The sequence below is a fragment of the Pongo pygmaeus genome, chromosome 10 (genome assembly GCF_028885625.2).
Source record: "Pongo pygmaeus isolate AG05252 chromosome 10, NHGRI_mPonPyg2-v2.0_pri, whole genome shotgun sequence".
Taxonomy (NCBI): Eukaryota; Metazoa; Chordata; class Mammalia; order Primates; family Hominidae; genus Pongo; species Pongo pygmaeus.
In genome coordinates this window covers 21,305,689-21,416,048 of record NC_072383.2, presented here as the reverse complement: position 1 = coordinate 21,416,048, position 110,360 = coordinate 21,305,689, and the positions used below count along the sequence as shown (strand labels likewise).

At 35.2% G+C, this 110,360-nt stretch overlaps 1 protein-coding gene across 2 annotated transcripts; it reads right to left on the bottom strand.

Annotated features, from left to right (window-relative positions):
- Positions 1–6,468: 6,468 nt before the first annotated feature.
- Positions 6,469–109,692, bottom strand: LOC129010613 (solute carrier organic anion transporter family member 1B3). 2 transcript variants are annotated; one of them, XM_054445101.2, is made up of 16 exons: positions 109,552–109,692; positions 106,690–106,803; positions 104,515–104,663; positions 67,285–67,426; positions 63,910–64,042; positions 61,343–61,464; positions 59,922–60,068; positions 59,626–59,724; positions 48,001–48,243; positions 45,542–45,706; positions 43,859–44,054; positions 42,506–42,671; positions 39,910–40,094; positions 24,990–25,054; positions 22,050–22,167; positions 6,469–7,567 (listed from the first exon to the last, which is right to left on the bottom strand). In XM_054445101.2, exons 3-16 carry the CDS (start codon positions 104,596–104,598, stop codon positions 7,324–7,326), a joined length of 2,109 nt encoding a protein of 702 aa, XP_054301076.1. In that variant the 5' UTR covers positions 104,599–104,663; positions 106,690–106,803; positions 109,552–109,692; the 3' UTR covers positions 6,469–7,323. The 2 variants fall into 2 exon arrangements, with proteins under 2 accessions (XP_054301076.1, XP_054301077.1); XM_054445102.2 differs by lacking the exons at positions 106,690–106,803; positions 109,552–109,692 and adding an exon at positions 92,975–93,038 and having other exon boundaries at positions 104,515–104,568.
- Between the last annotated feature and the right edge of the window lie 668 nt (positions 109,693–110,360).

Here is a 110,360-nt window from a genome sequence, read left to right as displayed (position 1 = left end):
ACCAAAAACTCTCACTGGGGCAAGGACAGCCTGTTCAATAATTGTGCTGAAAAAACTGAATATACACATGCAGAATAATGAAAAATAGCTCCCACCTCTTATGCTATTAAAAAAAACTCAAAATGGATCAAAGACCTAAATGTTATACCAGAAACAATAAAACTACTCTAAGAAATTATAGGGAAAATATTACAGGACATTAGTCTGCAAAAAGATTTTATGAGTAAGACCTTAAAAATACAGGCAACAAAAGCAAAAATGAATAAATGAGATAATAACCAACTAAAATGCTCTGTACAGCAATAGAAATAATCGACAGGGTGAAGAGCCAGTCTACAGAATGTGAGAAAATATTTCCAAGCTACTCATTCAACAGAAGATTAATATTCAGAGTATACAGGGAACTCAAACAGTTCAACAGCAAAAAGATCAGCAATTTAATTTTTAAAAGAATGGGCAAATAGTCTGAACAGACATTGCTCAAAAGAAGACATACAATTGGCTAACAAATATATGAAAAAATTGTCAACATCACTAATTAAAAGAGATATGCAAATAAAAACCACAATGAGGTATCCTCTCACCCCAGTTAGAATGGCTATCATAAAAAAGACAAACTATAAATGCTTGCAAGGATGCAGACTACAGAGAATTCTTATAGACAGTTGGTGGTAATGTAAACCAGTATGGCCACAAAGGGAAGAGTAAAGAGGTTCCTCAATAAACTACAATGGAAATACCTTACAATCTAGCAATCACACTATTGAGAATTTATCCAAAGGAAATAAAATCACTAAATAAAAATATGTCTGTACCTGGATGTTTATCACATCCCTGTTCACAGGAGCCAAAATATAGCATTAATCTCAGTGTCCAACAACAAATAAATGGATAAAGAAAACATGAGATAGATGGATGATAGACATATATCTGTATGTTTAGAGAGATACATAGAATACTAATCAGCTATAAAAAAGAATTAAATCTTGTCATTTGCAGCAACATGAATAGAATTCAACAACATTATGATAAATGAAATAAGCCAGGAGCAGAATATTTTGCACTATGTGTTTTCACTCATATGTGGAAGCTTAAAAGAGTTGATCTCATAGAAGTAAAAAGTCAAACAGAGGATACTAGACAAGGAAGGATAAGGAGAAGAGGAGGATAGGAAGATTTTTTTTTTAAAGATACAAAATCACAGCTCAAAAAAGAGCAGCAAAAAGGCAGAGGTAAGTTCTTACTTTCAAGAATCACACTGAATGTATACAGACTCAATTCTACAGTTAAAAGATATAAAGTTGAATGAATGGATAAAATAACAAGACTCAACTATACGTTGCCAACAGAAGACTTACTTCACCTATACAGACATGCATAGACTGAGAGTGAATGAGTGGAAAAAGATACTCCATACAAATAAAAACCAAAACAAAACAAGAGTAGCTATACTCTCTCAGATAAACATAAATTTCAAGTTAAAACATAAAGAGACAAGGCCATTATATAATGATAAAACGGTCAATACAACAAGAGCATATAGCAATCATGAATACCTATGCACCCAACATCAAAGCATCTAAATACATAAAGGAAACATTAATAGATTTACAGGGAGAGATACATAGTAATACAATAATAGTAGGAGATTTCAACACCCTGCAATGGACAGATTATTTACAGAAAACCAAGAAAAAAAATCAGATTTAAACTGCACTCTAGACCAAATGGACCTAACAGACATTTACAGAACATTCTATCCAACAGCTGCAGAATGCACATTCTTCTATACTGCACATCCTTCTATACTGTACATGGTATGTTCTCCAGGATAGACTATATGTTAGTTTACCAAAAAAGTCTTTAAAAATTCAAAAAAGCTAAAATCATGTCAAGTATCATTTTTCACCATAATGAAATAAAACTAGAATTCAACAAAAGGAGTTCTGAAATGCTGCAAGTACATGGAAATTAAACAGCATGTTTCTAAACAACCTGTAAGCCAATGAAGAAATTAAAAGAGAAATTTTAAAACTTTCTAAAGACAAATGAAGATGAAAACACAATATACTAAAACTTATGGAATATAGCAAAAGTGGTCCTTAGAAGGACATTTATAGCAATAGATGTCTACATCAAAAAAAGCTCTCAAATGAACCACCAAATGATGGATCTCAAGGATAGAAAAGCAAGAATAAAATAAACTCACATTAGAAGGAAAATAATAAAATCAGAGTACAGTAGAGACCTAAAAACAACACAAAAGATAAATGAAATGCGGAGCTAATTTTATAAAAACATAAACAAAATTGGCAAACCTTTAGCAAGACTAACCAAGAAAAAAAAGAGAGAAGAGTCAAATAAATAAAATCAGATTAAAAAGGAGGCATTACAACTGATGCAACCAAAATACAAAAGTTCATAAGAAACTACTATGCACAATTAATGATATGCCAACAATATGAAAAATCTAGAAGAAATGGATCAGTTCCATGGGTGAAGGTTGGGAGGGTGGTGAAGGATATAATGGATATAATACTACATATTGCATACAGTGTACACTTCTTAGGTGACAGGTACACAAAAATCTCAGACATCAGCAAAGAACTTATCCATGTAACCAAAAGCTGCCTGTACTCCAAAATCTATTGAAAAAATAATAATTTTAAAAATCAGCCAAGACTGAATTAAGAAGAAATAGAAAATGTGAATCAACAAATAATGAGTAATGAGATCTTGAGCAGTAATAAAAGGTCTTTCATTAAAGGAAAGTCCAAGACATGATGACTTCATGGCTAAATTCTACAAAATATCTTTAAAAGAATGAATACAATTCTTTACAAACTATTTTAATAAATTGAAAAGGAGGGAACTCTTTCAAATTTATTATGTGAAGCCATCAACACACTGATTCTAAAACCAGAGAAAGACATAACAGCAACAAAAATATTCAGGCCAATACCCTTGATGAACTTAGATGAAAAAATGTCAACAAAATACCAGCAAACCAAATTTAACAACAAATTTTAAAAATCAAGTGGGATTCATCCCAGGGACGCAAGCGTATTTCAACATATGTAAATCAATAAACATGATACATTACATCAATAGAGTCAGACAAAAATTATATGATCATTTTAATAGATGCAGATCCATTTGACAAAATTCAACACCTCTACATAATAAAAGCTCTCAACAATTAGGTATAGAAGGAACATACTTCAACATAACAAAGGCCATATATGACAGATCCATAGGCAGTGTAATGCTGAATGAGGAATAGTTGAAAGCTTTTCCTCTAGGATATGGAACAAGATAAAATTTCCCACATTTACCAGTCCTATTCAACACATTACTGGAAGTCCACTACAGACTGAATAACTAAAGCAATTCTGAGCAAACGGACAAAACTAGAGACATCACACAAATTGGCTTAAAAATATGCTACAAAGCTATAGCAACCAAAACTGCATTGTATTCGCTAAAAATACAGAAAAGACAAAAAGACAAATGGAACAAAACAGAAATGCCAGAAATAAATTCATGCATTTACAACCAACTGATTTGAAAAAGATGCCAAGAACACAAATCAAGGAAAGGTCACTCTTTTCAATAAATGATGATGAAAAAACTGAATATCTGTATACAATAGAATAAAACTAGACCTCTATTTCTCACCATATACAAAATTCAATTCAAAATAGATTAAATATGTAAATGTAAAACCCAAAACTATGAAACTATTAGAATAATACAAGGAGAAATGCTACATAACTTCAGTCTGGGCAAGGATTTATTAGACAAGATCTCAATGACTCAGGCAACAATAGCAAAAATACAGTAATTACATCAAATTAAACATCTACTGTATAGAAAAGGAAACAATCAACAGACTAAGGAGAATACCTACAGAATGAGAGAAAATATTTACAAATTGTACATCTGACAAGAGGTTATTATCTAGAATTTATAAGGAATTCAAACAATTCAATTGAAAAATAATGTAATTTAAAAATGGACAAAATACCTGAATAGATATTTCTCCAAGAAAGATAGAGAAATGGACAACAGTTATATGAAAAAAATGCTCAATATCACTAACAATCAGGGAAATGCAAATAAAAAGCAGAATGAGATATCACCTCACCCCAGTGAGAAACGCTGTCATAAAAGACCAAAAACAAAACAAAAAAAAGAAAAGAAAAAATGCTGGCAATACTGTGGAAAAAAGGAAAGTCTTATACACTGTTGGGAATGGAAATTACTACAGCCATTATGAAAAACAGCACGGAAATTCCTCAAAAAATTAAAAATATATATATTATATAATCCAGCAATCCCACTACTGGGTATATAGTCACAGAAAATGAAATGAGTATGCTGAAGAGTCATTTTGCACTCCCATGTTAATTACAGAACTGTTGATTTTAGCCAAAACATGGAATCAACCTAAATGCCATCAACAGAGAAATGGATAAAGAAAATGTGGCATATATACAAAATTGACTACCATTCTGCCACTAAAAAAGGATGAAATCCTGTCATTTACAAAAAAATAGTTGAGCCTGGAGAACATTATGTTAAGGGAAATAAGTCAGGTACAGAAAGAAAAATACTGCATGATGTCATTCATGTGAAGAATCTAAACAAATAGATCTCGTAGACATTAAGAGTAAAATTGTGGTTACCAAAGACAGGAAAAACAGGGGAAGGGGAAGATGGGGAGGAGTTGGTCAATGAGTACAATGCTCCAGTTAGATAGGAGGAATAAGTTGCTGGTACTTACCGCATAGTAGGGTGACTATAGCTAACAATAATGCATTATATATTTCAAAAAGCTAGAAGAGAGGACTTTCAATGTACTCACAATTAAGAAATTATAAATGTATAAGGTGATGGATATGCTAATAACCATGATTTGATTATTACACAATGTATACATGTATTGAAATATCACATTGTATTCAATATGTATATGTGTGTGTGTATATGTGTGTGTGTGTGTGTGCGTGTGATCACATTAGATTTGTTATATGATACCTACAAACCTAGCATGTATGTGGGTTTCCTCAAATTTCTGTTTGTGTGATTAATTTTTTTTTCCTCAGGATTACAGTCTGAGAACAGGTATAAAGATATATATATATATATATACACACACACATACACACATGTATATATCTTCCAGGCCAGTTCCCATATTCTAGTAATAATTTTTTGTGACTTTGCTACACTCAGGTATACCTTCTCCTATACCATAGTGGTCTATCAAGGAATCCTAGCATCATGTGGAATGTTTTAAAGATATCCAGGCTATATCACACATGTTTGAATTTGGAATCTCTAAAGTAGGTATATAGTTATATTTCTTTTAAAATATATTTTTACAGTTGATTCTGATACAAAACATCTTTTAACCAATTGAGAATTATAAACTACAACCTCTAGCATTCACTAAGTAGAGATGTTGCTCCTGATAGTGACAGGAGACAGCCAAATGCCTAGGCAGATAGGGGCAGGTTCCCGGTGAAACCCCACTTCCAAGCTGAAGACAATTTAAAGTCCAAAAGCCAGGCTACAAGTTAAAGTCTTAGACCAGATTGAGAAGTTGTCTTCTTATTTGGCAGGCTTTCCTCTGACTGGTCCCACCCTCCACCTATTTTAGATATAACTACTCTTTCTTAATTGGTTTTCTATACTGTCATGCCCACCTTTGAGTGGTGCCTTCACTTTAACCTTTTTTGCATACTCAGAAACCAATCAGGACACACTCCCCATCCTGTGCCTATAAAGACTCCAGACTCAGCTGGTAGACTCGGGGAGACAGCCTGAATTTGAGGAAGAGACAGCAGGACTTCGGGGAAGACAACCGGCCCTTCCCATCCCCTCTCCAGCTCCCCTCTCCACTGAGAGTCGTTTTCATTACTCATTAAAATTCTCCACCTTCACCACCCTTCAACTGTCAATGTGACCTCATTCTTCTTGGACACCAGACAAGGGCCTGGAACCCACCAAATGCAGGTACCCAGAGAAGTCTGTCACACTGGCCTTTGCCCTCACTGGCAGAGGGTAGCCACCCAAGGTAAAGAGACAAGGGGCCAACTGAGCTGCTAACATGCTGCCATCTGTCAGACTGTAGACGGTGGAACTAAAGGAGCACCATAACAACCCCTCTGGGGCTTCAGGATCATGAGCACCCTTGCACCTTGTCTGGCTGCCAGCCCTACATGTAACTCACTCCTGTTTCGGTGCCTGGAGTGGTTGCCCAGGTCCAGCATTCACTCACTCGCACCTGGTCTGGCCATGGGAAACTCACAGAGGTTGTTTCTGTGTCGATGACCGGAATGGCCCACATGGTCCTACACTTGGTCACTCACACTCTCCCTCCCACAAGGGGTTGAGCATGGCAGACCAAATAAACAGGGCACCTCTATTGTGAGTCCGGTGAAGAGGCCAAGAAATATCCTGCATCACTACCAGAAAATGCAATATTTAAATATTTGATCTCATTTTCTCTATTTCTTATCCAGCTTGTGGAGATGTGGAAGATATCTTCTTGTGCACAATGAATAAACAAACAAGTGTGCAAGAAAGTAACAGATTTTGCTTCTCCCAGAGAAAACAGACAGATGCAATGAAGACACATCTTATCAATGGGTTTTGCTTTCTCAAGCTAAAGTCAGTTTGTCTTAATCCACTTCCATTGGTCCAGTAGAAACTTTACACGTATTATAATACGTTGTCTCACAATTACACCTCTCAATATTTGAATATTTCTATTTCTTCTGCAGGATCTTAATGGGAGGTTGGAAGAAGATCCATCGAGGTTGTTAGTCAAACACAAATTCAAATTTTAAATTAATAATATTTATAATTTCTGAAAAATATACAACTTAACATGAAAAATATATATTATAGCATAAATCTAGTCTAGATTTTGGCCTAAGTAATACATCCAAAGTGTTTCATTTTTTTAAAGGCATCAGGCTTTTCTCTTTATTTAGGCTATTAATCTATCTTCTCCCTTTTACCTCCCTTATAGTCTAGTCACTGGTTTTATTAGCAATTACAACTACCAAACAATTACTTTTTATTGTATTACATACTAACCATGCCTCTCACTTTAAATTTTTATGGATCATATATTCCAATCTCAACCATAAAGGCATAGCCATATCCTAACCATGAGTACTTCCATTTTTTATAGTTTATTATAGATGCATAGGCTTATCCATTGGTCCACTGTAAGTAAAGAATGTTGGAATTGTCAGTGAAAAGACCAGGAACACCTCAAAAATAACATCTTAATGAATCAATACAATGTTAGTTGGCAGCAGCATTGTCTTGCATGTCCAAATTACATGTTTTACTATCTGTTGCAGCAGAAGGTACAAAATGTTCACCATTATCTAAGAATTCTAAGTTTGCTTCATCCATTACTTTTCTTTCATTGTCTGATGCCTTGGTATCTTTTCCTTGAAATTTTTTCTTCATAGCAAAAATGAATACAATATATAAAACAAGTGCTGGGAATCTTAAAGCTATAGACAAGCCCAAGTAGACCCTTCTGTGAAAAGAGAAAAAAGAGAGTAGATTATTATTTTAAATGTGTAGAGTATCTTACATTTTTTTCTCCCCAGTATGCATACCTTAAAAGAAAGAAAAACAAGTTACACATACAAATATTAAGAGAACAATTCTATTTATTACTTTCATTGGGGGCATAAGATATTTTTCTATTATTAAAAAAAATATATGAAGCTACAGAAACTAAACCCCAGCTGTCTCCAGCCTTCCTTTGGGAGGGAGGAAAATATATAACACTAGCTCCCTCAAGCCATCTCATTCTACCTAAGGGGTGGGAGACAGAAACTGAGAAGCAAGTTTGAAGTTCACAGTCCAGAGGTACAGGCTCACTAAAAGATTGAGGCCTTATCATAGAACTACAGGATGCTACTTTGTCTTCATCGCCTTATACCACATTAATAAACGTTTATATACGGCAATTCCTTTTACCCAATACATTTTGTCTGGCTGTCAAGAAAAATTTGCAAGTCACATACTAAAAGACAATAAACATAGTCTGAAAAGAATAAGACTTAAAACTAGACCCAGATATGTCAGGGAATATCAGGGATGGAAATTTAAAACAACTATTATTAATTTGTTAAGCAGTCTAATGGATAATGTAGACAGCATGTAAGAAAGGTTAGCCATGTAAGTAAAAAGATAAAAATTCTAAGAACCAAAATGAAAGAATACAGATAAGAAAACTGTAACAGAAATGATAAATGCCTTGATGGATTTATTATTAGATAGAGCACTGCTGAGGAAACAATCTCTAAGTTTATCTCAATAAAAAAAAGCAAAAAAAAAAAAAATAAGACAAAAGAAAGAAAAAACAGAATAACCAAGAACATTGGAAGGACTACATAAGTGTTTATAATGGAAATACTTGAAGGGGAAAATGAAAGGAGCAAAATAAATATTTCAAATAATAAGTACAGAGAATTTTTATTGAATTAATGTCAGACACCAAACCACAGATCCAGGAAGCTCAGAAAACACCAAGAAGGATAAAGGCCAGAAAAACTATGCATAGGTTTGTTATTTTCAGGCTATAGAAAATCAAAGATGAAGAAAACATCCTGAAAGAAACCAAAAGGAAAAGCAACCCTCATTTATAAAGTAGAAAAGATTACATCAGACTTCTCTTCAGAAACCAAGCAAGCAAGAAGAGAGCAAAGTGAAATATTTAACTGTTAAAAAAATAAAACACCAACTTAAAAATTCTGTGCCATATGAAATTATCTTTCAAAAGTTAAGTCGAAATAAAGACACTGTCATACAAACAAAAATTGAGGGACTGTTTTGCCAGTAGATTCTCCTTGCAAGAAATGTTAAAAGAAGTTTGTTAGAGAGAAGGAAAATGATACAGGTCACAAACTTGGATATACATAAAGAAGGAAGAACATCAGAGAAGAAATCAGTTACGGTTAAATAAAAAAAGTATTCTAAATTGATTTAATAGAAATCAGTTTGTTCAAAATAATAGAAACAATGTGTTTAATTATATATAATATACATGCTTATTCATATGTGTTTGTATGCTTTTGATAAGTGGAGTAAATGACAGCAATGATACAATGGGCAGGAAAGAAGAATTAGGGTTATTTTGGTATTATAAGGGTACTCATAATCTGTGAATTAATAAAGTGTTACTAAAATATAAACTTGGATTAGCTCTAAATGTGTATTGCAAATTCTAGGAAAATTACTGAAATTTTTGTTTAAAAAGTACAACTAATAAACTAACAAATGAGAGAAAATGAAATTATATAAAATGCTTAATTAAAACAAAATGGGAAGACAAAGAGTGGAATACAAAAATAGGATCAAAGAACAAGGAGAGCAAATAGAAAACAGTAACAAATATTGTCAGTATTCTTTCAATTATATCAGGAATCACTTTGAATGTCAATGATATAAATATGCCAATTAAAAGACCAAAATAAGCCAGGCATGGTGGCTCATGCCTGTCATCCCAGCACTCTGGGGGGCCAAGATGGGAGAATCAAGTGAGTCCAGGAGTTTGAGACCAGACTGGGCAACAGAGTTGCCCATCTCTAAAAAAAAAAAAAAATCAAAAAATTAGCTAGGCATGTTAGTTCATGCCTGTGTTCCAAGCTACATGGGAGGCTGAGGCAGAAGGATCTCTTGAGCCCAGGAGGTTGAGGCTGCAGTGAGCCATGTTCAAGTCACTGCTCTACAGCCTGGGTAGCAGAGTGAGACCCTATCTCAAAAGATAATAATAAGATTGTTAGAGGATTAAAACCAAGAACCAAACTATATGTAGTCTACAAGAAACTCACTTTAAATATGAAGACATACAGATTAAAAGTAATTAGACTGAGGAAGATATACACTGATGACATTAATCAAAAGAAAATGGGAGTACCTATTTTAATTTCAAACAGAGCAGACTTCAAAGTAAGGAAATTTATGAAGGATAAAAAAGTCTTTACATAATAACAAAGAAATCAGTTATCCTATTATCCTTTTACAAAACAGAACAATACTTAACATGTAAGCATGTAAAAATGGAGTGTCTAAATATGTGAGGAGAAAATGATAGAGCTGCAAAGAGAAATGCAGTAAGTCTTCACTTTGTCTACAGGTTCTGGAAATTATAATTTTAAAAGTGAAATTATGTACTGTATAATGAAACCAATTTCACCATAGTTAATTGGTATAAAAAATAGTTACTATGGTACATAGTATATTGTTTTGCTTAAAATCAGTTTCTAAGAACCTATGGACAATGTTAAGTGGATACTTAATGTAAATGAACCCACAATTATGTTGGAGACTTCAATATGCCTCTATCAGAAATGTACCGATTCACCAGGCAAAATTCGATCAGACATAGTTGAACTCAACAACACTATCAACCAACAGTATAACAGATGTAACCTACTACATGAAACAGCAACAGACTACAAAGTCTTCCCAAGCTCATATAGAATATTCACCAAGATAGACCACATTCTGGTCTATAAAAGATATCTTAAGAAATTTAAGGCCAGGCGTGGTGGCTCAGGCCTGTAATCTCAGCACTTTGGGAGGCCAAGGCAGACAGATCACTTGAGGTCAAGAATTTGACACAAGACTGATCAACATGGTGAAGAACATGGTGAAACCCCGTCTCTACAAAAACACACACACAAAAAAAGGCTGGGCACAGTGGCTCACGCCCGTAATCCCAGCACTTTGGGAGGCCGAAATGGGTGGATCATGAGGTCAAGGGATTGAGACCATCCTGGCCAACATGGTGAAACCCCATCTCTACTAAAAATACAAAAATTAGCTGGGTGTGGGGGTGCGTGCCTGTAAACCCAGCTATTCAGGAGGCTGAGGTAGGAGAATCACTTGAACCTAGGAGTGGAGGTTGCAGTGAACTGAGATTGCACCACTGCACTCCAGCCTGGGTGACAGCAGTGAAACTCCATCTAAAAAAAAAAGAAAAGAAAAGAAAAAATACAAAAAAAAGAAAAAATTAGCCAGGCGTGAAAGCACACACCTGTAATCCCCACTACTCAGAAGACCAAGATACGAGAATTGTTTGAACCCAGGAAGCAGAGGTTGCAGTGAGTGAGATTGTACTGCTGCACTCCAGCCTTGGTAACAGAGCAAGACTGTCTCAAAATAAATAAATAAATAAATAGATAAATAAATAAGTAAATAAATAAAAAATAGAAGAAATTTGAAAGAATGAAAATCATGCAATATCTGTCCTTAAACCACAATGGAATTAAACTAGAAGTCAATAACAGAAAGCTCATTGGACAGTCTCAAAATCTGTGAAGATTAAGCAATACACTTCTAAGAAACATATGGGTCAAAATGAAATCTCATGAGAAATTTAAAAATATTTTGAAATAAGTGAAAATAAAATTATAACATCAAATGTTATAGATGCAGCAAAAGCAGGATTAGAGAGAAGTGAAGAATATCTTAAATCAATCATTTAATCTTTTACCTTAGCAAACTAGAAAAAGAGCAAATTAAATCCAAAGTAATCCAAAGATAATAAATAGTAAAAGTAGGGCACAATGAAATTTAAAACGGGACATGAAGAGAGAAAATCAACAAAAACAAAAGCTGTTTCTCAAAAAAATTAGTAAAATTGATGAGTCCCTTGCCAGGCTAATTTAGATAAAAAGGAGGACATGATTTACTAATATCAGAAATCAAAGATGGAACATCACTGTAGACCCCATTGACCTTAAAAGGATCAAAAGGGAATACTGTAAACAACACCATGCCCCCAATTTTAATAACCTGAAAGAAATGGACCAATTCCTTGAAAGATACAATCTACCTAAATTCACACAAAAAGAAACAGATCATCTGAATAGGTCTATATCTGTTAAAGAAATGAATTGATAATAACCTTCTAAAGCAGAAAACACCAAACCAAGATGGGTTCATGGGTGAATTCTATAAAACACTTAAGTAAGAATTTATACCAATTCATTGCAATTTCCTACAGAGGAATAGAAGCAGCAGGAATACTTCCTCTCTCCTATGAGGTCAGCATCATCCTAATACCCAAAGCAGACAAACATTACAAGAAAAGAAAACTACAGAGCAATACATCTCACAAATATAGGTGCAGATGTTCTCAAAAATAGCTAACTGAATTTGACATTGCATTAACAATTTAGGCACCACAGCCAAGTGGAATGTATTTCAGGTTTACAAGACTGGTTCAACATTCAAAAATCAATTATATAATTTATTATATTAACAGGCTAAAGAAGAAAGAAAATCACATGATCACATCGATAGATGCAGAAAATGTATTTGACAAAATCAAACATCCATTTGTGAACAAAAACTTTCATTAAACTAGGAATAGAGGAGAATTTTATCAACCTGATTAAAAACATATACACCAAAAATTCTACACATTTTTTACTTGATGATGAAGAACTCAGAGCTTTCCTGATAAGGTCGGAACAAGCCAAGAATGTCCCTTTTCGCCATTAATTTTCAACATGGTACACGGAAAGTCCATGTGATTAAAAAAAAAGTGAAAAGGGAATGGTATGTATACAGATTGAAAGGAAGGAATAAAACTACCTTTGTTTGCATATATATATGTAGAAAACCTCAAATAATAGACAAAAACACTATGGGAACTAATAAGCAATTATAACAACGTTGTAGGATATAAGATTAATATGCCAAAGTGAAAAGTTTTCCTATAAATCAGCAATGAACAAGTAGAATTTGAAATTAAAAACACATTACTATTTACGTTAGCACCCCCAAAAATGAAACATTGGGTATAAATTTGGTAAAATATATACAAAAGGTATAGGCAGAAAACTATAAAACTCTGACGAAAGAAATCAAAGAAGCACTAAAAAATGAAGAGATATTCCATGTCCATGTACGGTATCAGAAGACTCAATATTGTCAAGATGTCAGTTTGTCCCAACTTGATACACAGATTCAATGCAACCCCAATCAAAATCTCTGTAAGTTATTTTGTGGATACTGACAAACTAATTCTAAAGTTTATGTGAAGAGGCAAAAGATGCTAAATAGCCACGACAATACTTAAGTATAAGAACCCAATAATAGGGCTGATACTACCGGACCTCAAGACGTAATGTGAAGCTACAGCAACCAAGACAGTGTGACTTTGGTAAAATAATATACAAATAGGTAAGTGGAAAGAATACATAGCTCAGAAATAGACCCACTTAAATATAGTAAATGGATCTTTAGAAAAAAATAAAGGCACTACAATGGAGAAATTATAGTATTTTCAACAAATAGTGCTGGAACAACTAGATATCAACATGCAAAATAATGAATTTAGGCTTCGCAAAAATTAACTCAAAATGAATCACAAACCAAAATGTAAAATGCAAAACTAAACTCCTAGGAGGTAACACAGGAGAAAGCAACCTAGGAGTTGGTTATGACTTTTCAGATGCAACATCAAAAGCACAATCCATGAAAGAACTTATTGATAAAGAGGACTTCATTACAATTTAAAACTTCTGAATAGAACAGTTATCCAGGCATATATCCCAGGTTTGCAAGACTGGTTCAACATTCACAAATCATTTATATAATTCATCATATTAATGGACTAACTAAGAAAAATAATCACATGATCACATCAATAGGAGGCTAAGATGAGAGGATTGCCTGAGCCCAGGAGTGCAAGGCTACAGTGAGCTAAGAAGGTGCCACTGCACTCCTGTTTGGGCAACAGAGCGAGATCCATTTCCAAAACAAAACAAAAATTCTACTCCGAGAAAGTAAGAGACACTGTCAAAAGGATAAGATGAGAGTCAGAGGCCACAGACTGAGAGAAAATATTTTCAAAAGGCATATTCAATAACTTTTCAAAAATACTAGGAACTCTCAAAATTCAACAATAAAAAAAAAACAGTTAAAAAGTAGGCCAAAGACTTTAACATACACCTCCCCACAAAAAATACAGAGGTGGCAAATAAGCATATAAGAAGATGCTTCACGACCGGGCGCGGTGGCTCACACCTGTAATCCCAGCTCTTTGGGAGGCTGAGGCAGGCAGATCACGAGGTCAGGAGATCGAGACCATCCTGGCTAACATGGTGAAACCCCGTCTCTACTAAAAATACAAAACAAACAAACAAAAAAACCCCCACAAAATTAGCCAGGCGTGGTAGCGGGCGCCTGTAGTCCCAGCTACTCGGGAGGCTGAGGTGGGAGAATGGCGTGAACCCGGGAGGCGTAGCTTGCAGTGAGCCAAGATCACGCCACTGTACTCCAGCCTGGGCGACAGAGTGAGACTCCGTCTCAAAAAAAAAAAAAAAAAAAAGAAAGAAAGATGCTTCACATCTTATGTCATCAAGGAAATGCAAATTTAAGCAACAATGAGACACCACTACGTAGCTATTAGAATGGCCAAAATCCAGAACACTAGACATTAGATGTGGATAAGGAAGTGGAGAAACAGAAATTCTCATTCATTGTTGGTCAAAATGCAAAATGATACGGCCACTTTTGAAGCCAGTCTGACGATTTCTTATAAAACTATACATATTTTTACCATATGATCAAGTAATTGCACTTTGGTGTTGACACAAAGAAGTTGAAACCTGTATCTATACAAAAATTGGCACACGGATATCTTTTATTATTAACTTTTATTTATAATTGCCAAAACCTGGAAGCTATCAAGATGTCCTTCAGTAGGCAAATGTATAAACTGTGGTGTATTGAGACAATCAATTATTGTTCAGTGCTAAAAAGAAATAACCCATCAAGCAATACAAACAACTAGAGGAAACTTAAGTGCATATTACTGAGTTAAAGAAGCTACTCTGAAAAGGCTACAAAATGTGTAATTCCAACTATATGATCTGAAACAGACAAAATTGTGGAAGTAGTAAAAAGACTATTGGTTTCTAGGGATCCAGGGATTACTGGGAAAGGAGGGATGAACAGGCAGAGCACAGAGGATTTTTAGGGCAGCAAGACTACTTTTTATGATAGTGGAGTGGTGGATATGTATCATTTTACATTCATCCAAACCCTAGTTTGGATGAATTAGTTCAACACGAAATGCGAAACCTGATGTAAACTGTGGATCCTGAGTGATAAAGATGTGTCAATCTGGTTTGTCAATTGTAACAAATGTACCATCCTGATGGGAGATCTTGATAATGGCTATGCATGTATGCGGGAGCAGGCAAGATATGGGAAATCTCTGCTTTCTCCTCAATTTTACTGTGATTCCGAAACTATTCTAAAAAATAAAATCTATTAAAAATCATAAGATAATCATTTAACTTTCAGTGTATTAACTGGCAAATGAACTTCCCCTTTTTTTTTTATTAATTATACTTTAAAATTCCACTTTTCATTTCCTTTACCTAAACTTTCACTGAAGGAAAAAGAACTAGTACAGTTTTTAAAACAATGTTTTAGTGGTCTTTTCATACTGAAACTAACGTAACTAAAGTATCACCATTTCAAAATGTTATGTTAATGCTTGGACTTGGTGATTATTGCTTTGGGGAGATTCTGGGAAGCATCTTGCCAGTTGTCATTAAAATGAATTATGATTTCAATTAAAATAAATATTTTCTTAAAATAAATTTATTGTTTTGCTTTGTTATTTTTTTCCATACTTTTATAAATAGAAATAAAATCTCCCAGCCGGGAGCGGTGGCTCACACCTGTAATCCCGGCACATTGGGAGGCTGAGGTGGGCGGATCACCTGAGGTCAGGAGTTTGAGACTAGCCTGGCCAACATGGCGAAACCCTATCTAGTAGAGATACAAAAAAATTAGCCTTTTGTAATGGCGGGCGCCTGTAATCCCAGCTGCTCAGGAGGCTGAGGCAAGAGAATTGCTTGAACCCAAGAGTCGGAGGTTGCAGTGAGCTGAGATTTCGCTACTGCACTCCAGCCTGGATGACAGAGTGGGGCTCCATCTCAAAAAAAAGAAAAAGGGAAGGGAAGGGAACGGAGGGGAAGGGGAAGGGAGAGGAAGGGAGGGGAAGGGAAGGGGGGAGGGAGGAAGGAAGGGAAGGAAGGAAAGGAGGAAGGGGAGGGAGGGAGGAAAGAGATCTTCCATTTAGGGAAAGATTTTCTATAATTACTTTAAATTTAAGAGAATGTCTGTGGGCTGGTGAATGCTGCTTTACTATAATTCCAGAAAAAGCTGGATCATTACATGTTGGGGATGTTAGGCAGTGAATTTACACATTAACTAGAAAAAAGTTCTTTTAGTAAATTTGATCCAGGGAGTTTTCACCAGAGATCTAACCTGAACTAAGAAATATTCCCCACCTTACATAAATAATAGCATATTCCACACACATTTTTCATGTAATGCTTCCTTTTTTCACATTATTTGTGATTATACCAATATATTGCGAATAGGCTTCCATATTAGTAAGTAAAAAGATTTTTCCTTTTTTTAAGAACTCAGAATATTCATTTGCCTGCATGCACATTATTAATTTAATTGATATCTTCTTGATTGGTTCTTACTTTGTTTTCAGTATTTTGGGAGTATAGATATCTTTAGGATAAATTCCTAGAAGTATTGCTGCTGGCTTAAAGTTATATACTTTGCCAACACAGTCTTCAAGCAACATTTTTGATTGTTGACAATCTGGGTGATTTTTAATTATAATTATTTTATTATCAAGATGATGTTCATGTTCTTATTCATTGATAATAACAGAACTGCAATTATAACAATTGATAATAACAGACTGCAATCTTTTTATATGTTTCATAACCATTAATGACTTCTTCTTTGAAAAATGTTTCATGATTTTTTTGTCTTTATATTTTATAGCAATTTTAGTTTTACCAGAAAACTTTATGGAGATCTCCCTGCCCAACAGGTACACAGATTCTCCTATCATTAATATCTTGTATTAGTATAGCACATTTGTTAAAATTGATGAAGAAATATTGATACATTATTAAATGCATATTTTACATTAGAGTTCACATTTTATGTTGTAAATAAAGTTCTATAGGTTTGGCAAATGCATAATGTCATGATCCAATATTACAATATCATATAGAATAGTTTCACTGCCCTAAAAATCCCTTGTGCTAGGCCTACTCATCCCAGCCTTCTCCACACTGAGCCCCAAGAAACTACTGATTTTGTTGCCCATTGTTTTGCCTTTTCTACAAGATCACGCAGTTAAAATCATACAATCTGAAGCTTTTTTGGACTGCCTTCTTCTATTTAGCTATATGAGTTTAAGCTTCATTTTTTTCTTTTTGTAGGCTGATAGCTCATTTCTTTTTATTGATTGATGTAGTTTGGATTTGTGTCCCTGCCCAAATCCCATGTTATATTGGAGAAGGGGCCTGATGGGAAGTGATTGGATCATGAGGGTGGATTTCCCACTTGCTTTTCTCATGATAGTGAGTTCTCACCAGATCTGATGGTTTAGAAGTGTGTAGCCCTTTTTACACTTTCTCTCTCCTGTTGTAATGAGAAGACATGACTTGCTTCCCCCTTCCACCATGACTGTAAGTTTTCTGAGGCAGACTAATAGAGAATATTGGTATTGGGAGTGGGGCACTGCTATAAGGATATGTGAAATATGAAAGCGACTTTGGAACTGAGTAACGAGCAGAGGTTGAAACAGTTAGGAGTGCTCAGAAGGAGACAGAAGATGTGGGAAAGATTGGAACTTCCTAGAGACTGTTGAATGGTTTTGACCAAAATGCTGCTAGTGATATGGACAATGAAGTTCAGGATTGTCTCAGATGGAGATGAGGAACTTATGGGGAACTGGAGTAAAGGTCACTCTTGCCATGCTTTAGCTAAGAATGCTGGTGGCATTTTGTCCCTGCTCGAGAGATCTGTGGAACTTTCAACTTGAGAGAGATGATTTAGGGTATCTAGTGGAAGAAACTTCTAAGCAGCAAAGCATTCAAGATGTGACCTGGCTGTTTCTAAAATTGTTTATTCATATGCGTGAACAAAGAGGTTATCTGAAAATGGAACTTACATTTAAAAGAGAAGGAGCGCATAAAAGTTTGGAAAATATGCAACCCAGCCATGTGGTAGAAAAGAAAAACTCATTTTCTGAGGATAAAATCAAGCCTGCTGTAGAAATTTGCATAAGAGGATCCAAATGTTCATAGCCAAGACAGTGGGGAAAATATCTCCAGGACATTTTAGAGACCTTCATGGAGTCCCCTCCCATCACCAGCCTGGAGGCCTAGGAGGGTTAAATGGTTTTGTGGGTCAGGCCCAGGGCCCTGCTGCCCTGTGCAACCTTGGGAGATGGCACCTTATTTCCCACTGACTCCAGCTCCAGCCATGGCTAAGAGGAGTCAAGGTACAGTTTGGGCCACGACTTCAGAGGGTGCAAGCCCCAAGCTTTGGTGCCTTTCACATGGTGTTGGGCTTATGACTGTGCAGAAAGCAAGAGTTGAGGTTTGGGAACCTATTCCTAGTATGTATCAAAATGCCTGGATGACCAGCCTGGCCAACATGGCGAGACCCCATCCCTACTAAAGACATGAAAATTAGTCAGGTGTGGTGGTGCATGCCTGTGGTCCCACCTACTCAGGAGGCTGAGGCACAAGAATTGATTGAACCCAGGAAGCGGTGGTTGTGGGAAGCTGAGATCATGCCACTGCACTCCAGCCTGGGCATCAGAGCAAGACACTGTCTCAAAAAAAAAAAAAAAAAAAATGCCTGGATGTCCAGGCAGAAGTCTGCTGCAGGGGTGGAGCACTCATGAAGAACCTATACTAGGGCAGTACAGAGAGAAAATGTGGGGTTGGACCTCCCACACAGAGTTCCCACTGAGGCACTACCTAGTGGAGCTATGACAAGAGGGCCACTGTCCTCCAGACTGCAGATTGGTAGATCCACCAACAGCTTGCACTGTGTGCCTGGAAAAGCTGCAGGCACTCAGCACCAGCCCATGAAAGCAGCCATGGGGACTGTACCTGCAGAGCCACAGGAGTAGAGCTGCCCAAAGCCTTGGGCACAAATCTCTTGCATCAGTGTGCCCTAGATGTGTGACATGGAGTCAAAGGAGATCATTTTGGAGCTTTAAGATTTAATGACTGCCCTGTTGGGTTTTGAACTTACATGGGGCTTGTAATCCCTTTGTTTTGGCCAATTTCTCCCATTTGGAATAAGAGTATTTACCAAATGCCTGTACCCCCATTGTATCTTGGAAGTAACTAATTGTTTTTTTTTTTAGACAGAGTATCGCTCTGTCGCCCAGGCTGGAGTGCAGTGGTGTGATCTCGGCTCACTGCAAGCTCCACCTCCTGGGTTCATGCCATTCTCCTGCCTCAGCCTCCCGAGTAGCTGGGACTACAGGCGCCCACTACCACGCACGGCTAATTTTTTGGTATTTTTAGTAGAGATGGGGTTTCACCATGTTAACCAGGATGGTCTCAATCTCCTGACCTCGTGATCCACCCGCCTTGGCCTCCCAAAGTGCTGGGATTACAGTCATGAACCACCGCGCCTGGCCGGAAGTAACTAACTTTTTAAAATTTAATAGGCTCATAGGTGGAAGGGACTTACCTTGTCTCAGAAGAGACTTTGGACTGTGGGCTTTTGAGTTAATGCTGAAATCAGTTAAGACACAGGGACTGTTGAAAAGGGTATCTGTATTTTGCAATGTGAGAAGAACATGAGATTTGAGAATGACCAGGGGTTGAATGATATGGTTTGGGTTTGTGTCTCTGCCCAAATTTCATGTTGAATTGGAGAAGGAACCTGGTGGGAGGTGACTGGATCTTGGGGGTGGATTTCTCCCTTTCTGTTCTCAAGATAGTGAGTGAGTTCTCATGAGGTCTGATGGTTTAGAAGTGTGTGGGACTTCCCCCTTTGCTCTCTCTCTCTCTCTCTCTCCTGTCACTAGGAGAAGACATGCCTCCTTCCTTTTTGGTTTCTGCCATAATTGTGAGTTTTCTGAGGCCTCCCAGTCATGCTTCTTGTTAATCCTGTGGAACTGGGAGTTAATTAAAACTCTTTTCTTCATGAATTACCCAGTCTCAGGTAGCTCTTCATAGCAGTGTGAGAATAGACTAATACATTGATTACTAATATTCCACTATATGAATGTAACATAGTTTACTTATCCATTTACCTACTGAAGGACATCTTCAATGCTTCCACTTTTTTATATTCAACTACAGGTATTTTTGTGGACATGTCTCCAACTAATTTATGTAAATACTTGGGAGCATGATTGCTTAATCATACAATAACTCTATTTGCTTTGTAAGAAAATTTCACTCTGTCTTCCAACACTCCAGTACCGTTTTACATCACCTCCAGCAATGACAGGAAATTTCTGTTGTTTCCCATTCTTGCTAACGTTTAATGTGTGCACTGATTTTTTTTTTTTTTTTTTTTCCGAGATGGAGTCCTGCTCTGTCGCCCAGGCTGGAGTGTGCAGTTGGTGATCTCAGCTCACTGCCAACTCCACCTCCCAGGTTCAAGCAATTGTCCCACCTCAGCCTCTGAAGTAACTAAGATTACAGGCATGTACCACAATGCCTGACTAATTTTTTTTTGTATTTTTACTAGAGATAAGGTTTCACCATGATTGTCAGGCTGGTCTCAAACTCTTGGTCTCAAGTGATCTCCCTGCCTCAGCCTCCCAAAGTGCTAGGATCACAGTTGTGAGCCACTGCACCCGGCCTGTTTTTGTAGATTTTTAAGAGATCCTTATATACATAGGACATTTGGCTGTGTCTATGTCTGAATTATAAATTCTTCTAATTTACCCCTTGCTGTTGAACTTTGCTTAAAATACGTTGTGTGATGCAGTTTTTGAAATATTTTATTATCTGTTCTTGTTCTCTTTCTTCTTTTTTAAATAAGCATAGTCACTTACAGGTAGTTTTGTTTCTTCACCCTCCTCTCACTCTCCACCCACAAGTAGGCTCCAGTGTCCATTGTTCCCTTCTTTGTGTCCATAAGTACTTAATGTTTAGCTTCCACTTACAAGGGAGAACACATGATATTTGGTTTTCTGTTCATGCATTAGTTCACTTAGGATTCAACATCACTAATTATTAGAGAATTACAAACCAAAACTACAATCAGATACCATCCCACACCAGTCAGAATGGCTATTTTTAATGGGTCAAAAAATAAGATACTGAAGACGTAGTAAGGAAAAGGGAACGCTTATACACTACTACTGGGAATGTAAATTAGTTCTGTCATTGTAGAAAGCAGTCTGATGATTTCTCAAAGAACATAAAACAGAATTACCATTCAACCCACCAGTCCTATTATTGGGTATATACACAAAGCAATATAAATCCTTTCACCATTATTTTTCTATTATACTTTGAGGCATTTGGGTCATACTTACAAACACATTTATTCTTCCTAGATAATTAGAAGAAATTCTACTATGAGTAGTTCTAATACTTATAGTTTCAGAAATCAAATTTATATATTTGGTCAATATATAAATTACAAATTAATGCTTCTGTAAGAGGTAAGGTACAATTGCAGCAGCTTTTTTTTTTTCTTCCAGATAATCTAGTTGTTTTAATGTCACTTGCAGGATACGTCTGCCTATGAATAGAAGAGTAATGAAACTTTTTCCATTTTTTTCCTCAATTACCATATAACCAGAGCTGCAGCTGGTCATTCTGTGTCTTCCTGGAGAAGCCAGTGGGAGAGAGCTTTGTAATCAAAAGAGATTCAAGTACAAATCCTAGCTGTATTTCTTTTAGTTGTGCAATTTTGGACAAGTTACTCATTATTCTTCAATCTTGTTTTCTTCATATTTAAGGAAAAAGGAGGAATATATACATTTCCTACAGTTTCTATGAGTATGAAAATGAGATATCAGAATGCTTGATACAACAGTGAATACAAAGTAATTGTTCACTAAATGGTAGCTATCATTAATATTATGATCACACTAAAAATGCTATATCTTAGACATTAACATAGACAAAGAAAAAATCTATTAATGAAATGTGTTTATGACAACTTACCCAAAAAATACGGAATTATATATCCTACAAGCCCCTTGTGCTCCACAGCTGTTGGTGGACCACTTCATACATGTTTTATCAATCAGAGCCCCAAAATATATTGGAGCTAGAATTCCTCCTGCAACATGAGATAAAAAGATATCAATGCAAGTGAAATGCTTCAAATGTAACTGAGTGATAGTCTATATTGATACATTTTGGATTAATACAAGTTTAAAGTTTTGGAAAATTATTCCATTGGTTTGGCCTACATCCACCCAGGAATCAAAATTATTAGAAATCGCAAAGGCTTAAATCATATGGTAATGTCACAGATGTATTTGATCTACTCTTCTCTCCCTATATACAGAGGGAAGAAAGAGTATTATATGCCTATATACGCTGTTCTTCCTACAATACCTATTAACTTCAGCCTGATTGGTAAAAAGGGGAATGTTGTTAGTAAAACATGAAAGTTATGTTGGTTCATATGTAATTTTTCTTAAGCAAGAATGGCTGGATTACTGACAGTTAAATTATAACTTTATGAGGAAAGGAAAAGCTCTCATCTAAACTGCTGTAAAGGCAGGAGATTTTAATACTATTTTGAGATAATTAAAAAGTAAATGCTTACACCAGGATTCCCTCCCCAGAGAAGTTCAGGCCCAGCTTCAAGGAGTGCTCAGCTATTGGCCAGTTTTACTTCCTTCTAGGCTCAGAGCCCAATTCTCTCTTTCTTAGTGCCATTAGAGCCCACAATCCAGCATTTTCTCTCCATTGATTTCATGCACTTTTTAATACCTCCTAAAGCAGCCTGGGCTGCAGGTTAGGGTCTCTGTTGCTAAATTTTATTTCTGTTAGTGGTCTGTTAGTGCACAATGGTGCATATATTTTCAGTGGTCTGTCAATTTTTATTTGTAGTGCCTGATTTCGATGAATGTGCGGCATTCCAGGGATACATATGTTGTTTATAGGAGAAGTATAAATTCTGAGATTAACTCCTAGTTTTAAGAACAGGTAATTTGTTCAAAATTTTGAGGGACATCATAGTAGAGAGCTATCATTCAGATGGTAGAACTGAAGCATACAAGATTTTACTTTGTTCTTGTTCTGTTTTGTGATTCATACTTTCCAGATTTTATTTTGTCACAAAAAATGACAGTGATTTATACATGAATGTTTTACCGATTCTTTTTAGTTTTAATCATTCTCAATTTTCTGAGACTGAGAAATAGTAGAATCACAAGGGAATGTTGTCTCAGGCCAATGCATCTGAAGCAAACTGGTACTGAGATAATGGGTGAGAAATTTGCAGATTTCAAAAAATCACAGCGACCCTTTGAAAAATAAAAAAAAAAATAGATGCCAACAACTTATTTTCTTCACGGTATGCCACTGGTTTAAACAAACTTTGTAGAGTAAATGCTTTAAGTAACAAACTTTTTCTTATTAGAATTGTAAATCTTCTGATAACCTATTTTCTAAATATCTCTTTTAGTTTAATACACTATATAGGTATTCTACCATTTACACATATATCATATTTAAGACAATTGTTCATGAATTGGAAGTTTGCTACCAAGTGTGGATGTTTCCCACAGAAGCATTTAGGGTCCATTGTGCCATTGGATGTTCACAATTAGAATGGCAAAATTCAATTTTTTTCTATTTTATGTTGCTGAAATAATGTCTTCTATTGTCATAGTCTCATTTCAACATATCAGAAGGAGTCCTAACTACCCAGATGCTATTTTCAGCCTCTGTGGCCCAGGTTCTAGGAGTGAGGTATCTTCTCTGAATCTGGAGGTAGAGAACTGCCAAGATTACAGAGGCTGGAAGATTAGGGACACAGAAAGGGACGGCTAGGATGGAGGCAATGGAACCCTGCAGCATCTTCATCTTCTCTCTCCTATTCCTTTTATATTTCCTTTTACCTTTCAGGATCTGTGACCTTCTCACCAAATACACTTCATGTACAACTTCTTCACGGTAATTTGGCCATAGAGTTATACTTTTTCCTTTGCTTGCAAGGGTCCCAGAAACTGACCCCTCCCACTTCCTTTTCCTTCTGCCATCAGTGGTTACCTATGGACCATAATCAGTCCTCAGAACCAATCCCTAGGTGAATGATGCCCTTTTCCTACTTCCCAGGAATAAGCACATAATGTTTACAATTCTTACAAAGGACCACTCACAGAGGTTAGACTAGACATTATTTAACAACAAGTATCTGTGCAGTAAAAAAGGCAAATGGCAATAAGGGACAAAGGTTCATTTTCTAAATCTTTTCTCATCACTTTTGAATATTTAGAAATAGGCCTTTAGCCTCTGGAGTCTACAATCCTACCCTTGCCACCATAAACCACAATTTTCTGAGCTTTCTTTTATTCAGGACATCCTCATAATCCAACAAGCCTAGTTCTAGAGTATGAATTTTCATTCCCTTTTGCATTAACTCCTGCTAATGGTTAGCTGCCCAGCCATACAGGACCAGGCAGTGGGAAATGGCACAGTGAATGTCAGCTTCTGTTGTTCTAGACAACCTCAGCCTGACCAGATTCCCAGGGTTCCCAAGCTACTTTAGGGCTGTCCTAAGTAATGTCTCCATTTGGAAGGAAGGTCCTCCACTCTGCCTATACCTGAGAGAAATATTCTTATTTTCCTGAAAGAAGGAAAACCTCAGAGACCACCTATCTTTCTGTTTCTGTTAGAAAGAGTATAATATAAATATGATGACTCCTTGCTCTTAACAGATTGACTCTAACTAGAATTAACATCAAATTATCTTTTAGGCCACTCCATTTTCCTGATCCTTTTTATTTTCATTTATCACAAAATAGAAATGATTCTTACTTATTCCTTTTTATACAGTCTTACAGTTGAAAATTAATTGCATTCAGTCTTTAAGACTTACCATTAATATTTATATGTTAAAATGTGTGATCTATATATTTGTCATACCTAGTGTTCTTATAACCATTGAATGGAAACCCATTGCAAGTGCTTTCAATTCAGGTTGAACAATCCTGAAATATGATAAAGGCAAAGAAATAATACATGTCATTAAAAAATCAAACTGAGTTAATATCAAAACATTTATCAGTATCATTCCTCTCCCTGGTAGAATGAATACTCTTAAGTGAATTTCCCACATTATATAAAGTTACACTTTCAACTGTTTTAAAAGGTAAACACCTGAGTGATAATAATAATAATTTTTTATTTATTAAATGCTTTATGATTTCAAGACAGTTTAACAAATATGTTCACATTTGATCCTTATGAAAATCCTATAAGAAAGTGGTTGGAATAGACTTTATTATGCTTATGAAGAAAATGATTTTGTGTGGACTATTTATTCAAGGTACCTCATATTAAAAGATTATATACTTTTATCCAGGAGTAATTCTTTGGAGACCTCCTTTTACCACCTTGTTTCTGTCATCAATGTTAACAGAATAGCTTACTAATATGATTTGTAAATTATATTATACAACCAGAAGGGTCAAAAAACTTTTCTCTATTCTAGTGTCTAATGTATTTAACTGTCATATTAAAGATACAGAGCATATTTGTATCCTCACTTGGAAATTCACTCACTCTTACATTTCTACAGTTCCATTTTTCTGTGTTCAATAAACTGATGACACTACCATCCCTGTGATAACTTAGTACATACCAAGAGAAATGAAATCATCTTTCATTAGTAAAGGAGGAGAGTTGGGATGAGGTGGATGACTGTGGCTCAAATAACCCACTTTTACTGAAATGTTGAATTAACTGATAAAAGGGTTTTTTCTCCTCGAAGTGTTCGATGGTTTTTTTCAGAGAGCTAAGTAACCACCATCAATCAAGAAACATTCACTAAGCACCTACTAAGAGACACCATGCTAGTTAATATTCTTGAAAGTAAATAGACAAATTATGATTTCTCTCATCCAAGTGACTTGTAGAAGTATATCACTTAATCTCTCTTAGCCTCAGTTTCCTTGTTTGCTAAGTGGGCATGATAATGCTTCTCTCATATGTTGTAAGAATCCAATACAATGAGCTAGCACTCTAAACCTCAGTTTCATGTACACATATTTGCCTCTATACCTTGCCAGAGAGCTGCCATTTATTGAGATTCTGAAAAGAATTCAATAGCGCTTATAAAATTTTAAAAGACAAAAACTAAATTAAACATACTACATTGAAAGTTAAACATAAAATAGTTATATATTAGGAGAGACAATAAACAGAAAGTGTGTTTTGGCCCTGCTTTGATAAAGGACAGCAGCACTTTGTTAGCACAGCTGAGGGCACAAAACTACACTGAGGACAATGAATCTGATATGATTTGGCTCTGTGTCCCCACTCAAATCTCATCTCGAATTTTACTCACATAATACCCACATGTGGTGGGAGGGATCTGGTGGGAGATAATTGAATCACAGGGACAGGTCTTTTCTGTGCTGTTCTCATGATAATAAGTCTCACAAGATCTGATGGCTTTGTAAGTCAGGGTTTTCCTCCACAAACTCTTTGCCTGCCTCATCCACGTATGATGTGACTTGAGCCTCCTTGCCTTCCACCATGATTGTGAGGTTTCCCCAGCCACATGGAACTATAAGTCAGATTAAACCTTTTTCTTTTGTAAATTGCCCAGTCTCAGGTATGTCTTTATCAGCAGTGTAAAAACAAATATGGTAAATTGGTACCGGTAGAGTGGGATGTTGCTAAAAAGATACCTGAAAATGTGGAAGTGACCTTGGAACTGGGTAGCAGGCAGAGGTTGGAAGAGTTTGGAGGGCTCAGAAGAAGACAAGAAAATGTGGGAAAGTTTGGAACTTCCTAGAGACTTGTTGAATGGCTTTGGCTAAAAGCCTGATAGTGATATGGACAATAAGGTCCAGGTGAGGTGGTCTCAGACGGAGATAAGGAACTTGTTGGGAACTGGAGCAAAGATGACTCTTGTCATATTTTAGTGAAGAGACTGGCAGTATCTTGCCCCTGCCCTAGAGATTTATGGAACTTTGAACTTGAGGGAGATGATTTAGGGTATCTGTCAGAAAAAATTTCTAAGCAGCAAAGCATTCAAGAGGTGACTTGGGTGCTGTTAAAGGCATTCCGTTTTATAAGGGAAGCAGAGCACAAAAGTTTGGAAAATTTGCAGTCTGACAATGTGATAAGAAAGAAAACCCCATTTTCTGAGGAGAAATTCAAGCTGGCTGCAGAAATTTGTATACCTAAGGAAGAGCTGAATGTTAATTCCTAAGACAATGGGGAAAATGTCTTTAGGACATGTGAGAAGTCTTCACGGTAGCCCCTCCCGTCAAAGGCCTGGAAGCCTAGGAGAAATGGTTTCCTAAGCCAGGCCCAGGGTCCCTGTGCTATGTGCAGCCTAGGGACTAGGTGCCCGGCATCCCAGCTGCTCCAGCTGTGACTGAAAGGGACCAATGTAGAACTTGGGCTGTGCCTTCACAGGGTGCAAGCCCCAAGCCTTGGCAGCTTCCATGTGGTGCTGAGCCTGTGGGTGCACAAAAGTCAATAATTGAGGTTTGGGAACCTCTGCCTAGATTTCAGAGGATGTATGGAAATGCCTGGATACCCAGGAAGAAGTTTGCTGCAGGGACAAGGTGCTCATAGAGAACCTTTGCTAGGGCAGTGTGGAAGGAAAATGTCGGGTCAAAGCCGCCACACAGAGTCTCTACTGGGGCACTGCCTAGAGGGGCTGTGAGAAGAAGGTCACCATCCTCCAGACCCCAGAAGCTGTCAGTAGATCCACTGACAGCTTGCACCGTTCACCTGGAAAAGCTGCAGACTCTCAATGCCAACCCGAGAAGGAAGCCAGGAGAGAGGCTATACCCTGCAAAGCCACAGGGATGGAGCTGCCCAAGACTACAGGAACCTACCTCTTGCATCAGCGTGACCCGGATGTGAGACATGGAGTCAAAGGAGATCACTTTGGAGCTTTAAGTTTTGACTGCTCTGCTGGATTTCAAACTTGCATAAGGCCTGTAGCCCCCTTGTTTTGGCCAATTTCTCCCATTTGGAAAGGCTGTATTTACCCGATGCCTGTACCCCCACTGTATCTAGGAAGTAACTAGCTTGCTTTTGTTTTTACAAGTGCATAGGTGGAAGGGACTTGCCTTGTCTCAGATGAGACTTTGGACTGTGGACTTTTGGGTTAATGCTGAAATGAGTCAAGACTCTGGGGGACTGTTGGGAAAGAATGATTGGTATTGAAATGTGAGGACATGAGATTTGGAGGGGACAGAGGTGGAATGAAATGGTTTGGCGCTGTGTCCCCATGTAAATCTCATCTTGAATTTTACTCACATAATTCCCACATGTTGTTGGAGGGACCCAGTGGGAGATAATTGAATCATGGGGGGCAGGTCTTTCTCATGCTGTTCTCATGATAGTGAATAAGTCTCATGAGGTTTGATTGCTTTATAACCTGTACTTTTCCTGCACAAGCTCCCTGCTGCCACCCATGTAAGATGTGACTTGCTCCTCCTTGCCTTCCACCATGATTGTGAGGCTTGCCCAGCCACGTGGAACTGTAAGTCCAACTAAATCCTCCCTCTTTTGTAAATTGCTCAGTCTTGGGTATGTCTTTATCAGCAGCATAAAAACAAATGAATACAGAATCCATGCCTGCTATTTAGGAGGAAGTTTATTTCATAAAGAGATGGTCAAGAAGAAATCAGTAGAAAGGGGAGTTTAACTTATCTATTTAGTTATTACTCTCAAATATCAGATTTCTCAAAGGAGATTTTGGGAAGGGAGAGATTGCACTTCAAGCCTGGTTGAGTTTTTTGACAATAGCCTGACATGTATTTTTCACTGTACTTGATTTTCAGAAGTTACACTTTGTCTGTATACTACACACACAAGGTAAACTGAAATTTGTTATTGAGCTGTGTTTTCACCCAGGGGAAGGGGTAGCATGCAGGAGACTTGGGGGGACTTGCAGATAGGGAGGATATTTTCCTAAGAGCTGGCCGGAAATCTTCAACTATTCAGTGGAGATGATGAATGTGTGTGATATGGTAATATTCATATACAATAACAATCACACACACCCCTACATCCACATGCATGCACACTCACACTACTTCTCGCCTGCTCATACTCACATCCTCACTGATATGCACACGCTCGCGCACAGTTATCATGTAAGTTATTTACTACTGTAGTGTGACTCCTGCTTTACATATGATATTGAGCAGTTGGCACCTCTCTCAGGACGAATTCATCACAAAAAGCACCCTAAGAAGTTAAATGTGCTATTTCATTTAATTATTTAAGAGATTTCATTTACATTGATCCTCTGTTGTTCTTTCTAATGACAATCAACCATTATGACCTGCTGTTTCTTGAGGTAATTTCCAGTTAGACCTAATAAACCCTAACAATAGATAGCACAGGTAGGGAATGCTTGTTTTCCTGTTTGCAAAAGACTGAAGAAAAGCTCTAATTTATTGTGTATATGAGCCAAATCTTTTCTAGCTAAGCCACTAAAATGCAGTTTTTTTAAAAAGTTCTAAAACATTACCCTCCTTTGGGCCTTTTCAATTGATGTTTTGTTTGTCATAAACTTACATCATGCCTCACATCCTGTCACCAGCAGAATGTCAAGATTTTGAGATCCTGTCTGGGTACCAAGGCTCTCATTCCACATGGTTTACTACATCCCTTAATCCCACTCACTCTCTTACTCTTTTTCCATTACTCAAACCCTTTCATTTTGCCCAGGGAAACTCATATTTGTCACCAGCAAAATATTTAGTTCCTACATTCTTTGTAGCCCTTTCACTTTCTTGTTCTAAACAAAGCCTGGCTTACTCCCAATGACACTCCATGTAACTCTCTCCTATAGGCTTTTTCCTTCCACAACCTCCATATCAATGGGCCTGAAATGTAGAAGTTCTCATTGATCTTTCATTTTTATCACTTCCAGATCTGAGTCTTTCCTCTGACAGACCTCTAGGTCCCAGGAAGAAGTGCACCACCCTATCATAGTATTCTCTAACCTCCTTGTTGAAGTTAGCTATAGACTGGCACATCACAACTCTCATCATTTCTTGACAATTTTCATTCTAGACTCCCTGTCATTTTTGTGAAAATTATTTCTGCCCTTTTTCCTAGTTATTTTAGGAAATATAAGATCATATAGATTATGCTCCCAATGTTCTCTGGCCTTTCAGTTTCTTGGCCTCTTTTCTGGAAAGTCTTATTTCTTCCACCCACAGTCAGTTCATCAGTACCCACTTCTAAAATTCTCCATTTTGGCCATCCCAGTCCTCATAACTACCTCCTAAGTTTTAAATTTACTCCCTTTAATATATCTGTTACAAGAAGCTCCAGCCCTAGCTCTTTAAGGCTATGATTCCCCTAACCTCTTCACAGGTCATATCTAGTTTTACCTCTTCACTTCCTTTCTCATCATGATCTCTTGTTATAATTGCTCGTCTGCATATATTCTGTACATTTTTGTCCATCTCATCCTTTACTGTACCAGACAAGCAAAAATGCTTTCATGTAATCCTCTGCCTTCTCTGAACCTATATACAAAGAGCTGCATCCCTGCAGGAAATAATTCAAATATCTCACTGTGCTCACTTTAAATTCATAAGCACAAACATTCAGGGGGCCTCCAGGGCAATTGTCCAATATTCTACTAGTCCATTTTCCCAGTCAGTATGTTTCTTTGATCTTCAGGATTACTAGTTCACATTTTCTGATCTAAAGACTCTTTCTTTTCTTCCTCCGCTTTCTCACCTGATTACATTCCTTTTTTATAACAAAGAAAGTAGAAGCAGCAGAAAAACGTTAAATATTCTTCATCACTACAGGTACACATTTACCTGCCTTTTACCCACATAGAAAATTTCCCTTCTTGTACAGAGAAAAACTCTGTGTCCTGGTTAATCTCTTTTCATCTTCCTCTGTAATTGTTTTCCCTCTTTTCTGCATTGTCAGTTTCCTTCATCTTTACTGATGATTCTCATCAGTATGCAAGTATGCTATTATGTCTAGCATTGAACATAAACAGAAGTTTTATTCCACAACTTTGCTATCAACCACAACTTTTGTCTGTTTCTTTTATAGCACTACTCCTGAAAATAACTTGCTGTGCTGACTGTTGCACTTCCCTTTCTAGCATTTTCTCTCAATCCTCTTCAGTATAGCCTGTTAGATCCTACATAACACACATTATAGCCACAATTTCAAATGGAAAAAACCTAATTCAAACAAAATAAATTCAAAATAAGGAGAGATAGCCTATCTAAGTTAGAAAGAACCAGAGAAAGAATTCTGGAAGTATAAAGAAGATAGACTGTTAAAGGTCCAAAGGACCACAAGGACTCTTGAGCAATGAATCCAAACCAAAATAAAATCTTTGATATGCTGATAAAGAATCCAAAATATTGATTCTAAAGAAGTCTTCAAGAAATAAGACCTTCAAGTAATATGGGATTATGTAAAGCTTGAGATCCAAAAGAAAGTTAAAAATTATCAAAAATAAACGACAAAAATAACGTTAGGGAATAAGAGAAGAGAGAGATTTTATTAAGAGAAGCAGACTCAACTTCTAAAAATTAAAAATGTATTGAAGGGACTGCAAAATACTTCTGAAAGCTTTAACAATAAGCCAGACCAAGCAGAATAAACAATTTCAGGGTCTGCAAACTACTTCTGAAAGCTTTAACAATAAGCCAGACCAAGCCGAATAAACAATTTCAGAGCTAGAAGACAGGTCTTTCAAATAAACCTGGTAGGAAAAATATATAGAAAAGTGAATTGAAAAACCTAACAGAGCCTTCAGGACATATAGGATTATGGAATGCATCCAAACTTATGAATAATTGGTATTCCAGAGGGAGAAGAAGAAAAACTTAAAAGTGTGAGAAACTTGTTTGAACGAATAACTCCCAAAAACTTCCCTGACTTACTACAGATCCAGATATCCAAATATAAAAAACTCAGGTGATTCCTGGGAGATGCATTGCAAGAATAACCAGCACAAGACATATAGTCATCAGACTACTCAAAGTCAACATAAATTTAAAAATCTTAAACGTGGCAAGAGAGAAGTATCTAATTACCTGTAAAAAGAATCCTATCAGACTAACAACAGACTTCTCAGCAGGAATCTTACAAGCCAAAAGAAATTAGGGTCTTATTATCAGTCTCTTAAAGAAAAAAAAAATGCCAGCCAAGAATTTTGTATCCTGCTCAACTAAGACTTATAATTCAAGAAGAAAAACAGTACTTCCCAAATAAGCAAACACTAAGGGAATTTGTCACAAACAGACTGACTCTACAAGAAAGGCTTGAAGGAGTTCTAACATATAGAAATGAAAGAGCAATACTTATCATTATGGAAACACACAAAGTATAAAACTTACAGATCTTATTTTAAAATTACCTAATTGAGACTGCAAAGCAATTAAGAAATAATTAACAATATTATAGAAACAACCCCTCAAAAATCAGTACTGACCTTATATATAAATAGACTAAACACTCTTTTTAAAAAATAATAGTCTGGCAGAATGAATTTTTAAAAATCCAACTATATGCTGCATACAAGAAACCCACCTAACTCAAGTTAACTGGTAAAGACCTTTTCAGACTCAAACCAAAGGGGTGCAAAAAGACATTCTATGAAAATACAAACCAAATCTGCACAGAAGTAGTTATACTTGCATTAGATAAAACAAATTTCAAATCAAAAACCATAAATAATGACAAAGAAAGTTATTATATAAAGGATCAATTAAACAAGAAGATATAACAATTCCAAACATATGCACCCAACACTGGAGCACCCCAATTCATAAAACAAACACTACTGGGCCTAAGGAAAACAAAATAGATAGCAATATAATAGTAGTGGGGTCTTTCAATAATCCACTGACAGCACTAGGCAGATCATGGCAGCCAAAAATCGACAAAGAAAAACTTTTACAATGGACATTAGACCCAATGGATCTGACAAACATTTTACAGAACATTTTACCCTACAACCTCAGAATACACATTCTTCTCATGCACACATGCAACATTTTCAAAAACTGACCACATGCTATGCCAAAAGGCAATACTCAATGATTTTTTTTAAAAATCAAAATAATATCAAGTACCTTTTCAGAATACAGTGGAATAAAAATAGAAATTAGTACCTAGAAGAATTCCCAACACTACACAAATATATGAAAATTAAATAGCCTGTTCCCGAACAATTATTTGGTCAATGATGAAATCAAAGCAGATTTTTTTTTTTAATTGAAATGAGGCTGGGTGTGGTGGCTCACACCTGTAATCCTAGCACTTTGGGAGGCTGAGGTGGGTGGATCACTTGAGATCAGGAGTTTGAGACCAGCCTGGCCAACATGGTGAAACTCCGTCTCTACTACAAATAAAAAAAATTAGCTGGGTATGGTGGCACGTCTTTAATCCCAGCTACTAGGGAGGCTGAGGCAGGAGAACTGCTTGAACCCAAGAGGTAGAGGTTGCAGTGAGCCCAGATTACACCATTTCACTCCAGGCTGGGTGACAGAGTGAGATTCTGTCCGCAAAAACAAAAAAAAAATTAAGAAATTGAAATGAATGAAAATAAAGACACAACATACCAAAACCTCTGAGATACAACAAATCAGTGCCAAGAGGGAAGTTTGTAGCATTAAATGCACACAACCAAAAGACAGAAAGATATAAAATTAACAATCTAATGTCACGTCTCACAGAACTAGTAAAACAAGAAAGCTGCACCCAAAGCTAGCAGAATATAGTAAATATCAAAGAACAAATCTAAATGAAATTTGGACAAAAAAATTACAAAGGATCAGTGAAATAAAAAGTTGTAATTTGAAAATATAAGTAAGATAGCTTACTAGTAGCTTAACCAAAAAGAAAGAAGATTCAAATAAGGACAATCAGAAATATTAATGGTGTCATTAAAACTATTACCACAGAAATATAAAAGATCATCAGAGACTACTATGACCATCTCTACATACACAAACTAGAAAACCTAGAGGAAATGGATAAATTCCTGGAAACATACAACCTCACACGTTTGAACCAGGAAGAAATAGAAATACTTAACAGACCAATAATGAGTAATTAAATTGAATTAGTAATAATAATAAAAAAATCTCCCGATGACAACAACAAAAAGATGAACTTACTGCCAGATTCTACCAAACCAAAAAGGAAGAAATGATACCAATTCTACTAAAACTATTCCAAAAAATCAAGGGGGAAGGAATCCTCTTCAACTAATTCTATGAAGTCAGCATCACGCTGATACCAAAGCCAGGCAAGTACATAACAAATAAAAGAGAAAACTACACATCAATATCCCTGATGAACATAGATCCAAATATCCTCAAAAAAACAAACTCTAGAAAATAAAATTCAGCAGCACATCAAAAGGTTCATCACAATGCAAAGTGGACTTTTTCCTGAAATGCAAGGATGGTTCAACATATGAGAATCAAAAATTTGATTCACAAAATTAACAGAAATTTCTTTTTCAAAAAGCATATGACAAAATAAATTGATGCAGAAAAAACATTTGGTAAAATCCAGCATCCCTTTATGATAAAAACACTTACCAAACTAGGCATAGAAGAAACATACTTTAAAATAATAAAAACCATGTATATGACAAACCACAGTCAATAACATACTGAATGGGGGAAAATTGTAAGCATTACTTCTAAGAATGGACCCAAGATGACGATGCCCACTTTCACTACTCCTATTCAACATAGTATTGGAAGTCCTATCAGGAACAATCAGGTAAGATAAAGGAAAAAAAGGTCTCCAAATGGGAAAAGAAGAATTTGAATTATTCCTCTTCACTTATGATATAATCTTACACTTAGAAAACCCTAAAAACTCCTCTGAAAGCCTCTTAGACTTGATAAACTACTTCAGTAAAGTTTCAGGATACAAAACCGATGTACAAAAATCAGTACCATTTCCACACAACAATAATGATCAAGCTCAAAACCAAATCAACAACTTAATCCCATTTACAATAGATATAAAAAAATAGTAATACATTTAAACTAAGGTAAAAAAGTCTCTATGAGGAGAACTACAAAACACTGATGAAAAAAGTCATATATGTCACACACAAAAATAGAAAAACATCCTACGCTCATGAATTGGAATAATGAATATTGTGTAAAATGACCATCCTGCCCAAAACTATCTACAGATTCAACACAATTTTTATGAAATTACCAATGTAAATCCTAAAATTCATACGGAACCAAAAAAGTCTGACTAGCAAATCCATCCTAAGTAAAAAAATAAAGCTGAAGGTATCACATTAGCTGACTTCAAATTATACTACATGGCTATAAGCCAAAATAAAAGGGTACTAGTATAAAAATAGACACATAGATCAATGGAACAGAATGGAGAAGCCAGAAATAAAGCCACATACCTACAACATACTGATTTTTGACAAAGTAACAAATATATATATATACAGTGAGGAAAGGACATCCTATTCAATAAATCATGCTGGGAAAATTGGAGAGCCATATACACAGACATAAAATTGAACCCGTATCTCTCACCATACATAAAAATTAACTGAAAAAGGATGAAAGACTTAATTGTAAGGCCTGAAACTATAAAAATCCTAGGGGAAAACCTAGGAAAAACTTTTCTGGACAATGGTCTAGGCAAAGAAATTATGACTACACCCTCAAAAGGAAATGCAACAAAATAATACACCAATGGAACTTAATTAAACTACAAAACTTTTGTTCAGTAAAAAAAAAATAATAATAATCAACATATACAGACAAACCACAGAATGGGAGAAAATATTTGCAAACAATGCATCTGACAAAGGGCTAATATCCAGAATCTACAAGAACTCAAACAACTCAATGAAAAAAAAGAAAAAAAACCTCATTAAAAAGTGGGTAAAGGACATGAACAGACATTTTTCAAAAGAAGACATATAAATGGCCAATAAATATATAAAAATGCCCAACATCACTAATCATCAGAGAAATGAAAATTAAAACCATAATGAGATATCATCTTTTACTCATCAAGATAGCTATTATTATAAAGTCAAAAATCAAGAGATGTTGGTGAAGATGAAAAGAAAAATGAATGCTTATAACTGTCGGTGGGAATGTAAATTAGTAAAACCTCTATGGAAAACAGTATAGAGATTTCAAGATGACCTAAAAATTGAACTACCATTTAATCCAGCAATCCCACCACGGGGTGTCTACCTAAAGAAAAAGAAATCATTTTATTAAAAAGACAACCGACTTGTATGCTTATCACAGCACTAGTGACAAAAGTGAAGTCATGGAATCACTCTAAATTTCCATTAATTGATAATTAGATTAAAATTTTGTATATATGTATACACTATGGAATATTAGTGAGCAATAAAAAAATGAAATCATGTCTTTTTATAGCAATGTGGATAGAAATGGAGGCCACTATCCTGAGTGAAATGAATCAGAAACAGAAAGTAAAAAATGCATGTACTTACTTTGATGTGGGAGCTAAACAATAGGCACACAAGGACATACAGAGTGGAATAATCGACATTGGAGACCCTAAAGTGTGGGAGGGTGGAAGGGAGTGGGAGGGAAGAAATACTACCTAATGAATATAAAGTACACTATTCAGGTGATGGGAACATTAAATTCCACACTTTACCACTGCACAATATAATCCATGTTTCACAACTACACTTGTATCTCTAAATCCATAAAAATGAAAAAATTTAAAACAACCAAAACAGCCTTTTTTTCACCTCCCATCTTCATGCACTAGTTTTGTTTAGGTTAATAGTGATGAGCATATAATGAAATGCAATGGTCACTTTCTAGTCCATAACTCCTATGAACTCTCAGCAGGCCTTGACACAGTTTCTTTATTCACTACTGCTTCATATATTCTTCACTGTGCTTCAAGGACATGATCCTTTCCCAGTTTTCCTCATAACTCATGGGACCTCCTCAGTTTCCTTTAGTGTCTTCTCCTTCTATTATTAATCTCTAAAGTTAGAGTGCCTGTTGTTCCTAGGATGTAGTTTTTATCTGTACCCAGTCCCTAGAAAATCTCAATGTGGCACTGGATTTAAATAGCATCTGTATATTGCTAACTCTAAGATTTGTGTCTATGGCTTTAATGATTTTCCTGAATGGTGGATTCTACATATGGCATTGTTGGTAGATACCTAACAGGCAGCTCAGTTTTACAGGGATATAAGAAATTTTGCTTTTCCACTTCCTCCAAACTACCCTTCCTTAGTATTTCCCTTTTTGTTCAATAGTATCACCATCTTTCCAGAGCTCAGGCCAGAACCTTGGGATCATCCTTAAATTATCTTTCTCACATGCCACATTCAATCAACCAGCAAATCATATTGGCTTTGCCTTAGAAAACAAAACAAAACAAAGAATGAAGCACAAATATCTTCCCACTTCCTTTATCATAACCATGCTCAATAATACCTCATTGTGAAGAACGATCATAGCCTTTTGTTTTCCCTGATTTCATTCTTGTCTTCCAAAAACACAAGTCATGCACAGAGTGATCTCATTAGGTAAGCCTTAAGCATTAGGTAATACTAACGCTTAAACCCTCTGGGGCTTCTGAACACACTTAGAATAAGCTCCAAAGCCTTTCCTGTGAACAATATAATCTGGATCACGCTAGCTCTGTCATTGTACTCCTTACCTCTCTCTCCCTCACACACTTTTTTCTAACCTTGTATGTATCAAGTATGCTCCACACAAGGGCCTTTGTCTTTGCTCTACCTTGCCTAGTTTGTTCCTTTCCTGTCCTCATTTAGCATGGCTTGTAGCTTCTCTCTTCATCTCTTCATTTAGGCCTCTTGTCATATAACTTTCACAATATCTGAACTAGTGTCTCTTACCTATCCCCACTTTTTCTATTTTCTGACTCTGATTTATTTTTCTTTCTAGTGCTTCACATTTACCCTGTTTTACATATTTACTTGCTTATTTGTTTATTAGTTCTTCTGTATACATTCACTCCCCGTTCCCTATCCCCACTGGATGCTAACGAAGTTTTATCATTTTCGTTCACATTTGCATCCTCGGTGCATGGATTTGTGGCTGACACACATAATGAATATGTATTGTATGAGTAAATGTCTACACTCCTGCTGAGTCTAGTTTTAGCAATAGCCTTATGATGTAAGCATTAGAAAATCATTAATAAAATGAAGTTTATATTTTTATTCTCCAGTCAGCTTCAGAAAACTTTTCTTCAAAGGAAATCAAAGTCAGGTGAGAAATTAATAAATGCTTTGATAAGTGGTAATGTTGATTTAATCACTTTTTATTCAGATAAAATGTAACTATCATCAAGGATGGAACAATGTTTTTAAAACTCTCCTTTTCTCATGAAAAGGTTTCACTTAAGAAGCTAAAACATGTTGAGATGTAAACTAGTATGAAATTCTGAAGTGAATTTTTATAAGTTAATGAATCTGTAATTTGGAAATATAGAAGGCTTCTTCTGAATTGACATTTTATATTAAGATGAAGCTATACTAGTGGAATATTTACAGTATGAAATTTAATAAAATTTGCAGGCAGGGTGAAAATTTAACAACTGTAAACTGACTTAGTTTACAGGTTTATATTCATGTTAACAAAAGTTAAAACACATTGCTGGTTGCTTTTTTTTTTTTCTATCATGTCATGCTGTTGGCTGGCCATGAACTTACAATCAACTAGTAGGTTTTAGAAGTACAATTAGGTGTTACCCCAGGTCACTCTACTTATCATGTATATTTTTAAGATCTACATGCATGTCTTTACATGTTTCCCGTTTTAGGTGATTGAGTGCTTATTTTGGCCAGTAGGGCACACATTCTGCTTCCCCGCTAACTCTCCAAACATCATCTGCCATACCCCTCTCACTCAGTGTGTTCCAATAAACTGGCTTCTTTTCATTCCTCAAAAATTCTAGCTCTTTCCTGTCTTAAGGAAACAGCACCTAGACCCTCTCCCTGAAAGCCCTTCATTTGGCTTTTTCTTTACATCCTTAGATATAATGTCACTTCTTTTGAGATGTACTCTGGGAGTCTTTCCCCTCACATCCCCTTACTTTAATCCTAAATTTAGTTTCTCTTTTTATTCCTTTAATTGGCAGTCTTTTTCCTTATTAAGACAAACAGCAATTTGTAATTATGTGTTTATTTTTATATTTATTTGTCTCACATCAGTCTTGTCATTTTCTAAGCTGTCAGATAACAAGTACCTTATTGGTTTTACGTACCAGGAAATATTCTTCATCAAACATCATATGCTGTCTAAATAACTGTCTAATAAGTGAAAAAAGGAATGAATTATTTATACATATTTTTCTTATGCCCTACAAGGGTATCATGAGATACCAGGTCAAAAGCCATGCTGTGGGTGAATTGAAAGCATTAGAATTTCATTACAAATTGAAGTTTATATTTATACCTGGTTGCTAAATGTTTTCTTTCAATGAAATCAACAGACGATTTACGCTAACTGGCTCATTAGGATGCAATGCAACTCAAAATTAAAAGTTCTTTTACAGTCACACAAAGATTCTTCTACAATCAAGGCAATTGTCAATCAGTGTGTGCCTTAAGATTTTTATTAAGAGAAGAAAGTACAGAGCCTAGATTTGACAATGGAAGTATTAGAAACAAAAATTATTAAAGATGGCATTGAAAGATCAAAATAATTTTAAGAAAATGCATTCTCAAAGAATTAAAAATTGATAAAATATGAATTTGAGCTCAAAATACAGAAAAATATGCCTATCATTAGGTGTGTTTTAGTCTAATATACATGACAATGTTTAACAGCATCACACTTACTTCACAGTCAACAAGATAAATGCGGTACCTCCTGTTGCAGAGAACAAAGAGTTTATGACTTGAATTGCAACATAGATGAAAAATTTCCTTGTACAAGCATTATCTCTTGGGCATTCACCCAAGTGCGCTGAGTAATTTCTCTTCTGGAGACCAGTTACTTCCACACAACTACAGTTATAAAACACCTAAAAATAGTTTTTGAAATATTAACAAATACATTTGCCAAATACAACAGGGCTATGAATACATTCCATTATATTTAAAGAAGTCTCAAACTATTTACAGTTTAAAAAATGTTATAAAAATATAGTTGCTTAATAGTGAAAGGCAAAATAGCTCCCTGAATTTAGGAATTTAAGAAATTAGTGTATGAAATTCTGTATATAATCTTTTCGTTAATATACATTATTTAAAATATTTCTCTTCCACCCACATTTTCTTTCTAAAATACACATTGTTACTCTCTTTGTCAGGTTCTAAGTATTAGGGACTTACTCTGGGAAAGAACTACCAAAAGAATCCAGAAAATGTAGCAGTCTGAAAAGGGACAAAATCTAGCCACTCATGAAAATGGGACAGAGTGCAGGGGAAATAGAGCCAGGCAGGGGTGCCAGAATTCTATTTAAGCAGGCAAAAGCAACATTCAAGATCATAATGGCAGGTGATAAGATATAGTATATTATTACCAGAAAGGTTTAACATAAAAGAATGTGCTGGCTAATGGTTAGAATACAGAAGAGGAATATTAGGAACAAGTGATTTTAGAGATTTCATCAGGCAGGCAGTGTATGTGGTTAGGTGGCTTTAATAAATTCTGCTCTGATTCTAGGCTAAAGATTTAAGTTCATCTTGAACCTACTACTGCTAAAGACTATTTACTGAAAGAGAACTTGTAGAAGAATTGGCCAGGCATGGTCACTCACACCTGTAATCCCAGCACTTTGGGAGGCTGAGGCAGGCGGATCATGAGGTCAGGAGTTTGAGACCAGCCTGGTCAACATGGTGAAACCCCATCTCTACTAAAGATAAAAAAAAGTTAGCCGGGTTTGGTGGTGTGCACCTGTAATCCCAGCTACTTGAGAGGCTGAGGCAGGAGAATTGCTTGAACCCAGGAGGTGAAGGTTGTAGTGAGCCGAGAACATGCCATTGCACTCCAGCCTGGGTGACAGGGCGAGACTCCAACTCAAAAAAAAAAAAAAAAAAAAAGAATTTAAATCCATACTTATATGGTTCAAGAAAGATTCCTTTTTTCCTTTTATTTTTTTCAATAGGAATAATATGGAGGAATCTTTTATGGAGCAAGCACATTGGCCAATGAAACCCAATTTTGATACAGACAACATTATTTTAACAATTTTACTGAGGATTTAGTAAAGGAACTTTGCAGTAGCCCCCACATGGTATAGCCATTGCCAATATTAAGATGATGTCTCCATGCAGACAGAGCTCTCTTTAGGATACTAATATCGTGTCTCTTTCAGGTCTTCACTACTGGACAACACAAGACCAGGGATTAAATGGGGTACCCTTACTGAGAGATACTATAGCCGATGAATATGAGATTGTGGGCTTTTAAGTATAGTCTTCGGGCCACAAATGTGCAAGTTTATTAAAGTTGTAGCCTATCTTCAAGGAAACTAGGATGCTTTATTCTTCAAATTTCTCCATGCCGTTTAATAATACATTGGTAGGATATTGGGCAAGGGAAAGATAGAAAATGTTTAGAATTGAAGCGTGGAAGACTGTGGTAGAGAGTCATAATCGCAGCTGACTATATTGCTAATGTTGGTAATAGGGAAAGGGCCTGAAAAATAGTTATGCAACTTGTGAGATGTTGAATTGATTGTAGGTATGGGGAACAGCATACCTAATTTCCAATCATTGGGAGTTACCCAGGATATTGGGAAAAACAGGATATGTGTCACATGGAAAAAAAAAAAAGCCTTTGAGTTAAGAAAGAAATGGAATTTCCAATGGATATGTTGGCAATCAGCGAGTAGGATACTAAATTATACTGAGTAAAAGAAGTGCCAGCTTTGGGAACGTCAAAATAGGAAATCAAGAATAGGGAATTCAAGTGAACATGAAGACTTGACTCATTTCTTGGAAAGTCCAAGGCCACAGTGAGTCCCTAGCTAAACTTATCAGGATGTATATATTAAAATGCAAATAGATTGTTGTTCTCGTAAAGCAGGTTGTGCTGACATCAGGCTAACTCTGAACTTTCCCCTGACTTCCGAAGGGTAAAGTAATTACAAATAATAAAAATCATGTGCTTTAGTCAAATTAGATGCTTCTTAGAGACCCTAAATGCATTCAAATTCTAACAGGTCATATTCTTAAAATCTCAAGAAAAAAAGTGGGTAATCTCTAGTTAGAATTCAAGTAACAGAGAAGTCTGATTGTGTCCTAAGCAGAGTTTTATATGAAGCTTTGTTTATACTTCACAGCTATCACGAGGACAGATAATACTGGAATCTTTTTGTTTTATCTTTTTATTGGAGACCTTAGTTATAGGAAGATTTGATAAGTAATTATTAAATCAAATCTGTGATTTTGATTAAGGAGAGGAGAAAAAGCAAAAACTAATACTCACTGTATGCTTTTTAATACCACTTGAGGATTTGCATCCTGCTAGACAAGGTGACAGGTAAGTTATTCCATTGTTCCCACAGACTGGTTCCCACTGACTTTCATCACAATTGCACTCTGAGTTGCAATACGAAAGTGGTACATCTACATGAGATGCCACTGAATTATTTCTGAAAATATATGATAGAAATATATCAAAAAAAGAGAAAGAGGAAGTAGAGAAGGAGCAGAAGAGGGAGACAAGGGGATAAGGAGAGGGGAAATAGAGGAGGAGGAAGAGAAGAGGAAAAGAGAAGAGAAATAAGAGAAAGGGTTTTCCTTTAATTAGATAGAGAAATTTAATTTGCTGATGTCAAAATGGCAATTTTTGCAATGCTTATTGACTTTTAACTCTCCTTCTTTACCAAGACATGACTTATGACCTAGAAAAAGTAAAACTTTAAAAAGAAATAAAAGAGGTTATATAAGACTTAGACAAGAGGTCTTCATCATTCTATCAATGAAACTTTACATTATATAAGTAACTTCATTTTTCTGAGATTCAGTTTCTCTTCAGGGAGGTAATGGCATTAAATTGAGGTTTCTCTAAGCTCACTTTAAAATCCTCTGAATCTATGCATGTTAGTTAACGTTGTTGAATTTTACAATCTATATTTTAACTACATAAAAAAAGATTTCAATGTAGTTAAAACCGAACCTGAGGAATAAAAAATCAAGAATAATAGAATTAGTTGAAAAAGGATAAAAAATCTCTGCATATTTTCTGAATAAAACTATAATATTGTTTATACTGATTTACTTTATAATGTAGTTATGAATTATAAGATATAGTTTTATGACTAAAATTATAAAATATGTTATTTGCATAATGTTTAAGCTTAAAGATTTTAAGTTATTTGTTTCGCAAAGATATGATAATTATTAAGGATTTATAAAATATTTTCAAATGAGTATAGAATTTAAGAAAAATAAGTAGATTGATAATTTAGAAAATACATTATGAATAATTTTATTTAATGACATCTGATACCTCTAATACCTCAAATTTGTGTCTGTGTGTTTCTCTAAATCTCACTTTCCCATCTATAAAATTGGGGTAAAAGTGTCTACTACTCATTTTAATTACCCAGAAATTATAGGTTTTATTATTTCAACCTATGTTGCTTTTCCTTAAGGAAGGAATAAAACAAATTTTTATTGTCTTAGGAAATGGACATTTTAAGAATTTGAAAATTGAAATTTCTCTCAATTAAAATAAAGTTTAATTACAATTGTTTTCTACCTTATTTTACTTGCACATAATCTTTTAATTCGATGGTTAACATATTACACAATTTATATAGCAATATATACAAACCCATCATAGGTCAAGGTTAGGCCGGCAACTGATTTGCTTTCACAGATTAGAGGGAAATACAGAAGTTGAAACAAGAAGGATATCATCGAAGTAAGAAATGAAAATTTGGCAATTCCAACTAAAGACAATTTGAATTTTTTAATGATAAATCCTCCTAAAAACATTCCAGTTGCAACTGTAGGAATGGTTATGATTCCTAGAAATAAAAGAAGAGAAAAAAGCTATAATTATACAAATATGGTTTTTCTGATGTCTTTATATATAAAACACAGTGTATATCAACCAAATTCACCCATTCTTATTTCTTTAAGAGAAGGGTGGTGAACCTGGGAGGTGGAGCTTGCAGTGAGCCGAGATCGCACCACGGCACTCCAGCCTGGGCAACAGAGCAAGACACCATCTCAAAAAAAAAAGAGAAGGGTGGCACACTAGGGTGGAGGTAAGGGACAAGTATACCCACATGAGAGACAAAAATAATTTATTTTGGCCAATTATGAGGGCTTGGCTTCCTCACAAGCAAAAGGCAGTGGCTAAGAATATTTATGTGTCTAAAAAGGTTATTTCTATGAGGAGCTTTCTTTTTTTCTGGCAATCAACAACAACAAACAAAATCTTTCTTCTTCTGAGATTTCTATCCTACCATCTAAAAAATCCTTTACATCTCTCAAAACAGAGTTTCAATCCTCAGTTACTCACTCCAATTTTGCCCACGGCTTTAGAATTAAATTCTTGAATTAATATCTCTTTATTATTCATAAAAGACATATATACCGTGATATGATAAAAATGTCTACATACAGGATTAAAAATGACTGATCCCTGTTACATTTTTTCCATTTCACAGTCCTGTAAGTGGTATTAAAGGTGAAGATTCCTCTAACAAAAAATTCAAGCCAGGTTATTGGGAGTCAAAACTGAATCTTTTAAGTTTAAATCTGTCAGTTCAACAGGGAGACCATCCAGAAGCCTGTTCCAATGCTTCAGCACATTCATTTTCTAATTATTACTTTCCTATGTACATATGACCTAGATACATACCATCTGATACATTGTTTAACTCATCAAATACTTATCAAATTTCTAAAAGGTTTCTACAATACTGGAGTTGTGGGAAAAGGGATATAAGATAACCTTTCCTTAATGAGAAGGTCTCAATATGACTTTGAAAATAGGTATTGTAGCAAAATAAATCTCTCTAAAACATGCTATTTGTTTTGAATCATGCATATTTTGTAATGTATTTAAATTGATTCTCCTTCTGAAAACATTAATATTATGTCTTTTGTAAGTAGCCGAGGCCTTATTTCAGTCCATGAATTATAGGATTATAATGGTTATATTATAAAAGGGTTTGTCTCAGGATCTCAGTACTATATTATAAGATCCAATTATGCAGATACCACGTCTAAATGTTTTATTCACAAGCAATTTTTTTTCTTTAGAATTTCACCTATAGAATTAGGTGAATTTCACCTATAGAATTAAATTCACCTAACGTGAGATGCAACTTCAAATGCGGAACAACAATGATATCACAAGATGGAGAAATCTTGTAAAGTTTGAGACATAATAAGATTACATTTAGTAAAATATAAAATCACCTTCATAATAAAATGTGACTTGGAACACAAGTACTCAGCAGTGTTTCATTTATCAAGCAAACAGGTAAAAAATATGTCTTACCCAACAAAAAGTTAGCCTGAGATGCAGACTGACCATACTGTTGCTCCATATATTTAAAGATGTAAGTAAAAGAACCAATAAAGCTGCTTACTTGTAACAATGTCAAAAGCAGAAATATAACATACAGGGGATTGGTAAGGATGCTTTTCAAAGACTGGAAAAAACCTATAGAGTTATAAAAATAACATATTTCAATAATAAAATACATATTAATATCTGAATTTTGTAAATATAAGTTATATAAGACTCAAAGTTACAAATGATTTGTGAGGCTTTCTAAGAGAGTCGTGACCTTTGCTCAAAATAAATGGAACATGTGAATTAACCAAATTGTTAAATTTTTGAGGTAATAGGAACTCAGATGTCATCTAAACTGAACTTCTATACAATCATAACTCACTATAATGTTGATCCATTAAAAAATGGCTCAACAAACAATTCAAGTGACATTACACTACTTGAGAGCAATTTGCTCAACTTTTGAACAGTTCTCATTGTTTACATGTTGTCTTTGTAATGAACTGAAATTTTCTTTGCTTTCTAATCAATTAGTCTTAGTTCTACTCAAGAATATATGGAATAAATCTAATTTTTTTTCTGACTATAGGTACTTAGTATTTTAACCATTCCTAATGGGCACCTAATTAAAATTCGCTTTACTATTCACATCACTACCCTTAAAAAAAAAAAAGTTCATAATATAGAAAGTGTTTACAGTTGCCCCTTTTTTTGCACCTTATTATCTTCTTTATTCTTTTTGGGCTCACAGTCAACCCTGGTCCTTATAGGTTTAGAAAATCCATTAATTGGCTGGGCGTGGTGGCTCACGCCTGTAATCCCAGCACTTTGGGAGGCCAAGGCAGGTGGATTGTCTCAGCTCAGGAGTTCCAGACCAGCCTGACCAACACGGTGAAACTCTGCCTCTACTAAAATACAAAAAATTAGCTGGGCATGGTGGTGTGTGCCTGTAGACTCAGCTACTCGGGAGGCTGAGGCAGGAGAATTGCTTGAACCTGGGAGGTGGAGGTTGCAGTGAGCCAAGATTGCACCACTGCACTTCAGCCTGGGTGGCAGAGTGAGACTCTGTCTCAAAAAAAAAAAAAATTTCATCAATTGTTATGGATTTGATTAAAGTAGAAACATAGCGTAGACAAAATAAAAAATCCTTGATAAGCTATTTTTAGTATGCATGTTAAACTACAAAAACTTATCAATGATGTGCTGGTAAATGTTTAACAACAGATTCATTGGGAAACAAACCCGATTTGTGATATTTTTCAATTTCCATGGTAATACATGATGGTAAGTTATCCTACCATGGACAATTTCAAGCTACCAACGCAGCTGAAATTGAGCAATCCACTCTCATGAGTGAATACACAAGGCTCCAGCATCCATCCCATTGCTCCTGGGTTAGTGTGGTGGAGAGGAGAAAATAACAACAACAACAAAAAAAGGTAAGTGAAAGAACTGATGAGAGAAAGAACATGGGTTACTTTGGAAAGTTTATAAGTTTACTTCAATGAAAACTTTAAAAAGTGCCAAGGGTTTAGGTGTTGGCTGCACTGCTTCAGGTTTTACTACTTCACCATTTCTCCCTAATCTGAAAACTGCTGTCAATACCTTACCATTTGATATATCTTGCTCTGATGGCTGCCAGATCATTCTCTTGATTACTGCTTCTCAATGGTACTCCATTAGGCCATATGGCTTATATTCGAAAGAGGCACCACTATCAAGTGGTAAAGAATCCTAATTCACATTATTGACTCCAAATATCTTAATTACTGATGTTGCTTTTCACTTCATTTTTGAATACTTAGGTAAGATTATATATTATATATATATAATTTTAATTCATATATAAAAATTAATCTAATGATATAATTTTAATTACCAAGAAAAATAATCTTACTCTAATTACCTAGACAGACTCCTCTCCTGACTTCCTTCTCCTTATTTCATCTCTACACTGAGAATAGTTAAATATAACCTACCATAGTACTTAAGATACTTTATTACAGTGATCTATATACTTCTTAATATCATCCACTAGGTTCTCAAAAAATAAAGGCAATGTTCTATTACCAGGGAATAGTATGATGGCTGGTATCATTTGTTAATAAATAAATGAATGAAATATTATAATCCTTTAAACCCTCACAGTTTATACTATATTAAAATGAATATGTACTCTTCGGCTTATAAGCAACAGATGTTTGTAGGCTTCGATTGGTTTCTCTCTTCTAAAGAGCAGAAACCTAATCCTCTTCCCCTTTTTATGTACTCAAGACATATTTGTTAATTTTAATAGGAGTTTTAGAAAAAATAATTCAGCTAAATTTAGCAGAGAAGAAAGCTAACTCTAGATGATTTGAGTATACTTTATTTTTTTTACTCACTTCTCCGTTTCATTGAGATTAACAATTCTAAGTTGACAATGAATGTTAAATACTTACCAGTCACATTTTTTGTAACATTTTTTCCTTGGTTGGTCAAATTAGCTGTTTGATTTCTATCATCATTTGTTTTCAGCACATGCAATGATAGTGAAATTTTTCTTTCTTTTTGTGGTTTATTTGGATTTCGCGGCAAGAAAAAAAATGGTATGGAAGAAATAATGGAAAATAGTCCAGACACAAGGAAACCAAGCCACCAAGCTCCAACCCAACGAGAGTCTTTAGGAGTTATTCTGATAGTGCCTAGGAGAAACAGTTAGAAGAAGCCAGTCAAAAATCGTTTTGAAATACAGTAGGTTCTGGGAAATAATGATAATGATTGCAGTCCTCCATAGATGAAGAAAGTAAACCAAATGTCTTCTTTCAATTCTAAAACACTATTTTTTTCTTTTCATATTTTGTTATCTCTGAAACTAGGTTGATGACATCTTGCAATTGCTATTGTCCAGGAATCAGTCATGACACTGTTCACATTGCCTGATCTTGTGTGCACTTGGTGGCTTTTCAGATTTCATGACTGGACAGCTGTCATCATTGGACGTTTAACTCCTCAGACCATTTAATAACTATTCATGGAAGAAATATGAATCCTCACTGTTGTCTGAAAATGTTGGAATCATCTGATGAGGTCAAGAAAGCATCAGAAATAAAATTTAAGCAGCTGGCAAAAAATACTTAGAGACAATAAGGGAGCTTCCATCCACAGCACCCTAACTACCCAGGAACCTGCATTTGCAACTCTCCAGACAGCACAGAGGATGAAAAACTATGCAAAATGAAAATCTGAGTTTAAGAGTAATCCAGAAATATCGGACTCTAAATGTTAGAAATCATTTAACCATTTCAACTATATTTCCCTTAAAGTATGTATAAGAGTAATGTGTAAATGCTATATCTCAAATGTCAATGAGTTATTTTAGTAGGTAGAAAATATACAGTTTAAGTAATAGAAATGCATCCATCAGATACCAGCAAGATACCAGAATAAGAAGCACAGATACCTTTTTCTCCATGAACATACTGATTCAACAGTAATATTCAGATCAATTTCATTTGTGAGAAATACAGAAACTAACTGAGAGATTGCTATACATCAGGAAAGTGCAAAACCAGATACATAAAAACCAGTAAGATAATTGGAGACATCCTCTTGCCATTCTCCTCCTCAGTATTATACCTTACAATTGGGAAAAACTAGCAGTTTAAACTGGCATGTGAACACTTGACACAGCTCTTCCCTCCAGCTTACCACAGAGTGAATGTGTGGGAGAAAAAGAAAAAAACAAAAATCGTGGCAATTCTTCAAGGATCTAGAACCAGAAATGCCATTTGATCCAGCAATCCCTTTATTGGGTATATACGCAAAGGAATATAAATCATTCTATTATAAAGGTACATGCACATGTATGTTTATTGCAGCATTATTCACAATAGCAAAATCATGGAACCAACCCAAATACCCATCAATGATAGACTGTATAAAGAAAATGTGGTACATATACACCATGGAATACTATGCAGCCATGGAAAGGAAGGAGATAATGTTCTTTGCAGGGACATGTATGAAGCTGAAAGCCATTATCCTCAGCAAACTAACACAGGAACAGAAAATCAAACATTGCATGTTCTCACTTACAAGTAGGAGCTGAACACTGAGAAGACATAAACACAAAGAGGGGAACAATACACACTGGGGCCTGTCATGGGGGCAGAAGGAGGGAGAGCATCCGGACAAATAGCTAATGCATGTAGGACTTAATACCTAGGTGATGGGTTGATAGGTGCAGCAAACCACTATTGCACATGTTTACCTATGTAACAAACCTGTACATTCTGCACATGCATCCTGGAACTTAAAGTAAAAAAATTTTTAAAAAATGCTCCCAGCTTATCCTTGGGGAGAGAAAGGGCTGGACTGCACATTCAACATTTCAACCTTTCCAACTGCTACCCAATAGATTGGCTTCTATCTCATCTGTCTCGAAGTACTGACAGGACCCAGTATATGCCAGACACCTGGGAACTACCGAGAATAAAGATGAGCCAGTATGTGGACATTTATCACAGATCCTGCCCCCAGGTTAGTGCAGAGTGAGCAGGCAAAAACAAACAAAAACAAAAACAACAACAATATCCCAGGTCTCAGGTCCTCCATGGGGAAGCAAAGATTTGGACCACATATATAATATTTCATCTTTTCTGAGTTCTATCAAGGAAAGGTATTTTGTCTTCCTTGTCTTTAGGTTAGGCATACACTTGGCCTCTGGGTGCTACAAAGAACACAAAAATGATGATTTAAACTAGCACATGGGCACTTTCCAAGTTCCTCCTGCCCCTACATATAAGCAGAGTGATGAGGTAAGAAATCTCAGCTTCCAAATTCCCCATGGGAAGGGAAAGAATTGGACAGCATGCCAAATATTCAAACTTTCCTAAGAGTTGACTAAGGACTGTCTTCTGTCTCAAATGTGTAAAGGTGCTGATAAGACCCTGCATACTCTAGATACCTGGGGGATCCTAAGACAAACATAGAAGTTTGGACGACCATGAAAATTTGAAAGGCCCAAGAAGATATGGCTGGGCTGATTGATGAAGGTTTTCTCCTACAATAAGGCCAGTCCATGAAGAGTTGGAGAGGTGATTCTTTTTTTCTAAGGCATAGATTGCAAAATATTTTTTCTAATACCAGCTCAGCCACAGTAAAATAGGGCACCAGGCAGAGTTTTGAGGCCCTAACTCATGGACAACATTTCTAGGCACATCCTGGGCCAAAAAGGAATCCACTGCCTTGAAGGGAAGGACCCACTTCTGGCAGCATTTATCATCAGTTGACTAAAGAGCCCTCAGGCCCTAAATAACCAGCAGCGGTACCAAAGTAATGCACTGTGGGCCTTGGGCTCTGAGATTTGCTGACTTCAGGCGTGACCAAGCACAATCCCAGCTGTGGTGATTATGGTGAAAGACTCCTTCTGTTTAAGAGAAGTGGTGGAATAATAAAGCCAACTTTGTCTTGCACCTTAGGTAGCAGCTCAGCTACAGTACAACAGAGCAACAAGAAGGCTTTTGGGGTCCCTGAGTCCAGGACTAAGCTCTTAGAAAGCATTTCTAGACCTGCCCTGGGCCAGAGGCAAGTCTAGAAATGCTGCCCGATAGCCTAGTCCTGGACTAAGAGACCCACTGCCCTGAAGGATGAGTCTCTGAGAACCGGCAGCATTCATAATAAACTGACTGAAGAGCCCTAGAGCTTTAATTGAACATGGGTGGTGGCCTGGCAGAATCTTCCTTGGGCCTGTGGTGGTGGTGGACACAGGGAGAGGCTCATCTGCCTGTGGCAAGGGGAGAGAAGAGCAAGAAGAACTTTGTGCTGTGGTTTGGGTGCCAGCGTAGCCACAGTAGAGTAAATATCTATTATAGGTAAATTGCTACGGTTTTTTGCTCCAATCCTTGGCTCTCAGACAGCATCTGTAGGCCAGCCTGAGGCCTAGGGGAACTCACTGCATTGAAAGGAAGGACACAAACCTGGCTGGCTTGGCCAACTACTGATTGTAAAGCCCTTGAGCTTGAGTTAACATAGATGGTAGCCCGACAGTAGTTAAAGAGGGCCTTGGGCAAGACCCAGTGCTGTGCTGGCTTCAGGTCTTACCCAGGACAGTCTCAGTGGTGGGGGGGCCATAGGGATGCTTGCTTGCATCAGTGAACCCCCAGTTCCTGGCAGCTCAGCACAGAAAGAGCAAGACTACATTTGCTTTGGAGAAAGTAGGGGAAGAGAACAAGAGTCTCTGCCTAATAATCCAGAGAATTCTTCCATATACTTTCCAAGGCCACCAAGGCAGTACACCTCTCTAAGACTGTAAAAACCACAGTATTATTGAGGTTGTGGCCAAAGTCCCTTCATATACCTAAAAAGCCTAGTGGAGAAGGATGGGTAAAAACAAACCCAGACAACAAAGACTACAATAAATACCTAAGTCATCAATGCCCAGACACTGATGAATAACATAAGCACTAAGATGAGCCAGGAAAACATGACCTCACCAAACAAATTAAATAAGGCACCAGGGAACAATCCTGGTGAAACAGACATATGTAATCTTTCAAACAGAGAATTCAACATAGCTGTTCTGAAGAAATTCAGAGAAATTCAAGATAACACAGAGAAGGAATTCAGAAACTATCAGATAATTTAACAAAGAGACTGAAATAATTAATGCCAATACTATTCAAACCATTCCAAAAAATGGAGGAGCAGGGAATATTTCCAAACTCATTCTGTGAGGCCAATATTACCCTGATACCAAAATCAAACAAACACACATCAAAAAAAGAAAACTACAGGCCAATTTCTCTGATGAATATTGATGCAAATATCCTCAACAAAATAGTGACAAACTAAATTCAACAATACATTAGAATGATCCTTCATCATGACCAAGTGGGATTTATCCTGGGATCCAAGGTTAGTTCAACATATGCAAATCAATAAATCTGATACATTATGTAAACAGAATGAAAGGTAAAAATCATATGATCTTTTCAATTGATGCTAAAAAAGCACTTGATAAAATTCAACATCCCTTCATAATAAAAGCCCTCAAAAATCTGGGAATAGAAGGAACATACCTACCCAAATATATCCACAGATTCAAATTCATATGAAACCAACAAACGACCGCAAATAGCCAAAGCAACCTTGAGAAAGAACAAAGGTGATGGCTCACACTTCCTGATTACAAATATATGTCAAAGCTAAAGTAATTAATACATTACAGTACTGGCATAAAGATAGATATATAGACCAATAGAATGGAATACAAAGCCCAGAGAAATCTGTGTGTATACAGTCATCTGATCTTTGACAAGGGTCCACGATAGTGAAATAACTGTTTCTCTGATAAATGGTGTTGAGAAAACTGGATATTCACATACAAGAAAATGATGTTATACTCTTATCTCATATATACTGAAAAAATAAACTCAGACTATGTTGAAGACTAAAATTTAAAACTAGAAACTATAAAATTCTTAGAATAAAACTTAGAGAAAGAATTTCATTACATTTGTCTTGACAATAATTTCATGGATGTACCACCAAAAGCACAGGCAATAAAAGCAAAATTAGACAAATGGAACTGGTCAAACTAAAAAGCTTCCGCCCAGCAAAAGAAATAATCAACAGAGTGAAAAGGCAACACACGGAATAAGAGAAAATATTCATAAAGCATATATGTGATAAGGTGTTAATTTCTAAAATTTACAAAAAATTCCTACAACTCCACAGCAAAAAAAAATATAATTGCCTGATTTAAAAATAGGTGAAGGACCTGAATAGAAATTTCTCCAAGAAGATATAGAAATGAACAACAGGTATATAAAAAGATATCCAACATCACTTATTATCATAATAATGCAAATCAAAAGCACAATTACATATCACCATACACCCATTAGGATGGCTATTATCAAAAAATAAAGAATGAGAAAAGTGTTGGCATAGATGTGGAGATATTTGAACACTTATACACTGTTGGTAGAATGCAAAATCGTGCACCCGGTATAAAAAAAAAGTATGAAGTTTCCTCGAAAAATTAAATATAGAACTACCATATGATGGAGCAACCTCACTTCTAGGTGTATATCCAAAATAAAATCAGGATCTCACAGAGATATTTGTACTTGCATGTTCATTGCAGGACTCTTCACAACAGTGTAAATGTGAAAACAACCTAATATCTACAGAGAGACGAATAAATAAAGAAAATGTGATATATACATATAATGGAATATTATTCACCCTTAAACAGAAAGGACATCCTGAAATATGTGATAACATGGATGAACTTTGCCAACGTTGTGCTAAGTGAAATAAGCCAGTCACAGAACAAATACTGAATGATTACATTTATGTGAGGCATACGAAAGAGTCCAACTCATGAAAGCAGAAAGTAGAATGGTGATTTCCAGTGGTTGTGGGAAAGGGGAAATAGGGAGTTCCCAGTCAATGGGTATAAAAAGTTTCATTTATACAAGATGAGTAAGCTCTAGAGATCTGCTGTACAACATTGTGCTGTAGTTAATAATACTGTATTGTACAGCTGACCTTTGAATAACATGGGATTTAGGGTGGCTGACCCCCCACACAGTTGACAATCTGTGTATAACTTTTGGTTCCCCAAAAACTTAACTTGAATCTGTAGATATATTTGGGTAGGTATGTTCCTTCTATCCCCAGATTTTTGAGTGCTTTTATTATGAAGGGATGTTGAATTTTATCAAGTGCTTTTTTAGCACTAATAGTTGGCCAGAATTCTTACCAAAAGCATAAACAGTCAACATATATTTTGCATGCTGTATGTATTATAAACTGTATTCTTTCTATAAAGTAAGCAGGAGAAAATGACATTTAGAAAATCACAAGGAAATGTGTTTACTATTCATTAAGTGGAAGTGGGTCATCATAAAGCTTTTCATCCTCATCTCTTCACATTGAATAGGTGGAGGAGGAGGAAGGGGAGGCATTGTTCTTGCTTTCTCTAGGGTAGTAGAGGCAGAGGCAGTGGAGGAGGTAAAAAGAAAGGCAAGAAAGGCAGGAAAGGCAGGTACACACAGTGTGGCTTTACAGAAATACATAATAATTTCTACAGGAAAGACAGGTACACACAGTGTGGCTTTACAGAAATACATCATAATTTCTATTTGACTTTGTTGTTTTATCATTTCTCTAAAAATGTTTCTATATGATACCAATCCTTCTTCCACTGTTTGCTTTCATTTCAGTGCCCACATTACAGAAGCTTCCACATTGTAAAATACATCAAAACAGTCTTGAGTAATCAGAATGCTTCTGCCAGACTGTCTGATGTCAATTTGTTTCTGTCACTGCTTCTTCTATGTCTTCTTCATCATCTGACATTGGTTCAGAAGCATTTATCTCTATCAAGTTGTCTTCTGTTGATTCCTCCGATGTGCCTGTTACCTCTTGAATGTCTCCAAGATCCATGTCTTGAAATTCTTCACTCCACACCTTTTTTTTTTGGCCATATCCACAATCTCTTCATAATTTTCTTGAATGGTTATGAATTCCATGAAGCTATGCACAACATTTGGACAGTTTTCTCCAGTAGAAATTTGTTTCCTGTTTGATGGCTTTTGTGGCTTTATACATAACAATGATGACAACTTCAACGGTGTAATCCTTTCAGACTTTTATAATGTTCTCTCTATTGGGGTTCTCTTCCACAGTATTTACAATCCTTTCTATAGGGTAACATGTATAATGAGCCTTAAATGTCCTTAGGACCCCACATCTAGAGGGTGAATTGGAGACATTGCGTTTGGGGTAAAGCAGACCACTTCAGCACCTTCAGTATTCAACTCATGAGGTTCTGGATGACCAAGAGCATTGCCAATTATCAAAAGGACTTTAAAAGGTAAACCCTTCCTGCCAAGGTACTTCCTGTCTTCAGGAACAAAGCATGGAAAGAAACTATCATAACTTTTCAGAAAAAAGTTATTATTGTTCAGGCCTTCTTGTCGTACAACCAAAAGACTAACAACTGTTTTTTATTATTTCCCCTTCAAGGCTTAGAGATTAGCAGTTGTATAGGTAAGAACAGTTCTGATCCTAAACCCCACTACATTTGCATAGAACATTAGAGTTAGCCTATCCCTTCCTGCCTTAAATCCTGGTGCTCACGTGTCTTCCTTATTAATAAGTGTACTTTGTGGCATTTTTTTCCAGAATAGGGAACTTTCATCTAATTAAAAACCTGTTCAGGCAGATGTCCTTTCTCCTCAATGACTTTCTTTATGCCATTTAGAACTTTTCTGTTATCTCCTAAGTGGCAGAAGCTGCTTCTGTTATATTGACACTTTTTTGAGGCAAACCTCTTTCGAAAATTTTTAAATTATCCATTAGTGGCATGAAGTTCTCCAGCTTTAAATCATTCACTTTCCTTTTGCTTTAAGTTGTCATATAATGAATTCACTTTTTCTTGAATCATGTTTCGAGTCTACAGGTATGCCTTTCTGATAGCAATCTTGCATCTACATAAAAGTTGAGTCTTCAATATGATATAAAAAGCTATTTCACTAAAAGGACAGGTTTATGTGCTCAATGTTGTAGCTGCAGTGAGGCTTCATGTTGATCCATTTTTCTGTGAGTGTGGGTTTTTGTTTCTGTTTTACAATGGTCCTTGTACTGGATACATTTATATTGAAACAGTGGCCAGCTGCAGAGCTCATTCTACAGTACATATTAAACAATTCAACATTTTCTTATAATGTTATGACTTTTCTTTGCTTCTGGGAGCACTTCCAGCATCACTAGTGGTACTTCATATGGCTCTCACACAGTGTTACTTAAGGTTGATGTTACAGTACTAAACACGATGAAAAATACGCAGAAAACACAAGGGTTCACTTTTTACTGTGATTCATCACTTACTGGAGAGTGATGAAAACTACTCACATGGAGATGATGAATGACACATGGCATTTTAAATAAATACTCTCAATACTTGAGCTTACTGCAGTAGCAACAGGAGATGGTTACGGAATTTTTGCAGCAGTGAAGTAGGCACTACAGTTAATTTTATGCAGTTATGATTTAATACTGTGACTGGGAATGGCATCATATAAGGTCTATAAGAGTTTCTCTGTGTAAAGTTTAATAAATTTTAACTTTTAATAATAGATTTGTACATATTTTATTGTAGTAAATTATAAAATAATATTTACATATATTTTATGTATTCACAATATAACTAATTTTCTCTTAACTTTTTCTGTATTTCTAAGCTGCCTAGTTTATCTGCAAGGTTTTTCATGTCGTCACAAATCTCGAAAAATATTTCCAATACATTTATCAAAAAAACTATGTATAAGTGGACCTGCACAGTTCAAACCTGTGCTGTTCAAGGTTCAATTGTATTTTGGGGAGGTAGAGTCCATTTTAATTGTTCTTATCTCAGTAAAATAAAAATAATAAAAATTAAGAAAGCGTACACACACGGAAACACACACACCATAGAAGTTTGTAGCAAACTTAACTGATGCCATTACTCTGATCTATAAGAAAAATCATTGACATGAAAAAATATTGACTTGATTTAAAACTATTTAGAAATGTATTATTTTCTAGTATGGACTGATCTGGTTTTAAAATTGATTTATGTGATCATATTGTTTCATAATCAACAACTCAGGCAGACTTCAGGACATGACTAGTTAAATCAGTAACTCCATTATACATGCTAAGTGTTTATCACCTGCCAGAAATGTAATTTTGATGACTGTTTTCGGTTCTTTCACTGGTCTATACATAGGAACTAAAGGTCGTAACCAAGTTAGATATGTCCTGCTAGTGTTTCCTGTGGCTCACATGCAATCTTAAAAATTGGAAAATTCCACATTAAAATCTTGGTTCCTGGATTCTCTGGAAAACCAGTCAGAAAGCCTTATTAATGCTGGTCCCAAAATTCTGTATGAAAAGTATATACCAGAGCTGGGGAGCACATGAGTTTTGGGGTGTATGGGGAGAGTAGTGCACCAGCAACAACTCTCCCCATTCTAACCATCATACCCTAATTTCCTGCCCTTGATACTCTTTACTCATTTATGTTATGTCTTTGGCTCCTGCAGGAATTAAAATTTACCAAAGTATACTTTATCATAAGTTCACTTCATGCTTCTCACAGAATAAGAGAAGATGTGATAAGGTCTTAACAGTCAGGGGTAGAAGTTGAATCACCATGAATTCTAAAATGGTGTGCTTATTTCTGAATAGAGAGGCTACAAAACTACTATCCTAAAGACCTTCAACACTTATTTTGTACTCAGTGTTAAAAGCAATGATTAAAATAGAGCAAATGAGTAAAAATGATGTACATAATGTGTAGCTACACTAAGCCACACGTCTAACATGGAAGATATAAAACATATCATCAGGTACTTGCCTTAATTTTATAATAGAAAACACTTTATGATTTGTTGGCCTACAATAATGGCTATTCCATCTTGGAATGAATCCTTTGGTCTCTTTGGAGTGATCTATCTAAGTCCTCAAGAGATAGAAAATCATATTTGTTTATTCACAAACCCTGATGAGTTATTATATGCTAACACAGACACAATTCTGTCATGTTCTCAGAGAGATGGTGGGTAAGTATGCAAATATTTATAGATTGTTGTGAGAAGTGCTACAATAAAGGCATGCTTTTGATGATTAATAGGAGCACCGAATTTGAGACCAATGGAAATGATGAAGTAAGGGTTACATGAGAAAAGTCACATGTTGAAAGAGACTTTGAGAACTATAAAAATAAAAAAGAGAGAAAAGTTTTTCCAATTTTATATAAAGGGAAGTGTGAGATTACAGGGCATAGTAATTCAGTCAGTCATTGAATTAAGGTACAGATATTCATCAAGAGAGGGAATATAGGAAACAAAGTGGGTTTGGAAATCAGACGATGAGACCAGCTTTTGACAAGTTGAGTTTTAGGTACTTATTTAAAAAAAAAATCTAAGAAGAAAAAAAATGGAACAAGTAGTAGAAATATCCATTAAAACAAATTATAGAAAAATATCCACTACAATTAGTAAATTACACAGAAGTTGATTGTGTTTTATTAGTGGTAAAGCAGATTATAGTGGATGAGAAGTACATGGGAGATGAAAAGGTGAGACACTTATGTTAGATGATGTTTTTCTAGTTACTTGGCTTTGAAGATAAATTGAGAAACAGTTAATCATTGGAAAGTTGTTTGGGGATATAAAAATGTATAGGTGTAGATAGATGGGAGAGACTTGAGTGTGTTTGCTGAGGAAAAGAGAGGGTGCAGATGGAGGAGAGGCAGAAAGAGGAAATCTAAACCCCAGTTGGATCTACTAATATTAGCTAAAGATAAATACTTTTTCATAAGTATGGGTTAAAAAAAGATAAACGTGGACATGGTGAAGGTATATCTGTAGGAAGGAGGGCCTGAAGTCGAGGCAGATATTACAACATTGACTCTCATTCTTCTATGAGAGGAGAAATAAAGCATGCTCTAAGAGTAAAGACAAAAGTCATAAATTTTATTTATACGTCCTCTCCTTCATTCATTTGTTCTATAAGCACTCATTAAATGTTCCCATAGGCCAAGCCGTCAGTGAGAACCAGGAAAAATGACCACAACCAAAGTGCACTATGGCCTCTCTTAACCCACCTCTGCCGTAAGTCAATGCAGCAGCCACAAGGAGGCTATCGCAAAGCAAACATCAACATCTGAGTTCTACACATCAACATCCAAGTTCTACACATCAACATCCAAGTCACCATCAACTGAAAAATAAAATTTACTTGACTGGGCCAGTCAGTTTTGGGAAAGGGAAAGTTTGGTTATTTTGGATCAAGTAATCTAAAATAAATTTGTTAAAAATCTCTTTTTACACTTAGTTGTAAAAGCGAAGTACAAACCGGAGCTAAATTTCTTTTTTATTCTGACTATTAATGGATTTATTTCCTACTTGTAACTCTTGAAAAACAGTAAACAAAGAACTATTGAAAGACTAAATTTAATTCTTTGGAAGAACGGTGTCCTGCACTTAAAAGACACTATCATGGTACCTTGTTCTGATTGTACTTACTCAGATCTACATATCCAATATCCACGTACATTTTAGCAAACAGAGATCCCAGTGCAAAGCCAATGACTGGACCAATCATTCCTATTGCATTCAAACTACCTGTAAGTATTACAAAACAATTTAATCAGATGTCACAAATACTTGGTTTTCATTTAACATGTTTTTAAAAGTAATATTATACAATACACTTCTGCAAATATTTTTCTAATAGGTAAAATAAAAAACTAATGACATTATTATTTCAAGGGTAGATCCAGGGAATGTAATCATGAAGTTTAATATATTCTGTACGTTACCTACATACAAGGAAGAATGTCCTTCTTTTGCAAAATCATCAATGTATGAAATCCCCAATGGTACTATGGGGGTTTCCCCTATACCACGAAGCATATTCCCCATGAAGACATAGATCCACATGTGTGACCCAGATTCCTTTACACAATCTATCGAGACAAGAAAGTGTTTTACTTTAAACATTAATTTTAACATTCCTATTAGAAATTTAATTACTTTAAATCCTTCATTTTTCCATTTTTATTTGTTTCTTTCCTAATTACAAGTGATTCATATTCACTTTACAAAGTTTGAAAATAAGGAAGGGCACCAAGAAAACAAGTAAAAATTTTCTATAATTACACTACACACAGAAGATCATTGCAAATGTTATTCTGGATCTTCTGCATTTTTAGTGCACAAAATATGCATAATATTCATTATGTACATTACATATTTAAAAATCCAGGTTATTTTTAAGGTGTATATACAATTATCACTATATTGTCACAATTTCCCCATGTTGTTAAGAGTTCTTCTATATTAAAATTTTAATTACTGCATAGTAGTGTGTTGAATAATAGTTTCCTAATTTGGTTAAACAATCTCTTCTTTTGTCGTTACAAAATATATTTATTTTTATTCTGTTAAACACAGATGTCATGGCTGTGATTATGAAATGTCCTCGTGAACATTACTGATGATTTCCTTAAGATTAATCAAGAAAGTAGGCAAGTATATTTTTGTTCTTTAATATGTATTGAAAATTAATCTCCAGAAAGACTTTCAAATTTATACTCTCCCAGCAATACAGAAAACTTGAAATCATTTTTTTCCTCCACTTCATTTATTTTTATTAAATTTTGGGGTTAAAATTACAATTATATTATTGTGTTTTAATAGTTACAAAGTCTTCAAATGCCTTAACATTTTGCATCTTTATAAAGAGAAAGTTATATTATTCACATATTTCTACCACTTTCTGCTTTTTTATTTTAAATGTGTATGTTCTTTGCAAATTTCCTACTAAATTTGTTCTTTTTTCTTATCTACTTCTAAATGCCCTTGGTATATACAATAATCCACTTGTACACTAGGAGATTTATTCTAGGACAACTCATATGTACACAAATTTATGCAGACTTAAGTCCTCTCATTTGCCCTGTGGAAACCGCCTATAGAAGTCAGACCTCCACATGGGTGGCGGGTTTCTCCTTCTGGTTGGTTGGACAAAAGTTGCATATAAGTGAACAGGTGCAGTTCAAACCTGTGTTGTTTAAGAATCGACTGCATATATTAACAGTATGATTTTGTCTGTATGCAAGGGATAAATGTTCTTCCTATTTGTTCTTAAATCAATTTTGCTAAAGAATATCACAAACTTTATAGATGTGATTAAATCTATCAATCTAGAATTTGTTTTACTGTCACTATTAATTCTTACCTTTTTCTACTATCTCAGGTGATGTTCCATTGAATGATAAGGTTTGATTAATTAAACAGGTTGATAAACTTGATGTTGAATTTTCTGATGGATTAATATGGGTTTCTTTAGAATACCTGTAACTATAAGTGCAACATTAGATTGAACATTTTGCTTATCTACTGAGTATTTTCAGTTTTTCCAGAAATACAGAGAAATTTTCTCCTTTATTTGAACTGCTGTCTTCTCCAAATTACCAGAATCTTGTTTGTCAACTTCCCAGCATGTATTTCAGAACAGGTGATGAGAGGGGGTGAAATGGGAGTGTCCACTAAGAAAGATACTTCAATACATCGTGAACAAAGTGGGTTATCACCTTGCTATTATCCTAAGAGTGCTTATAATCTGGTCAAGATATGAAATATCCTGGTTTCACCTGTTGTTTTTTTATCTGTTAACTATGTCTATTTATCCCTTTGAGTTACCATCAAAGATGGTAAATCTGTCTGATTTTCTTTCATGTACACACACACACACACACACACACAAAGTGCTTGACTTTTCAAAACTCAATAAAAACAAATTTCTAATTCATTTCAACTTTGTGAGGAAAAACTTAATAAGAACAACACAGATGGAGCTGGAATAGGGACAGATGCTGATGCTCAAAAATACTAAGTGCTCTGTGAGTTCTAAGGGCAAGATATAGTGTGCCAGGCATTTTGCTCAACTTCAAAGAACAAGAAATAAAACATGAAGATCAAGAAATAAAACACACAGTATTTGTACTTTGGAAATTTCACACTCTCTAAGATAAATGTATATAATCAAAGATATAGTAAATTTAATATACAAGGTCCTGAGTTGTCACACACCCACAAAAAAGAAATGATCAGCGGCTGGGCGCGGTGGCTCACGCCTGTAATTCCAGCACTTTGGGAGGCCGAGGTGGGCGGATCACGAGGTCAGGAGATTGAGACCATCCTGACTAACACGGTGAAACCCTGTCTCTACTAAAAATACAAAAAATTAGCCGGGCGTGGTGGCTGGCGCCTGTAGTCCCAGCTATTCGGGAGGCTGAGGCAGAAGAATGGCATGAACCCGGGGGGCAGAGCTTGCAGTGAGCCGAGATCACGCCACTGCACTCCAGCCTGGGCGGCTAGCGGGACTCCGTCTCAGGAAAAAAAAAAAAAAAAAAGAAATGATCAGCTTTTCTTGGAGGTGAGGGTAGATCAAAGAAAACCTTACAATGTGAAGGACAGATTAAATGAATATTGAAGATGGGTAGAATTCTAATTGGTAGACAAAGGAAGAAATATTTCAAGTCTGTAGAAATAACAGATGCAAAGATAGGACATATTATGGCACATTAGAGAACTGTAAGCCTAGAATGTGGTCCTCAAATGTGGGGAGCAATGGAAGATGAAGCTGGGGTAGTTGTATTTAAGGCATATTCTCCATAAAAATCATGAAGAATAAGATATTAAGAAGATTAGAGGGAATTATGGGACACAGAAATTATGGTGTCAGAAGCACAGGAAAAAGATGGGCATGATGAAGAAGCCACAAAAATAGAAAAATGAATCAAGATTGTGGAATATGATGAGTATTAGAGCAGTACCATTAAGAAGAAAGTTCTTATAAGGGCCAAATGTAGGGGGAAAAAAAACCAAAATTAATATGGTGACCAAAAGGCATGATTGCTGGATTTGGCATTAAGGAATTGGTGTCTCTAACAAACTGCTCATTGTCTTTCAGTATCCTTTCTTCTCTCCTTCCATAATAACAGAAGCTGGGTTTTTTAGCTGGAAATATGGAAGCCTGGAATAAAGTATATTTTTTCCAACATCTATATATCCATGTGTAAAATGTAACTGACTTCCGGTAAATGTGAAATCAGTGAAAGTGTTTTGCTTCTGAAAATGCTCCTGGAGTTCAGCCTGTGTGCACTCTTTGTTCTTGTTCTTCTCTTCTTCTATCCTGTTGCCTGGAAATACATTGCCACGATTTGTAACAAGAGGACAAGGCCATGCAAGGCATAGCACTGTGATGAAAAGTAGAATCATATCATCCTTGGACTAGCTACATTAAAAAATGTTAAAAATAAACTTCTATCTTATTTACATTATTGCTATTTTTCAGTTTTCTCATATGAGCTTCTTACTCTAATCATAACTACACAGTTACCTTAGAAAGAGCAGCTTCAGTGAAATGCTGATGGGAAAACCTGTACAGCAGCAGGTGAAGTTGTGAAGCCTTACAGAGGATAATCAAAATCTTACAGGCAAAAACATAAAATACATATGTTATACTAAAATTGGTTAATAACACACTTATTTCATATAAAACTGTATATGTTATATAATATTATTATTTAAAAGTTTATAAAAGCCATGATAAATAAAGAAATACATGAAGAATAAAGCAATACATGAACTATTATATAAGAAATATACTCCATTTCTGTATGCATACCTATAGGTATTCCTCTCAAAAGGTAACTGCCTACTTAAAAGTAGAAAAATAAAATTCTACTGCTAATTTACAAGTAGCTGATAATAAATGGCTCAGAGCTGTTTAACACTTACTATCCCATGAAGAAATGTGGTAAAGCTGTCAAAATACTTCCAGTTCCCATAAGGAGACAACCAATTCCAATTAACTTCGGTCTGTGTAGTTTAGATCCAAAGTAACTTACAAATACAATCACAAGCAAATTTCCTAGAAAAAGAACAAAATTATGTTGATATGACTGTGTCATTTTGTATCTAGTAGAACTGAATGCCCCAAATGAATGCAAACATGCCCAAGACATTGTGTCTTCCCTCAAAGACCATGTAATTTAATTGTGAAGGTGAACTCCCCTACATTAAACCACTCATTGAAAAGTTGTATAGTATTAATAAGTAGAATAGGTTTTATATGCAAAGAAAGCACTTGGGTAATTTGGCTATATGAGAGAAGCAAAGTTTTTTTGAAAATTTGGAGTTTACTGGATTGCATTGGAATGGAAAATGTCTTCCTAATCTGAGGGAAAGATAATCATTCATGCCTATTTTAAACTTATTCTAGGCATTCTTTAAATTTATACTATGTACCTACCACAGTGCTCAGAGTCAGAAATATAAAAAAAAAAATCATGGTACTTGTTCTCTAGAAACACACTAGTAATAAAATAAAACAGATGGATAGATGTGCTATTAGATTATGGAAATAAGGAGCTTAAATTAATTAGGGGCTTTGTGAAAGTTTCCTGGAGGATACATTATTTGAGATGTAATGTTGAGTATAAATTATTTAGATTAAAACATGGAAGAAGAGCAATAAGAGTAGACCAATTCAGATTTATCTGTAGCCTTATATATAACATTGAACAGACAATAATCAAGAATTATTGAACACTGATGGAAAATAGTTTCACGAAAGCAAGCACCAGAATGGACCAGCAGATAAAGCAACACAAGAATAAATACTTAAACAATATTAAACTAAAAAGAGTAGAAACTTTTTAAAAAAAAATCCTGTTAGTATATTTAGAGGTAAAATGGCATGTTGCAGCCATAGAATCAGAACTGGCAGACTAAAAATAATAAGACAACAATGAAGTGTTGTTATAAATTTAAAATATAATTAAAAATTTACAAATTAGAACTTGATATAAAAGATGACATCACACATCAGAGAAAATTGATGAAACATAAAGAAAAGAGGTAGAAATTTAGAGGAAAAAATTTTAAAGGAAAAATATCCAGAAAATGTATTATTTATCTCATACATGTTTCAGAAGAAAAGAAAGAATAAAATACGGAAGAAACAAATAGGAAACAGAAAATAAAGTTTTTGTGTTAGAGGAAGACGTAAGCTTTCATATGAAAGTTCCTACATTTTTCCAGCAGAAATAACGTAGAAAGAGCAAGAGTCTCGGATACATGCTGGTAAATTTTTGGATATTTAAAGATAAAAAAGAGATGCATATCAGTGCATGAAAATTACAGTGGTAATAATTTCTCATATACAACATTGAATGTTATAAAACAGTAGATGAATATTTTTAATGTTTTGAGAAAAAGGGATTTGGAAATTTTAATTCCATACCCAGACAAATTATCAACTAAATATGATACTAAAATAAATATTCCAACAGGCAAGAGCTTAGAAAATATGCCACATTTTCAATTCTTCCTAAAAAAAAAAAATTACAGTCATCCCTCATGTCCATGGGTTATTGGTTCCAAGATGCTCTGTAGACACCAAGATTTGTGGATACTCAAGTCCTTTAGGTAAAAAGGTGTAGTATTGCCTGGATGTGGAGGGTCACGTCTGTAATCCCAGCACTCTGAAAGGCTGAGGCTAGCAGATGACTTGAGGCTAGGAGTTCGAGATCACCCTGGCCAAATGGTGAAAACCTGTCTCCACTTAAAAATACGAAAATTAGCCAGATATGGTGGCATACGCCTCTAATCCCAGCTACTCGGGAGGCTGAGGCAGGAGAATCGCTTAAACCCAGGAGGTGGAGGTTGCTGTGAGCTGACATCAGGGCACTGCACCAGCCTGGGCGACAGAGGGAGACTCTGCCTCAAAAAACAAAAACAAACAAACAAAAGATGTAATATTTCATAAAACCTATCAACATCCTCCTGTATGCTTTATATCGTCTCTAGATAACTTCTAATGCTTCCAATACAATGTAAATACTATGTAAATAGTTGCTATTCTATGTTGTTTTTATTTGTATCATTTTTATTAATATATGGCCATGTTTTAGTTTTATATTTTTTGAATATGACTTGCATCCGTGGGTGTGGAACCTGTGGATACAGAGGGTCATCTATATATGAAGGTATACTCCAGAAAGAGTAAAGATGAGATTTGAAGTCACAGGATTCAAGAAACAGAGATAACAAACCAAACTGATAATGATGGTCAAATAATTGCTGTTAAATAGTTGCAAAGTTTAACAAAAATGTTAAGGATTAATTTCATAATAAAAATAGACATACAGTGAATTGAACGTTAAAACTAATAACATTCCAATTCTAAAATTCTAGATTATTTCATTGAGCCTGGGAGGTAAACAACTGAAGGACATGTAGAGTGTCATATCTCTGAATCACAAACATTCCGAATTTATATAAAGAGATAAATCTTCCTTTGACAATTACATTTTAGTCATTAGTTAAGCATTGTGTAAATACAGTTAAAATAGAAACATGAATTGTAGAAAATATTTGCAGTCTATGTAATAGACGATTTGGTGGTCCCTCCAAATAATTAGAAAGTGAAAAGAAAAAGGGAAAATTAGCAGAGGCTATGAGCTAGCAGTTCGTAAAATAAGAAAAATTTTTATATTGAAAATATATTATTTTCAATTATATAATATTTTGAATTATTATATAAAATCTCACTATTGTTGGAGAAATCCAAATTAAAATGATGACATCAAAGCAATATCTTCAATGTTCAAAAAAAATAAAAGACTTTAAACCCCCAATGTTGTACACAGTTAAACAGTAGAACCTAGTGTAGGTTGTTCCTATGCAGTCCCTCCACCTAAAACCATAAGAATTATAGTCCTCCCTCAACCTTTCTTCACAATGGGGCACCTTGAGACAAGGGAGATAAAGTTTCCTAAAAAGTTAATTTGCAAACCATGAGTTTGTGTAGGATTAGAGTTTTTCAACATCCTCACTATAGACATCTTGGGAAGGATAGTTCTTTGTTGGTAAGTCTGTCTTGTGCATTGCACAGTGTTTGGCAGCATCCCTGACCTCTACCTCTAGGTACCAGTGGCATCCTCCCTGCTCCAGCCCATTTATAGCAACAAAAATGTCCTAACATACTTCCAAATTGCCCATGAGAGACAAATTTACACCTAGTCTAGACCCAGTGATATAAAGCATGCATGAACAGTTTGTTTTTTAACTTATGCAAGTATGGTTATCAAATAGAAAAAAAAAAGTTACCAATTTCAAAGCTTCCATCAACTAAACCAGCAAGAGAAGAGGATATGTCAAATCTCCTTTCTATCTGAGTGATGGAAATTTTCATAATGATTCCACCTAGTGCTTTAGCAATATAGCTGAATGACAGGGCTGCCAAGAACATCTAAAAACAATAGAAGAAAAAAGGAAAATTGGTTAATCAAAGAACTATATAATGTTTATAGGTACATGGAACTAAAACATTTTTTCTTCTTTACTTGAAAACATTATTTTCATCATAAAAAACATTTTTCCCTATACAAGTTTTTCTTTACTTGAAAACATTATTTTTATCATAAAAAACATTTTTCCCTATACAAGTTGAAACTTCTCAGCCCTATAATATTATGATCAGTACACTACTAAAGCATGATTTTCTAACTTGGTTACAACATTCGATTGCTAGAGTATAGTTAAGGTTGCTATTTTTAAACTAATTTCATTAACTGATTTATAGGAAGCTAGACACTGTTCTCAGATGGCCATGATGGTGAGCTATCCTTTATTTCCATGTGAATAGCACTGGCTAACTGGGAGGGGAACGGCAGTGCATGCAGAGGTAGCACTTTCAGGAAGCTAGCTGAAAAACAGAACTTTGTGGAGGCAATTAGGAATTTTATGACCAACACAAGTGACTGTACCAAGACAGACAAAGGTATCCGATGCAAACAGGAACCTAAAGAGAGCAGGTATGTCCATAATTATATCAGAAAAACTAGATTTTATGACAAAATCTGCCTCAGGAGACAAAGGACATTATAGTAGCATAAAATTATCAATTCACCAGGAAGAGCCAACAATTATAAATAGATCTGCACTTAAAACTAAAGCAATGAGATATATGAAACAAACATAGATACGACTGAAGAAAAAATGGACAGTAACATAATAATATAATAATAATGATGATACTTCAATATCCTGCATTCATTTATATACAGAACAACCAGGGAGACTATCATAGGAACCAAATGACTTGAACATGATAGACCAATTAACCTAACAGACAAATAGAGCACTCTCTATCAAATAACAACAGAATACATCTTTTCTCCAGCAGAAATGGAGCATTCTCCAAGATAGACCACCTTGGCCCACACAACAAATCTTAACAAATTAAAAATTTTGTAATTATATTAAGTATCTTTTCTGCTACAGTGCAATGAAACCAGCATTTAAAAGCAGGAATAAAACAAGAAAACCCACAGATATGTGAAATTAAAAAATTCATTCTTAAACAACCAATGGGTCAAAGGAGGAATAACAAGAATTAATAAAATTTCTGAGGAAAAATGAAAATGAAAACACAAGCAACCAAAACTTATGCGATGCAGTGGAAGCAGCACTAAAGGGAAAGTTTATAAATTGATATTAAGAAAAGAAAAATCTCAAATAAATAACATAACTGAAACCATCAAGGAACCAGGAAAACAAAAACAAACCCAAAATTAAGAGAGGAAGAAAATATTAAACAATAGAGTAGAAAAAATAAAATAGAAAATAAACAAGAACAACAGAAAAAAATTAATGAACCCAAGTTGGTCTTTTGAATATATCAATAAAACTGAGAGACCTTTAGCTAAAATAAAACAGACAGAGAGGCTTAAATAGCTAAAATTAGAACTGAAAGAGCAGGCATTACAACAGCTGTCTCAGAAATTAAAAAGAATTTTAAGAGATGACTATGAACAATTACAAGCCAACAAACTGGAAAACACAGAATATATTAATACATTCCTAGAAACATACAACCTACTAAAATTGAATTATGATTCAGTTTTAAAAATCTGAACAGAACTATAATTAGGACATTGAAGCAGTATCAAATACTTCCAAAAAAGATAAAACCAGTAACCAATGTCTTCACTAGAGAATTTTACCAAACTCCTAAAGAATAAGTAACACCAATACTTTTGAAAGAAACTCCAAAATTCATTTAATGTGGCCAGAATTACCCTAATAGCAAAATAACATAAAGACAGAAAAGAAGAAAACTACAGAAAAATATTCCTGCTGAATATTGATACAAAAATCCTAAACGTAATACTAGCAGACTGAATTCAACAGCATATTAAAAAAAAAATCACATCATGATCCAGCAAAATATATACCTGGAATACAAGGATGGTTTAACATACAAAATTAAATCAGCATAATACATCACATTCACAAAATGAAGGACAAAACCACATGATCATCTCAATTAATGCAGAAAAAACATTTGACAAGATGCCCACTCCTAACATTAATATTAATTCAACCTACTGCTGGAAGTTCTAGGAAGAGAAATTAAACAAAAAAAGAAATAAAATGCATTCAAATTGGAAAAGAAATAAAATTATCTCTGTTCACAGATGACATCATCTTATATGTAAAGATTCTACCAAAAAAATTTAGAAAAAATAAACACATTTAGCAAAGTTGCAGGACACAAATCAACATTCAAAATTAAGAAGTGTTTCTATGCACTACCAATGAACATTTCAAAAGGCAATTAAGAAACTCTCACTAGATCATAAAAAAGATAAAACACTTAGGAATAAACTTAAATGACAAAGTGAAGATTTTTACACTGAAACCTATTAAATATTACCAAAATAAATAAAATGCAAATAAATGGGAAACATTCCATTCTCATAGATTGGAAGATTTAGTATTGTTAAAACATCCATACTATCCAAACTCATCTACAGATTTTAATTTCAATGCGATTTAATTTTTTGAATTTTGAATTTTTAGTTTTTTTACAGAGTCTTGCTCTGTTGCCCAGTCTGGAGTACAATGGAGTGATCATGGCTCACTGCAGTCCCAACCTCCTGGACTCTGTCTTCCCACCTCAGCCTCCTGAATAGCTGGTACTACAGCTGTGCACCACTATGCCTAACTAATTTTTTTTTTTTTTTAAAGATGTGGTGTCGCTGTGTTGCTTGGGCTGGAGCTAGTCTCAAACTTCTGGCCTCAAGTGATCCTCCAGCCTCAGACTTCCAAAGCCCTGGGGATAGAGGTATGAACCACCATACCTAGCCAGCATTTGTATAGAAATAGAAAAAACAAATATAAAATTTACAGAGAATCCAAAGGCACCCTGCGTAGCCAAAATAATCTTGAAGAATAACACAGTTGGATGCTTCATATTTCCTGTTTTCAAAATATACTGCAGAGCAACTGTAATTAAGATGGTGTGTACTGAAATAAAGATAGTCATATAAAACAATGGAATAGAATAGAGTTCAGAAATAAACTGTTGCTTATATGGACAAGTGATTTTCAACAAGGGTGCCAACACTGCATGACAGGGAGAGAACAGTCTCTTCAACAATCGATGTTGAGAAAACTGGATATCCACATACAAAGGAATGAAGTTGACCCATTGTCTTACACCATTTGTGAAAACTAACTCAAAATGGATTAAATGCCTAAATGTAAGACCTTACACTCTTAGAAGAAAATACAGAGAAAATGCTTCAGAGCATTCGATTTGTCAATAATTTCTTGAGTATGACACCCAAAGCACAGGCAACAAAATGAAAAATAGACAAATGTGACTACATCAAACTTAAAGACCTCTGCACATAAAAAGAAACAACAAGATGAAAATTTAATCTATAGAATGGCAGAAAATAATTGCAAATCCTATATTTAATAAGGGGCTAATACCCAGAATATATAAGGAACTTCTGCAACTTAACAACAACAAAAAACAAATAATGCAATTAAAAAATGGACAAAGGACTTGAATAAACATTTCTCCAAACAAGACGTATAAATGGCCAATAAACATATGAAAAGATGATCAACATCACTAATCATAAGGGAAATGTAAATCAAAACCACCATGAACTATCACCCCACACTCATCAGAATACTCACTACAAAGAAAAATAACAAATGTTAATAAGTATGTGAAAAAGTTGGATCCACTGTGTTTGTTGTTTGAAATGTAAAATAGTGCTGCCATCATGAAAACTAGTTTGGAGTTTCCACAAAAAAGTCACAAGCAGAATTACCATAGAAGCCATCGATCCTTCTTCTGTGTATATATTCAAAGAAATTCAAACTGGGATCTTGAAGAGATTTTCACACACCCATGTTCATCACAGCATTATTTACAATAGCCAAGAGGTAGAAGCAACTAAAATGTTCATTGACAAATGAATAGATAAATAAAATATGATAATGCAAATCAAAACCACAGTGAGATATCATCTCACGCTAGTCAGAATGGCTATTATTAACAAGTCAAAAAATAACAGATGCTGGTGAGGTTGTGAAGAAAAGGGAACACTTATACCTTGATGGTGGGAATGTAAATTAGCTCAACCATTGTGGAAAGCACTTTGGCAATTTCTCAAAGAACTTAAAATAGAATTATCATTCAACCCAGCAATTGTATTCCAGCAACATGGATGAAGCTGGTGGCCATTATCCTAAGCAAACTAACACAGGAACAGAAAATCAAATATTGCACGTTCTCACTTATAAGTGTGAACAAAAAATTAAGTACATATGGATACAAAGAAGGGAACAATAGACACTGGGCCTACCTGAGGGTGGAGGTTAGGAGAATACAGAGAATAGAAAAACTACCTATCAAGTACTATGCTTATTACTTGGCTGATAAAATAATCTGTACATCGGCTGGGCGTGGTGGCTTACATCTGTAATCCCAGCACTTTGGGAGGCCGAGGCGGGTGGATCACGAGGTCAGGAGATCGAGACCATCCTGGCTAATGCGGTGAAACCTCATCTCTACTAAAAATACAAAAAAAAAATTAGCTGGGCGTGGTGGTGGGAGCCTGTAGTCCCAGCTACTCAGGAGGCTGAGGCAGGAGAATGGCATGAACCCAGGAGGCGGAGCTTGCAGTGAGCAGAGATCGCGCCATGGCACTCCAGCCTTGGCGACAGAGCGAGACTCCGTCTCAAATAATAATAATAATAATAATAATAATCCGTACATCAAACATCTGCAACACACAATTTACCTATATAACTAACTTGTACATGTACCCCTGAAGTTAAAATAAAAGTTTAAAAATTTTTTTTTCCAACTTTGTTACTTTTTCAATATTATTTTGGTTATTTGGGGACCCTCACCATTTCATATGACTTTCAGTATTGATTTTTCCATGTCTGCAAGAAAAAAAAAAAAAGGCTGTTGGGATTTAGATAGAATTTGTGGTAAATCTATACAGAAATCTGGGTAGTATTGTCATTTCAAAAATACTAAATTTTATAGTCTATAAACACTGGATGTTTTTCCATTTATGTGGGTCTTTAATTTTTTAAGCAACGTTTTATAGTTTACGGTGTGTGATTTTTTTTAACCTTTTGTTTAAATTTGTTCCTATATATATTTTTGAGATGCTATGATAAATGGATTTACTCCTTTAATTATTTTTTGATGCTCATTCCTGGTGTACAGAAACACAAGTAATGTATGTGTGTGTGTGTGTGTGTGTGTGTGTGTGATTTTCTACTATGTAATTTTTCTTTAATTATTTATTAGCTCTAGTAGATTTCTTGTGGATTCTTCGGGCTTTTCTTTACATATAATTATGTTATCTGTAAATAAAGACAGTTTTCCTTCTTTCTAATTTGAATGCCTTTTGTTTCTTTTTCTTGTCTAATGGATCTGGCTAGAACTTGTAGAACAATCTTGAATAGTGTTAGTAAAAATGAGTATTCTTGTCTTGTTTTTAATTACAGGGAGAAAACTTTCAGTTTTTCAATATCAAATATGATGCCAGCTGAAGATTTTTCATAAATGCCCTTATCATGTTGAGAGAGGTCCCTTATATTACTAGTTTTCTGGGTGTTTGTATTGAGAAAGTGTGTTGGATTTTTGTCAAATGCATCTAGTAAGATGGTCATGTGGCTTTTTCTTTGCTTAATGTATTGCATTCCTTTGAGTTTCATGTATTTAATCATGCTTAAATTTCCAGGATGAATCCATCTTTGTTATGGTGTACAATCTTTTAAATGTGCTGTTGGAACTAATTGGCTAGTATTTTCTTGAAAATTTTTTATTATACTTAATAGATTTTATTTTTTAAAGCAATTTAGATTTACAAAAAAAAAATTGACCATAAATTACAGAAAGCTTCCACATATTCCCTCTATCCATACATAGTTTCCCCTACTATTATGTTTACCTTCCATTGGTGTGGTACATTTGTTTACACTGATGAACCAATTTTGATGCATTATTATTAACTGGAGAGCATATTTTACATTAGGGTTCACTTGGTGTGTTGTACAGTCTATCGATTTTGATAAATGTATATTGATAGGTCTTCATTACTGTATCATAAAGAATAGTCTCCCTTACCTAAAAATCCTCTGCACTGTGTTTCTTTCTTTCTTCCTCTCTTCCTCAAACACTTGGCAACTACTGAGCACATTCCTCTCTTTAGATTTTTCTTTTCCAGAATCTCATATATTTGAAATCTTACAATATATAACATTTTAAGATTTGCTTATTTGCTTACAGTTATGTTTTGGATGTCTTTCCATGTATTTTTACGACTTGATGTCCCATTTCTTTTTAATCACTAAAAAAAATTCTATTGTTTGACTGTATCACAGTTTGTTTACCTATTCACCTACTGAAAGATATCTTGGTTGCTTTTAAGTCATGACAATCATGAATAAAGCTGCTATAACACTTGTGTGCAGGCTTTTATGTGGATATAAGTTTTCAAGTCATTTGGGTAAATACTAAGGTCTATGACTGCAGGATTGTACAGTAAGCCTGTCTTTAGATTCATAAGAAACTATCAGATTGTTTTACAAAGTGGCTCTACCATTTTACATTCCCACCAGCAATAAATGAGAATTCTGGTTGCTCCTCATATTTGCCAGCATTTGGCATTTTTTGTGTTTGGAATGTTACTCACTCTAATAAGTATGTAATGAAAGCTCATTGCTTGAATTGGCAATTCACTATTGACATATTATGTTTAGCATGTTTTCATATAGTTATTTACCATCTGTATACATCCATAAGTAAGGTATCTGTTCAGATCTTTTTCCCATTTTATAATTGGCTATTTTCTTATGATTGAGTTTTAAGTGTTCTTTGTAGATTTTGAATATCAGCCCCTTATTAGATATATCATCCACTGGTCTCCATAGTTTCTGATAAGAAATCAGTTATTAATCTTATGGGACAGCACTTGTACATGATGATTCCCATTCTAGCTGCTTCCAAGATTCTGTATTATTATTATTATTTTGACTTTTAATGGTTTGATTACAAAATATCTCAAAGTGATTTTCAGTTTTTTTACTTGGAGTTCCTTAAGCTTGTAGGCTATTGAGATTTATGTCTTTCATCAAATTTGTGGTGTTCTCAGCCAGCCCATTTTTCAAATATTCTTTTTTCCCTTTTCTCTCTCTAGTCTCCTTCTGAAATCCCTGTAATTTGTATGCTGCTTCACCTGATGGTATCTGACAGGTCCTTAGGTTTTGTTCACTTTTCTTCTTATATATATTTTTTTTCTGCCTCTCAGACTGAAATTTTCAATTGGCCTATCTTAAAATTTGATGATTCTGTATTCTGCCTGCTTAAGGTTGCCACTGAACTTTGGTTTCAGTTCAGGCTGCTATAATAAATTACTATAGACTAAATGGGTTGAAAAATAAACATGTATATTTCATGATTCTGAAAGCTGGGTTGTCTGAGATCAAGGGGCCAACATAATTGAATTCTGGTGAAGGCCCTCTTTTAGGTTGAAAACAGCTAACTTCTACTTGTACCCTCACAGGGAGGGAAAAATTTAGTTGGCTCTCTCACATTATCTAAGGGCACAAATCCCATCATGAAGGGTTCCTCTCTCATGATCTATTTACCTGCCAAAGGCCTCAAATACCAACGCCTTGGGATCAGGGTTTCAATATGTAATCAGCAAGGAGGGCACAAATATTCAGTCCATAACTCTTTTCTTATAAATTTTTATTTTAGCTATTTTTTTTTTTATTCTTCCACCTTTGGTTAGCCTTGGGCTGAGCCTGAGGATCAGCCTTAGGTAAAAGCTTATGGTCTTCTCAGGTGTTTTACAAGTGAATCTACTACCCTGGGCATATGTGAGGCTTTCTAAATGCCTCCAGGAACATGAAGTGCTAGCTTCACAGTAAGCTTGATAAATTTCTATTTTTATTAAAATTGTGAACTACCAACCTCCAGCTCTCTGCTTTAAGTTCATTCAAATAAAAACAAAACAGAGATACAAATGTACATAATTGTCAGATAGATTTTAATGTGTCACTGGCAGGAAGAGACAACCGGCATCGAGGTAAGAGGTAAAGTCTCTATCTACCTCCAGTCACGGCAAGCTGTTCATTAGTGTAATACGGTAAAATTTCTGGACTTACAGTCAGAAGACAGTTCTAAGCTTCTACAGTTTATTTTATTTTAAAAAATAACTCCCCTGCCCCACTGAACCTTCTATTTCCCATAACTCTCCCTTGTGTCCTTTCTAGTAGAAGCTTAGAATTGACTACGCTTGCATAACTCAAATCCTATTTTTTGCGTCATTCCTCCCAAGTATCCGTGGATTATGTTATTCTGGTTATCCCCTGTTCTTCCAGGGATTTGTTTCAGACACTCTTCTCTTTTTACTTTACATACTTTTTCTGGGCAAACTCACTCATTGTCATTGTTTTTATTACCATCTGTTAAGGACCGAATGTTTGCATATCCTTCAAATACATATGTTGATGGTTTTTGTTTTAGCAGCCTGAGCTGATTAAAACACCAAGACATAGTTTGCAATTCCAGGTCAACAAAGTTAAATACCTTATAAAACAAAGAAACTAACTAACTAAAGAATAACACTCTTTGGAAGCATATAACAATGTTCAAAATTATCCACATAGGAAGGTCCAGGAAAATGTGAGATAGTCTCACGAGAAATGACAATCAACAAAAACCAACCCATAGATGGCACATATGTTGGAATCACTGACCAGAATTTTGAAAGAACTATTCTAACTATTCTCTTTGATATAAAGGAAAACAATGTCGTAGTAAATGAAAATAGAGTGAATGTTACCAAAAGAAGTAAGCTATGAAAATGAAAAAAAATTGGAATATGTGAAATAAATATGTGTAACTGTTGTTGCTTTAAAGTCTGTTTTATCTGATATAAGAATAGCTCCTGCTCACTTTTTGATTTCCATTTCCACAGAGTGGAACAACAGTTTAAAAAAAAAGACAAGGAAGATCATTATATAATGATAGAAGAATCAATCCAACAAAAAGAGATTAAATTTTTATGCACCTAACAATGGAGCTCCCAGATTCATAAAACAATTACTACTAGACCTAAGAAATCAGTAGACAGCAACACAATTATAGTGGAGAACTTGAAAACTTCACTGACCGCACTAGACAGATGATCTAGAGAGAAAGTCAACAAAAACAACGTACTTAAACTACACTCTAGAACAAATGAGCCTAACAGATATTACAGAACATTCTACCCAAGAACTGCGGAATATACATTCTTGTCATCAACGCATGGAACATTCTCTAATGTAGATCATATGATACATCACAAAACAAATCTCAATATTTTTTTTTTTCTATTCAGTCACCTCCAAACATATTTTCTTTATTTCCTCCAGAGAATAGGCTTTAGTTCTGAGGTCCTTGTAAACATTTAACACAAAACAACAAACTGAAGCATCTATATCCTTGCCCTGTGTTGCTGGGGTAAGTTTATACAAGGAGAAGTTGAGACAAATGCAGTAGTCACAGGTGAGCTTCTTATTCAGTTCAAAGTAGGTCTTGGGATGAGAGTCCCATATAGCCAGGACGGCTGACTTTCTGTGATTTCCAAGGGGCGCCCAAGACATTAAGGACTGATGATGTTTCCACTCATTGTTGATCAGGGTCAAACCTTTTCACTAACTGGGGCTGCTCTTTCCAAGAGGTCAGAGGTCAGAAAGCTTGTAGAATCGTACAAGACCACCTTGACAGTATGTGTAGATCTGCTTCTCCCATGTGGCTACCTTGTACATAGGGTCACAATCAGCCCGGTGAGCTCAATGACATAGTCTAAGTCTTGCTGGACAATAAAACGGCTTCCATCACCTTGGCTAGCAATGAATCCATCTCTGAAACTTAGCAGGGATAGAAATGGTGTGTTTTTTTTTTTTGAGACAGTCTCGCTCTGTCACACAGACTGGAGTGCAGTGACACAATCTCGGCTCGCTGCAACTTCTGCCTCCCAGGTTCAAGCATTTCTCCTGCCTCAGCCTCCCGAGTAGCTGGGATTACAGGCATGCACCACCACACCTGGCTAATTTTTGTATTTTTAATAGAGATGTGGTTTTACCATGTTGGCCAGGCTGGTCTCGAATTCCTGACCTCGGGTGATTCGCTCACCTTGGCCTCCCAAAGTGCTGGGATTACAGGCGTGAGCTACTGCGCCTGCCTGAATAATTTTTTTTTAATTCAAATCATATCAACTATTTTTTTCAGACCATAGTGGAATAAAACTAGAAATCAACTCCAGAAGGAACCCCTAAAACTACACAAATACATGGAAAATAAACAATCTGCTCCTGAATGATTTGGGGGTTATCAATTAATGCAAGATGGAATTTTTTTTTTCTTTGAGACAGATGCTTGCTCTGTCAACCAGGCTGGAGTGCAATGGTGTGATCTCGGCTCACTGCAACCACTGCCTCCTAGGTTCAAGTGATCCTCCTGTCTCAGCTTCCCAAGTAACTGGTACTATAGGGGTATATGCCACCATGCCTGGCTAATTTTTGTATTTTAGTAGAAAGGGGGTTTCACGACCTTGGCCAGGCTGGTCCTGAACTCCCAACCTCAAGTGATCCGCCCACCTCAGCCTTCCAAAGTGCTGGGATTATAGGGGGGAGCTACTGCCCCTGGTCAGAAATTTTATTTAAAAATTTGGAAATACATACATATATACATGTAAGTAAGGTATCTTTATATACCTTGAACTTATGTATATATAAATATCTTTAAGTTTAAGGTATATAAAGTTTAAGGTGTGTGTGTGTGTGTATATATATATACACACACACACACACCCCCCCACACATATATATACACACCTTATATACCATATATATGTTTAAAGTATACAAAGATTTTAATTAAAATTAACAATAACTTAATAATGAATTCCTTAAAAGGAGTATAATAAGTTGATGAGGAGAAAATTTTAAAATAAAAAATAAATGCAAATTTTCCAATATTCAACAAAAATATGAAAACCTCAGATTCAGCGTGCCTGTTGAACATCCAACAAAAGACATAAGGACACACATATATATGGAGAAAGTTTAGTAAAACATAAGAATATCAATGACAAGAAAAAAATTTGAAGTCTTTCAGAAAAGAAAGCATATCAATTTTAAACAGTAAGTGTGGATGTACAAAAGATTAATAATACTTTTTTTTTTTTTTGAGACGGAATCTCACTCTGTTGCCCAGGCTGGAGTGCAGTGACACAATCTCGGCTTACTGCAATCTCCGCCTCCAGGGTTCATGCCATTCTCCTGCCTCAGCCTCCTGAGTAGCTGGGACTACAGGTGCCTACCACCACACCCAGCTAATTTTTTTGTATTTTTAGTAGAGACGGGGTTTCACCATGTTAGCCAGGATGGTCTCGATCTCCTGATCTCATGATCCACCCACTTCGGCCTCCCAAAGTGCTGGGATTATAGGCATGAGCCCCGTGGATGAATAATACTTTTGAAGTATTGAGGTAAGAGAATATTAAAACTGTAATTTTATATTTAGCCACATAGTCATTCAACTATAAGGAAATATATTATTGAGCATATAAGGTCTCAAAAGTGTGGCATGTAAAGATTCACACTGAAATCAAATTCAGAAGATATACTTCAATAAAACAAGAATCAAATACTAAAGATATTGTGTGAGATTTGTAAAACAAGGTGAATAAAATACTTGATAATTTTGTAATTGTCTTTTAAAAAATGAGACAAAAAATAGAAAAGGAAAGAAAATAGATATAATATCTAAAATTTAAAATTTTAGATGGAAAATCGAGATAGTGTCAGAGAGTATAAAGGTTAAAGAGGCATATCAAAGAACATGAGAACATGTATTTTAGTATGTTTGGGGCTTCTATTAAAAATATAGCAAAATATATCATATAACAAAACTGAGTACCTTATAAACAACAAAAATTTACTTGGCACAGTTCCAGAGGTTGAAAAGTCTGAGATCAGGACAGCAGCAGGAAGAGGGTCATCTTCTCACAGTAATCTCACAGTGGAAAGGGCAAAATAGCTCTCTGGGGTCTCTTTTATAAAAACACTAAGCCCATTCATGAGAAGTCTGCTTTCATGACCTAATCCCTTCTCAAAGTCTCTACCTTTGGATCAGAGACGGTACAAATATTCAGACCATAGCAATATGCTACAGTATTTGCCTTGTTATAAGAGAGATAAATATATCAATTGAAAAAGTATAAGGAAACATTAAAAAGCAACAGGGAAGGGAGTAAATTGGCATAATATTCTAAGATAGTAGAAACAAGTCTTCTATATAAAATAAACGTCAGTGGACAAAATTGCTAGTTTAAAGGCAGAGATTTTTCAGTCTGGATATTTTTTGAAAAATCCAAATATGCGATCTTGATAACAGGTATTCCTAATTCATGAGGAAGTGTTGATGATGGTAAAAGAATAAGAAGCAATTAAAAAAAAATCTTGTAGCTGTATAAATAATAGCCCAAATAGATTTACACAAACATCATTATGGATAGAGGTTTCTACATATTGATATAAGTAGATCAACCTAAAAGATACAATGATTATAAAATAATGGATTTAATAGGTATAAAATATATAAACAACAGTCAGTAGAATTATTGTCACTAGAGGAAATTTCAACATATCTTTGTTTCTCAATTATGATAGGTCAAGCAGTCAAAATATCAGCAAGAACATAAAAGATCTGAATAACACAATTAACAAGACTGACCTCTTAGATACATATAAAATTCATATAAAATTCTACATCCGGTTGGGCATGGTGGCTCATGCCTGTAATCCCAGCACTTTGTGAGGCCAAGGCAGGTGGATCACAAGGTCAGGAGTTCAAGACCAGGCTGACCAATACGGTGAAACCCTGTCTCTACTAAAAATACAAAAATTAGCCAGGCGTGGTGGCATGTGCCTGTAATCCCAGCTACTCAGGAGGCTGAGGCAGGAAAATCACTTGAACCTGGGCAGCAGAGGCTGCAGTGAGCCGAGATTGCTCCACTGCACTCTAGCCTGGGTGAAAGAGTGAGACTCTGTCTCAAAAAAAAAAAAAAAAAAACTACATCCAACAATTCAAAGAATATGAATTTTTCTCAAGTACATGAGGGAGAATTACAAAAATTGATGATATATTTGGACATAAAAAAATCCCAACAGTACACATGGACACAAAGAAGTGAACAATAGATGCTGAGGCCTACTTGAGGGTGGAGGGTAGGAGAAGGGTGAAATCTAAAAAAGTACCTGTTGGTAACTATGATTACTATCTGAGTGCTGAAATAATCTGTACACCAAACTCCCATGACACACAATTTACCTATGTAACAGACCTGCATATGTACCCCTTGAACCTAAAATAAAAGTTGAAAAGAAAAAGAGAACTCAACAAGCTTCAAAAAGTAGGTATCATACAGACAATATCTGCCACAGTGCAATTATGGCAGGCACTGGTAGAAAACATTTTTAAATAAGAATCCCCATATATTTGGGACAAATCTTATTTTAAATAACTTGTGTATTAATTAAGAAATTATAGTGGAATTTTAAGTAGAAGTTTAGGACTGATAAGACATGAGATAAGTGAATACGATTTTAAAAAATATACTGGGACTTTTGGGTGCTACTTTTGCAGAAAAGAAAGTTGGAGGGCGCCATTTTTTTTCTAACATCAAGTAAAACACTAAACCGACTGAAAAAGCAATGATTCTTGGATCCATAAAAGAGATGAGGACGTGTGGCAAACCACTGTCTCCAAGATTGGAGATGGAGAGACAAAGTAAATATAAGGAGTAACAGCTTCCTGGAGCAGAAACTCATAAACAAAAACCAGAAAGGAAATAGTGCTAGGGTAAAAAAGAAAAAAAAATGTACTATAATTGAATTGCTAGAGCCTCAGGTTGGACAAGTCTGAGGGCTAATAACTCCAGGGGGGCCAATTCAAGGATCCCATTTTTTGATGATTTTCTCTTCAGGAGCTCGACCTGGATCTTATAGTAAATGTTGGAGAAAAATCTTCTCATTCTAGCAGAGTGAAAGAGAAAGGAATCATTTTGAAATAGGTCAGAAGACTTTGTTTTTAATAGGGATTATGAGACTTGCCCTCAGGAAAAACTAATTAATTGCAGCCTTATAAGCTCTGGTGTTATCTGAGCTTAACTGACCTGAGGTAAAGGAAATACCCAACTTCTGCCAGTTCTAGCCTACCATATTACAGAGAGAAATATTCAATTCCAGCCCACTCTAGCCATCCTATCCTGCCTAGGGAGAAAGACATTTTTTTAAAAATTGACACTTTGGGAAGATGAAGTGGGTGGATCACAAGGTGAGGAGTTCAAGACCAGCCTGGCCAAGATGGTGAAATCCCGTCTCTACTAAAAAATACAAAAAAATTAGCTGGGTGTGGTGTTGGGTGGCTGTAATCTCAGCTACTGGGAGGCTGGGGCAGAGAATTGCTTGCACCAGGGAGGGAGAGGCTTCAGTGAGCTGAGATCACGCCACTGCATTCCAGGCTGAGCAACAGAGTGAGACTCCATCTCAAAAAAAAAAAAAAAAAAATTGAGAAGCATTTGTGAAATTTATGGTCCAGAGTCAGAGCTTCATTCAAAGACTGATACCTAAGCTTAGAACTGTAGGATGCCTCTTCTCCAGACTGTGCCTTAACAACACATTATTGAAGGCATATGTATAGTAGGTTTTTACCCAATACATCCTCCCTTGCTATCAAGGAAATATTACAACTCACTTAAAAGGCAAATAACACAATTAGAAGAGACAGAGCAAGAATCAGGACCAAACTCAGATATGGCAGAGATGTTGGAATTAGCAGACTGGGAATTTAAAATGACTATGAGCAATATACTAAGGGCTGTAATAGTAAAAGAGACAGTATGCAAGAACAGATGAGAAATTTAAGCTGAGATAAAAATTCTAAGAAAGAACCAAAAACAAATGGTAGAGATCAAAATATTGTAGCAGAAATAAATAATTCCTTTGACAAGCATATTAGTATACTTGGCATACCTGAGAAAAGGCTATATGAGCTTCAGAATATACCAATTAAAATCTGCAAAAGTAAAAAGCAAAATGAACAAAGAAAAGTATCAGAAGAAAATACTCAAAAGCTAAGGGATAACCACAACAGTAGCAACATGCACATAATAGGGACACCCCAAAAAGAGAATATGAAACAGAATAAATATTTGAAACAATAATAACTGAGAATTTCCCCAAATTTATGTCAGACAACATACCACAGACCTTGGAAGTTCATAGAAAAACAAGCAGAATAAATGCTTTAAAGAGTCCACCTAGGAATATCATTTTCAAACTACACAAAATCAAAGACAAGGGGAAAAAAGTCCCAAAAGAAACCAGAGGGAAAATAAAATACCTATCCTTACCTATATAGGAACAAAGATAAGAATTGCATTTGACTTCTCAGAAACCATGCCAGCACAAAAAGAGTGGAATAAAAATATGTAAAGCATTGATAGAAAACAACAGCCTAAAATTATGAAACCTGTGCAATTATCTTCTAACATGAAAGAAAAATAAGGATTTCTCTGATAAACAAAAATTAAAAGAATTTCTCGTCAGACTTGCCTTGCAAGATGTTAAGAGCAGTTTTTTAGAGAAAGAGAAAATAATATAGATCAGAAGCTCAAAACTTCACAAAAACAGAGAGACACTGCAGAAAATCAGTGAAGGTAAATTAAAAAGTTTTTTAAATTCGTAATTGATCTAAGAAATAACAGTTATTCAAAATAATAATATCTACAATGTATTTGATTATGTATGCTTACACTAAAATAAAAAGAATGACACAATGATGCAATAAACGGGAGAGAAGAATAAAAATAATTTGTTTTGCAAATTACACTACCCATGAAGCAGTATGATGTAATTTGAAAGTAAACTTGAAATAGTTGTAAATATATCTTACAAGCACCAGGGCAACTACTATATAAGTCAAAGAAGAAATATAACATATATGCTAAGAAAGGAGAAAAAATATTAATGGTATTATATAAAATGCTCATTTGAAACCACAAAAAGCACAAAAAGAGTGGAATACAAATATAGAAACAAAGAAGAACAGATAGAAATACAGTAAGAAGTATGGTAGATATTAATTCAACTAAAGTCGTGTACCACATAATGACATTTTAGTTATCAGTGGACTGCATATATGATAGTGGTCCCATTAGATTATAACACATATTTTACTGTACTTTTTCTATGTTTAGATACAAAAATACTTATTGTGTTACAATTCCTGCAGTATTTAGTACAATAACAGGCTGTAAAGGTTTGTAGCCTCAAAGCAATAGGCTATAACATATAGCCTAGGTGTCTAGCAGGCTAATCTATCTAGGCTTGTGTAAGTACAGTCTATGATATTTGCAAAATTAAAAAATTTGTCTGACAGTGCACTTCTCAGAATGCATTCCTGTCATTTAATGTTCCATGACTGTATATTAATAATGAACTTTAACATCAATTATCTAAATGCACCAACTAAAAGATAGAAGGTGACAGTAAATGAAGTAACAAGGCCAACTATATGTTGTGTACATGACACCCACTTTAAATATAAAAACGCATATAGATTAAAAGTAAATGGATGGAGAAAAATATTCTATGCTAACAATAATCAAAAGAAATCAGGAATAGCTAAATTAATTTCAGACACAGCAAACTTCAAAGCAAGGAAAGTTACCAGAGGTTAAAAAAAGGTATACATGTGTAACAAACCTGCACGTTGTGCACATGTACCCTAAAACTTAAAGTATAATAATAATAAAATTTAAAAAAAAGAAAAGCAAAAAGAAATTGATTTTTAAAAAAAAAAGGTGGGAGGAGGCATTACAGAACAATAAGGACATCAGTTCTCAAAAAAGATATAATACTCCTTAACATATATGCACCCAACAACAGGGCATCAAATTCTATGAAGTAAAAACTGGTGGAACTGCAAGGAGAAATAGATGAATACACTATCACAGTTGGAGACATCAATTACTCCTCTGTGGGAAGGGAACAAATCCAGCAGGCAGAAACAGATAGAAAATAGTTGACCTTAATAACACCATCAATCAACTGGATATAATTAACATCTATATATTACTTTATAACTTCATGTATTACATCCAACAACAGTAGAACAGACATTCTTAAGCTCACATGGAACATTCACCAAGACAGACCACATTCTAAGCCATAAAATATATCTTATCCAATTTATTTTCAAAAAGAAGTGATAGCATTTGTTCTCAGACAACAATAGAATTAAAGTAGAATCAATAACAGAAATAACTGGAAAAATCCCCAAATATGTAGAGACTAAATAACACATTTTTAAGTAACACTTAGGTCAAAGGAAATCTCAAGATAAATTTTTAAATATTTTGACTAAATAAAAATAAAAACACAATTCATCAAAATTTGTGGGAGGTAGCAAAAGCAATGCTTAGAGGAAAATTTATTGCACTGAATACATATATGAGAAAAGGGGAAAGATTTAAAATCAGTATTTAAGTTTCTACCTTAGGAAACTTGGAAAAAAACAGCAAATGAAATTCAAAGCAAGAAGAAGAAAGTTAATAATAAAAATTAAAACATAAGTCAAAGACATTAAAAACAGGAATTCAATAGAGAAAATGTAAACAACCAAAGACTTGTTCTTTAGAAAGATCCATAAAATTTATAGGCTTCTAACCAGGTTAACTAAGGGAAAATAAAAGGAGTGAATACTAATTACCAATATCAGAAATAACAGAGGGGATACCACTACAAATCCCACAGACATTAAAAGGATAATAATGAAATAATATGAAAAAACTATACCTGCAATTATAATAACCTAAATTAAATCAACCAGTTTCCCAAAATAAACAATCTACTCAAACTCTTACAAGAAAAAATTGATGACCTGAATTAGGCCTTTATCTGTTTAAGAAATTAGATTGTCAAGTAATAACCTTCAAAAACAGAAAGAATGGGCCGAGCGTGGTGGCTCACGCCTGTAATCCCATCACTTTGGGAGGCCAAGGTAGGCAGATCCTGAGGTCAGGAGATCGAGACCATCCTGGCTATCACAGTGAAACCCCATCTCTAGTAAAAATACAAAAAATTAGCCAGGCATGGTGGCGGGTGCCTGTAGTCCCAGCTACTCAGGAGGCTGAGGCAGGAGAATGGCATGAACCTGGTAGGCAGAGGTTGCAGTGAGCTGAGACAGCGCCACTGCACTCCAGCCTGGGTAACAGAGTGAGACTCCATCTCAAAAAAACAATACAAAACAAAAAACAGAAAGAATGAGTCCCAGATAGTTTCACTGGTGAATTATACCGAACATTTAAGAAACATGTTATACTAATTGTATATAACCTTCTTCACAGGATAAAAGCATCGGGAATACTTTCTATCTTATTCCATGAGGCCAGCATTACCCTGATACTAAAATCCAAGATATTACAATAACAAAAAAATGTAGACCAATATCACTCATGAACATAGATGTAAAAATCCTCAACAAATATTAGTAAAAAAATTCAATAATACATGAAACATAAAATAATTAAATACTATGATCAAATGGGATTTATTCCCATTTGCATGGCTGGTTCAATGTATGAAAATCAATTCATGTAATCTATCACATAAACTTAATTTGAAAAGAAGATGTCATTTATAATAGTGATACGTTTTGGCTGTGTCCCCACTGAAATCTCATCTTAAATTGTAGCTCCCATAATCCTCATGTGTCATGGGAGGGACCCAGTGGGAGCTAAGTTTATCATGGGGATGGGTTTTTCCTATGCTGCTCTTGTGATAGTGAATAAGTCTCACAAGATCTGATTATTTTATAAAGCTCATTTCTCCTATACACACTCTTTTGCCTGCTGCCATTGAGATGTCCCTTTGCTCCTCTGCCTTTCACCATGATTGTGAGGCCTCCCTTGCCATTTGAAATTGTGAGTCCATTAAACTTCTTTTTCTTTATAAATTACCCAGTCTTCAGTATTTCTTCCTAGCAGCATGAGAATGGAATAATACAGTAAATTGGTACTGAGGTAGTGGGGCATTGCTACAGGATACCTGATAATGGGGAAGCAGCTTTGGAACTGGGTAACGGGCAGAAGTTGGAACAGTTTGGAGGACTCAGAAGAAGACAGGAAAATGTGGGAAAGTTTGAACTTCTTAGAGAATTGGAGGGCTCAGAAGACAGGAAGACGTGGGAAAGTTTGGTACTTCCTAGACACTTGTTGAATGGCTTTTATCAAAACACTGATACTGATATGGACAATAAAGTCCAGGCTGAAGTGGTATCAGATAAAGATGAGAAACTTTTTGGGAACTAGAGCAAATGTGATTCTTGTTATTCTGTAGCAAAGAGACTGGCAGAATTTTGCCCCTGCCCTAGAGATCTGTGGAACTTTGAACTTGAGAGAGATGATTTAGGGTATCTGGTGGAAGAAATTTCCAAGCAGCAAAGTGTTCAAGAGGAAGCAGAGCATAAAAGTGTGAAAAATTTGCAGCCTGGCAATGCAGTAGGAAAGAAAAACCCATTTTCTGGGGGGATATTCAAGCAGGCAGCAGAAATTTAAATAAGTAATGAGGAGACAAATGTTAACTGCCAAGACAATGGGGAAAATGTCTCCAGGGCACATCAGAGACCTTGGGAGCAGCCACGCCCATTACAGGTCTGGAGGTCTAGAATGGAAAAATGGTTTCCTGAGCCTGGTCCAGGGCCCCCCTGCTGTGTGCAGTCTCATGACTTGGTGCCCTGCATTCCAGCCACTCCAGCCATGGCTAAAAGGGGCCAAGATACAGTTTGGACTGTGGCTTCAGAGGGTAAAAGCCCCATGCCTTGGCAGCTTCCACATGGTGTTGAGCTTACAGGTGCACAGAAGTCAAGAAGTGAAGTTTGGGAACCTCCACCTAGATTTCAGAGGATGTATGGAAACGCTTGGATGTCAGGCAGAGGTGTGCTTCAAGGGTGAAGCCCTCATGGAGAAATTTCACTATGGCAGTCAGAAGGGAAATGTGGGGCGAGAGCTCCCACAAACTGTCCCCACTGGGGCACTGCCTAGTGGAGCTGTGAGAAGAGGACCACGATCCTCCAGACCCCAGAATGGTAGATCCACTGACACTGTGGATTGCACTGTGCACATGGAAAAGCCACAGACACCCAATGCCAGCTGATGAAAGCAGCTGGGAGGAGGGTTGTTCCCTGCAAAGCCACAGGGGTGGAGCTGCCCAAGACTGAGGGACCCACCTCTTGCATCAGTCATTCAGCTTATACACACTGAGCACTGATGTTTGCCAGAGAGAACAGTGAATCAAACACCTGTGTTTTCATGGAGCTTAATTTATGGTACAGAGAGATAGATGATAAATAAATTACATATATATTATATATATAAAATATAGGATAAATACATATGTTATATATCATAATATATATATTATGATATATATACATATATAATCATTACCCTAAGGTTATATTATATATAACCTGTTACTCTACCAAAGGTTATATTATATACAACCTATATATAATTATATATATATATATTCTCCATGTATATGAAGACTACATATATAGTTTACAACCTATATATGTATATATTCAACCTATATATAATTATATATATATATTCTCCATGTATATGAAGACTACATATATAGTTTATATATATGTTTACTATATATACACACTTTCTCCATGTATATGAATACATATATAGTTTATATATATGTTTACTATATACACACATATATAGTTTGATATATAAATACATATATTTTATATGTGTATATATGTGTATATATATGTGTATATATGTGTATATATAAATACATATATTTTATATGTGTATATATGTATTATACACATATAATATATACATAATATGTATATATTATATATTTTATATGTGTATATATGTATTATATCTATGTATGCATTTATATATTATATATGCATTTATATATTATGTATTTATATTTATATATTTTATATATGTACATATATAATATATAAATACATATATAAATACATATACACATATGCACACATATAGACATATGTTTACTATATATACATGAATATATACATATATTGTATACATACACTATATATAGTATATAAAATAGAGTATATAAACTTATTTAAACACAAACTGTGTGTGTGCTATATATATACACACACACTTTATGATATAGAGAGATAGATGATCAACTACATATATGTAATACATATTACATAAATTACATATGTAAATATATGTAATATACATGTAATTTATCATCTATCTCTCTATACCACAAATTGTATGTATATATATGCACACACAGTTTGTGTGTATGTATATATATGCACACACAGTTTGTGTGTATGTATATATATGCACACAGTTTGTGTGTATATAATAGTTTACATACTCTATTTTATATACTATATATAGTGTATGCAATATATGTATATATTCATGTATATATAGTAAACATGTGTACAATATACATATATAAACTATGTATATACATAGTAAACATATGTATATATGTGTGTATATGTATGTGTGTATATATATTTATATATCAAACTATGTGTGTATATATAGTAAACATAAACTATATATATATTCTCTTCATATACATGAAGAATATATACATGTAATGTTATATATAATATAACCTTAGGTAGAGTAATGACCCTTAAAGACATCCAGGTCCTAATCTCCAGAACTTGTAAATATGTTAGGTAACATGGCAAGGAGATATTAAAATTGCACATGGAATTAAGGTTGCTAAACAGATGACTTAAAATAAAGAGATTGACTTGACCTTGCCTAGTGAATCCAATGTAATCACAAGTCTCCTTTAAATGTGAAAGAAGTATCCATGTGATGTGGACATCACTAGCTTTGAACACGGAAAAGGGCCATGAGCCAAGGAATTCAGACAGCCTCTAGAAACTGGAGAAGATGAAGTGTATTGTCCCTAGAATTTTCAGAAAGAAACATGGTCTTGCCAACACCGAGTTTAGTTCACTGACACTTATTTCTGATTTCTGGATTTTAGATCTCTAAGATAATAATTTTTTTTGTTTTACGCCATTAAACACACATGTGCGCAAACACGCACTTCTACACAAGTGCGTTTTGGGGTCTTAGTGTCAGCTGGTGATAAATACTACAAAAATCAAGCTGGTTAAAGAGTTATGGATAGAGAATGCTATTTTATATGGGGTGTTCAGGAGTAAAGAAATCTTTAAACAGAGATCTGAATGAAATGAAAGCACAAGACATCTGGAAGAAGAACGTTTTAGAAGAGGAACAAGGAAGTGCAAAATTCCCCAAGTCAGAAGTGTGCTTGGCATGTTTGAGAAATAGCAAAATGGCCACTATGGCTGGAGAAAAGAGACCCAGAATAAAACCTGTGGGATATGGATCTTGGTGGCAGTTACATATGTGGAGTGATGTTTCCAGAAAGGGAGTGAAAATGAAGGCAGAAAGGGGAGACTTTTTCTTTTGCTCTATTTTTTTTAATAATCATTACTTTTTTGTTGTTAAAGATTTTCATTACAATATGGGGTATAGATAATTTGAAGAGCAGAAAAGACAAGTGTAATGAAGAAGTATACACTGGCAGATTCTATGTAACACAGTTGGTTCAATACAAAAAACTGAGGGAAAATAATCAAATAATGGTAGAAAATAATCAAAGTATGTTGTTTTATTTAAATGGGTTTGTAATCTACTTGGGCTTTTATACATTTCCATCCACTGAGTCTGTATATGCAAGTCAGTAACAACATGTGTATTAGTGTGCACACATGCACGTAAACCAAGTCCCATGGTTGTTTGATACTGAATAATATGAAATAAGGTATATCATTAAATAGGCCACACTGCTTAAGGGTACTAATAGTACAAAAGTCCACAGTTACTTTAGCCATGCGAAACAGAGTTGAGAGCATGGAATTTGGAATCAGACTGCCTGAATTCAGACCTTGGCTCCATCTTTCACCAGCTGTGAGAACTAGGGAAATTCATTTGCCTTTTCTATACCTAGGTTTTTTTTCATCTGCAAAGGGAGATAATAGCATCTGGTTGATGGAACTGTGGTAAGGAAGAAAATCTATTAACACAAACAAAACACTAGCGCAATATCTCATCTATAGTAAGTGCTCAACAAATGTTAGCCACTATTATTGTTCCTCTCACCATCTCTTTTTATGTTGCTGAATTAGATCTATTTTTACCATTGTTTTAATTATCTCTGTCTGTATGTGCGCATACTCCTAATTCACAAGATTTCAAAATTAATAAGATTTTTGGTAATTATTTTTACTGAAACAGTACTTTGTTGATAGTTTGATGTCCCAAACTTCATAAAAAATTAAAATACTGATTATTTAAAAATTTTATCGCATTATGTTTTTGTTCCTCATGAATACAAAGTAGGTACAGAAATGCAACTAAATTCCACTGCAGACACACAAGTCTTTACAAAATTGTTGTAATGTGATTGTTGAGGTTAATATTCTTTCAATGTTAACAATTTAACTTACTGAAAAGATTCCTTTAAACATCACTTGTAGATATGATTAATCAATTTAGTAATGTTTTCGATGATGTTAACCTTATTCAAATATTTTCCCCTAGCACTGGCTTTTTTTTTTTTTTTTTTTTTTTTGATATGGCGTCTCGCTCTGTCACCCAGCCTGGAGTGGAATGGCGAGATCTCGGCTCACTTCAACCTCCGCCTCCCGGGTACAAGTGACTCTTCTGCCTCAGCCTCCTAAGTAGCTGGAACTACAGGCACGTGCCACCACGCCTGGATAATTTTTGTATTTTTAGTAGAGACAGGGTTTCATCATATTGGCCAGGCTGGTCTCGAACTCCTAACCTCGTGATCTGCCAGCCTCGGCCTCCCAAAGTGCTGGGATTACAGGCGTGAGCCACTGCGCCCGGCCTGGCTTCTTTATTGGACTGCAGGTAATGTGCCTTACATACACTGCTATCTTCCTAACTCCTAGCTTCTATTCCAAATATGCTTTAAGCGATTATTCTGGAAATCTTATTTCTTCCGCCAGTTTGTTGTTACTTTGCTATGCACATGAAAGTGAAATCACTGTAATACTCAGTATTTAAAAGTAAAAATAATTAAGCCTAATATTACCCTTAGACAATAGGAGATAATTCACTTGCATTAGCCAATACTTTTTCCTTATGATTGCCATTCTGCTGAAATATTATTCAAATATTTCATCACAATTGACTTTACCAGATATCTCAGAAAACAAACAAACTCTATGTTTCCTGGACAAAGTTAAAAGGAACCTTGTTTAACATTATTGCAAGTGAATTCTGTGAAAGGAAATAAATACTTGGGACCCCAATTTACTATGCCAAAAGAAACAAAATTAAGCTGAGTCACCAAAAGCGGCTTTTTCTTTTGTTCCTAAGCAGATAGCTATAGGTAAAAGGTTAAATATCTCCAGGAGTAGGTACTCTATGTTCACTTTATCTTGTTTAAAGTGTCAGTTTACTGAGTGCAAGATGAATACATAGTTGACTATTTACCTACCTGCTCATTTTTCTCTGGCAACCTGTGGATTCAGAATTGTGACCATACCCTCACCTCTTTCCCCTTCAACCTATTTTTACCCTTTAAATATTGAAGCCCTCAAAATCATCTTTTGAGAAAGGCACAGGCCTGTCTCCCCCGTGCATCCTTAACCTTTGCAAAATAAACTTCTAAACTGATTAAGACCTGTCTCTCATACCTTTTGATTTACAAATTTGTAAATTGGTGACCAAGGGAAGGACTCTTAGTGGAGATGGCCCTAACCTTTGACAAGGCTCCTATGGGTGCCAGGTACAAGCTTGAGCTATCTTCATTGCTCACACTGTCAGAGGCATGTGAACCAGAGCAACTCCATCTTGAATACAGGCTGGATAAAATGAGGCTGAAACCTACTGGGCTGCAGTCCCCAACAATTAAGGCATTCTAAGTCACAGGATGAGACAGAAGTTCAGCACGAAATATAGGTCACAAAGACCTTGCTGATAAAACAGGCTGCAGTAAAGGAGCTGGCCAAAACCCACCAAAACCAAATGGCGACAGTGACTTCTGGTCATCCTCACTGCTACACTCCCACCAGCGCCATGACAGTTTATAAATGCCATGGCAACATCAGCAAGTTACCATACGGTCTACAAAGGGGAGGCATGAATAATCCACCCCTTGTTTAGCATATCATCAAGAAATAACCATAAAAATGGGTAACCAGCAGCCCTCGGGGCTGCTCTGTCTATGGAATAGCCATTCTTTTATTCCTTTACTTTCTTAATAAACTTGCTTTCACTTTTCACTGTGTACTCACCCTGAATTCCTTCTTGAGCAAGATCCAAGAACCCTCTCTTGCGGTCTGGATTGGGACCCCTTTCCTGTAACAAAACCAATTGCACATTTTGCCAAGGTCAGGGGGCTCCCACTGCAGAGAGAATGCCTGATCTCTCAAAATTTGGTTAAGATCTAAGATTTATTGTGTTGTGCAACACCTCTTCTGGAGTTTCACTTGCTTCGAACAAAGAAGGGGAGTTTTCCTGCTCCATGATGATGAAGGAGACCAACAACTCCTTTCTGAAGTTTTAGCCCACTTCCCACAGGGAAGATGAGTTTGAGTGTTTCCCTGCTTCTAGGATGGCAGAGAGCAGTGTTCAGCCTGGGCCCCATTCCTAGGCAGTAGCTGAATTGTAGTTTTTGTCTTGGAAATTCTCCTTAATTACTAAAAGTTAAGATTAGCAACTAGCTGGCCTTAATTTCTCCGTACCATTAGAGCACTCAGCGATCCTATAAATTGTAAAATTGTTTGTTTCTTTGACTTAACTGATTTTTGTTTGTTTTTGTCGTTTCAGTCTTTTTCTCATTAGGTTTGACCAACTCTACCCGACACGGTCAAAGCCAAAGAAAGTTCCAAATTATGGGGAAAAAGGCTACTGAGTTGATTAAATTCCTGCCTCTGTAAAAGGAAAGAAAAATTAAAAAACAATCAGCAAAAGGAAAAAGTTATATTGATTACCTGAGGGGCTTTTATGTACATAACAGGGCCATTTATTCCTAGCCAAGCCAAGATGAAAGAGCAATGGTAGTTACCCCATGCTGTAGTTCAGTAGCTAAGATTCTGCCCTTTTTTCACCATGACAGCCTGGGTTTGGTTCCTAAATCCATCTTTTCTGGGTTGATACTTGTGTTACTTTTGAAATATCAGCAGTTTGTCACAGCTAAAATATGGTAATGAAATTTAAAAGGATGTATTTAGTTCCATGGTTAAAAATCAGCTTAATTAAAAGCTAATATCCAAGATGTGTGTGTGAGTGTGTGTGTGTGTGTATGTGTGTGTATGTGTGTGTGTGCCTTTATGCTTGCTTTCTTTCTCTCCTAGGATCTTGTTTTTTGAGAAAAAGTTCTTTTTTCTTCTCAGTTGGCTGAATTCTGTTTCATTCATTTACTTCTACGTGTCTTTCCTTCTTCTTGCCACCCTCCACTGTGTGAGGGACCTAAAATCATTTCTAACAGCCTGGGATTCCTTAAGAAAATACAGGTTTCCTCCCAGACTCCTTTTTGGGGAGAAATCTCTGTTTTTCCTTATGGAACCCCAAGAGTGCAATCAGACAAGTTTCTCAGTTCTTAATGCTTGTTTTTGTATTGTGTTACCTTTTTTTTTTTTTACTAAAATAGTTGTTACAACAGGTGCTATTCATGGATGTTTAAGATGCAAAAGGGTGTGGTTTAGACACTTAGAGAAATGTCTTTGTAGCCAAGTGCACCGTAAAAGCATTACATGTCCTAGTCTCATGAATCTCTCTCCTTTTGGAGACCTAGGATTCAGTGGAGCTTTGTGCAGAGAGCTCAGAGATCCAATTAAAAGATAGAGACTAAATTTAAAACTACCTATCTAAATAAAATTGGTCTCCTATACAATCATAAGGTAGATTTCTACAATTTCATGTTTGACTTGGTATCCATTTTTAATCTCCCTCTAGCACACCACTCTCTCTCTGTACCTTGAGATGTAAATTTTGCTATCTGATTTTCACCTAAGAGTTGTTGCTTTAGTATGCAAATTTAGGGCTATCTAGTTAAACAGGTCATAAGAAATTGGAGGTTGTGCACGGTGGCTCGCGCCTGTAATCCCAGCACTTTGGGAGGCCAAGGCAGGCGGATCATGAAGTCAGGAGTTCGAGAGCAGCCTGGCCAATATGGTAAACCCCATCTCTACAAAAATACAAAAATTAGCTTGGCGTGGTGGAGTGTGCCTGCAGTCCCAGCTACTCGGGAAGCTGAGACAGAAGAATCACTTGAACCCAGGAGATAGAGATTGCAGTGAACTGAGATCGTGCCACTGCACTCCAGCCGGGGCAACGGAGTGAGACTCTATCTCAAAAAGGAAAAAAAAGAAATTGGAAGTCTGAAATATCTAAATTGGAAGTCTAAAATATCTAAAATATGAATCTTTAAGATCTACTTTTATCTTCATGACTAATAAGTCTACATATTTATGTGTCATGTACATTTCACTACTAAAAATAAAGGAGCTGTAATTAATTGGATCTACAAAAGCATTTAAATCAAATACTTTATCAAAAAAACAGAAGATAGAAAAGTCCAAATGCTTTTTCAAGTTCATGTGACTTAAGAAAATCCTTAATAAATAAGTGTGTTTTAATTGTTGGTAAAATATAATTAGAAATGTCTTTAGAATTGTCAATTCAAATTATTGTTTAGATTTCTTGATCAAGCAGTTTAATATTTATCCCTGCTAAATATTATAAAGTGTCCAAATTTGGCATGAGAGTTATAAAGCTTACAACCCAAAACATGGTTATCTTTGTGTAATTTTTGTAAAAATAATGCATTGAAAATTGTTGGCTTAATAAAACAGCTAACTTCTGAGTTATTGGCAAAACAACAACAAGAAAAAAGTTATTTAACCTTAAGGTTCTTAGGTAAACATTGAAATCACAGGCTATAAAAATGATTAACAGAGAAATAACTTTAAATGATAACCATTTATAATCTAAAGTTATGTTACATTAAATATCTGGGTTATTTCCAATTTAAAAAAATATAGGGAGACATTTTTCCAAAAAATGTGTTCTTATTTAAAGGAAAATAATTTTTGTCTAATACAAACGCTAAAGTTTATGAAACAAAGTGAAAGAAACTAGTATATAAGAGAGATACACAGAAAGTTGTAGGTATAAAGAGGTATTTTTGGTAAGAAAAGTGGAAGGGAAAATAATTTTATATGAGAAAGAATCTTGTGTAATTAATTTTTTTTTCTAAAATGACCAGTTATTTAAGAAAGAGGTACCTTTAGGATAACACAGAAAGTCCAAGCATATCATAAATGATTTGTATAAATTGTAATAAGGTTTGTAAGAAGAGGATTTATGAGTAAAAAAAAAGTGACCAAATTTGCTATAATTAAAGGGAAATTATTTATAATAGTTATTCCAGAGATTGAGACTTGATATTAAAAAAACATTAATTCACTAAAGAATTGGTTAGAACAACATTTTCTTAAGGTATTGATTCACTCTTAATAAAATTACAAGAGATTTTAATTTTTTAATCCAAAAACTTTTATTGTGTCCCACTGTTTTCAGCTTTCTCTTTCCTTTGAGAAGAACTGAGATAATAACTTTCTCCTTCAACTTTGTCAACAGCTTCTGTAATTTTTTTCCCTCAGGTTCTGCTATTGTGGCCTGACATTAAAAAAAAAAAAAATGTTTTACCTTAAAGGTCTAAATAAAATGTTTTCTTCTAATATAACCCTCTGTGCTCTTGGCTTTAATTGTTCCATGAAACCAAGAATTTTCATTTATCATCTGGAACACACTCTTTCTATATCTAACTAATTCAAGTACGGTTTACGTTAGTTTTGATTGCATGTTATTTCAATGTATTCCTCATAGGAAAAAGCAAACATAATGTAGAATATCTTTTTTATTCTTTTTGTTAACTTGTCTAACAGATTTTACATTTGTCAAAATAATTCCTATGTTATTCTTATTAAGTTTTTATTTGCTTAGAAAAATTGAGATTTACAAATTTTAAAAATTAAGGTTATTACATCCATTTTACTTTCTGTATTGCTTTTAAAGTCCTAATTCTATTAAGTTTTCATGGTTTTTCTTTCCTTTCTTTCTTTTTTTTTTTTTTTTTTTTTTTTTTTTTTTTTTTTTTTTGAGACAGAGTCTTGCTCTGTCACCCAGGCTGGAATGCAGTGCCACAATCTCGACTCATTGCAACCTCTGCCTCCCAAATCCTAGCAATTCTCCTGTCTCAGCTTTCTGAGCAGCTGGGATTACAGGTGCACACCACCATGTCTGGCTAATTTTTGTATATTTATTAATAGAGTCTGGGTTTCACCATGTTGGCCAGGCTGGTCTTGAAGTCCAGACCTCAAGTGATCTGCCTGCCTTGGCCTCCCAAAGTACCTGCATTACAAGCATGAGCCACCGTGCCCAGCCTATTCTGTTAAAGGGCTTTTACTTCTGGGTCTAAAAAGCACACCAAGTCCTGCTAAATCTTAAACTGTAACACCAGTCAAACCCTCATCTGCAGACCCAGGAAAAGATGATAATCAAAATAAACTGCATTCATGAGACACAGCGCCAGGAATTAAAACTGCTGAACCCCTCTAATCCCAGGGACTGTCACAGAAGACATGTGTCTGTGAAATTATAAGGGCCAATTTTGAGAGATAAACTTAGTTCAGAGTTTCCATATAAATTACACATTAATATTATAGGTTGATGAAAGACCAGCATCAGGGCCCCTGTGTTAGATAAACAAGGTTCTTATAGCATTAACCCATTTTTTAATTTAAGAAAACATTAAAAGGTTATTTAAAGGTTTATGGAAATTATAGCTTATGGTCAAAATGATTAAAAATTAATAGATTTGTTTATAAGATTTGAGAGAGAGATTTAATTGGCCTCATGCAGTCTCTCTTAGGGCTCATTGTTTGGGAAATTAAGTCTCCTCTCCCAAAAAATAAAGATTTTTGCCTTTTTAAAAAAAATTTTTGAGTTATCACTTTGACTAAATGAATGATTTATTTTACAATGACCTATGAGCCTATATTATCATATTAAGTATTTTAAACTTCTGACATTTGACAGACTTTCCAAAATCAAATTGTAAAATTAGTACTTTGACTTCATATATTTATTAATAATAGCTCTCCAGAAGTCCAAAAGAGACATATTTGACTTATTTGGTATAGTAAAGTCATACAGGAAGCACTGTCTAAATAAACAATGACATTTAACCTTCTTTGGATTATATTTATGTGAATGTGTTATTATTATGTGTTCCAAAAATATATGCAATTCCTGTGATTCTAATATGTCTTAGTAGATGTTGTCAGTAGTAATTATGATTATTATATAAAATTGCTGTATGCCACAGAAGAAACCAAATTTACTTGTCAATGGTGTCTTTAACCATGGCTGTTCTAAGACTTTTGTCTTTCACAATTATTGTTTTACTTTGATCCTTTTATAGGACAGTTTGTAATCAGCTATAGAACTCTGAGGAGTACTCCTAAAAGATAAGTTTTTGATAAATTTAGATACAGCATCATTGGAATAGATGGGAAAATTTCCAGGCCTCTCATGGAGAGCTCATGTATTCATAAGTCTTGCTGATCCAATATTGAGCAGAACATGGAATTAATTGCATGGACCAAACTAATAGAAGACTGAAATAATCTTGTATAAGATTTTGTTTAAAACATTTGCTGATTGGTTTTATTTTTCAGAGTCAAGAAAACTTTCCTTTTAAGCTATTTACAGCTTTAACAATTTAATAAAGTGAATTTAGTAAATTCAGTAAAATTTGTTTTTATGAGCAAAATTTAAAATATAATTCCTTTCTCTCAACCTAATTTCTCCAAAATTTGAAAACTATTTTGAGAGTATTCTCAATTTATGGCAATATAATTATTTGCATAAGTTTAATAAGAATATATTTTCTTTTATCACAGGATGTAATTGGAGACACTAGTTATTTTACCAAGGCCTTGACTGGAATGACATTTTCCGATTGCCTTGAGAAAAGGAGGCTGACCTACAGAGCCAATAAAAGCCCCTTGGAAAAACTAGCCCCATATCTTATCCTTTACAGGGTCATGACCTGTGGTAAGTAAAGAATGTCACTTTTTGACTGGTCCAGGAACTCCAAGTTTTCTTAAGACCTCAGAAAGAGAAGAATTCACCCAATTCACATATGTATCTGCAGGCACAGTTAATCCTTGGCTAGGCTTCAGGCATTTACAAAGGTCTAATCTTACATTCATTGTGCAAAAAGATCCAGCAAAGCCATTTCACAAAAAGAGAGAGAGCTCCTATATGGCAAATGATTATTCTTGTTGCATTTTATACAACTAATTAAACCAAGTGTAAAAGTACTAAAATTTATTTTACCAATAAATTGTTCCTACTATGATTTTCTGTTTAATAAAACTGGGAAATTGAAGAGAGAAAAATTATGCTTCTATAAACTAGAGTACCTGTTGTTTGATTCTAGCCTTGCCTAAGGTTTATCAGTTTTTATTATTTTCTACAATTTGGAATAAATTCTAAAATTTTTCCTGACTACAAGTCTCCAAATAATGTTTTCAATTTTTTCTTTCTTTTCTCCTTTCATTTTCCTTTTCCCCCTATTTTCCAATTTGAAATTACTAAATATTAAGCTGTGATTTTCTTAAGCCATGGGGATGCAAACTAGACAACTTAAACTTCAGAAGAAAATAACAGAAACCGATTTATACACACAAACCATTTTCATACCTGCCTACTGACAACAAACTTCAGAGTAATATGGCCTACATCAGTTTTCCAGGATTTTTCCTTTTACTGTGTGTTTGTCTCTCTTCCTCCTCCTGTTTTTTTCTTTGCAGGACATAAGATTTCACAACCTGCTAAAAATGAGCATTCCTAATAATGTGGGATCTATTGGTCTAGGAATAAACCATCACAGCCATGCGAGATCAGACAAAACTCAAGACCAGGGAGTAACTTTCTTCTACAATGCTTTCTTCAAAAGATTTTAAAAGGAAAAAGGCACGGGTGTGAAAGGAAAATAAAAACTTGAGACCCAAATTCACTATGACATAAGAAACAAAATTAAGCTAAAAGCTGAGTTCTGCAAAAAGATGCCTTTCCTTAAGCAGATAGCTACAGATAAAAGGTTAAATATTTCCACAGGTAGCTAGTCTATGTTCACCTTATATTGTGTAAAGAGCCGATTTACTGAGCACAAGACAAATAAATAATTGACCATTCCCTTACCTGCTAGTTTTTCTCTTGCAACATGTGGATTCAGTAATGTGACCATACATTGCCACGGTCAGGCCTCTGAGCCCAAGCCAAGCCATCCCATCCCCTGTGACTTGTACGTATACACCCAGATGGCCTGAAGTAACTGAAGAATCCCAAAAGAAGTGAAAAGGCCCTGCCCTGCCTTAACTGATGACATTCCACCATTGTGATTTGGTCCTGCCCCACCTTAACTGAGTGATTAACCCTGTGAATTTCCTTCTCCTGGCTCAGAAGCTCCCCCACTGAGCACCTTGTGACCCCCGCCCCTGCCTACCAGAGAACAACCGCCTTTGACTGTAATTTTCCTTTACCTTCCCAAATCCTATAAAACAGCCCCACCCCTATCTCCCTTCGCTGACTCTCTCCGGATTCAGCCCACCTGCACCCAGGTGAAATAAACAGCTTTATTGCTCACACAAAGCCTGTTTGGTGGTCTCTTCACACGGACGCACATGAAACCCACTTTCTCCTCCAGCCTGCTTTTCCCCTTTAAGTATTTAAGCCCTCAAAATCGCCTTTGGAGAAAGACCCAGGCCTGTCTCCTGGGTGCGTCCTTCACCTGGATAAGGTAAACTTCCAAATTGATTGACACCTATCTCAAGTACTTTTTGGTTTACAACCCAATCTCTGTGGCCCTATTCAACTGGATAGGACTACAACTGTGAGTAAATTAAATATATATATATCACTAAAAGGTGACTATGATTAATTTCTTGCTTTCTTCAAAGACTTCTCTGTGGAGATTAAAAGGCTTTGACATGGGTTCCAGGGTTTTCAATTCACAACAGAGGCGACTGCAGTCAAATAACTCTACTGAGTCTTGGTTTCTTCATTTAGCACTGTGCTTAGCAGTACTTTTTCCCTGTTTATGAAAATACCAATATCATTTAATGCCTCATAATTTTGTGACAAAAGCAAAAGGCAGAAGTATTACTTTTACCAATTTGCAAATGAAAAATTAAATGGTCTTCCTAAGTCATCAATTAGATCTTCGGACTAGGTCTTTTGACTATTACAGATCTGTTTTCCATCAGCCTCCATTACATAGGTTATCAGAATTCATAATAATGCTGTTCTTTAACAAAAGAATATTTAAATAGATCAAGATTGTAAAGTGATTCACAAGACATTAATCTTCTCGAACTATAAGTCAATTCTAAGATTTATAGATCTTCTTACATATCTTTTTTCATTTTAATTACATTTATAAGTGTCTCTTGATCTATCAAGAACCAAAGGGAAGATACCAAAATATTTCTAAATGTTCCACATTAATAAACTCTTTGCTTTCCCTCTAAGATCTGGGACACAACAATAATGCCCACTGTCACCACTGTTATTTAACTTAGTAGTGGAAGTCCTAGTGTCGGATACAAAAGAATTCCTCTTCAAGGGTTTGGCTTGTTCAGCATCTTTGGTCTTTGTTCCCTACTTCCAAGGCCAAACTAACTTCCTTATCCTTTGTGCCTCCCTCTCTTGGTTTCAGTAAACAACTTTCCTGCCGGTCCTTATCTACAGAGCCCACACCTGCTACCCACTCTGTAAATTACCTCTCCCGTCACCACAGCTCTTCCCTCCAAAACTGCCCTTCCTGCCAGTGTAACCACATTCCTGTACCTTTCAAGTTAGCCAGTCAGGTTCAACTTAGATTGTGTGGTCCAACTCCAGCCAGCAGAGGCAGGACACAGTAGCAGGGACAAACTACGTTAGAAGCTAAAACCCCTTCCCGCCTTTGTTCAGTGTGCTCTCCTGGTGACCAACCCTGCAAGCAGCACCCTTCTGCAGAAGTAAATTTGCCTTGCTGAGAAATCCTTTAAGTGCTCCAATCCTTTTTGTGACTCCAAGCTTTACTTTCAACACCTAGCTAGAGCAATCAGACAAGAGAAAGAAGAAAAGGGTATCCAAATTGGAAAAGAAGAAGTCAAATTACCCTTGTTTATAGATTATATGATCCTATATTTGGAAAATCCTAAAGACTCCACAAAATTATTAGAACTGATGAACAACTTTGGTGAAGTTGCAGGATACAAAATCAACGTACAAAACTCAGTAGCATTTCTACATGCCAATAGTGAACAATGTGACAAAGAAATAAAAAAGCAATCTTATTTAAAACAGACACACATAAAATTAAATGCCTAGGTATTAATTTAACCGAAGAAGTGAAAAATCTCTATAATGAAAACTATAAAACACTCATGAAAAATTGATGAAGACATCAAAAAATGGACAAATATTCCATGTTCATGGTTTGGAAGAATCAATATTCTTCAAATGCCCATAATACCCAAAGCTGTCTATGAATTCCATGCAATCTCTATCAAAATACCAATGACATTCTTCACAGAAATAGAAAAATCAATCCTAAAATTTATATGGAACCATAAAAGACACAGAATAGCCAGAAGTATCCTAAGCAAAAAGAATAAAACTGGAGGAACCACATTACCTGACTACAGAGTGGCCAGGCACGGTGGCTCAAGCCTGTAATCCCAGCACTTTGGGAGGCCGAGGCAGGTGGATCACTAGGTCAGGAGATCGAGACCATCCTGGCTAACATGGTGAAACCCCATCTCTACTACAAATAAAAAAAAAAATTAGCTGGGCGTGGCGGTGGGTGTCTGTAGTCCCAGCTACTCAGGAGGCTGAGGCAGGAGAATGGCGTGAACCCAGCAGGTGGAGCTTGCAGTGAGCCGAGATCATGCCACTGCACTCCAGCCTGGGTGACGAGCGAGACTCCATTTCAAAAAAAATTATACTATAGAGTTATAGTAACCAAAACAGCATGGTACTGGCATATAAACAGACACATAGACCAATGAATCAGAATAGAGAACCCAGAAACAAATCCACACACCTACAGTGAGCTCATTCTTGACAAAGGTGCTAGGAACATTCACTGGGGAAAACACAGTCACTTCAATAAATGGTGCTAGGGTGAAACTAGACCCCTATTTCTAGCCATATACAAAAACGAATCAAAATGAACTAAAGACTTAAATCTAAAGACCTCAACCCATAAAACTACCTCAATAAAATATTGGGGAAACTCTCCAGGATGTTCATCTGGGCAAAAATTTCTTGAGCAAATTTCTTACCCCAGAAACACAGGCAACCAAAGAAAAATTGACAAACAGGATCACATCTAGTTAAAATGTTTCTGTATAGAAAAGGATACAATCAACAAAGTGAAGAGACAACCCACAGAGTAGGAGAAAATATTTGTAAACTACCCATCTGTCAAGGAATTAATCACCAGAATGTCTAAGTAGCTCAAACAACTCTATAGGACCAAATCCAATAATCCGATCAAAAGGTAGGCAAAATATTTGAATATACATTTCTCAAAAGAAGACATACAAATAGCACACAGGCATAGGAAGAAGTGATCAACATCACTGATCATCAGAGAAATGCAAATCAGTACTACAATGAGATGCTATCTCACCCCCAGTTAAAATGGCTTATATCCCAAAGACAGGCAATAACAAATGCTGGTGAGGTTGTGGAGTAAAAGGAATTCCTTGTACACTGTTGGTGGCAATAAAAATTAGTAGGACCACTATGAAGAACAGTTTGGAGGTTCCTCAAGAAACTAAAAATTGAGCTACCATGTGATCCAGCAATCCCACTGCTGGGTATATACCCAAAAGAAAGGGAATCCGTATATCTAAGATTATCTGTACTTCCATGTTTGTTGCAGCACTGTTTACAATAGCTAAGATTTGGAAGCAACGTAAGTGTGCATCAGCAGATGAATGCGTAAAAAAAAGTGGGACATATACACAATGGAGTACCATTCAGCTATAGAAAGAATGAAATCTAGTCATTTGCAACAAAATGAACTGGAGATCATTATGTTAACTGAAATAAGCCAGGCACAGAAAGACAAACATTGCATGTTCTCACTTATTTGTGGGATCTAAACATCAAAACAATTGAATTCATGGACACAGTGAGTAGAAGGATGGTTACCAGAGGCTGGAAAGGGTCGTGGGGGTGTGGGGGTAGGAGGATGGGGATGATTTATGGGTACAAAAAATAGTTAAAAAGAATGAATAAGACCTACTATTTGATAGTACACAGGGTGACTATAGTCAATTACTTAACTGTACCTTTTAAAATAAAGTATAATTGGATGGTGTGCAACTCAATGAAAAAATGCTTGAGGGAATGGATGCTGCATTGTTTATTATTTGCTTATTTCACATTGCATGCCTGTACCAAATCATCTCATGTACCCTATAAACATACATACCTACTACATACCCATAAAAATTAAAAATTAAAAAAGTTAAAAATAAATAAACCTTTATTCATCAAAAAATTCTAGCAAAGAAATAACTTCAATCAGATTAAAAACTGATTTAAATCAATATAGGGATTATTTTATTAATATTTTAATGTATGCTTCAATGGAAAAATTGTAATATGAGATATAATGTTCTTTTTGACAATTAGTGGCCTTTCTATACATAAAAATTTTCCATTAACTTATTTTAGTTTGAAAATATAAAACCCATTCTACCTTGAATCCATTACAGCGTCTTGTTTTCTTTTTCTCTGAAGATTCTGACTCTGCTGTTTTATTCAAATGTTGATGTTGGTCCATGATTAAACTACAGATACCACGTGAATGTTTTTAATTGTTGCTGATGCTTGGTTTGAAATGATCACCTGTTAAAAAAGAAAAAGTATAATTTATTTTACTTTAACAATATAAAATTTAAAAATAGGAAAAGCCACAAGCTTAATATCAATCAATCAATCATTCTCTAATATTCATTTAGGGCCTGCTATTTCCTGACCACAGGACTAGGTCAATGCTGGACACAGAGGAGGAAAGACACAAACTCCTAGCCTAAAGAGATTATAATTTACTTAGAAAAATAATTTTCATAGAGAGAAATCTGAAACAAGTAAATAATATAAAACCACACACGAGATTGTATGAACAACAATTTTAAATTATAGAAATTAAAATTTTTTTATTTTCTACATATCCAGATTACAAGATTTATGAAAGGAAATTTATGTTTACGTTATCCTTATAAGTTTATAAAGTGCCAAATGATGACTTGCACATAGTGGATACTCAAAATGGGTTGAAAAATAATGTAAATAATAATAATTAGGATAGCCTCAGTCAGTTTCATAGAGGAGATGCCTATGGAACAAGGCTCAGAAAGCAGATAAAGTTTGAATTTGTTTAAAAGAGCAAAATGTATTCCAAGTATCTCTCAGAGAGACTCTGGCCATGCTTGACCTTACCATCATCATGATCTTACTGTATTTAGGGTTTATCCATTTATTTTTCAAGAGAAAATACATGCGTGTAGTTGAAAATGCAAAAAAAAAAAAAAACAAAAGGCAAAGATTCTGCTTATAACCTTTGTCCCCTTATCCAGAAATCTGATATGCACTTTTTTTTTTTTTTTTTTTTTTTGAGACAGAGCCTTGCTCTGTCTCCCAGGCTGGAGTGCAGTAGCGTGATCTTGGCTCACTGTAAGCTCTGCCTCCCAGGTTCAAGCCATTCTCCTGCCTCAGCCCCCCAAGTAGCTGGGACCACAGGCGCAGGTGCATGCCACAACGCCCGACTAATTTTTTTGTATTTTTAGTAGAGACAGGGTTTCACCGTGTTAGCTAGCATGGTCTCGATCTCCTGACCTCCTGATCCGCCCGCCTCGGCCTCCCAAAATTCTGGGATTACAGGCATGAACCACTGCGCCCGGCCTTAATATGCGTTTTTAATTAAATACATAATGTTTTCTCTTTTAATATAAATGTAAGCATACCAGTATCACTGCACTCTACCTTTTTATCTTCTGTATATACTTTATATTAATAAAAGTCCTCCTCATTTTGCTTATGGTAGCAGGGTATTCTGTTGTTCATAATATATGTAACTAGTTCTATATTGACAACTATTTAGCTTATATCTAATTATTTCATATTAGAAAATGTTCTTAATATGTTATATGTCATTTTATGTGTGGTCACATCTGTAGGATAAATTCCTACAAGTGAAGTTTTGAAGTCAAAGTATAAGAGAAATCATAAGTTTGAGAGTTATTAAGCCCCTATCTTAAAGACCAGTAAAATGAGTCAACTTTTTACGTCAGTTGACTCTTATATAGAACAGTGGAATATTTATAAGGTTTAGAGATGTATTCTTGTTCATACATATATGCATAACACATATTTATGTATATAAAGTATACAAGCAGACACATAACACAGATATAGGTATATGTTATGTATATAGCATAGATGTAGATACATGCTATGTAGATATATGCTATGTAACTGCTTATATAGATACCTTAGATATGTAAATATCTAAGTATGTAAATATCAACGGTATCTATATAAGCATCTGATTTGTAATAGGATACTGATTATATAATATGTATGATATAGGTTATATGTACAATTGATTCTCACTTTTTGCAATAATTACGTTCCATAAAGTTGCTGGGAACACTGAATTTGCAAATATTAATCCATCATTCCTAGAAGAGATACAGCGTTAGGTGACTGTGTGGCTTTGGTCACAATATTTTCATCAACAGATCAATAGATAACTTTATACATAATGTTTTATGTATGTTTTTGTTTACAGACACCTTAGTATATACTGTTGATTCATTAACATTGAATTAGTGGCCAATAGCACTGTAGTTCATGCCTGAAGGAAACTTACATAGCATATGTACCTCTTCTGTCAGGCACTCTTGGAGGTGGGAACATGGGACAACACTTCAGGGCTATGCTTGAAGTCCATTTAAAACAGTAAACTCAGCATCGCAAAGCACAACTATGGAAACAATGTGGCGATAAATACACTGTGAAGTTTATAGTATGGGAGCTGAGACAGGAAGGCAGAGCTTCACTTTGTTCCACTTCAACTGGAAACAGAGCAACTCAAATTTTTCGCCACTCTGCTCATGCATGCCAATGATCACAAAAGCCCAGCAGTATTAATTTTGGTGTCACAAATAAATTTTAGTGTTTAGACAAATTTTCTAATATAGAATTTGTGAATAATGAAGATCTACTGCATATTTTATGCATTAATTTACTCAACAAGGGTTTATTGATTCTCTATGTTATAAATGTATAAAAACCATAAATATATATCATGCATATCTAGTGGATAATGCATGAATATGGAAAAATCAATATCTGAAGATATTATCACTTATGTATATGCGAGTGTATATAAATACACTCATGAATGGAGAAACCCACACCTATGTATCTCTAAGAGAAGTTCAATTATTCCACTTTTTGTATGTGTTTTGTAGGTGAGGTGAGGAAAAAAATCAATAGTTTGGTGGTCTCAAGGTAATAAGCAGCCCCTTAATAAATTTACACCACTTTTTCCACGAGTATCTCTGTTTCTTCATAATTTAAAAGTTGGAAAATATTTATTTTTTACCAATTAATTCTATAATTGCAAATATTTTTGAATGACTTGCAAGGTAGATAGTCTTCCTTCAGCTTTAGTTTTCTTTTTCCTTATACTAAACAAATATTCTTGAAGGCTTGAAGACTATTATCTCACCACTCAAGCCTTGTTTCTTTCAATTGATTAACTTCTAGTTGTCCTGTCTTCCAGCTTGCTTTCTTTCCTATGCATATCATGTCCATTCTTGGAATCATTCAAAGATCCCTCTTACAACAAAAATAACACTTCCTATTTGAGAGTCTTCACAGCCTAAATCAATCCATGTTTTTAGTCCCATTTCCCAATACAACCATAAGCACTTGCAGACGTATGGAACCACTGTCCCAAGAGAAAAGCTCTCTACCTTCATGTATGTTTTCCATTCCTGGAACGTCCTTCCCTATCTCTTGGCTGTAATGTGGCTCCAAATCACACCACTTTAATGTTTCCCTATTTACCTCTAGTTGAAATAAACTCTCTCACCCTTCTGTACCACTGGAGAACATACCCGAATAATCATTACTTTTTTCTGTTATTTCCTCTACTTTCCAAGACAACTATTCCACACCTCTCTCTTTTATGTTCAGATAAAATACCCATCCAGAAAAATAAGAAATGTGGGCACTTGGTTCCTCATCTCTCAGAAAGGTTAAATTGTATCAAGTAGGCTGGGTGCGGTGACTCATGCCTGTAATCCCAGCACTTTGGGAGGCCGAGGCGGGCAGATCACCCGAGGTTGGGAGTTCGAGACCAGCCTGACCAACACGGAGAAACTCCATTTCTGCTAAAAATACAATATTAGCTGGGTGTGGTGGCGCATGCCTGTAATCTCAGCTACTCTGGAAGCTCAGGCAGGAGAATCACTTGAACCCAGGAGGCTGAGGTTGTGGTGCGCTGAAATCGCACCATTGCACTCCAGCCTGGGCAACAAGAGCCAGACTCCTTCTTAAAAAAAAAAAAAAAAAAAATGTATCAAGTAAGTACAAAGTACCTAGAAAACTTGAATATCAATTTAGTCTTGAATAAATACCACAATTTTTATTTCATTGTGGCATTTTAAGCCTTATTTAGAAGCGTTTAATATATTTTGCTCTGAACATATTATTTCTGAGTTCCAAATTATTGACATAAATAAATTTTGAGGACACAATATGTTTATAGACAGAGCCACATGCATTTGTATGTAGCATTGCAACTCTTCCCTGAACAGAACAGGTCAGTTCTTCACAGTTTGATTGGGCTGAAGTAGAGGGCAGAATCTTACCAGCCTCTGCTTATTTCTGTTAAGCTTTTCATATTTAAGGGGTTATAGAAAACCAGTGCAGGCCAAGTGACCCAGTTTCAAGCATGTACCTATGGAACTGAGGAGGATAAAAGGGAAAACAGCATTTCCTAACTTCTTAGATTGTTCAGAAGAGAGACTTTCTGCATCCCCACCTTACTTTCACAATAAAAACAACTGTCTTATCAGGGAAGCCACCTTCCTGAATGGGTGAAGGGGACCATTATTTATTGAGCTGTTAATTCTTTCCAAGAGCTGTGCCCAGAAGACTTTTTTCTCTTATTTGAACAGAGATAAAAAAGTTATCTAGAAAATCTCTTTCACCTCACCCTAAATCAAACTTGAGTTGAATGGAGGAAAGTGAGGTGATTAAGTGACTTTGAAACATATTTTCCACCCCTCCACCCACCCACTCCTACTTATCCAGTTAAAGTGAAATCAAAGAAATAGGGAGCCTGGTATAGTAATTCTATACAGTTTATACAAATAATTATCTTATAGTATATTTTAAGAGAGTAACTAGAAGTCCATCCTTTCAGAATTCATGTTTCATTTGTTTAGAAAGCAATAGAAATAGGACTTCAAACTTTATTTTTCATTTTATAAAGGTATGATTTACTCTAATTTATTTTTGAGTATATAAATCTGAGGCTCTTCTATTTCTAGAAGGGATTTTTACTAGGCTTTCAAGGCTCAGAACACAAGTGTGGAGAAGATGCAGAGCATAAAATTTGTAATATTTATCATAACTACCAAAAACATTTTCACTGAAATTTGTTAAAATTTCTTGCATAAAAGAAATGTTTTAATTAGACAACCTTGACGGTTCTTACCTGGACTTTGAATGCTACAGCAGCTGCAACAAGTCCATCCTTTTTCTGATGTGAAAGTCTCACTTTAAATGGTTAGTTGGCTTTTTGTTTGTTTGTTTTTATGAGTCCAATGATGATTAACCATCTTATTAGGTCATTGTCCTAGGCAAATAGAAAAAACATACCTAGGTAATTCTAGGAGTTCACCCCAGAAGCCTATCTTTCAAAGGTTTTATTAATAATTTCTCAGAATGTACACATTATTTTATGTTAACATTAGAAAATAAATTATTTCTGGGAATGATTTATTTCTTATTCAATTAAGTTGGTTGCATAAGTTTTTTTCTTTAGAAATACAAATACAACACATTATCCAAAGTATTTAAAACTATTCCAAATAGAAAATATGTCAAGGTGATTTTTTAAAATGTCCCTATGTGTTACATTAGCATTCAAAAAATAAAACATACCCTCTTTGCTAGTTACATATTTATGGATCTAATATGACATACACGGACACTGGATATCTCACATGGAATACTAAATTGCCAATTAATTACAAGACTAGTCTTCTAAATGACAAAAATCAAGACTAGTTTGTATGATATATTCCTTACATCAAAGTGTAAGGGAAGAATGATCTCCTTCTATTGACTTGCTTTTTAGAGAATGGAAGACCTTCACTCAGTTGAAACTTTTCTTGAGTAAGGATGAAGTCGAATTAATTAATTCAGTAACTCAAACATATTTGACTCCCTACTACATCTCAGGCACATGGCTGTGTTTTAGAAGTGTACTATAATAATATAAATAATAAACACTCTTCTCTC

What these genes read in the sequence shown, in the direction of transcription:
- LOC129010613 (XM_054445101.2), bottom strand. Translation starts at nt 104,598, where the DNA reads ATGGACCAACATCAACATTTGAATAAAACAGCAGAGTCAGAATCTTCA. An exon ending in ACATTCTTCCTTGTATGTAG is followed by an intron (nt 59,725 to 59,921) that starts GTAACGTACAGA and finishes TAATACTTACAG; the next exon opens with GTAGTTTGAATGCAATAGGA. An exon ending in TCAGGCTAACTTTTTGTTGG is followed by an intron (nt 44,055 to 45,541) that starts GTAAGACATATT and finishes TTTTATTTCTAG; the next exon opens with GAATCATAACCATTCCTACA.